The 144,179-nt window shown below is 40.7% G+C and overlaps 1 protein-coding gene across 1 annotated transcript; it reads left to right on the forward strand.

The window, feature by feature from the left end:
* Window positions 1–6,383: 6,383 nt before the first annotated feature.
* On the forward strand, window positions 6,384–97,478 carry IARS1 (isoleucyl-tRNA synthetase 1; the record flags this gene model as incomplete). Its single annotated transcript, XM_079540508.1, has 34 exons — window positions 6,384–6,415; window positions 10,756–10,875; window positions 11,399–11,555; window positions 12,020–12,139; window positions 13,247–13,329; window positions 19,615–19,732; window positions 22,311–22,458; window positions 24,285–24,372; window positions 28,219–28,279; window positions 29,696–29,791; window positions 34,444–34,566; window positions 35,931–36,022; window positions 39,505–39,603; window positions 50,107–50,233; window positions 54,143–54,216; window positions 54,710–54,904; window positions 58,946–59,032; window positions 59,606–59,689; window positions 63,594–63,741; window positions 66,004–66,124; window positions 68,638–68,729; window positions 69,141–69,218; window positions 69,655–69,776; window positions 72,589–72,691; window positions 72,900–72,983; window positions 79,624–79,798; window positions 80,563–80,675; window positions 80,940–81,035; window positions 82,833–83,009; window positions 84,729–84,840; window positions 85,824–85,949; window positions 91,455–91,598; window positions 92,551–92,703; window positions 97,396–97,478. Exons 2-34 carry the CDS (start codon window positions 10,757–10,759, stop codon window positions 97,476–97,478), a joined length of 3,798 nt encoding a protein of 1,265 aa, XP_079396634.1. The 5' UTR covers window positions 6,384–6,415; window position 10,756.
* Between the last annotated feature and the right edge of the window lie 46,701 nt (window positions 97,479–144,179).

Here is a 144,179-nt window from a genome sequence, read left to right on the forward strand (position 1 = left end):
TTGTGGAGAGAAAAAGGGGTGAGCAGGATAATTAGGAAATGCTGGTCCAGGCATGTCTCAGTGATAATAACAGAGAGGAAAAAGTTGACTTTGTGCCGTTAACTTGGCAGCAGATAGCACTGCTGCACTGACTCATTTGGTGAGGAAAGATGAGTATTACATTTTTCACCACTGATTTGACTCCTGCAAGAACCTCTGAATGGCAAAATTGGTGTCATTACCATGGCATGCTGGGGCCTCCTGCTGAAACGAAGCTCCTTGACTCAATTTCCAGTTGGACTGGGCTCACAAGTGCAGTGTGCAGGGCTGGTGGGGGCCAGTGCTTTGCTGACTGAAGCACACCGCGGTTCCTAACCTGAGCAAGACGCTCGGGCATGCCAGGAGGAGGCTTTTTGTTCTTCTTTTTCTTTCCCTTGGCAGAAGTTGCTGGCTTATGTTTAAAAGAGTTGTTGTGGAGCTTGGAATTTTAATTATTTTTGAATCAACTTTTGGACGATTGTTGCTATTAAACAAAGGAATCATCTTCTGGAAAGGACTGTAGTAAATCAGATAGCAAATAATAAAAATGTGGGTTCATATTTAACAAATTAATTCCATGTGATGGACTAAGTCTAACATCAACTTCCATAAATGCCATTACGTTTTGCCCTAAGACTCAGCTGGCCTTTTGGGATGGATGGTATGAAGGTTTACAAGGAGCTATCTGAATGATGGGCAATCCTTGGAACCTACCAGCTCCTCTGTAAGAGAAATGTGTCAGGGAAGATCCTCCCAAACTTACGTTTGCATGTCACTTTCTGCAGGCCACGAAAGCCTCCTCTCCTTTATAACAATGTATGAACTTTTGTACAAAAGAGCAAAGTGACTGCCAACTGTACTGCAACAAAAACCCCAATGATTGACTGACTTGCTGTACAAGATGGCAGAACACAGTATGGTTCTGTTTGTAACAGAATTTCTTTGTGAGTTGTGTGGCTATAAAAATACATATTGTGGTGAAGTTAGTTATTTGAAAATGTAGGTGAAATATTTCTAAATAGCACAGCAGTTCTTATAATGTACTCACTGCTGGATGGACGCAGTAGTTCTCAGCACAAATACTGATAATACTTCTGCTCTACCTTTCCTTCTACAAATGTCAGTGTTTGGTGTTTCTCTGTAGTAAGATGTGATAGATCACTGTGCCAATCAAATCAGTCTTGTCAAAGCAAAAAGTATTGCAGAGTAAGCAATGAGGATTCAAAATATATAATAAATTCAGCCCAATAATAGCACTGATCCACTCGAGAGCTATCCCTGTAGTTTTGTGACCTGCTTTGGCACCTGTGTGAACTGGATTTGAGTCAGTGGCATGAGAAATAGAAGCAGATGATGCATGTGTAAAACGTGTTGTTGGGAAGCTTGTGAAGATGGATGAGTTTGTTGGCCACTGGGTTGATGATTGATCTCCTGAAATAGGAGCTTTTGGTTTTTTTCCCCAGCTTTGATGTTGACCAACTTTGTAATTATTTCCCTATGCTATTCTGTTAATTTACACTTCTGTTTTACTTTGCTTGTGTTCAAGCAGATTCATGTTATAATGGAAATACACCAGCAGCACTACAGAATGGAGGCCAAGTTTCAAATAAGGGTTCAGGAGTGAGTTTTTGTCCTACCTGTTCAAATAGCAAGTGAAGGGAAAAAGAAACAACAGAACAAAACATGCACTCAAGCCATTAAATTAGCATGTTAGTGCAGAGCTGGATTCATTAATGACATACAAGCATCCTGAAGTCCAAGTCTTTGCAGTTTGTGTGGATGCAAACCCTGGCTCCCCTCACCTGTATGAGGTTATCCCTCACCTCCTGCCCAGAAGGGCTTAACATGGAGTAAAGCTCCCAGCACAGGCATGACTGACACAAACCTGTTGTTGCCAGTAAGAGTGATGTTTTAGCATGTTAGACATTGTATTGTCTGAAATTCATCTGTGTGGGCCTATAAAAATAGCCATCAATTTGGCTTTTTCCAAATAATGTCCAAACATGTCATTAATGTAATGCATTGCAGCTTCCTTTCCTAGGAAAATAATACCTTTGGACATTGTTTTTCATAGAATCACAGAATGGCCTGGGTTGAAAAGGACCACGATGACCATCCAGCTCCAACCCCCTGCTGTGTGCAGGTCACCAACCAGCAGCCCAGGCTGCCCAGAGCCACATCCAGCCTGGCCTTGAATGCCTGCAGGGATGGGGCATCCACAGCCTCCTTGGCAACCTGTTCCAGTGCCTCACCGCCCTCTGGGTGAAAAACTTCCTTCTGATATCTGACCTAAACCTCCCTGTCTCAGTTTAACACCATTCCCCCTTGTCCTATCACTACCAACCCTTGTAAACAGCTGTTCCCCCTCCTGTTTATATGCTCCCTTCAAGTGCTGGAAGGCCACAATGAGGCTGAAGCCTTTTCTTCTCCAAGCCAAACAAGCCCAGTTCCCTCAACCTTTCCTCATAGGAGAGGTGCTCCCATTTTCACCGGACCGTAACTTAAGAATTTCAGATCTCATAGATTTTGCTTGAAAATATGATTTCCCTTGTAGGGATGAGGGTTAACTTCTGTCTGTGTGTGATCACAAAGGGAGCTGTGTGCGGATCAGCCGGCGTTTGGGCTCCTGTTGGTTCTGACATCCAGCTCTGGTTTCATGGCTGTGCTCTAGAGGAGAGGCAGCAAATTCTCCCAGCTCAGCAGCCTGCACGCATCACCCCTTTATGCGGTGGAAAAAAAACAAGGCATGCTGCAGTCCTCCGGGAGCTGAAGGGAAAACGGGTTTGGAAACAAAGATGGTATTGCAGCTCTAAGTGTCCTAGAGCTGGGCTGTGTTTGGGATGTGAGTAAGGACAGCCCCGCGGGATGAGGCCCGGGGCTCTCCTGGCTCCAGCAGTGCTGCGGAGCACGGCTGTGGGGGAGAGGAGCACGAGCGGCCGCTTCCACGGTCTGCTCCGTCCTTCCTGCCCTGGCACCTGTAAGTGCAGCGTGTTCCCTCGCGGCCGCAGGCTGCGGGCACGGCACGGCTATCGGCCTGCTTCAGCCCCGCTGATCCCATTCGCCGCTCTCTGCTCCTGTGGCAACAAGTTGCAGGAATGTTACCTGTTGCGTAAACCGCCGCTGTTAACTGTTTCAGGTCGGTCTCCTTTGTACTGGTGCCTCCCGGCTCTGCTCTAGCCTGGTTTACGCGATCTGCTACCTTTGTGGTAGGTAAAACCCACGCACTTTAACCCTACCGCCTTACCCATCCCTGTAGAGCTCTGCTCTGGGGCCGGGCAGTGCTGTTTAGTTGCTCGGATGCCTTTTAAGACCTTTCTTTCTAGACACTTCTCCCTCTGCTGGGGTTAGTACAACAGCAAGGCTCCCCCACCGTTGTAACTGTAAGGCAGGCAGTTACAGAACGGCACGGCGGGGCAGGCGGCAGCTCGTGCACCAAGTGCCACTTTGCAGCCGTTCCTTGGGGGATTCCTAACGCGTTGCAGAATCGGTGACTCCGCTGTTTATCGCCGCACGGAGCCCTCTCTTCCCCGCCGGGCGTTGAGCGGAGTTCGGGAGGAGCGGTTCCACGGCCGAGGCGGGGCTGCGGTGTGCCCGGGTCTCCGCTGCTCCATCCACCCCCCATTCCCCCCCCACCCCAGCGTTCGCTCCCCGGGGGCAGCGCTCAGCCGGCTGTCCCCGCTCTGCCCCCCTCGTCCCCCAAGCAAAGTACACTCGGCTCCAGGCTCGCCTGCAGAAAAGTTTTTTTTTTTTTTTATTTACAAGAGAGCCGCGGGAGCTCCCGCTGTTTGTCCACACGCGCGGTACTAAAAGCGGCCGCTGCCTCCTGCCAAAAACGGGGAGAGGCGACCGAGGAATAAATAAATCGCTCGCCCGCGGCCCCGCCGGGCTCAGGCGATCCGGCTGCAGAACTCGAGGAAGTCCCTCTCCATGAAGAGCTCGCTCTCCAGCACATCGTCCTCGGAAGGGAAGTACTGCTGGCTCTCCTCCTGCGCCAGGAGAGAAGCTGCCGGCTGGGGCTCGGCCGGGCGGGGCGGCGCGTCCTCGGCGGTGCCCGTCAGCGCCCCGCGGGCGTTCTCCAGCACCCCCAGGTACGAGTCCATGTCCAGCGGGTCCATCTCGCAGTCCGACCCGCCGCTCTCGGTGCCCAACGAGTCCGAGCGCAGGTGCATCAGCTGGTACTTCTCCCGCATCAGGAACTGGTTGGTGTTGCGGGGCGCCCGCATGCCCGGCGCCCGCCGGCCCAGCAAGTTGACGGGCCGCAGGGAGAGCAGCACCCGTGGCCGGTAGGGCCGGTGGCAGCGGCGGACGGCGCGGCAGCGCTGCTGCAGCTGCAGGGAGTGCTGCAGGTGGCTGTGCGTGCGGCTGCCCAGCAACTTCCGCCACACGCCGGGCTGCCCGCCCCGCCGCCCGGGAGGCCACCGCGAGCGGCTGCCTCCCCGCCGCGCCTCGCCCTTCGGCAGCGGGCAGCCGGAGCCCGGCAGCCCCTCTCCGCGGGCGGGCGCCCAGCGGGGCCGCCGCGCTCCGCTCCACGCCGCCGGCTCCGCGCGTCGCAGCATCGCGGCCGCGCTCTCACATGCTCCCGTCCTCCACCGGGACGGTCCGACTCCGACTCCGACGCCGCCCCTCCGCGCGGCTCCGCTCAGCCCCGGGCTCGGCTGCCGCTCCCCGGAGCCGTGCTGCCACTCCGTGCCGCCGCTCCGTGCCGTCTCCCCGCCGGCGGGGCCTCGCCGGCCACCTCTACCTTTTCACGATCCGCTCCGTTTTTTTCTTGAGCGGAGCCCGTCTGCAGCTCATAGCCTGGCCGAAGGGCTGTGGGCCGCGGGGCAGCTTGACCGGCGCTGAGCCGCCTCGGACGGACGCTCGGCCCGCTCCCACGCTGTCAGCGCTCCGCTGGGGAACGAGGAGCCGCGGCCGGGCCCGGCAGGAGCGAGGACGCCTCGCACCGCACCCTCCGCCGCCGCCCCACGCCGACTGGCGGCGCGCACCCGCACACCCTTACTTATACCCTCCGGCGCAGCCCACGGCCCGGCGCCGCGGGGGTGCACGGAGGGGAGCACGGCCGCTCCCGATGCGGCCCGTCCTCCCGGCGCTCGCCCTCTATGAGCGGTGGCCGCGTGCCGCTCCGCGCCGCGCCGCGCATCTCCGTGCCGGCCGTTTCCGTCCGCCGAGCAGCCCGGGATCTGCCCGCACCCGCGGCCCGTTGGTTTGGCTCGGCGCTCGGGGAGCGTTATTTTGCTCTCCCGCTATTCGCGAACCCCTTTTGCGCTCGGTTCTTTGCGTAGTTGCCCTTTCCGCTGGCGCAGTGCTGATACGCAAACTGCGTAAGCCGCCCCTGAGCGCCGGGTTGGATGGCTGCCGTGGCTCCGCGGGGAGGCGGTGCCCGGATCTCGAGGTTCCAAGTTCAAATGGAACTTGGAACCTTATTTTTGTCTTTCGACGTAGCCGCTACGCTCCTAAATATGTCTTCCCTATTCTGCCCGTCTTTGCAGTCATTTCGTTTATGAAAAATAAGCTCAGTGCTGTGTCCCAAGTGGCTTCCCTCAGGGCGTGACAGAGAAAGGCTGCCGCTGCCATGTGGGCACCGTTTGTGACGGGGAAGTACAAAACATCCGAGGGTAACCCGAGCCTTCTCAACAGCAACGTGCCAACGTTTTTCGTTGTTGCTAAAGAGTACACACTTATGGCAGCGTTTGCTTAAAGTCCCACTCGGAAATAATTCTCCATTTAAAACCCAGTGGCCTTAACACCACTGTGTGCTGAAAAACTGCAGTCTGTAATGGCAAGGTTTGGCATTGGCTGCAGTGAGCCTGTCTGAGAAATGCCCTTTCTGGAGCCTGAAGGAGCCTCGAATCTCGTGTGCTAACAGATGTCCAGAGAACTCACGGGGGGCTGCAAACCTGGACGGTTGTATTTTGTGTCCTGAAGAAGCCTGCGCTACTTTGGGGAAAATGTTCCAATGAAACTAACAGAAGCCGCTGTTAAATGAAAGGCTCCCCGAATGTAATATCCACCTGTCTGTACGGCAAGGAAAGCTTTCTGTGTACGGAAGGGGTCTGTGGAGGTCGGATGAGTACAGTCAGTAACGTGATTTCTCCCAGTTCTTAGTTCTTGCATACGGGATCCCGTTTACAAGACGCTCTAATTTCGGATCAGAGCGCACCGCGCCATCCCGCCGCCAGGGGGCGCTCGCTCCTGAGGACGGGCACGGCCCCTCCCGGCCCCGCCTACCTCCCGCTGTTCCTAGGCGACGGGCACCGCCAATGGCGAGCGATCTTACTGCGCTGTGCGCGTGTGCCGCGCGCTGATTGGCTGACCGCTCCGCGTGCGCCTGCCGCCGCTTCCTGTCATGCCTGCGCTCGGGGTTGCATCAGCGCGGGCTGTGCGGTGCGGCGCTGAGGTGAGAGGAGAGGCGCGTTGTTTGTTCCCCGCGACCCCGCGGGGCGCGTCGGGGCTGCGGAGAGGCCTCGCGGGCGTCTCGTGTAGGCGGGGCGGCCCCGCCGGCTTCTGCGGCGGCTGCTTGGCCGGCTCCGCTCCGTGAGGCCGCTGGCGGGGCCGCCTCCTCGGGCTCTGGAGCTGCGTGCGCCGTGCGGGTTCCTCCCGAGTGCTCGTGCGGCGTCTTGGCTTTCTCTGTCGCTCAGACAGAGGCGGTTATTAAGGAAGGGCTTCCCTTCCTGCAGGATGTGATGTTCATCGAGGCTTAGCTTAGCCGAGCGAAGCACGCAAACCGCCTTGCAGCCGTTTGTGCCCTCAGCGTTCCCCTTCGGCGTGCTTTTCGGGGAGGGCAGAGGTGTGGGAAGGAGGCCTGAAGGCTGTTTTGGTGTCGGTGGCGACACGCGGGGAGCTGCTGTCAGTACTGCAGTGCCTGCCCCGCTGTTGTGGAGTGGCAGCGTTTGTTGCTTCAGTTGCCACCTTTGGGTTTTGATCAGTGGTTTGAAGTCATTTCGAAATAATACGGGTTTGTCCTTGTTTCCTTCCAACAGCGAGGACTTGTGCATTTAATTTCAGTTGTGTGAAGACAGCAGGGAAACTTGCTGAAGAGATAACATTGGGTGGGTCTGTGTTTGTGCCTAGGATGTCTTACAGCTATGTCTCTGTCCAGATGTAGCCTTAATATAGGAATTGGAGCACTCATTCAGGGCTCTTTTAATTGGCTTTTCAGCATAAAAGGGAGCAATCACAGAATGGCCAGGGTTGGAAGGGACCTCAAGGATCATGAAGCTCCACCTCCCTGCCACACACAGGGCCACCAGCCTCCACATTCAATACCAGACCAGGCTGCCCAGGGCCACATCCAACCTGGCCTTGAACACCTCTAGGGATGGGGCATCCACAGCCTCTCTGAGCAGCTGTTCCAGCAAACATTCCTTGCAGAGGAGGGGATGAGCTGTAATCCACCTCAGGCAGTGTTTCACCTCAGCGATAGGTTCATAGGAGTTAATTTCAGTACACTTTTCCAAACCTATCCTCAAGTATTGGGCTAACCTTAGTTCATTTATCAGTTAAGGTGTTAGAGTTTGTAGCTTCCCAGTTTCCTACTTTAGTTTGCTGTTCTGCTCGCTTTAGGACATATTTTTCAGTAAGAAAGGTCTGGAACTCATTGCTTCTGTTGCCATCAGCTATCTTAGTCAAATAAGCAGGTCACTGTTGATCTGTTACCATCAAGTACAAAGCTGCTGTGATAGCAGTCCTGTTTTTCATTCTTTTCTGATGTAATTTCTCTCAGGAGTTGCAGGAGAAATTAGGGAGATGAATGAAGGAAGGTGGCCAACAGGGTGGCAACCTTCTCCTTTTGGTGGCTTAAAATACAACTTCGTTCTTGCTTCCGACCAGGTGTTGGTTAACAGCAGGTGCTGGTTAGAGCAGGGCAGTATTATTCACTTTAAAAAGAGGTTTCAAAGATTGCTGCCCATGATAATTTTTTCTTACCTGTTCTGAAGTCTTGAGTTGGCATTGTAGCTTTATTCTCTATTATAGGCATCAGTGTGAGATTCTCAGAAGAATGTTCTGTGGCTTAACATTCTGTGCCTGGCTGTCCTTTTCATTTTAAACGTCGTTCTTTCCATCCTTTCCAGAAGTGGATGCTCTTTGTTATCAGATGATAATTTAAACAGTTGTTACCCCAGAAATTGCCTTATCTCAAAGCTCATTGCATAAAAAGGCAGCGTCAGAGTCTAGTTCTGTGTGAGTATAAAGTGATGTGTTAAGTTGGGAAGGGTGTGTGTGGATGAAGGAAGGAAGCAAGGTCCTGCATAGGTCTCATAGGAATTCTTGTGGGATGCTATGGTTGGAACAGGGATGAGTAGGTGATCATAAAACCCACGAAGCTGGGAGACCTCTGCTATAGAATGTGATATATTCATTAGATTTTGTTGCTTATCAGAGTGTCATTAGGGGGGCTTTTAGTTCATCTGGGTTATTTTCAGTTTTTCTGTCGACAAAGTGAGTAATAGTCTTCAAATCCACTTCCTGCTAATTGTTAGTCCATGCGTGCTGTATGTTGTCGAGTGCATTTCTGAAATCTTTGTAGGGTTTTTGCTGTTTTTTTTTTTTTTTTTTTGTTGTTGTTGTTGAATGAAGCATTTTTTAAAATGTTAATATAAAAGAAGCCTTTCCAACAGACTTTCATGGTTTTCATGCTTGTGTGTTCTTTTATTCTAGAAAAGAAGCTCAGCATAAGCTTGAGACCGCTGTAGCACAATCTGCAGACTTTGATGCCTTTGCTGTTGAATGTTACTGTCTTTTAGAACAAGTAAGTGTCCTTTTAGGAAAAATAAAGCATTCCTTGGTGCACTGTCTTTAACTATCTTTTTTTTTTTTTTTTTTTTTTTTTTGTCAAAAGGAAATGAACAGAGAAACAAGAACGCAAAACTCAAAACAAAACAACCTGTGTTTTTATTAATCTGTATGGAAATTGGAAGTCTTGCCTGAAAGTTATTGAGCACCTCTCCTATAAGGACAGGCAGTTTCAGTACCTGAAGGGGACCTGCAGGAAAGATGGGGGGGGGGGGGGGGGGGGGGGTCTTCATTGGAGGATGGGCACAGGGATGTCTTTAATTGAGAAGGGCACGTGGATTTAGATGAGACCTTAGGAAGAAGTTAATTAGAGAGAGGATGGTGAGGTGCTCTGGTGCCAGTGCCCAGAGAGCTGGCACCAGATGCCCACAGTCAGATGGGAGGCTGTGAGTAGCATTACCTGATGGGGGGCAACCCAAGTGGGCTTGAGGTCCTTCCAACCCCAATCCACTCTATGGTTAGATACATTTGTGTAACCATCTTATTGTCATTAGTTGTGATGTTTTCTCTCGGTCTGTGTGCAAAGCCATGAGATTCCTTTGCTTTTTCTTGGTTTTGGAATACTTACATCGTTTATAGTCATGAACGTTTTTCTTCTTGGAGTATGCTGAATTATTCCCGCACCAGTGTGTGAACTTGTCCTGCTTTTGCTGAGTGCAGACGTCTTGGTTTAACTTTGTGCTCAGTTAAGGGTGAGATGAGACATGCATGGCTTTTAAATCAGGTTTGTCTTTTAGAATTCTGTTCTCTAACTGGAAAAAATTGACTGGCAGTGACTGACTTCAGTACAGTAACTACCATCAATAATTGTTTTTTTCCTCCAGTTGTGAATAATAGACTTTCCTTGTACTACTGGAAAGAGCATGAATTTGTGGCCTGTGGTTACTGGACACTGGTTTGTGCATGCAGTGCTTCAGTTGGAAGAAACGGCCCAAAAGTGATGCTGTGATTTACGCGTGGAGTCTGTGATACGTGAGCAGCTTCCACAGCCCGGTCACAGTTACAGACCAAACCCTGGCTGTGTATTTAGCCTGGTAGAGTCACTGAGCCTGTTGTGAAAATCCTTTGTAGCAGGCATCACTAAATTAGGTGTTGCTGAAGTGACTCTATCTAGGAAATGAACTGTAAGACTAAATTCTTTTATCATCTCCATTGCCTCTCATGCTCCGAATCTCCTAGCAGGTACAGAAGACCAGGATTGTCTGTGTCTAATGGTATTGAAAGTTTTCTATATTGCAAAGAAAGCATCTGTGTAATTTTGCTTGTGGTGTTTTTTGTTGACTTAGCTAGAACTGAAGAATGGCTCTGGGCTCTGTGGGCCCTTTCAAAGCCAGCCAAGTAAAAGACTGTCAGGACAGCCAGCAGGAAGTATCCACTTCTGCCTTATTTCTATTATAATTGTAAAATGAAGATGGGGGGGTAAAAAAGGTTGGTTCGTCATATGTGCTTTTGAAGATGGAGCCCAGCTGAAGTCCTCCAGATTTGTCCTAATCTGTTTGTTCAGTTTCTTCTGCCCACATTCATGTTCAGTTACAATGTGTTTCGATTACTCTGTCTGAACTCTGAGCTGCTTTTAGTTGTCCCTGAGAATGATGGCCTAGCCAAAGGGAGAAAAGTCATGTTTCTAAGCCTTTGAGAATGTAGATGTGGGAATAGTTGTCGTCCTTCTTACTGATTTTAGTTGTCACAGCCAAAAAGTAATGGGCTCTATGAGTAAATAGTAAATCCTTTTTCCTGTTACAAAAGTGCAGTGTTAATCTATCAAAATTTTAAGATGTCCTAAGAATGTGGGGTTTGCTTCTGTGTTGATGCTGAAACAAGCTGTCTGCATGTGCTAAGATGTGGTTCACTGATACAAATTTGTTAGAGTTGTTTGTGTGAAGTCCCTTTTTTCCTCTCCCTGCTGTTAAATGTGTTTTCTTTGCTTGGTTCTTGCTGGGAAAGAATGGTGCAACAAGTTCCAGAAAACATAAGTTTTCCAAATGAGGAAGAGAAGATACTGGAGCTCTGGAAGAAGCTTAATTGTTTCCAGGAATGCCTGAAGCAGTCAAAGAATAGACCTAGGTAAGAATCAGCTAAAAGCTGGAGTGCTGTGTGTGACAGTGCAAGGACGGCTTAGCTGGATTGACTGTTTTTGGCCTCAGCTCTGTTAACAGAGCACTCCCTTTGGAGATAGCAGGTGTGCCTGATGTTGCCCTGTCATTTGCCTTGCACGTTTCAGTTTATGGAGAATCAGGAGTGTGCAGGCAGTAGAAATAAAATGACAGCTTCCTGCTTGGTGGGTGTATAAAACAAATCCACAGGTAAGGAAGGATGGTTCCTAACCACATCTGCCAGCTGGGGAGCAGCATTCTGGCATTTTCAGTAATAATCTTGGTAGAACTGGCAATCAGGAATGGAATGGGTTTATTTCCACTGCCATCGTGAAACTTGTGCTGACTGGGAGCAGACCAGGGAATTGATGTTGTCCTGTTAAGACATATGTTACTTCTTATTAAGGAAGCATTGGTACAGAGATGTAGTTAGTCTTTTTGAAGATTTGATGATTGATTTTTGATTTCATTAATAATCTTGTTTTGTGTCATAGGTTTAACTTCTATGATGGCCCTCCATTTGCTACTGGGCTTCCACACTATGGCCATATTCTTGCAGGAACCATTAAGGACATAGTTACCAGATTTGCTCATCAGAGTGGCTTTCATGTTGACAGGAGATTTGGATGGGATTGCCATGGCTTACCTGTGGTACGTGCAATAAGTCTACCTACAGACACGTCTGTTGGTTCCTATTCCCCGGTATTACTCGCTTATCAGTCGCTTTTATGTTGCTCTTATGCTGGATTTGTTGTGAAAGGAGCAATGTGAGCTCACTGGCCAGTGTGTTGCTCTGGCCTTAGATTGTGTAGAGGTTTCTTGTGCATTCTTCTGGTCAGTCAGCCTTCTTTTTTCAGGCACTCTGTTCATTACTCTAACCGAATCTGGTATGTGTTTCAGGAAACGTGTTTCTCCCTTAAGATAGTAAAGATGCAAACCCACCTGGGTTATCCTTCAGAACATCTGCTTTCACCTGCAGTGCTCAGGAAAACTCAGAAGAATAAGAAAGGCCCTTCAGCCCCATTGTAATGCATAGAACGTAAAGAAGCTGTTTGGACAAACTCTGAAAGCTTTTGTTACAATGTTCTTGTTTTGGTTGTTCTCAATGTTCCCAGGAATATGAGATTGACAAAACCTTAGGCATCAAAGGGCCAGAGGATGTGGCAAAGATGGGGATTGCAGAATACAACAACCAGTGCAGAGGAATTGTGATGAGATACTCAAAGGAGTGGGAGGTAAGTGAAGGCTCAGTGTGCAGTCCATTCTATGTTCCTTAACAGTATGTATATCTACTGGATCTCTTTTTGTTGCCACTGTATGGGTGAGGAAGCACAGCAGTTGGAGAACTGACTTGAAGTGAGTGTTTCTGTGCTGTGTGTGTGGAATCGAAAGTGCAGCCTGTTTGAATTTTAGCAGTTGCTCATGCATGCTCAAATTTCATATTTCAAAAACTTCAGTGATTCTTGATAGCATTTTAAAATTTTTACATTTTTAAAATATTTTTAAATAATTTTTGAACTTTAAAAGATTGATTCTAGTTGATGCTTTTTTCCATAGCTGTTTTGAATGTATCCATTTAAGTGCTTTGCTTTCAGGCATTTGAACCTCAGCTGAGCCTTGGGGGAAAAAAAAAATAAATTGTGTTCAGTTTTGGGCAGCTCAGTACAGGAAGGACATGGAGGTGCTGGAGCAGGTCCAAAGAAGGGCAGCAAGGCTGGGGAAGGGCTTGGAGAATATGGCCTGTGAGGAGAGACTGGAGGAACTGGGGCTGCTTAGTCAGGGGAAAAGGACTCGGGGGGGCCCTTATTGCTCTCTTCCAATGCCTGACAGGTGCTTACAGCGAGAGTGGGGTTGGTCTCTTCTCACTGGTGACAGGACAAGGGGAAATAATCTTAAGCTGCACCAGGGTAAGTTTAGGTTGGATATCAGGAAAACTTTGCAGAAAGGGTGGTTAAGCACTGGAATGAGCTGCACAGGAAGGTGGTTGAGTCACCATCACCACCACGTGTTTAAAAACCATTTGGATGTGGTGCTCGGGGACACGATGTAGTGGAGGGTTGTTAGAGTTAGGGTAGCACGGTCAGGTTGTTGTTGGACTGGGTGATCTTTGAGGTCTTCTCCAACCTGAGTGATTCTATGATTCTATGCATGTTCTATGTATCTCTAAGCCACCCTTCATAGTTGATTATTCTATGGTCTTGGTTCTAAACAATTATGTCAGTGGCTTCAATCTTTGCTCATCTTTATTGATCAAGCTGTTTTATGGAGTGAATATTGGAAATGTACTGTCATCCTTAATGTGAAGATGCCTTCTCATCTGTGTGCCTGTGTTTTCTTAACAGTTCAACGTTACCAGATTAGGACGCTGGATTGATTTTGAAAATGACTATAAAACACTTTATCCTGAATTCATGGAGTCCGTGTGGTAAGTTAGCATGTACACCCTGCATGTAGGCTACGTGAGTTTCATAGAATCATAGAATTGCCAAGGTTGGAAAAGACCTAAAAGATCATCCAGTCCAACCGCTCAGCTATTACCAATAGCTCCCACTAAACCATGTTCCTCAACACAACATCCAGTCTTTCCTTGAACACCCCCAGGGTCGGTGACTCCACCACCTCCCTGGGCATCCGTTCCAGAGTTTGAAATGTTAAAAGTGGCTTCAATTGTGGTAAAACATGCATTGATCCATCTGCCATTAAAATAGTCTTCAGATATGCCCAGTTCAGTAAACAGTGGGGAAAATATAGAAGAGGATGTGAAATCTTCATGGCTAATTGAGGAAATTAATCAAACTAATGATTTATTCAGAACAGTGGGATATTCTAGATAAAGACAAGCATGAACAATGCTACTCTTACTCAGCCCTCTAATCTTACTGCTCAATGTTGATACAAAAACACTTCTGAAGATTTACTAACACGCTCCTTGCTCTGTTTAAGGAGTTGTCTCTACCTTCGTGTTCTTCATACCACAACTTCAAACTCAGCTTAGCTCTAATTAAACCTCTTTTTCAAGCTTGAACTTGGAGGCTGTGAATCTGCTGTTGTGTTCTTGGCAGTGTAATTTGACAGCGTTCTGGAACTCCTGGTGCAGAGCTAACTTCCAGGAATTTTGGCAGCATTTTCAGAGCGCCTGTTAGGGTTCCAAAAGACAAGATGACCTTAGAGGTTAAGGTAAACCAACCTGAGTTAGTACCTGGGGAACTGGCAGTGGCGAGTCCTTCACGTTGTTAAAATTACAGAGTGACTTGCAATGAAAGGTTTAGCAGACTGTGCTGACTAAAATTGAAAAGCAGATTATATGCATAGTGAAGAATTACTGGTGTTCCTTAATGTTAGTTTTACTGGTAACTTTTAATTGTACAGCTGTGTGGTTGGTTTTGTATGTAATTAAGTTGCATCCAGGTATGATAAAGGACTGACAAAACATCCAGATGTCTCTAGGAGCCATTAGTGCCAGTGAGTTATTAAAAGCATAAATGTTGGGAAAGAAGCAGATATGTAGCTAATTCAGTTGAAGAAACCATGCTTAATAATAAAGCAAAGACTGACAAGAAACCTGTCTGTTATTAGATTACCTAGTGGCATCAGAATTCTGTTTAACTGGTATCTTCTGGGGACCATTTAAAAACAAGCTTGACATGTATTGTGAGCAGGGTCTCTTTCAACAGCCTACCCGATTTTTGATGGTGGTGTTTATGCTTCTCTATTGTTTTCCTCCTTAGAAAGAAACTCCTTCACCCGACTCGAAAGGTTTCCTGCTCTGAGGTCAGAGCCAGTGTGTGTTTCTGAGTCTGATGGGCTGGGATGTTTTTTCCCCGTGCCCCTGCAATTAGTTAGGCAGCTTCTTAGCGCCGTCTGGTGGCTGAAATTGCAGGTTGCAGTTTAAACGCAGTTCAGTTTTTAAAACAATTGAAAGCTTTGTTTGCTCGTGCAGTGCAAAGCCGCTTGTATCCTTCAGAGTCTTTGTGTAACTGTGGTGACAGGAACATTTTCTAGCTGCTTCTGTGCTCTAAGAAGTTGTTGTAGTCTTCTCCCCAGCAGACGCATGCGGAGAAGAGAGAGAAAAGTATTTAGTTATGGTAGCAGATGAGTACTTTACTTGAGATAATGGCTGTGCTGCTTAGTGTGAAAATGCAGTGTGGGGCTTTTGGTCCATTTCTGCCCCCTGCCCCTCTTACCAAACTATCTCTGTTGCTGTGGTTCCAGTTTTCATTTTGGGACTGTTATTTAGAGAAGAAGAGTTTCCTTCTTTAACTGAAGTGTCCTTTGGCCTCACAGCCCCGTCCTGCCATGCTCTGTGCTCGTGTCAGCTTGGGGAGCCACTGTCCTACTTCTGGGCTATGGCTTTGGAGGATGCAGGTAGCTCTTGGAACTGGAACATTTGCCTTGGATTGCCAGGCTGTTCTCCCACTGCTCCTTGGATGTAGTTTTGCTTTCCTTCTGCCTTGATTTTCTTTTTTTTTCCGGTGCTGTGGAGTTCTGTTACTAATTGTCAGTGCTCAGCTGTCCTTGTTGTAAAGATCACGGTAACTGGATTGTTATGGCCTTGTTTTTTCTAAATATACTTTTGTTCTGTGTGGAGTTAATCCAACTCTAGAACAGAATGACTTCAAAACAACAGATCTCTGCGTCCTCATAGGAATTGCTGCTGTATTTTGTGTATTCCCCAACTCTTCAGCAATTCACTAGAGGGTTAGTGTTCATAAGAAACGATTCTGCTTTGTCCATTATTTTTTTTTTTTAGTAGCTATCTGCATTTTTTCCTCATGCATTTAGCACTCTAGATCTCTGGTGGTGGTTTTCTTGCTGTGCTAGTTTTCATTTCATCCCTTTTGCTACCTATATTCTAAAGGAGGAATACACTGAACTTCTGCTTACTTTGATCACTGGGATAAGTGTACCATCAGTTTTGCACATTTATATTTTCTGTTACAAGAACATCCTGTGTTTGATTTGACTGAGAGTCCTTCAGCATACTGACATGAAGATTACAGCAGGAAATGCCCTCGCTGTTAGCAGTTGACAGCTTGGAGGGTAGAACTGGAGCAGAATTGAGCTCTGCTGGGATTTTACAGATGACCCTGGGAGTAAGCAGTAAGACCTGCTGGTATCTGTGCTTCTGATTCCTAGTCCCCAGGACATATGCTTTTACTTTCTGTTGAAGGTGGCTTATAAAGATAATGTTTTAAAGACAGGTTTTCTGTGTTTGATATTGGGCTTAGGTTCCTCTTATGTTTGTCTTTTTGTCCAGTGTTGAGTACTTTTTTTTTTTTGTTGCTTTTCATTTCATCAGTAATTGAGTTCAGTGTTCTTCTTGGTTCTTTAAACAAATAAAATAAAGGCCAAAAGAGGGCACTTCAAATTTGAAAATCGATTTCTAATATTTCTAATGGGTGCTTTTAGTTTCTGCAAAGCTGAGAGACTTTGAACACTTGAAATCCCATTAAATACTGAGTCACTGCAAACAGAACCTCTTTGTCACCTGAAATCACTTGATAACCCAAAGGAGTGGTATGAAGAACTTGAGAAGGATGCGATCTTACAGCTTCTCTTTGACATAAAGTGGATGTATGTGTGTGAAGAGGGTAATTTCCTTTTTCATCTGCTAGAGGATACTGAGGGATATAGACTTTTACATGGGATGCCAAGGGTATGTGGAGCATCACACTGGCTAATGGAGTAGCTTTGGAAGCCAGGACTCCCTTTGTGGTGTTCGTCTGCTGTATGTGTGACTTGGATCAACTGGTACTGTAATAAAGTTCTCTCCAGATTTTTGGAAGTTGTACCTATGGTGAGAATTACAGTCTTGGGTACTAACCAGGCTGAACCAGTTGTCATCCCCTCTTGACACTTAAGGAGCAAGAAATGGGTGTTTTCAGTTGGTGTCATGCTCTTTAGAAGCTGGATTTCTTTCACCTTTAGAGAGGGATCTTTGTTAACAAATGGCTGAAATAAGCATCTTGTATTCACCTTTCCCCAGACCTCATTTTTCTTCTGTAAAGAGATAAAAGTGTCCCACAGCCAGGAGGATGCAATGAAATTTGCGCTGTTTGAGGAGAAACGTGCCAAAATTGAGGAATAACATTTGATTTGTAACCTTTTGAAATTAATTCAGTGGTTTTGTGTATTATTTTCGAAAGGATATCTGTTTCAATTTTGGCTGAAGAACGTAGAGCCTCTTGCTTGCAACTTGGCAGTGATTTTCAAGTGTAGGGGCTTAGATTTGGGTAGGCTGTTGGAAATCTCATGTGTCGAATCGTTAAGCAAGGCATGATACCCACCTGCCAACAGTTCAGTGACTCTTGCTCTGAAGTCACTGCAAGAGCCAGGTTAATCTTTGTTCTGGTTGGGCAGTGCTGCTGGCAGAAAGCTCTTTAGCAGTTATCTTGTGTGCACTTGTGACGCAGGAGCTGATCTCAAGGTGTTTTTTTTGTTGTGTGATGTGAGATAACGCCGTTGTTTTGTTAGCGTAGTGATGATGAGGGCTGTTGCATCAAGCAGCTGTCTTGACTTCGTAATTCTGAGCCTTTGGAATAATTGCCTGAAAGGAGGGATTGTACTGTGAGCTGCCTGCGTGTGATGGTTATGGCATCATTTGAAGAATGATCCTTTTGAGCTCTCATCTTTCTGATCTGCCTTTGGAAAATTGGGGCACGCTTGTTTTGCAGTAGGAGAGAACTGCCACCAGAGGGAGGTGCTGGCTTGGGTTTTTCTCTTGGCTGCTCCATCTAGCGTTCACATGTCCTGAAGTTTGTGGTTATATTTACAGCTGAATTGAATATGCAGTGTTTCACGAAGTAGTTTTCGTCTGTGCTGTTAGTAGGCAGTGTTCTTCAGAAAGTGAAGCTTTTTGTCGATGGGTATTTTAGTTAATTTTGGAAAGCAAGTTGAACACCTTCGGTATAAATGCTATCACTTGTCACAGTCTGCATTAATTATCCTCTGAGGTGATAATCATACATTTAATTTTTTAAAAACTTGCACGAGAACTTCTGCAATCAACCAGCTGAAATGTTTACACAGAAAATAGATGAGACTGTATTCACAAATCTGTATTTTGTTTGAGGCACTTAAGTATAAATTATTACAATCTCAGCTGTGAAACAGATGCACACACACTGGTGTGCTTTGAATTTGGGTTAGGGATCAGGCAGCCACAGCTTGCCTGGGGATGATATCTGTTACTTCTGTAAGGTTACTTTTGAGGTGTGAATGGAAGGGAAGTCAGCCACCTCTGGAGCGCACAGCTCTGGGTTTGGCTCTTCCATGGCAGATCTTGATGCTGCTGAGGGTTTCTTAGATTTTATCAATCTTATGGATTGGAAGCTGCAATTTCTTGTGTTTGTGGCCACTCATAGGAAGTGTGTGACTTTTAGTGGAGGCCCTTGGATAAATCTGGTTGGATTGCACGGTGTCATGTCCTCCATGACAGCAGGCTGATGCATGTCTCCTGATACCCTTCTTTGATACTGCAGCTAGAAATCAGTGCAGTAGCCTGCTTTCATTTTATCTTGAAGATTTGACATTCAAACTTAGAATTCTGACACTGACTTAGCAGAGGCTTGGATTCCTAAGCACAAAGTGACAGCCTGCAGGGAAAGAGTGCTGCGTGTCAGCTGGGTTGGTTGCTTAGCAGTGGGCTATTGATCTGGAAAGGAACACAAAAAAAGTGATCAGGAGGCTTTGGAAAGGTAGTTCAAGCAGAGAGCTTTTCAAGTCGTCAGTCTTTGGTCACTTCCAACTGTTCACAAATGGAATTTGACTCTGAAGAAAAGCAGATCTTGAACTTACAGTGATATTTAAGGCTTACCCTCTCCTGCCTTACTCTTAAGATAGCTGACCTGCAGGCTGTACCTGTGAATGTGCAAGTCAGTGGTAAACGTGCACAGCCCTTCTGTAAATCTGGTGGTATTTAGAGAAAATCATAGGCTGTTGTCCATCACACAGACACCTGATCAGCTGCTATGTGAAGTACATTGCTCTTTCAGTCACTGTTCATCTTGAGCATGCACTTGTACTTTGTATTACAATATGATGGATCTTTTTTTTGATTATTTTAATAAGACATCCAAATATGCTACAGACCATGTTGAAGATTGCATAAAAAGAGTTAAAGCTTTAAATGAGACTGATCTCGGGCTGGAATCAAGTCCAAAGAGAAATGATCTAATGAAGGAGAATATTGATGTAGCTTATGGCACCGTAAGGCTGGTTTCATTACTTTGCTTGCTAAGCTGTGTCTTCTTCTGAAAAAAGCTCTTCACAGTCAGGATTTACTCAGTGGTACACTTATTTATTTATTAGCACTGTCTGTTAAGATATGTGAGCAGCCATGTCATTGTGTGTCTGTTTTAATTATGTCTGATTTCAGCCTTGTTAGTCATTGAAATTCCAGGTCGTCTTTGTATTCAGGAGAGTGAAGAAAGATTATTCAGCAGTACTGATTTGTGTTCTGTCTGAATGTTGCTCTGTGCTGTGCAATCAGTGCACAGAAACCCAAACTGCTAGAATCAGCTAAAACTAAAATTGAGCCAGTAACACAGTCACAGTCAATTTCTCTCTTTTCTTTTGACGTAGAAACTCTGTCCTTAGTTGGTGATTGATTGCTTAGAAATGTGTCTTTCAGGACATCGCTCCATCTTTGCTGTTGTTCTATTAAACATGACATACAAAGTGTTATTCTGTGTTCCTTGTTTGCTTCCAGGTGGGTTTTCAAGCAGCTTTATGACAAGGGACTGGTATATAGAGGTGTTAAAGTCATGCCTTTTTCTACTGCTTGCAATACCCCATTGTCAAATTTTGAGTCCCATCAGAATTACAAGGTAAGTCAGTATATGTGTATGTAGTGTGTTGCAATCAAATCTCTGCTGTCCTCAACATAGATTTGGAAGTCGTTGAAGTTCTTTTAACTTGGTCCATAAGTATGTTATTGCACTCCAAGTTGATAGCAAGAAAATGAAGTAAATAGGCTGTTTTATTATGATTAGCTTTGCTTGTTTGGATTATTTGATCTCTGCCTTCTTCCCTGTTCTTAGTTAATGCTTGTGTGAGGCGTAATACTTTGCTGTAGTTTGCTAAATTACTTTCATTTCCTCTTCTGGCTCTCAGAATGAGTATTGCACTTATGCTGGGTTTCCACTGTAAATACTAAGAGGAGTGCTACAGCTGTCCTGGCTGTGTAGATTTGAAAAGAGGAGGGTCATTGGCAAAGTTGAAATCTCTTGTCAGTGTATTATTAGTAAGAATTATCAAAGACCAGTTTGGTTATAGCATGTAGGAATCATGCATTTAAAATGATAAACTCCAGTATAAAACAAAGTGTGCTAAGCACTATATGACAGTCCCTTAAAACAAACTACTAGATGCAGCTGTTATTTGGAACAAATTCATGATTGCATACATGAAGGCACCAGTTATGTCCTAATCTTTCAAATTTAGAGGTTTTGTGTCCTTTCCAATCCCCACCCAGGCCTCCATATCCTTATAGCATAAATCGTGGGTCGTTACAGCAGAATGCTAGCACAAATTGTACATCTGGTCTTTTTTTACTTCTTGTCTAATAAAGGCCCATTTGCTGGCCAAAAACAGTGTTTTTGGAACAACTGCTTAAATGCACTTGTACAGTGCAGCCCACAAATACTAATGCTTTTTGTATTTCAGAGTTTCAGTTGACCACGCTGAAGAACAAAGGGTTGTGTGATCTGGAATAGTGGCACCTACAAAGATACCTTGATATTTCTGTTTGTGAAAGCTGAAATAGTTAACAAATACAAGCGAAGCAATTGACATTTCATATAGGCTCAGATTGATGAGCTCTCTAGAACAAAAACTGTGTTTGTGTGCCCCTTTTACATGGAACAAAGCTGTCTTCTCCTCAAATCTTAACAAAATACTTAGATGCCATTTCTTGCTCTGTAACCAATACAGTCTATGCTTATGTGTGCTGCTGTGCTCCTTCGTGCAAACAGCGTCTTTGTCTGTTTCAAGGTGATATTTTGGAGATTGAGGGTCTGTGAGCTGGTAAAATTTATTCTTAGCAAGATCTGTTGTTCCTGGGAATAAGCAGCTGCTATTTTCCTCGATGTGAAAAGCAGACTTTGGATTCTCTTTATTGATCCTGTGAGAAATAGGACACAGGAAACATGTTTAGAAATGAAGTATCTAATGTAGGCTGGAGTAAATGATGTCAGTATCTGGCATTACATAAGAACTGAAGAATTTTTATCTTCAGCTTAAAGCAGGTTTAATTCTGTGAGCATCGCTTGAAAGCCTTGATGAAGTTATTATTATTTTCCTGGCTTTTGTTTTTTATCTACCCGGTCAACTTTGTGCTTCAGAAAACCAAATGAATAACTACAGTGTTGTTTCTCAATTGTTAAGAGACAGAGCTGCAGTGATAGCTCAATCTTTGCTTGGTGCTGAGCGCAGTTCAAGAGTTATGTAATATTTATGTTTTACTGTTGACTGCACCAGATGTTCACAGAAAATTCCCTCTGGAACAGCCCTTAGCTGAGACATAAATAGCTGCCTGTCCTGTGATGCAATTAACTGTTCCATGATGCTGGATGGAACCCAGAGTGGCTTGCGCTGGAAGTGAAGAGGGGCAGGACCTATTTGTATCATTAGGGTCTCTGCATGAGGCATCTAATTTTGTTTTTTTAAATTTGACAATTAAAATTAATAGTGAACATTTCGTGTGTGCAAGGTTAGACTTGTTCAATCTGTTTTTCCAAATACAGGAGATATGAAGTGACCAAATGGGATTGTAATTAGCTGAAGGAAAAACTTGTTTTCAGGGGCTTCTTTTGAATCTTTTGGAGGCTGAGTTTCATACAGCTGATGACAAAGATTTTTACTCTTTTGTATATTGATGCACTTCTTCATTAGGTACCCCACACTTTCATTTTCTCCTTCCTAACAGTAGTTTCTTAATAAGATACTGCCTCTTCTCAAGTGATGGCTGTTCTTCCTGTTCTCTGATTATAGAGGAAAATATGGGAAAAACCTCTTTGTAGCTGCAGCTGCTGATAGTCTTGACAGTTGAGATTAATTACAGATGTAGAAAAAGGGATTAGGAGAGGTACCTGAGGGAGCTGGCATTCAGCTCTCTGGTGTTTTGGCAGCTAATTCTCCAAATCTCACTGCTAACCGAATGTTGAACTCAGTGGCCTTGTCAGGCTGATAGTATACACTGGTATAATGATGGGGTGCTGTGACTGGTTTTCATTTCAGACTTTTTTTATGCTGCCTCTTCACATTCTGCCACTACAGAGGTCAACTAGGCGAGTTGCAAGGCAGTGAATGGCACCAGTAGTAACTGATTGATTTGTATTTTTTTCACTAGCTCACGTAGTAAATGTGTTGTTCTTTTTTTCTTCTCACTTTATCTTGCCTGATAAGGATGTTCAAGACCCTTCAGTGATTGTGAGTTTCCCCCTCGTTGAAGATGCAAGTGTCTCTCTTGTTGCTTGGACCACTACACCTTGGACTTTACCTAGCAATCTGGCCCTTTGTGTGAACCCAGAACTACAATATGTGAAATTGAGAGGCAAGTGTTAAATTAAGGTGATATATGTAACAAGCACTTCTTTCTTCAGTGCCTTTGAATGTGTACTTGCGTGTTGTCTGATAGCCTGTTACTTATGCCAGATCTACAGTGCTTAGCTTGGACTGGATCAGTGTACTAGAAGATGAGGAGATACATTTCCTATGTGGCTGATGGTTTCTAACTGTTTTGCTCTTTTTACCAGTGATGTGCATTCTGAGGGCTGTTCCCAAATGCGCATTGATAGCTTAAATGATAAGAAGAATGTTTTATTTCTCTTAGAGTCATGCAGTGTTTGAAGGACAGGGAAGTGTGACTGGGAGCCCCTAGCTTCTTTCCCCTGTTCTTGGAGCTCTGACTCAGACCATTGTATGACAACTAGGTTGCAATAACTGAACGTCTTTATGTTTTTTAGCACAAATGTAAGGTGAGGTGCATGCTGTGAGTTTCCATGTTATTTTATTTTTTCCAGTATAAGGGTGCATTTTACCTGCTGTTACAGCTTACTTGTAGATGAGTTACTTATCACTGGCTAAATGACTTGGGCTACTGAACAGCCTCTCAGAGAGCATCCAGTATGTCAGGCATTACATGCAGCAGACCATATAGGCTGCCTAAATGTAAGCTTTGGCTTTTCATGTTACTATTTTAAATAACTTTCCAGTTGCAGATCCAGGTTTGTCAGTTGGCAACAGAGTATTTGTTTTAGTCTTGAAATGCAATTCTCTTTATTTTTCAATCTATTAAAAACTTTTTTTTTTAAAAAAAAAAGGCAGGGTTTTGGACACAAACATGCTTGCATTGCTGTTCTCAGGTTCTTCCAAACTTCTGACCTCTCCCGACTTCTCAGTGTATGTAAATAAAAATGGAGATTCAAGTTAACAGTCTCATTTATTCCGGGTTTAGGAAATGCCAAAGGCGTAATTTCCCATTCCAACACAAACATGTGAATCTAATTATTGCCTAAGGTGGCAAATATGAGAAGTTGAAGAGTTCTTTACAATAAACTCCAGGCGTTTGGGGTTTTCTCTGCATTGTGGGAGAGCTAAATTTTTTCTGGCGTTCCAAAATCTTGACATAAATTTGGTCAGCTCGAAGGAGTTATTGACAGCTTTCAGGAATAACACCTACATCTGCATGGAAAGCTGCTGGTTTCAGAGCTCCTTGCGTCTTGTCTTCAGTGAATATATTTATAGGAAGACATAAGGACACGACAGCTTTATGGCAACTAGAGGTCTGTGATAATGAACAAATGCTAAATGTGCCCATAGAAATATTAAAATCCCTTGAGGAAAAGTCTGAGTGATATTCATGGTCAAAATTCAGAGGTTGGGCTTCTTGAGGGATAGGAAATGGCTTTTTTTAATAATTTATTTCCTTTATAAAAAATCCAAGCATAAAATTGATTGAAATAATAGATTTCAGAAAGACAACAGAAAGGAGTACAGTCGTTACAAGAAATGTCATTTTTATTAGTCATATTTAGTTGGTAATTACCCAACTTGCCTCTAATTGTTTTGGTCTACTTCAGTTACATATGCTGAAACTTTTCAGTTCTTTCTTTGGCACAGTGGCAGTAGGCAAGCTAGGGTATTACTGCCTCTTAACAAGAAGAGAATAAAAGAGGCTGAAAATCATTGTACTGGGTTTTCTCCTGTGGTGTCTCTTTAAGCTTAGCTTTGGAAAGTAGCAGTTGATCAGCAGGAGTGTTCTGAACATTTTTGTAGCTCATTTGATACCATATTGCATAAACAGAAGTTTTTATAATGGTGCAAATGAGGGCATTAAACTGGGATATATATAACCTGTTGCTTTGCTTTATGTTCTAGATAAGGCTACAGGAAAGATTTACATCTTGATGGAATCCAGGCTGATAGCACTATACAAATCTGACAATGAATACGAGATACTGGACAGGCAAGTACAGAAATTATGGCTCACTTGTTATCTTGAAGTATTTTTATAGCTCAGAAGTGAAGTGTTTTAAGAAGTTGAATTTGGCAGTTAGCTGCAGGTGAATTTCCCACTATGGTGATACTATGTATGTATATGTTAAAGAAGATCTGTAAAGAGATTGGAAGTTGCTAGGATGAACTGATCTTGAGTATGAATACGAGTTTGATTGGTTTACTGTTTCATAGTAAAAACCCCAAAGGTTCTTTGGTCTGTCCTTCAATTTGCTTATTTTTATTTTTTTCTTATGAAAAACATTATTAATTTATACAATTTCCAGTTTTCAAGATTTATAGATGTGGAAAATATCTTAAAAGTCATGGAAATATTTGAAGGGAAATGGACAAAAGTAAAGCCATTCCCTTAAGCAAACAAATACTGTCTATAGAATCATCTCCCCAAGTTATGCAGTTGGTGGCAGTTACTCCTTCTGAAAAGTGCTCATTCATCTTATTTGAATTGAAGGATAGGGATGTTTGCATTGGTGTTCATTTTATTCAGTATTTGGCAGTAATTAAAAAAAAAAATATCTAGAATGATGAGCCTTATTCCCTGGCAATAGTTATTTTTATCATCTTTTACCTCAAGCAGATAAGTTTTACCACACCATTTTGTCCAATTAGAATAATAGATGCAACGTGCTTGCATACACATGTGAAAAGAGGCCGCCTCTATTTAACTAAGCAATTGCCTGCTGTATATTATATATACAACATATACAGGAATATACAGCTGGGACACTTGCTAAAGATGTTTTCCACTCTTATGTTAGGACAGTTGAGTAATTCCCACTTTGTATTTTTGCACTGATTTTATTGTTTTCCTCCGTCCCCCTCAGCATCCCTGGCTTAATTGTCTTAATCAGCCACGTGCTCTGTGGCCATTTGAGGTGGTACTCACTCTTTGAAGATTATTTTCAGTGCTCCCATTCTTCCATGCAGATGGAACTTCTGATCCCCAGATTTGTCCGTTTCCTATTTTTTGTTTCTCCCTTCAGTTGTCAATAAAAACATTGAATATTGTCAACGTGATGGAAATCTTCTTTCAGCCTGATACTGAATCAAAACTATTTTTTTTTTTTTCCTTGAAATGATTCTGCATCCATGTAAGCATGCAGTCACTTGGTCAGAATGTTTTTGTGTTCTACATGGAGCTGAATGACATGGGGAGGTGTCAAAAGCCTTGCTGTCATTATGCCCCGAGTCTATCTCCTTGACTGCTATTTAGGCTGCTTGGTTTGCCTAACAAAAGAAGTAATTTGCTTTGATGTGACTTGTACTTGACAAATTCATGTTGATTTTTCTTTGCCACTTCACTTTTTTTTTTAAAGTATTCAGTGTCTAAATGTAATGAAGTTGTTAGCTGGTCCGAGGGGAGTTTTCATCCTCAGAACTCCAAAAATATCTGTGTTATTTTGTTCTACCAAAAATGCTGTTGTTTTCTTCAGTATTTGAATGCATTTCTTTTAGACTCTGAAAATAAGCAGTGTAGATGCATTGAGGTTTTTAGTCTCCTGTGTTGTCATCCTAAATTGTTCTCTTATTGGAATTCTGCAAATATGAGTTCGGTTTGTTGCCATCATTCATTTCCTGTATCAAGAAATGAACTAAACACTTAAGCCTTTTTATAGCCTTTTTTCTTCTCATCAAAATTGTGAAGTGAAAGTTCTGTACTTCCTTTTTAAGACAGTCAGGACAGACAGGATTGTTGTAGATGCTTACATGCCTGGCTAAGTGAAATTTCTGTCTGTTTTTCTCATCTCTTACCTCTCTGTACCTGTGTACAGGGGAGCTGGCAACTTGTATTCTCCTTGCAGAGTGGTGGCTTTTTTTCTTTCTATACTGGTGCTGTAGTTTTCTCAAGCTGACTGTTCCTCTGTCATACTACAGTTTTTATTTTATGTAATAAATCAGTTCTCAAATGTGAAATGTGAGACAATTAAGAGGTAGCTGGTAATTAAAAAGATATTTTGAATGTTTTTATCTTGGAGCGTATAAATTCATGGAAATGAACTTTTTTCTACTTCTCACTTCTTTTCTTCTGGCCCATGTCTCAATTTTCAGACTGTTAGGTCTTCAGGGGAGAAACTGATATTTGCTCCATACCAGGTGGTAAACTGAGGTCAAGGAATGGTCTTACACTGAGAACATTCTGCATCTGAAGTCATCTCGTCTTCCTGAAAACTTCCAGCTTTTCTTTCAAACCTGGCCTGACTGCTTTTGTTTCCTTTTTTGAGTCAGATGCAGACAGTGGTTCTTTGTGTGAGAGAAAACTGGAATATTTCTTCTTTGTTTCACTAGTCAGGGCTCCTGTCTTCATCAGAATCATCTCTGCTACTCGGCACGCGTGAATCTGTCTTGATGCATTACTCCATTTGTGGCCATTTAGTAGTGGTGAACATGAAATGGTTGATGAATGTTCTCCTCCCTTTCTGTTAGATTTCAGTCTGCTTGCATGTTAAACTCTTAAGTGCTTTATACTATTTTCCAGCACGTCAATTTTATTTCCTTTTCAATTCTAAATTTCTAATCACTTGGAAGTGAAGGGTTGCTATGGTTAAGGTAGTCTCCATTAGAAGTATAACTTAGGTCACAAGGTGGCACTGTATAAACTTCCAGCTTCCAGTTCAGGACTTAGATTACAAAGTATTTGAGAAATCAAAAGGGAAAATCAGGAATGTGATCCACAACCCTTTCACCCCTTTCTCTTAACTGTAGGTGGTTCTAGTACTTGATTCGTGTCTGAATACTCCCACATCTGTATGTAGGAGCACTAGGATGTTGTTTTCTCATCTGATCCTGATTAAGCACCTCAAACATTCCTAAGGCTGTTTGTAATGTAAAATACTTAAACCATCCATGAAGCTGTGCCTTAAAATAGAAGAATGCCCCTTCCTTGGTGGATATTGTGTATAGCAAGCTGAGGAGACACGCTCTTTAACTTGGCATTAAATATTGATTGAGCTTCTTTTTGTACAGTGGAACAGTTTTCAAGCAGTTTTTCACTTTCAAGTAGTCAAATGTTGTGTGGTTTGACCAGTGGTTTTGAAAGATGTGGATGTAAATCAGGAGGAGTATAGGAAAAGACCACAGCTGTGGCACATCCAGAAAGGTATCTCATCTTCTAGAAGAGGCTGCATTTGAGCTAGGCTTCTTTCTGAGATGCAAGATTCAAGCCTTTTTAGGAGAGTGTGAGCAATCCAGTCATTGTGCTTGCCACCTGTAGTTGGAAGCCTGAAGAGGGCCAAATCTACAGGCTGTTTCTCTTCTTGGTTGGTTTGGTTCCTCAGTGTGTCCTGTCTGTATTGGATCTTCTGAGGTGCCCTTGGGAAGTGTAGGTGCCTAATTATAGAGTAAGGGTAAGGTGTCTAGGATTTAAACACTGTAATTCTCAGGAGGACCATCTTTTGTGCGTACAGCTCCTAGATGTTCTGGGACAGTGCTTGTTTAGTTCTGTTGAACACACGGAGCTCATAGTACTTTGTTATTGTGTTATATGCAAAAGCTCCTTACCTAGAACTTCATGAGAAATAAACTCTTAATAATGCTTACTTCCTATGTAAGTTTCCAGTGATTTCTTCATTGGAAGGCCGTTGGGTAGAAGTCTATCTCTTCTCTGTTAGCAGAGATACATTAAGACATGTTTCCATCTAAGTTGTCAAAGAGGTGTAGAAATGGGAAGTATATGCAGCCAGATTCTGTTACATATGAGGGAAATAGGGGGAACTCCTCCCTTACTAGTGGACCAAGCAGTTTTCAAGTTGTTCATTTGTGTTCATGTACATTTTTTTTTTTTTTTTTCCTTCTTCAGGTTTCCTGGCATTGTTCTAAAAGGCAAGAAGTATAAACCACTCTTTGAATATTTTATTCAGGTAAGATGAAGTTGGGTTTGTCACAGCACACCATGACAAAAGTCAAAATGTTTCACAGCATTACTTGTTTATATTACAAAAACCTTGTGTCCTAATAAGAAAACTCAGGTTTAATCCCAGTTGTTCAAAATGCTTTGTGAAAGGTTGAAAAACAGAAGGCTGTTCTTAAACTTTTTTTCCTTAAGTTATAAATATACCCAGAGTAAGAATTGAGTGGTGAATAGTAGCATGAGTTCAGATTACAGCAAGACTTTCACTAATCACTACTGAATAAGCAGCATTCTCTCAGGCTTGCATCTGGTGAGCCTGTGTCTTTTGCCTTTAAATTCCACAGACCTTATATTCGTGAGATGGATTGGTTGTGCAGCATTTGAGTGCTGTGTAAGTCTCCTGTGGATAATAGCACCATAGATTGTGTTGCACGGTAGTACATATAGTAATAAGAGACAGGGTAGAGGGCTATGTATTAAAAATACAAAAGCAGTGCTTGGTTAAATTCTTCAAAGAGTTGAAAAGGATTACAGAAGTGCTGGACAAGCTGTTGTTAACTCAGGCAAGAGACTCAGTCATTTGTGCCTGCATTCTGTGCTGAAGCATGTGCTGAAGTAGCAAACTGTGGAAACCTGCATAGGCAGCAGGACCTGTTGTTTCTAGAGGAAGGTCAGAAGCTAAGCTGCATCTGATAAACTGGACTGCAGGTATAAAGGATCAGAATGGATTAATGATTCTGAGTCCTGCTGTACTTCCTAAGGAACAGATGGGCATATACCAGTTTTACTTAGAATGGATGTCTTATCCTAAAATATCCCTCTTCAGGACATGCCAGATATCTTGTAATGTATCTGATTGAGCTGTAACAGTTTGCAGTGCTTTTTTTTTTTTTTTTTTTTTTTTTTTTTAATAGAAAATAGTGTGTAGATAACAAAAAAATCAAGATGTAGATAACAAAAACTAAAGATGTGGTCACACTGCAAATTTTCTTGAATGTTTAAGCTTCTCATTTCGTTGTTCTCTGGAGAAAATAAAGAGAATTTCTTATTATGAAAGAAAAGCTTTTTAAAAAATGCAAGGAGACTTCTGTGAAGTGAATGCCTGTAGCTGTCTTGAGTGTATCCTCATTTACACGAGTGTACTCATTTGTATTCTGTTAAACACAGACCTTTGTGAAGAGCTGTGACTTGAAGATGAATCGACTCTGTAGCCTTATGGAGGGAACTTAGATTTAATCAAAGTTGATGCTGCTTAAATGAAGTGTCCAAGTGATTTAGCCATGGGAAATGAGTACATAATGTTAAGAATGTAACATTGCAATGCGTGTCATTTATTTCTGAAGCCGTTGTGACTGCCAGTAGCTTTCCTGCATTCTTCCGAGTTCTGGTTTGCTGTATGTGTGAAAAGCCTATTTTTGTGTTACAGTGCAGAGATAAAGGTGCCTTTACTGTGTTGGTAGACAATTATGTGAAGGAGGAAGAAGGCACAGGTGTCGTTCATCAAGCCCCCTATTTTGGTGCTGTGAGTACAATTTATGTGTCTGTTATGTTCATTTTTTTTCTCGTGCACATGGCTTGGCTTTCCAGCTACTGTGAACTGGCAATGGTTATGAAATCAAGTAACCCTCCCATTTGCTACTTAGAAACATTGTGTTCTAGGGAGCTCTTACATGCACTTGTGCCCCTTGTTTGTTGAAGTGGAGATTTCAGATGTCCCTGGTTTTGGTTACTGTTGTGGTATGTTGTGCTCTCACCACTGTATCTTCCAAGTGTCATTGATCTTAGCTGTTCCAAGTCTAGATTTCCAGCTTCAGGAATAAATGATCTGCTAACACTGAAAAATAGAAAAATGTGCTTGAAGTGATAATTTTGGATGGTAGCTGTAGTTCTGCTCAGTACACTGCCTCTCTTCAATCTGTCAATTTTGGTACTTGTTGTATATTTGGAATACCTGAAAAAATGCTTTGGGTGCTTTTTCTTTCTTTATCCCTTATTGAACTCCATTCTTTTTTCTGTCTGCTGAACAACTTTATTTTTCTTTCTCTCAGTCTATTCTTGCAAAGGTTAGGAGGGATTTTTTCATGAATTTCATCGATTTTTAGACATGGGAATTAGCAGCACTAGTTTAGATTCATTGTCTCTTTTGTGTAGTGTCTTGTCTTCAACCGTTTTCCAAAGATGCCCTCAGAAAACCTGTAATAACTGCCAATGTCCAGCAATTAGCAGTCCCTGTACTGCAAGCTCTATTATAGTTTCCAGAAACCATTGCCATTAATAATAGGCCTCTTTGTATTTGTGTGAAATATCCCATCTTTCTCTGTCCTTTTTTGCTGCATTTTTTGAAGGATGCATCTGTTGTGGTGTTCTATTTCCCTTGACAAGATGGATGTTGATATGAGAAGATGTTCTACCTTAATATAGCTGTAACTTAAAATCAGATTGGGCTGTATATTCCTGGTTAATAGAGAAATTCATGTGACTGGTAAAGTGAAGTGCCTTAAGGAATCTAAAGCATATTGCACTACCTGAGCCTCAGATTCCCCTATAGCTACATCCTGCAGGATCTTAACTGAGGGATGAGAGAACAGTCTTGGTTTTAAGAGGAGAGAACTCTTGCTGTGGAACATGGAGTAATAGAAATGGGAATGCTGCTAATAGCAGAGGAGCTCTGGAAGAAGTGTTCCGTTGGCTGCTGTGTTGATTTGTGTATTTTCACAGCACTTTCTAGTTACTGGAAACAGCTTGTTGGAAAGCTTAGCTGCCCAGTTAGTTCAAGGATTATTTGCCATCTTCTGTTTGGTTCGGTTACAAGCCCACAAAGACGTATGAACACAGAAGTGGGGAAGAAGAATGTTCCATCTCTCCTGGGAAGTCAGCAATTACCTTTTTAAAATGAGGGGTTTGGAAAACGTGGCAGTATAGTATGTGCATTACAAAGGAAGAAAAGATGCACAGAATAACTGTATAAGTGAAAAGTACACTAAGATCATGAAATTAGCAATTGATACATATGGGGCATCTAGACTTCATAATGTGTGGTATGGACCTGGGTTAACTGATATGCTACCCTTAGAAGGAAGTTATGTGGAGTATGTTGTATGAGATGCTGCTGCTTTCTTTCTTGTGGGGTGCATACAGTTCTGTTTTTCATGGTGCAGTGATTGTTTTCATTCAGAAAGACTCACACAGGCTCTAGTTTAGGTTCAGGAATTCATCACAGTAGGCACTATACAAAATACTGAGTATTACATGGTGTTGACTTAAATGTTTCCATCTTTAAATAGACAGTCTTAGATGAAAAAGAGGGAAACTCCTGATTATAGGTAGAACAGTCTAATTGGCTTCTCTGCAACTTGCTTTGATATTGTGTGTTAAAGGAGAATAGGGAAGAGAAAAGGGGGTAAGTGGAGCAGGAGATAAAGCTCAGAGGAGAAAAAGAGCACAGTCCTTTGCAAGAACTGTCGTCTCGTGTCTGTCCCTTCCCCCCCAGAATAAGCAAATTATTTTAATAAACAGAAAGCGGGGTTGTTTTTAATTTTAATTCTTCTTTCTGGTCGACATTGTGATGATAGCTTGGATGCTCCTTCTCCAGTAGTAAAAATTCACCTTTGTTTAGTTCCAGGATAGTTGTTTTGTTGTCTTGTCTGATGTGTTTGCCAGACACAAGCTGCAATACTGCATAAAATTACATTTTATTTTATTTTTTTTAGTTTGAGAGAACTCAAAATTAAAGCTTGTGGGGAAAGACAGACCTGCATAAAAACTTTTAAAACTCATTCTACTTGTCGATTAACATGACACTAAAATCCAGCTGCTCAGGCATTTCGTCATAGGTAGATGTGCCTGCATCGAGTTCTAGTAATGTTTCAATTGGCATGCAAACCCTGTACTTCCAGTACTTGCTCAGGATGAATCACAAGTGTTTCTTAGGTTCATTCCTGTTATACTTTACTTTTGCGATGTGTTGAAAAGATATTAACTTTTAAGTGGTGCTACAGGTAAACCTTTTGGCAGTTGTTTTTCTTTTTTTGTTGCCTTTTTTTCATGTTTCTGGCAGGAAAGCCTTGAGTTATTCTCAACAGTGAGTTTTCAATAGCTTCTGTTTCACTCATTTTAAGTACGGCGTTGACTTCTCTTTGTAACCTTCTAGAGGATATAATCATCACAGGCATTTAAAAAAGCATGTGACCAGCAGTGTGACTTCAGTCCTGGAAATAATTGAAATTTACTTCAGTTTTCCAGTGAAGCTTAGCACTTGTGGTTTTCTGCATGTGCCTGAATGTGTTCTTGGATTGTGATTACTGAAACAAGTCCCCATTAAATCAAATAGAATGTCGGTGTGTAGAGCTTTTACATTTGATTCCAAGCTTTTCAAAAGAAAGGAAACTCTTGATATATCACCGGCTGCTTTGGTGATGCAAACCATACCGAACCACCTCTTGCCCTGGGTCCTGCAAAGTGGAAGGTTCGTTATTAGGTTTTAGCTAGGTTGTCAGTGTGCCAGGCTTTGATGTACTCTTTGCTGGCTGCTTCTTCAAAGCCTTGTACAGTTCATTGCCAAATCAGGGTTGATATGTCATCTGGCCTACAAATTAAAGCTGCAGTCTGCTTGCTGTATCTCAGCAATAATAGCTGGTGAAAGGTCAACTGAGAACAGGCTTGTCTTAAGTCATCTGTTGACTGTAATAACTGGTTGACCAAATGGAGGCTGAAGAATTGTGATGGTTGTCCACAGTGACTGAAAAGTGGACGGAAACTGTCATCTGTAGAGAATTGAGTGATATCACTGAGATGGGGTTTCGATTCTGCATGTGATGCATTGAAGTAGTCAACTTCTCTACTGCTGTGGATGAGTTTCAGCATGTTCTATGAAATACAATGTGGACCCACTTGGCAACATTTACCAGACCTGGCTGGAGGGGGCTGGTGGGCAGTGCTGAAGATGCAGGAAGAAGACTGCAGAGAGGATCTGGAAACCTCGCTTTGTCTCACCCAAAGCTGGCTTGCCAATATTGGTTGCATCTATGAAAGGAGAATTCAGATAGGTGTGAAATGCTTGCTTATTTAACACTTATTTTAGCACTTTATTCAGATAAGATCTCCTTGATCAAAGTGACTCAATCAGCTTGCTTTAGAGTGCAGCTCCTATCAAGTAGCTGTTGTGTGCTTGTTTCACCAAAGGTAGATGAGCTCTAAGCAAATAGGAATCTGAAAGTTCAATTGCAGCCAGTTTAGATAGGCAAGATCACTGTAGGTTACATTGCACACCTCAACAAAACCCTTCAATTTCTGTCCCTAAATTTAGTGCCCCATTTGGTCAGGGCAGAAGTACGGGAACCCGGCAGACTCAAACAACCTGCCTTGGTGCAGGCTTAAGCAGGGCCTTGCTCTTTAAGGAAAGAAAATTAAGTGATTCTCCAAATGTTTTGAGAGAGTTTAATCCACAACCTCCCCGCTCTCCCTTCCCCTCCAATCCCTAATAATATAATCGCACCTTTAGGGAAAAAAAGTGGGTAATCTGGAATAGTAATTGGTGAAGATGTGTTTACTTTCACTTCAAGCTTGAAATCGGAGTCTGAACTTTGCTAGTCCCCTTATAATTTTGCTGTGATCTTTCATTTTGAAGGTACCATTGGTTCTTAGTTACATTTCTGAGAAGCTTTCAGTGACTTTCTTGTCCTGAAGGCTTTTTTCAATTTTGTGCTCCTTATTGCTACAGGAAATTAAAGACTTCAATGAGCTGGCCAGGAAAACAGTCTGTGATGTTGTCCATGTGTGGTGGTTGATCAATAGTGCTGCCTACGGGCCCAAAAGATTGAGAAATACAGATTTCAGTACTTAAGGTCATTAACACGTTCAGAAGTAGGGAATTCTTATGTGTAATTTCAGAATAAGATTAAAACAACCTGCCATCTCCATACATAAACACGTGTGTATTTGTATATGTGTGTCTACAGATGAATTATGAAGAATTCTGAAGAAATTCCTGTAATGCATAAAAGTACAAGTGTATGTACAACACTTTTTAAGCATTTATTTTGTAAAGTGAAGGCTGAGTATTTCATTATTCTTGCCCAGTCGTCGTGTTTCTTATTCAGTATTTATTGTTTTCTGGAATGGATGTTGTAACTGATATTTCAGTCTTCTGTAACTTGGCACTTGTATCTTTTGTAGGATGATTACAGAGTCTGTATGGATTTTAATGTTATTCAGAAAGATTCTGTCCCAGTTTGTCCTGTTGATGTGTCAGGCTGCTTCACAGCTGAAGTGACCGATTTTGCTGGACAGTATGTGAAGGTCAGTGAGTCTGGAGATAGGAAATTACTGCTTTATTCTAGGTAGAGTTTATGTGCTTTAGAAGCGTTCTTATCTTTGCCTTATGTCTTCAATGTGCCTCTGGAAAAATCGAAATGTCTATTAACGTGCAACAGTGGCAGGTTTATTAAAATGTCTGAAAAAAAAACCAACCTTGAAACGTCAATGGTATTGTAAATCTTGTAATGAAATTGAGGATGTGTGTTTATGCTAGTAGCAGCAAAGTCACACTTTTTGCTAGTTTCCTACAGAAATGTTACGTATGCAGTCTCTAGGTAAGTGTGCCTGCCTTGCCTTGGGATGCCAACTGAATTCACAGATGTCATAATTAAGTTTATACCAGCCAGATAGTTTAATGCAGTTTCTTAATGGAGAGAAATCCAGTCATTTTTCCCACTTGTGGGACATGTTGCAACACAAATTGACTTGCTAATAGATGAAAGAGAATCCATCTGAAAGGATACCCAGAGGAACTCTGGATTGTTACAGGCAAATCTGTAAAAACGAATGCCTCGTACACTCAGCAAATAAATTGTTTTTCAGTCATGGTTTCCCACTGTTGCAATTTGATGGCCTGTTCCATTTGAACAGGCTTGAAGTCTTGTTTGAACTTAAACAGCTATCATTGCTTCCTGCATATTGAGGCAAATAATGGAGTAGTGGAGGCTGCATGTTTAGCTTCTTGCTGATAGGAATCTGAGCTTGAAGAATGTTCTTATAATGGTGAATTCTTTTTTTAGATTCTGAATATTGCAAAATAAAAAATCTTTGTGTACTATGATTTCTTTTTCCTTTCTTAATCTCATTTTGACAGTGTCTGTCCAATAGGCTGTCTTTAGCTCTTATTGTGCAGCTTTCGGTCCCAACTTAAACTGTAAATCCTGTCAGGTGTTACAAAAGATGATGTAGCTTCTGTAACTGTAGTCACATTTTAGAGGAATGTGTTACAGTGAGTTCTGAACATCAGATAAAAGGCACTGTGTGGATTTCTACTGAAGACTACAGAAGACTTAATCAAAGATTTAATGATATGAGTTCTGGTGTGTAGCAGCGCTACAGAAAAAATTAAGTTCTGCACAGTTCAGTGTATGTGGGAGGGAAAAAAGCTAAGGGGAAAATGGACTGATCTATAGAAGGATTTGGAGAGCAAATAACGTTTCAAATGTAATGTTTCACAGTACCTCTGCAGTAAATGTATGAATTATATGCAATTTGGGGGATTTTTGTGTAGTTATTGAATTACTTGCAGGTTATTTTTGGTTAGATATTGCAGATGAATCTTGTCGTGGCTTACTGAAATGGTGAAATTTGTTATCCAAGGAAAACTTTCTTTTCTTTTGTTTCAGGATGCAGATAAGAACATCATTAAATTACTGAAGGAGAAAGGCAGGCTGGTTCACAGCAGTAGTTACAAACACAGCTATCCGTTCTGCTGGAGGTAAGGAGAGAAGTGCATATGGTTTTAAGACTGAGGGTTGTAACTGAGGAACTTCTTGAGGTTTGCCTCCTTTTTCCCCCCTCTCTTAACTTCCTTGGCTTAACATCACTGAAAGTGAAAGGGATCAAGCGTACTGAATTAGAGCAGCTGCAATTTTGGTTTAGTCCTTCAAGAGTTACCAGCTTTTAAACTGCAGCCGGAAACTACAGTGCTTTTATTTTCTTTGTCACAACTCAAATATACAGCCATGGTGTTCTGAAAGAAACTGGTTACATAGAAATGCTGATGCTGTAGAACATACTTAATCCTGCCACATGTTGACATTTTTGTTGATTGATGATAAGTTGCAGGCAGCTCCTAGCAGCAAATTATCTGGTAGGAAGAGCAGAGTAATGGAATCTACTTTAAAATCTCATTTAGCTTCCATCAGAAATCAAACCATAATTGGAATATGCTAAAAGTAGGAGAGTAGTTCTTGACTTAAACACAGTCATAAATTATTTTGATTAATGTAAGAAAACTTTGGAATCAGGTTTTCCTACTTACTGTACTGTTTTTCTTGCTTTTCTCTGGAACCAGTGAGTTGCTGGATCCCAAGTATGTCATTTCTCTTTTTGCATATCATCAGAGGATCCTTCTTTTAATTGTCTTGTTGTAATGTTATGCAGTCATTTGCTGTTAACTGATGTTGAAAATTTAAAGGCGAGGGCAGCAGTGTCACCTAGGTGAGTACACAGTAGACAATTTCTAGCCAGAACTCTTCTTTATTGGAATTGTTGAAAGAGAAAATGATTAGTCAAAACTGCTCTGTGTACATGTAGATCTTGCTAACCTGAATGCTTGTGTAGTCTAGGTAGTGGTTTAACAGCTCTGGAAGGAGTTGATTCAACAACTCTGGAAAGCAGCAAAGGTAACAAGCTTGACAGCCAGATGTCCATGGTAGCTACTGTGTGCCATCCCATTAGGAATTAACACTGGGAAGCTTTGTCTCTGATTTATGCAAGGCTTTGCTTTTTTAAGCAAAACCAAGAAGCATTCTTTAAGGGCGTGTGGTCAGTAATCTATCATATACTTCTGAAATTAAAGAAAAGGGAAGATCACAATAAGTTGTTTAAAATCACTGCACAGTCCAGAGTGGTACAAGGAATGATTGGAGCATGTATGGTGCACGGAGAATGTTATCGCTGAGCTTTTCATGTACAAAGGTTACATTTCAGAGAGAGCTGATGTTGTATCACTGCTAAGGAACAGGCTGTTTGCTCAGGTGCTTCTCTACCTCTGATAAAGTTCTAAAGGACACACATCTAAGGAAACATGCTGCCACTGCTGTTCCCCAAAGGATGTGCTGGTCCTGAGTAATCAGAATCAATCTCTGTATGTGATAGGATGATGCTGAATAGGTGACTGCCAGGCTCTAGCATGCACTGTGAAGTTTTCTTTTACACTTACAGAAGAGCAAATATTCTTACGTTGTTAAAATTGGCTATTTGTGTTAAAATTTTTTCTGCTTTCAGTGGTTGTGCCCTTAGAGTGGTGCTTTCTGCTCTTCCTTCAACATCCTGATATTTTATCTGAACTCACTATCTTTATTTAAGTGCTTAGTCCTTGAAAATCAGTTTTACCTTTAATGTATATGCTCGGTGAAGACTCCTGGAATGCTGGGTAGAGAAACTGCTTTAAGAAATGCAGATGTTAGTTACAGAGGAATGGCCAGTCCTCTGCTGTTCAGAGATAGCAGGTTTTATTTCGGAGTAATTGTCTTGGAATTCTGAGTTGCACTATTGTGTTGAGAAGTGGAAAGTAACGTGCAAAAGGGGATTTTATTCTCTTGTTTGAAATAGATGAGGTCTATGGAATCTGTGCCATTTCTGCCTTTTACTTTCAGACTGTAGTGCTAGTAAGTTGAGTCTGTCAATCTTAATCCTTTGTGAGGTAATGAAAAAGCACAGATTTGAAGTTAGAGCTAAAGGACAGTGTTATGGAAGCAGTGAAAGTGGTTGTGCTATATTGGACCAAACAGGCCCTGTAGAGCCTGTGACAGCGTCCAGAAGTCAATGTGTAGGAAGGGATATGAGAACAAGGAGGTGTTCTCCATAGCAGTCCATTGGCTTACAACCATTTTCAGATAATGAAAATAATGAGCCCACATCACTGCCACAACCACTCCTGAGTGATGTGATTATATTGATGAATTTTCATCATAATTTGAGTATGTTGTGCATTTGAAATGAATCCATGTTATAGCTTAAAAAAAAACCAACACAAACCTCTCCTATAATGAACTTTATACACGAATTGATTATTGGATCATTAAGAAGGCCGTGTGTTACTGAAGTCTTGCAAGACCATAAGCTGTTGTGTTAAGGAACTAACCAAGAAGAGAATTGCCCAAGTCTGCAATGCAGCCAGATGCTTAAAGATTCTGATTTTACTAGGTAATTTAGAAAATTTATCAGTCTATAAAGTCTGTCCTACAGCATTCTCATTTCTAAGCAATCCCAAGTTCTGAATCTGCTCCCATCCTGTAGTGGAAATGCTAAGTAACAGTTCAAAACAGTGATGGAGTTCCAGGTGGGAAGGCAGGGCCAACCCAGGGGAGCTTAGGTGTACCTGAGTGACAGGAAGGGATGGAGGCAGGATCCACCTCTTCCCAGACCTCATTTAAGGGTTAGCAGTGGAGGCATAGGAATCTTCTGGAGATCCCTGCCTAAATGAGGCCTTCTGAAGGTAAGCAGCTTCTTTCCTTTATTTCTGTGCCTAAGGCTGTTGCATTTGAGCAAGTCCTTGCTTGCCGCAGCCTAGGACTTGCTACCCTGCTGTCACTGCTGCGCTTTCCATCATGTTACAGTGTTACATGCCCCATGTGGTTTTTGTATGGTTGTCTGAAATGTTGAAGTAAGGAATATGTGAGGATGCCTTTGTTACTTAATGCTTTTATATATTTATTTGGATCTCTCTTTCCTTCTCCTCATGGTGTAGGATGTTGGGTACTGTTACTCCATCTAAATGACTCTTTTAAATAGAAATAGTAATAATGTAGCATAATTTTTTTTTGGCTTGTCAGGTTGGAGATGTGCATGTAAAAAAAAAAAAAACAGAACGATGTCACCTGGAAGACTTAAATAACTCATTTGAATACTGGATGAAGTTCTTATTTCTGTACTATATAGCAACATAAATCTAAAATTCAAGTGTAGTTTGTTCTTGTGATTTCTTGTGCGATAAAAACTCATTTGGTTGCTTCATGAAGGATTTTTCTTAGGAATCAATTTTAAAATGGTAGCTCATGGTAAGAGTAACAATTAATAACAGTGTGTTATTAAAAACAAAACACCCTTTTGTTGTTGTGATAATATTTCAGGAAGTGTACAATGAGCTCTATGGAGAGAGAGCTGTCATGCACAGAACTGCATTTTTAAAATGTTCTTTATAAATAATGTGGCTTTTTCTTTTTGCCCCTTTCCATCATCTTTCTGCTACAGGTCAGATACTCCGTTGATATACAAAGCTGTGCCAAGCTGGTTTGTAAGAGTAGAGCACATGGTGGAGAAGCTGCTGGAGAATAACGCCCAGTGCTACTGGTAACGTCTGCTGCTCTTTGTCACTGTTCCTGTTGCTAATTCCCATCATATTTCCATTCTGTCTTTGTGCCAATGCTATCAAAGCATGGCTGGTAACTGGTTTTAAATAACACTTTATCTTAGGTTTCACAAATGGACCTCAAACTGGTAAAGCAATCCAGGCACAAACAGATAACCTGCTTCATTGCTCATCAATCCTGTGCATTAATATGTTTGTATGTTCTTTCTTTCTTGCTTTTCAGAAATTATTCTTTGCTTGTGTAGAATTCAATAAGAAATATATAATTAATATATAAATACTGTGTTGTTTTAGAGTAATTATGGTTGAGTACAGTTGAACAGTAAAGTTAAAACCTAAGTTGATGGTGAAATGGGGTACAACATAGTTAAAAGTATCTCCAGGTTGTGTGACACAATGCTAAGAAGTGAGACATGAGAAAAGCTGCATCTCAGCCTAAGGAAGCATGAGGCTACTTAGGTAAGCCTCCCGAACAGGATCCATGAGAGAAGAAGTTAGGAAACACTGGTAAACACTGTGCATTTATTGAATCAAATTAATTTTTATATTTTAGATAAAGTACTGGTATAATAAACTCAGTGTTTCGGTTGACTAAATAAAAATTGGCCAATGACAGCAGAAGTTAAAACTTCGTGGGAATGTGAAAAAAGGTGTCAGCAGGAAAACAGACAAGCTGTGGATAATAATTGAAATGTGTTACTACATTAGCACGGTAACTTAAATATATGACAAAAAGAGCAGTAAGAGGGGAAGCTGGAGATAGTAGCCATTTTGAGAGTTTGTGATGGATCACTGGTGTGTCAGTAATAAAAGGATCCAGTCCTTTCTACCTCCATAACCTTATTTTTTTTCATAACTAACTGCTGCCTGAGAAGTTGAGATCAGATGGGAAAGATCTGGAGGTTATAGAATTGTTTCAGTTGTTCAGTCTTCTCGAAGACTGTACGAAAAATAAAATGCCATCACTGTGTGACTTTGCTTAGCAAATGAAATTGTGTTAAAGGTGGAACTTCAGTTAAAACATCTTATTAGCTTTAGTTGAAACAGAACAATTAAAACTTATGCTGTGTTTCTTCTTGGATAATAGCAATTAAATGCTCCATGAGCATTTCTGCATAACTATTTATGTGGTACAGTGTAAATGTTGAAATATGTGAGAAGCTGGTGATCCACAGTACACACTGTCCAAAGGTGCTGCAGTGTTGACTTGCTAATAAGCACATGCCTGGTCTTGATATATAAGATTTTACAGATGAGTGGGGTTTTTTTTTGTTTTCCATAATGGAACATACTGTGATCCTTCTCTGGGGGAAAAATAAGCTGGAGAGGAGGATGAAAGTGTTTGTTCTTAGCTTTAATTAGCTATCTCAAGATGCTTCTACTATTTTGATGGCTGTCAGTAGACCTGCGTGCTTAATTTTCACATGAACATAAGAAAAATGTAATGATCCTGGTAAGAAAGGGAAGTGTTTGGTTAAGGTAGAAAAAGCAAAACTTCAAGCAGAAACTGCTGAGTGACCTCAACTCATCCAGGAGATGTTTCTGAGAATTGGCATAGCGTTTGAACCCACAGAAACACCGAGGTTGGAAAAGACCTACAAATCATCCAGTGCAACCATCCACCTGTCACCAACAGTTCACACTAAACCATATCCCTCAACCCTGCTTCATCTATGTGTGCTTTATGTGATGTCTTATGCAGATGTTGGGCAATAGAGATACAAGTGGAGCCAGATGTGATAGGGGTGCTGTTGGGTGAGAGCACTGCTGATTGTATGAACTAGCAGTATTTGGTGTGCTTGGAATTACAGCACTCTTTGTCCTTTAGTCACTTGTTCGGTCTCATTAATTCGATAACTGAGCATGAGACTCAAAACAGTGTGGACTTGGAGATTTTGAGAATCTTTTTGTGTGGGGAATATGGCCACAAGTACTCATGTGGTATCACTGTTTTATTAAAAAAAAAAAGCCATATCAGAATATATTTTCAGTGTGTGATTTCCTTAGTAGAGGTCGGAGTACGTGATGGCATCTCTTACATAGAGATGGCTTTCAAAATCCAGCTTTCTAAATGAAAAATGCATTATTTTAAAGGATTTATTTATATGTTCTTGAAATACATCAATTGTGGTTGGGATGTAACTTCTGAAGTTGACACTGAGAATGCTAGCATTCTTCAGTATTCATCTACTAAAATACTGGAGAGCCTATCCTTTCCCAAGCCTACTTTTATATTTTGAAGAGAGCTGATCTACTGAAGTGTCACAGGAATAATACCTAGCTTTAAAAAAAAAAGTATATATATATATATATAATTATTTTTTGACTCTCTGGGGCTTCAGTATGTCCTGAAAAATGAGAAAATTGGGATAAATGCTTTTCAGACTATATTAACCTTTGCAGAATGAGTTTGACTGCACTGCTTTTTTTTGTTCCTGTAAATGACTGATAGGTATATTGTCCCTCAAGAATAGCTGCACTTTTTATAGTTACCCATTATGATGAAGTAGATTAAACATAGTTGGACAAACTTTCTGACTTGATTGATTTTTTTAATTAGTTTTTTAATGAATTAGCCTACTGATAAAGCCATAGTCACTCAAAATTTATTAAAGGCAACAGCTGTATCTCCATTCTTCAAACTTAACTATAGCTTACAAGAAAGATTAGAGTGTGCCAACACTTTTTTTTTTTTTTTTTTTTTTTTTTATTATACAGTGGAGACCAAATAAAAACTTTCCTTCTCCCAGCCTTACCCTTGTCAGAGTGGATGCTGCTTGGGCAGGGGATGCTGAAAGCATGGCACTGTAGCAGCAATTAGGAGACTGAGTTTCAGTCCACGGTCTAAAATCCCTTCTTGAATTTTCCCCACAGAATTTGCAGAAGAGATTATTAAAGCAGGAAATAATAAAATTGGAATTTTATATTCAAACAACTTACTACTAGTGATACTTGAGCTGCAGTCTGCAGGGTGAATCCATCCTGTCCAGGGCTGTCAGGCCTTAGTTTTGTGTTACGTTGATGCAAAGTGTTAGGTGCAGCACCAAAGCTGGGTCCCTGCTGTATGAGGTTTGGATTTAGCCTTACTTGTTTTTTATAACTTTAATGATTCGTTGACAGAGCATTTGCTGCATCACTGCTGTCAAGAAATGAAACCATGCCATCTTAGGTTCTGTTGCATAATGTAGGACTAATTCCTGCTGCCACTGTTCAAATTTGGTACAAGTTACAGATGCATAAGTTAGTGTAAAGAATGAATTAATGTAGCTTATGTTTCTAAACTAATGCAGCTCACACTTCTGGTACTGTAGATACTATTTTCTTACAGATGATAGGAAAGGCTTTTAAATACTTTGGGCTTGTATTTAAATTTCAGCTGTGAACTTTTAGAAAACAAAAAACATAACATGAAAACCCACCTCCGAGTGAGGAGTTGATTCCTGAAGTAACTGAAGTATGTTACTTCCAACTGTTGGCTGGTGTTAGAGACCATTGTGCCGTTCTGACATTGTTTACCCAAGATTTACAGCACTTTATATAGTGGAAAAATGAGCATCACTAGAAGGAAAGCAGATGTGACAGACTTCAAAGTAGCCAAGCCTTTTGTTCTTTCTTTTTCTTGGCACTGAAAATTTCAAACACTAATAAAGGGTGTGATGTATTGGTTCTTAGAGAGATTCTTTCTTGATTTTAAAGAACTAACAATTTAAGTGATTAATGAAAATACTATGAAGAGTGCATGCAACGGGCCTTCTTGCCGGAAGTTAATATCTGTTTTTAAAAGTGTGGATTTTCCATGCTTCCTGCTGTTTCTGTACAAGCACTTCAAGAACAAGTGTCTCACATACATCCATCAAACACATTCATTTTCTGAGAGGCTTTGATTCAGCCTTTCCAGTCTTTGGTCAGCCTGCTTATTTGCTGAACAACAGACCGTCTCCCACCTTCCAAAAGATGTCGTCTAATCGCAATTTATGCCTGTCTTGTGTGATAAGTCCTCACTGGCAGAATGTAGGGCTCACTCGGCAGTGGGAAGTTGATGTTTCTTCAGCCATGCTTGTGTTTCTTTGTGCAGATGAGAAGTCTGGTAGGGTAGCAGGAGCAATGGATGTTAAATTATAACACAATTGTAGGATGATGTTGGAAGATAGGTTGTTTTTTATGGCTAGTAGGATATTTTCATTTCTATCTTAGTATAAATGAGTGCTGAACAGTTTTAAATGCATGTTTTCTGTGTACTGTTTTTCTTGGTTTTCTTTTTCTTTTTCTTTACTATGATCATGTAATTTTCACTCTTCCCTTTGAATCACGGACTATGCTTAGTCAGGAACTGTGAACGCTGATGTGTGGTCCCCATAGTGGTGTGAGGTGTACAGCAATTTACAAGCAGTAGATGGCAGCGTTTCCCGATGCAAAATGTGTGGTGGCCTCTTTGCCTGCAGAAGGATGTAAGAGAAAAATGACTGCAGGGTTTGCCTTGCAGTGGTCTGATTTATGCAGCATAAGTCAGAAGGTTTCATTGCTGGCTGTTATCAGCAAATATATGGCTGAGGATTGGAAGTAAACTTTAAAGCTTGTTTCAATTGATCTTGATAGCTTGTGTCCTAATTTTGCTGTTTCCTCTCAAAGCAGAGATTTTGTCATAAAACCAGCAAGTATCTTTTTGGTCCCAGTGAGCGGACATCACCAGCCTGTTGTTTGTGAAATAAGGTATTTCTTGAGCCAGGAACTCCAACGGTTGGTTCACCAGGCAGTTGTGCTTAGACGACTGGTAAATCCATCCGCATGTGCAGTGTGTTAAACATCTGCCTCCATTAAAAGGTTGCAAATATACACAAAGTTGTAAATGTAAAAGTACTCAGTAACTGTGAAGTCAGAATATTCCATGGGAAACTGCAGCAAGAGCTATGGCAAAAGCTTCATTCCTCTCCAGCTTCAGAATACAGTGACTTTTTTTTTTTTGCCTTCGTAGGTAAGATTAAGAATTTTTATAGCAATTAGCATGTTGTCTGAGTCAAACAAATAAGATAACGGGCTTTTTTAATGTAAATGTATCACGGAACTGGAGGTTATGGCTTCACTTAATCTTGACTTGTCAGGCAGCTGTGTGCTGCTGACAGTATGGTTATGATGCAGTCTGCAGCAGCATTGCAGTCTCACGCTAAAGTGTTTGTTGCTATGGGAACCATGATAAAAGACTGCAGAAAAACGTTGCTGTATCAGAATGATTGAAAACACTATTAATTTAGCAAATGTAAGCTGCATATAGGCAGGAATTTATTTTATACTGATGGAAGCCGCCCTAACTTGTCTGGGATGTGTGGCTGTGCACCATTATAATAAGATTTCATGAACTGGGGAGGAGAAACTGTCTGCTGCAGTGGAAACTGTGCTTTGCAGGCAGCTGACCTTTCCTCTTTGCTCCCTTCTCCTCCCTGTTTCCCCAACCCCTAACTGGGGAGTTTTAATTAGATCCATGATATAGTATTGCTACTAATTAGGGTGTTAAAAGGGCACAAATAGTTGCCTTATTTTATCTCCTTGAAGTAGAAACAATTAAGAATAAATTTGAGGTCATGCTGAAGGATGCTTGTTATAAGAGCAGATTAGCATTATGGAATTGAAGACTTTGAGCTTTCTAAGGATTAGTTAACAAAGAAAGCAAAAACAGGTTTTGTGTTATGGACTTAAAGATACTTGTACATATTTTTATGAGATGACATGAGGGTAACTACTTAACCAGCTTTGATTTTGCTGTTGCATCTCAGTTGCCTACTATCTTTCCAAATATGCAACTAGTTCCCGATTTCAGGAATCCCTTCAAGTTGCCAGCTTGCCAAATGAAAGGATAATTTGTTGGCCACCTTCTCAGAACTGAAGACATCAAATGCTGAGTGCTAATCTGTTATAGGATTTCCTAATTCTTGCTGTTTTTCTGTTTATCAATCTGACTCTCTTGGGGCTGTTTTGCAAATAAATTCATATGCTCTAAGCCTCCCTGAAATAATAACTGTGAGTCTTACCCAGTATGTGAAGTTGCTGTGGTTTTTGAATACCATGAGTATAACTGGCTGGTGAGAGGAATGGTGAGGAGTAAGAAATAATTAGTACATCTGTACATAATATCTCAAAAAGCTTTTGATGGTAAATTAGCGATAAAGCACATATGGCTTCTGCTGTGGTAGTGTTTGATGACTGTTTATTTCAGCAGTGATATTTGTAGTTATGAATTAGGATGATGTTGCTTTGTGACAGCATTCCTGCATCCTGTGACCAATGCGGAGTGAGCCCTCTCAGTGTCATGTGGAACACATCTGAAGTGGATAAGAAGTTGTACTTGGTATTTGCAGTTGTTTTATGAACATGAGAAGGTCTTCAAGATCTGTGTCCAGGAAAGGAACGGATGTCTTAAATCATTTAATGTGTTCTCTTCTGGATTATGCAGTAATTCAGATTTCCTACATCCTGCACATTTCTCATTGGAAAGAAGATTTGGAAAGGAAATAGAGTAATCTTAATTCATGCTGTTCCTTTGGTGTCAACTGGTGATGAGAAGGCTCTGGGTCAGCAGCTGTGGGGACTTGCTGTTAGCCACGTGTGCTCTGGGACTGAAGAGATGCTCCCTAATTTCGCACATTGAAATCCGTGTTCACTTGCCTATGTGCTCTGGATACTCTGTAGGACATAGACTTTGGAAGCCAAGTAAAATGATTTCTGTTGTGGTAGGTAGGTAGTGAATGCTGTTTGGGGTCTGAATTTTTATTGGTCTTACTATCTTTTTGTGTTTATCACAGAGGGTCTTGATTTGACACTAAGAAAAAGAGAAGCTATTGAGAAAGGATGAAGGAGGGCACTGCATGGAAGTCTTAGCAGTGCATGAATTTAGCAAAATCTCAGCTCTGCTCCAAATCAGAAGTGTACATCCATGTCTAGAGCAGATGAATAATTACTGTCATCTCTAATTTGTTAAGCTGGAATTTTTATGTTGAAAGAGTTAAGAGATTTACACTGAAGCAAGTTGAAACTGTTTACTTTCAATAACTTAATTTATTATTTGATAAATTAATATTTATTCCTTTGTGTTGTGAAGTTCAGTTCTATGAACTTCTCAACTGCTGCAATGTCTTATTTAGCACACTATCCTGGGTGCCAAAGAAGTAGAAATAGCCATTATCCCATGCTATTCTAAAGTCATGAAATGAGAGCTTCACAGGCTGCTGAGACAGCAGCCTCCTCAACCTTGCTAAATGTTGGAGAAGGAAGTACAAAATCCTGTCTGTGTCATTGTGCAGAGGAATTTGAAGGTCAAAACCAACACAAATTGTAGGCCAGTTGGGGAAAAAAAAAAAAGAAAAAATTTGGACAGCACGATATCGGGGCTGCAGCAGGAATCCTTAGAAGTGAAGTCACTGCTTTGATTTCTGCTAAAACTTCTAGAACTATTTGCTGCTGGAACTTGACCTTTTCTGAGGTCTGAATCTGTTCAGTGCCATTAGCAGAGAGTTGCTCTGCATGGACTGTAGCAGTTGTCACCTTCCTTGTCGTCCTAAACTGCAGATTTAGGTGGAATCCTCAGCATAAACCTGGAAGTTTTGCATTTCAGCTGAAGGACGTTAGTGACAGATACCTGGTTAAACACAGGAAATGTGTGTTGGGATAAGGCAAAGGGCTTTCTTGTGACTTTTTGTGCTGTAAAGTAGGACTGTGGTGTGGGTGGCTTTCTGTATTTTTTGTTTTCTCCTTAAAGCTCCTAAATATCCATATTGTGAGGATGCCTTCTGCATTTGTGCAGCTATTTTCTTTCAAGATAATGTGTTAGCTTTTGGGCTTAGGTAAGTGGTTTAACTTAGCCCAAAATTTCCTGAAATTTGAATCAGCATCAGTAATGATTTATGGTTTTAGCGTGGCCTCAAAGTCACCGTTCTGTTCTCAAAGTACTTGGGAATTCAGATGGAAAAATTAGCTGGGGATTATAAGGAAGATTGTGTGCTGACAGATTTATTGCAGTGCAGAGTTTTCTCAGGATGAGGCCAAGTTTGTTCAGTTACAGCGATGGGAAGGAAGGGAGCAGAATTCTCTGCAGGACAGCCTCTGAGTGCCCTCGCTGTCCTTAGCTGAGTAAAATGTTACTGCAGAACGTAGATGGAAGAGAGGATAAAAGCTTCCTTAAGTAACAATACATAGCCCCGGCAAGATGTGATCTGTTAAAAGTTACCAACAAACTAACACAATACTGTTGTTTTTTGGTTTTGTTTTTTTTTAAAGCCACCCCCAAGCCTTTATAGGCACACTAGAGCTGCAGTAAATGTAGTGATCAGGTGTTAGTAACAGCGTTGCTAGGAATGTTGTTTTATCTTTCTAGCCCAGTAGTACATGTAAATATGGGGTGCCTCTGGTTAGGGTTATGCTTTTGTCCTGACTGATTTATTTACTTTAAGATGTTCTGTCTGTAAGTCAGGAAGGTCACACTGAAATAGCTGTAGCTGAATGCAGTAAGACTAAGTGAAAGGAACAGGCCCTAGGCTTGAAGAACGCACGACTGCAAAGGGTTTGCTCTGGGTGGCTATCTAGTGAAGTTGCTCCCGTTTGGCTGTATCTGCCATACCATGTCTGTGTGGAGGTCAGAATAAGGTGTTTAAGTAATGTGTTCTTTGAGTGATGAGCTCAAGATGTATTCGAGATGCGGGCTGTTTTCATTGTGCTTAGTGGTTACGTTGGTGTTATTTCTGTACTGCACCTCTAAAGTGGTAACAAATCATGGTTACAAATGTGGTTCATAGTAGATGAAGTGGTTTGTGTTTTATGTTCTGCTAAAAATTGTCAGCAGGGTCAGACAATTTTACCAGAAGAGGTAAATTGTGGTTTCGTAGCTCAGAGAGAGTGAGGGATAACACCACATGCGTTTTTGTGGTTAATGTCCACTTTGGGATCAGATTAATTTTTCTTGCATGTTTTGAGGAGGCAGAGCTGAAACTCCAAGTGTTTTAATGTCGCTGGGGGATTGTTTCTGCCTCTAGCTATGTTAAATGGGACTAATAATTTCAGCTAATCAGTGTCTAACAACTTCTGAAAAATGGAAACTAGTTTAGGAGTGATGTATGGGGAAGTTTTCCACATTAGTGGAATGTTAGGCAAATGCTAATGGTCTTACAGTTTCCACTGGTGTTGGGAGAGAGGGTCTCTTGAGGTCACTACAGAGAAGTTAATACAAATGAGCCCTACTCTAAGGAAGTCTGAAAACCTGCATGTGTTTCTAAATTTCAAACTGTGTATGGGCACTGTGAAATGTTAGTTGCTGAGTTTAAAAGCATTTTTATACTATATATATTTTTCTTAGAAATGTTTAGAGGGTAGCTCTGCAGTCAAAATTAAACCCAGAAATAACTACTGAAGCTGTGGAACTTCAGAATGATGATATTTAATGAATTCTGCATGACAAGTTCTTATCTACTGTAGATATTGTTGGCATCAAAAAGTCTTCAGACCTCCACATGGTGTCACCATGGGTGAAGCTTGATAGAGCAGCTTGCATTGATGTCAGTAGGTTCTTCCAAGTGATGCTTACACTTGTTTCATGAATCTCCTAGTGCTGGAAAAAAAGGTTGAAGAGGCCTCAGAAACACTGTTTTCCCTTATCTGTTATATAATCTTTGTATCTATAGTTAATTATTTGTTTACAGACAACAGTCAGTTCCTCACCAAACCATGATGGCATTTAGCACATTAGGGAAGCTAGGTAGGCATCAGATTCTTGTGTTAACCTTTGAGCTTTCACAGGATGAAAGTTAGCTTTTGACATGTCCTAATATGTCACAGAACCTTACCAGGCAGAGCATTTAACAAGCATTATTAGGCTTTTGCTTTCTATTTATTTATTTGTAGTAGGGAAATTAGATGGAGATGGTAAATAGGACAAAAAAGCTTTTTCTGTAGGGTATGTCAACCTGGCATCTTTTTTATCTTTTTTTTTTTCTCAAAAACCTAGAGGTCTTACGTGGTTACCTGGCTGCCCATGTGTAATGCAGCTTGTCTTTTCATGTCGTTACTCAAGACTTCCCAAATCTCCAGACAGAAAGCAATAACTAGTAGTTTTCCTGAAGGTAAAATTAAGCAGAATTATTATCCACCTTTAGCCATGATTTTCCAGTGTTGGATTATCCCGAGGACTTTTGGACGTTGTATGTATTTATTGGGTCCATTGTTGTGCACATCTTCACTGACCCATTGTGGAATAAAATGAACACGGTGTCTTTCACACCTGTAGCTTTTCAAGTTCAAAGAAGGGCAGAAGTAATGGTGTTACTTCTCGTGCAGTGAATTCATAAGGCTTGCAATAGCCACTGTGCTATCTTGAGTGTGCTCCCATTTCTGCAGTGTTCTGAAATGAATTGCTTTGTGGATGCAATTAAATACTCATGTTCTTATTAGTTTACCACTACATTCAATCTACAAGGAAACTAATATTTCTCTTCTTTTTGGATCAGGGTTCCGGATTTCGTGAGGGAGAAGCGTTTTGGGAACTGGCTAAAAGATGCACGAGATTGGGCTATATCTAGAAACCGGTACTGGGGAACACCCATCCCACTGTGGGTCAGTGATGATTTTGAAGAGGTAGGAAAACAAAAGCTCCCATTCTAAAGAAAATGCTCTCAGTACTATGTATTGCTTGTTAATTTTGATAGACTGTGGCTGCTGTTGTCTTATTGTGTCCTAATGGAACTTGTGTATCTATAATGGGAGGTAGATATATGCTTATGTACTTGTGTGTGCATTTGTACATTTCCACTGCTTTTGATTGAAAATGGCAAGCAATCTTCCTTACTACTTTTTTTTTTTTTTTTTTTTTTTTCAAGTGTTAAAATTTATCTTTCCTGGAAGAATTTTCAGGGATGAGAAAGCTGATGGAATAGGAATGCATTGAGAAAATGGCAAGGAAGAGATTTTTACTCAGTCTTCTCAGCGCGTTTTGGAAATTCTGACACTCTGTTACTTGAAGCCAAATGAATTGCTGGAGGTGTAAAAGCAAGTCCAGCGCTGCAGAAATATGAAAATACGTATTGGTGCTGCTACAAGTGTGAGTGTAGTCAGGAAGTAAAAAAGGCGAATCTAGAGGAATGATGGAAGCAAATAATGGTAGTGCTAGGAATGAATATCCACTGCTCAAGTGAATACTTGAAGACAGTTCTGGTAATAGCTTTTTCTTAGTGTTAAGATACCAAGTTTATAAAACTGTTTCGAAGTGTAAAAAGTATTTTTTTTCCTCATTTTTCTACATGGACTAGTTCCATTAGACCCATACAGTGAATGTTCCTGATGCCTTAGCATTTGGATGGTATTTATGCCATGAGTGTGCTTGTAAGTTACCAGTGAAATACATGCTTCTATCTTCCCTTATATTGGTTAGAGTTTAATTTGAGGGCTGACAGTTTAGACCCAGAAGATTTGAATCAATGCTAAAATTGAATTGCTGTGTTCAGAATAAAGGTTTTCTTTAGATGGAAGGGAAGGCTTTCAGTCTTGTCCAAACGTGCTTCTGGATTTCTTTCTGCAGCTGAAAAAGACTCTGTAAAGGATGCGTAACTCCTGCACTCCCACTGCATGCCCCTGAAAATATCACATTTGATGTCCTGTTCCCTGTGTACACAGATAGTTTTTGCCTTTGTAGATTTGTTTGTTTTAATGATATAGGTTGTAAGACTGACCTTTTCTTGGAAATGAACTGCAAATATTCCTTAGGGCTTCAGGTTCTTAAATAATGATAGAAACACCAATATATGTGCTGTTTTTAGCTGTAGATATTATATATGTTTCTGCATACTCTAGAGACTAAATGTCATGTATGGTTCAGTAATTGAGTATGATTTTTGGACTAGGCTAAATTTCAAGCTTTTTATATTCGCTCTTTTCTTAGGCGTGTGGGGGTATAGCTTTAAAACTATTAAGTTTTCCATCAGGACTGATGGTATTTATATCTGTGTGACATCTACTCTCATATAGGTAGTTTCCTCACTTCAGTTTTAATGCAGCCTAGTGCCATATGAGATTGCTGAAGCTCCTCTTCATATATTGCTCTCAAAAGAACACTTTGTCGCATGCAATTATGCTGTGCATATTAAATCTTGGAGAAGTAGTAACAGTTTTTTATTTAATGTACAGTAAAGTGAATTAATTGGTACTAGAGTGAATTTTATCACAAATCAATATCTGCTTTCCTACAGTTTTATTTTAGCTTTTATTTTATTTTTATTTTAGCATAATTATCATGTATTCCATGCATAATGGAATTTAATTTCTAATGCTTTTGACTGTTACCACATTTTTGCAAGCAGTTGAATCTTTTTAAGCTCTCGAATCTTAATGCTTTTCTCAGTGTAGGAGCGCATCTTTCTTAGAATGGATAATTTTTTTCAGTGAAGCAACAAGTTAATAAAGTGGACAATGTCTACTTGTATGGGATTTGAATATAAATCATAATGTGAGATACTTTGTGATATAACGGAAATTCTCATGGATTATTTCATTGCTTGTCGCTCACTTCACTTGTGAGACGTCTTCTACTTTAGGCACAGCAGTCCTGCATTATGGATTTGGAACAAAAGCGCTCTACCTGTCCTCTGCTGAAGTGGGAGGGAGCTCTTTCAGATCAGTTTCCAGTCTGCTTGGAGGCTGCTTCAGGAACGTGGCTCTCAGCTGACCTCAGCAGTCATTTCTTTTCAATGATTGGTATTTAGAAGGCTATCTTGAAAGATCCCAGAATGCCTTGGTGGGGCACTGATACACCGCATGGACTTATTTCTTTCTACGAACAATTATCATTCTTGGATTATTAGTACTTAATGGGGCTGAAATAGGGAATTAATGAAAGCTAACACTTATTAAGGACTGCTTCAAGATGGTTTTAATCTTCTGATTTACATGGATAGGCCTAATTTACATAGATAGAGTGGATAAATGAATGTCTTGTAAGAAGTACTTAACCTTGACCTCTGATTTCATGTTAGGTTTCAGTGATGCCAAAACATGGTTGAACAGCCCCAAATCTTATTCTGCTTACTTCTTGCCTTGCTGACCTCTTGGTGCTGATTTAGCATTAACTACCATTCATTTTGGTAATCTGGATGAGAAGTGAAGTGGAGGAGGATGAATGGCAGGTCAGGAAAGGGGCCTGCCTGCTAAAGCTGATCCTGCCATTGAAGACAAATGTCTGAAGTCATAGCTGTAACTTGAGAGCGTACACCAATCTGCAGAAACAAATGGGTGCAGCCTAATGTAGGAATTACCATCTCTGTGCTGTACTGTTGCCTTGAAGCATCTCATGAGCTGTGCTTGAGATGGTGGCTCTGCCCTTCTGACCCAGATAGAGGCAGCCTTACTCAGTATGATGGAGTCTGCATTCCTCTGGAGTTTGAGGTTTTACGTGCTTCTCCTATGAGTGTTTTCTGCTTGGTATTTTCTGATTAGTAATGCAGATCTGCAGTTGAATCAGACTGAGAAAATCATGGCATAGAACCAAATCAAACTGATTTTTATCATCTCTGCAATTCATGACAGTTTTGTAGAATTAAGTAAATGAAAACCTTTTAGCTACTCATGATTTCACTGTGTATACATATACATATATTTAAGACTAGCTGTAGAAATTTACTTGCTGATTACTTCTATCCAAGAACAATCTTGCAAGTTATTTTATGTGAAAAATTTCCAGCCTACTTACAGCTTCTTTATGTTAGTACATTTAACTCCTTGTCAGATCTGTGTGTCAAAAATCAGGTTTTTCCATGGCACTTCTAAATTGCACTAGTAGCGTATGGGATTGGATCCATAAAATCTATACCAGGATGGCAGCATGTGAGTCGTGACTGCTTTTCAATGAGGGGGGGGGGTCGTAAGTGCTTGGAAGAGCAAATGATTTAAGCTTGCAGCAAGATGGGAAAAAATTATTTTCTTCTCTTTCTAGTTTCTTCATCGTTTTATGGTATTGATGTAAATCCGTTGCTGAAGCTTTTTGCTGGTTTCTTTACATGATCTCCTTTGTTAGCAATGACTCTTCCTTTTAGTGTGAGCAATTTAGTGTACGTATGCACTCAGCTGTGAGCTATGTAGCAGCTTACCTGAGTTTCAGAAGGTGAACTTGGAATCTGAGGCTCCTACTTGTGTGGAAGTTCACGTTGTGGGTTTGTCAGAGGGTTTGGTTTTATGGGCTGTTCAAAAAACCAGCAGCACAACAAATAGCCCCCATCCTTCTTTGCTACCTAAGAATGCATTTGATCTTCTAATCTATTGATCTCTAATTATTGTAATAGGATTGTATTAAATCAGGACAGTGATCTCTGAACTCTAACATGCTGTGCCCTCTTGAAAAAGGGGACTTTACTCAAAAATGATGTTGGCTTTTCAGCTATATCATCTACTTTGGAAGATGCTGACTGACCTACAAACATCCTGTCTTAATGCTCCCGAAGGAGGAAAAAAAGGTGCTACAACGTGCAAGTTACAGACTGATTATTTTGTCTCTTACAGGTAGTTTGTATTGGTTCAATGGTAGAACTGGAAGAGCTGTCAGGAGTGAAAGTCACTGATCTCCATCGGGAAAGGTCAGTCATGGACTGTTCACTGGTTGTTAAAAGTAGTTGAATGGTTATATGAAATTCTCCCAGGGAGGAGGTTTAGATTAGGTGTTTAGAGGAATTTTTTTTACTCGGAGAGGTGAGGCACTGTAACAGGCTGCTCAGAGATGCTGTGGGTGCCCCATCCCCAGAGGCATTCCTGGTCAGGCTGGATGAGGCCTTGGGCAACCTGATGCAGTGCTTGCCATCCCTGCCTGTGGCAGGGGGTTGTAACTAAATGATCTTTAAGGTCTCCTCCATCCTAAGCCATTCTGTGATTCTTTCTTCTGTCCTAGACTCTGTTAATACAAAATCTCTTAAAGATCTTTAAGTTACAGAAGATGTCAAAGGAAATGCTTGCCTGTGGAAGAAGCACTAAAACTACAATCTCCTGTCGCATCTAATGTACGACCATCATGTTAATGTTTTGTGCCAGTTCTTGTTATTGTTTAGACCTCCCCTGTCTTTTTCTTTCCCACAGCATTGATCACCTAACCATCCCTTCACGCTGCGGCAAAGGCGTTTTGCGCCGGGTCCCTGAAGTTTTTGATTGCTGGTTTGAGAGTGGAAGCATGCCTTATGCACAAGTGCATTATCCATTTGAAAACAAAAAAGAACTTGAAGATGCTTTTCCTGCTGACTTCATTGCTGAAGGCATTGACCAAACCCGAGGATGGTAAGTCTGTGCCATAATTTTTTCAGTGTTGCCCTATATCTGGCAAGTTATTGTACCTGGATGATCCTTTAGTGTTGCATAGCTAAGTTCTGATGTTTTTTCTTAGTAGAATACAAGATGTTCTGAGGCTTGATGCTGAAAATTTTGCTGAAAGATGACATGCTAGCAAGCAATCTTGGTTGGCTCTTGTAAAAAATGTTGTGTAGGGAAGATCTTTGGCATGATCAAGAAGATACTCAGCAACTGAGGTTTTTATAGAATTTGATTTGTCTACTGGGAACTGAACCTTGACAGAAATAGAAGTCAGAGTTTTGTGGATTTCAAGCCCACGTGCAGGCTATTAGTTTTTGCTCCCTAGATTAAATTAGAGATTGGAGTTTAAGAAGGGGAAAAAGCCAAATTTAATTGAAACCTTGTGGTGTTAAGCTCTTACTATAGTTCACAGAAATAAAATTTTCTAACTATAGATCTGTTTTTAAGGTCTGGGTGATGCTGCTTACTGATTCATCTCTGGATAAATGCTTTTGGTTGTTGGAAAATATTTCTCTAATCCCAGATTTTCTCTGGGTTATGTTCTCATGCGTACATGCATGCTTCCATATGTACAGTTTGGGCATTCTTAAGTGATTATTCTATTTTTGAAGCTAATGAGATTGGCTCCGTTAAGTGTCAGATTGTTGAGATTTTTTTAAGGTTTATACATTTTTCTATGTACAAGTGGAATTTCTGTTTCCATCCAGTAACTTGAGTTACTAATGTTAAATTCCTCTGGAGCATTCCCTCATTAAAATTGGAGCATTACCTCATTAAAACAAACAAACAAAAAAAAGCAAAACAACCCAAACAAAGCAGTAAAATGTCAGCTTTTACATATTTGAAGTTGAGAGCAAGAGTCTCAAACTTTGTAGGCTTGAGTAAGGAAGCATATAAACATTCTTACAAGAAACAAGGGAGCTACTGAATTAGAAAAGCTCAACAGAATCAAAAATAGTTTGGGATTTTTATGTGGATAAAAGATCTACTCAGTTAGAAATTCTGGTGAAAAATACAGAAGCAATGCTGAATGTTGGATTTCAGGGCGAATTCTTCACTGTGCTTCAGCTTGAGTACTGTAAGCAGTGTGCAAATAAGAGCTTTCACAGTGCATCCTGCAGTAGATTGCTTTATGATTTTTGCAGCATACAAGTTGCTGTGTATCTCCAGATACCTGTCTCACCTGTTGTTCAGAGTACTTAAACGCTTACCTAGGTGCATGATGCTTGTACTTTCCCTTGAGTGTTTTTGTCTGTTAGCTGGTGCTTTGGTGACAGCTAGCCTTCAGTGACTGGCAGAAGAGCGCCTTCCTTTTGTGAAAGAAAGGAGCAATTAGGATGCGAGGTGATGGGCTTTTTGGTTTGTTCTGTATCTTTGTAGAAGGTAAAGCTCTCTCAGGCTCTTTTTGAGAACGATTCTTAAACTAGTGTGCCTTCGGTTTTCTTTTTCTCATGTATTTGTCAGTCTTGGAAAAAATTAAGGTGGCTTAGAGAGAAGGCATGTGTGTCTTTCTCTAGTATGACAGTATCAGAACAGGGTACAGTGAACAGCAATATAGTAGTCTGAAGCATTAAGAATACAGTATGTAGTTTTTATTTGAAACATCCTGTGTGAAGTGATAAAATGTAGAATAGAGATTGGGTTTGTGTTAGAACAGCATCTGCAACTGACTTGAGGTAAGAGCTGTCTCATGGGGAAGTGCTCAGGAGCTGGAGGTCTGGTGGTTTCACACGAACATAACAGGGATGGGAAGAAAGTCATTGGAGATGGGAAGTGAATGTAATCGAGGTAATGAGCCAGGGGAATATTTACTGTGACTTTCTGATGAGTGTGTGAAGGAGATAAATTATATTTGTGAAGGCCAGGGGGGAAAAATTGTTGAGTAGCTGGGTTGAAAGACTCCCAGCCTGGACAGAGGAAGGAAGACTTTCTAAGAGGAAAGGTTCTGTCTCTGACTTCTTTGTGTGTGTGTGTGTGTGTGTGTGTGTGTGTGTGTGTAGGAAGATGATGATTTGTAGTTACAGTGAGAATGGTGACCTACAGGGTATTCACAGTTGAAGGTGGTGGTTGTGAGATGTGGGATTGTGAAATGGACCTCTGTCTTTGCACTGTTCATTTTTTATATTATTTTGGCTGATGACTGTATGTGTATCTGCACGAACCTAAGAACGAGACTGAGATGTGGTGAATGAAGCAGCAGAGCAGTCTAAGAAGCTGTCAGAATTGAGTGTTTCTGTGGCCAAGAGATTTCAAACATAAGGTGTGCAGAGAAGTAATCCTTAACAGTGTTTAGAATGAGTTATCTGAAGAATGATGTGAGAGCATGAGAAGAGACATAAGAGTGGCATGTAAGCATGTGGTTCTCAAGGTCTTTCTTGCAGTTGTTAACCAGGGTACCTCATTGCTGAGGGTAGCATCAGATTTGACCATGTAAATAACATAAAATTGACCAAAACTTGGATACATGTTCTCTTGCCCATGGTGCATCTGTGCAGATTTCCGAAGGCAAGCAGTGTTGAAGTCTCTTCTATATGAAGTCTCTTCTGTATATATATATCTATAATAATATTAATTGAAAGTACACCTGCTGTAATGATGAGAAATTGTGCCTATTTTGCAGAAATTGATGGGAGTTGGCCAGTGAAGTACTTCTAGATAATGAAGCATTGCTAAGGTGGTAATGAACTGTCAGCTTCATAGGCTGGGTGGTATTATTGATCGTCAGCCTAAATGTTTAGGTATTTGTGTTCAGAGGCTTTCTTCAGAAGGCTGAAAATGAAGGGAGATGGTGCTTTTGTGTGCAGATGGAGCAGTGTTAGTTGAATGTCATGCAATTACAGTGCAGTTTAACAGAGAGAATTTGTATCCCGCAGTGAGAATGATGGTAATTTTGAGAGTTAAAAGCCTGTCTGAGGGACAAGCATCTGAGCTGTCATGTAAGCCATGTGTGCAGTAATGCATCCAGCAACCTCTGCAGAGCTGCTGACCCACAGATACCAGCTTTTCCAGTTACGTGCAACGTTTTTGATAAAAACTATTTTAGAACGTGCAGACCAACTTTTTCCATTTCAGTGTTTCTCCAGAAAATCTTGTTGAAAATGCTTAGTTCCAAAGTATAACTTTCTGTGTCTTATTCTGAAGTAATTGCTTTTATGTAATCATATGCTGGTTTAAGGTTGCTAAGCAGTCATCAGTGATTCTGTTTTATTTGTGACAGCTGTGGCCCACCCTCCTGTTACTTTCATAAAAGTTGCCACCACCTACAGCATTTTTTAGCCATCTTCTTTTGTCAGCGTTTTGTCTCTGAGTTTGGTATGATTGCATCGTTGACATCATGCACCTCCACTTAATTTCTTAGGTATAATCAAACGCTGACACACTCAACACTAGATGTGTATGCTTGTGCCAGCACTGAATTCTCAGCTGTCCCTGGGCAGTTGATAAGAATAGCTGTAAACACATCTGTGGGGTGTGATGAGGGGAGATCATGTTGGTCTATTGCCCTGTGCTGTCTGGAACTTGTGGAACTGACTGAATTAACCAGCAAGGGCTATTGGATAAGGAAGCTGTGCTCTTTACAAAGTTATTTAATGGTCCTAGCTCTATCTGTTCTCTTGTTTGCTAGGCTGAAAAATAATAGCGTGTTGTGTTTGTTCCCATTTGACCTTGGGTCCAGTGTGAGCACATGAGAAGCTTGTTGAAGAACAGAATTCTCTTTTCTGTATTAAAGTTCTTCACAACTTTGCTGTTGCTTGATTTTATAATTTTTCAGTCCTCTTGGACTAGTAGATCACACCTGAGCAAGCAGAAAAATAAGGTCTATTGAAGAGATCTATTTACAGTAATCTCTTATTTTGATTCTTTGCTACATTAATGCTCCACATACGTAATTTTCAAGTTTGTTAAGGTACACAGCAGTTGATGAGAATTTCAGTTGTAATGAATGGTACTTCAGCAAATATTAGCTGAGTGTATTTAGAAAGTCATGTTTGCGTTGTCTCATTTCAGGTTCTACACTTTGCTGGTGCTGTCCACTGCTCTTTTTGGAAGACCTCCTTTCAAGAATGTAATTGTAAATGGCCTGGTTCTTGCCAGGTTGGTATATAAGTTCTTTCCCAAACTGATTTGTGTTCAAGGAATTTAATTTTTTTAAATTGTAAATTAAACCTGACATGAACTCAAGAGCGTGAGGTTTATACATCCCAGTGTTGCACTTGCTGCTTTCCAGTAGGATTTGTCTTTCCTAGAGAGTGAAAATGAGTAGCAAATCAGGATAAGAAGGGATGGGAAACAAACTGTATGATTGCAGAGCAAATGAGATTAGAAATGCAGTTGTAAAAGAAAAGGGAATCAAATGTAGTATTTAAAATTACACCTTGTTTTGAGTCAGTCTCTCCTACCCGCTGGCAAAACAAGTGTGTTTCCCCCAGTTTCTCCAGGGAAGGTGGCTTTACTAGTTGAATGTGTAACTTGGGGTCCTCTGGATATTTCTTCTGATGCTCACATGGGTTCAACAGTCACAGTGAAGTGGTGTGCTAGTATTACTATGTCTTTGTTAACAAGGATGTAATAGGACTGGAAAAAAACAAGCTGAATTTGAAGGAATTCTTTACTTGCCCATTTATTATGTGAATTCTGAATTTATTTCTGCAATCTGATGTTTTCCAGTGATGGCCAAAAAATGAGCAAAAGGAAGAAGAATTATCCTGACCCAATGGCTATTGTAAATAGTTACGGAGCTGATGCACTAAGGTAGGATTTTTTTTTTAAATTAGTGTAAAATCTGTTTTAGTTTACTGTTTATAATATACATGCACCAGTAGGGCTGCTGATAGGTATTTGACTACTAGAAGTAAGAAGGTGTTGGTTTTGAAAAGCACCGGATATGTATGGCAGCCAGCAAGCTGAGCAGGTGACCTTAAGAACTTGGCAGTAGTTAGTGCCTGCTCTTTTATATCTGCCTTCCAAGCTGGTGCAGGCTGAAGGTGTTGTGCTGAATGCAGACTTTTCATCTGAAAACGTCTCCAGCTGTTTGTACAGGACGATACTACTCAGGCTGGCATGTCTGCTACTGCAGCTAATATTTGAATTTACCTACTGAGAGCTGAATTGTATCTGTATGAATCAGTCCTATCAGTTTTCTGCTAACTACTTATGGAACACTTGCTGCCTGCTACCCAGATTTGTTTGCTGCTTATATTATCTTTTTCTAAGGAGAAGAGAGTTTTCCTTTTCTGTTGGTTGAAGTATGCAGTATGTACTTGTAGCAGTGAAACCAGAAGAGCAGAAGTGGAGCAGCTTTCTGTGTGTACATAAATTGTCCTATCAGAGATTAAGCACACAGCTGAAGTGTTTCATTAAAATTATACAAACCTATGAATGTAATTATGCAGTTGCCTGGTACTTTGTCTAGATACTCTAACTGGGTGTGTGAAGTGGTACCTCGAGATAAAGGTGCAATAAAGACCTGTTAATAACTGAGTATACTACTTATGCATTTCTCAGGAGCCATGTAATCCTGTTTATATATAAGAAAGACAGGCTGTCACACATTTCATTATAGGCTATAATTGTGTGTAGCAAGGATTGGTCCGAATAAAAGCTTCGTGTGCTGGAGGTTTTTATTTGTGTAAGACACTTACTGCTGTATTCTAGATGATTTAAAAAGAAAAATGGATGCAAAGCTCTTTATTTTTTTCAAGCTTTAGCATTTTAAAAACCTCGTAAATGATCTTTGTGTATATGCTAACAATGGAGTGTTGGATAGATTTCTCAAATTCAATCGAATTGTTCTTTAAAAATAGTCAAGGTCTATTTAGCAGAATGTCAGCGAATCTGTAGCTGAAACAGTGAGTGAAAAGACTTTGAGTTATTCATAGCAGAGATTTTAAATCACAAGTGGTGTTTCAGCTGAAGCAATCTGCCTTTTTTTGGTTTTAAATCTGAAACACCAGAAGTTACGCTTCCATTATTCATGTTTTTTGTTTTCTGGAAAGCTAATTCATTTTTCTGCCTGTATACTCATTCTTTAATGTCACATTTATTTATACCTACACCCACATAGAGAGTAAAAAGCATTACAGACCGGGCTCATTTATGGAAGGAGTTCTGTGATTCAGTTGTCTGTGCTTATTCACTGAAGCGCTTGATGTGTTCTGTTTATAGAAAAAGCTGCAATTGAGTTTTTCCTTGGCACTGCTTTCCCTGCAGAGTTTCTTTAGCTTTTGCATAACGTGTGTACATGCACACATGCATATAAATAAAGAATATTTATACACTTCAACTGTAGTTCTCAACTATTTCTAGCAGTAACTTAATAAACAGATCAACAGAAAATATTCATGTAGGCTACTTAAGTGAATATGGTATGGGTAAATAGAATAAATAGCTTGGTGGTACAGTGAATTTAAAAGTCCAATTTTATGTTTCCTGAAGCTTGAGTGCTATGTGAAATCTGTAAGCATTGCCAAAAACTTCATATATTTCCAGAGTCGGATAGGTGTTAGTTATGTTGGAAAGAGAATTTTCTTGCCATAGTCCTTATTGTCCCTTTGCTTTCCTGTGTTCTGAGGTAGGCATTGCTGTTGTTATACTCTCTGTTCTTAAGATGCAGAACAAACAACATAGGCTGCTGCTTTAGAGAGGTGAAAAGAAGGTTACTGCGTTACCTCTCATGCATTATTCTGTCAGCTCCCTGTATTGGTGTGATCTGAAGGTTTTGCTTTGTGCTCGATGCCTGGTATCACCAGGTCTAACCAAATTGTTACAAGTCCTCCATCATCAGGTATCACCTTTCTCTTTCCCATATGGAAATTGGTGCAAGTATCTTTGCAGGAACGATATCACAAGGCAGCAGTCTCCTAGCATTCACCTGTTGTAAGGCAGTGTAGTTCTGCTGTATTGAAAACCAAAGCAAACAAAAGCCTGTAGCCTTGGACAGCTACTTTGCCTTTAGTTTCTTGTTAGAGATAACGTGACTTCTCGTAGGTTCTACAGAGTGCTGCTGAGGTGGGTGCAGCTTAATGGATACTTCAGAGTTGGGATTAGTTTTACGCTGCTTCCTCCTGTGATGGTAAACAGTGGAGGCAGTTTGTGGTTTGTTCTTAGATTCCTTAACTGCCAGCCAGCATGGAAATGGATTCTGGGTGAGTGCCAGAGTAGCTCTCAGATTAGGACCGAAGTTATGTTTGAATTCTCCAACAAACAAGTGATAAGCACATACACAAATAGTGGCGATGGGAGGTTTGGTTAAATGCACGTTTATAAATTCTGATTTCATATCAGGGCTTACTGGTTCATCTCTAGTTCATTATCATGTCTAATTGTTCTCTGCTTCTGTAAATCCATAATCTGACTTCAGCTATCATGTTTGAAAATACTTTTTTTTAAAATCTATTTCTGAAAATGCCCATTTCCATTCTGCTGATCTTCCTGCATTATTGTCTGTTCCCTCAGACAGCTCTGTTTTTGTGTACTGATTTTCATGCAGGGAGCCTCTCTGGAGAGTTTATGGTCTGATATTTTTGAATGTGCTGTGTCAGACCACATTAAGTTTTAAAACCTCCTAAAAGAAGTGTCTGTGAAGATAGATTAGTTTAGAATCACGATTTTTAATGTTGAGAAAATATGAGGAAATGAGTTAATAAATTCATTTTTATTGAGAAATGCAAAGTCTCCTAAAAGTGTTTTATTTATTTTGAACTCAGAAAGTTAAATGAAATATATTTAAATCAAGTTCTTTTTAAGTTTTATGATACCTGAGTAAGATCTGTTTTTTTCTTTTTTCTTCACTTAGCTTGATAGACACCAGTGTGTCTCAGGGAATAAAATGGGGAGTCTATGAAGGTGTTGTGTGGTTTGGTTTTGTTTTTTTGGGTTATTTATTTTTTTTTGCAAACTCAGTAAGGAAGCCAGGGATGTGTGCTGAGGAGCTGCTGGCTTAAGAGAGGCTGATGCTAGGAGGATCTTGCTGGGTAGAGCAGATTTCATGCATCCTTGGCTGAAGGCACTCTGGTTCTGAAAGAGGCTGCTTGTGGCAGGGTCGGGTTCATCTGAATCCTCTGCTTTGCTCTTTCAGAGCTACTTCTGGAGCTTAGGCATGTTTGTACTTGCAAGAGGCAAATCCTTGTTCCTTTTTTTGGACTAATTTTCTTGGTGACATTGCTTTCTGCTGTTTTACTGATTTGTCTTTTCTGCATTGCTCCTCAGCCCTGTTTGCAGTGGGCCTGAAGCTTTTTCTAATTGGCAAAATTATCTAGGTTGAGTAAGAAGCACTGCTGTTATCAAGGGAATAAAATATCAGGTGGCCTTCTAGAGATGAACACTAATCCTTTATATTCACTGCTTGTTTTGATACTGTGATAGCTTCAGACTACCTGTTGGCACTCCAATTAACTTCTAGAATATAAAATAAAATTTAAATTCCGATTCAAAATCGGTATGCAGGATTATAAAAGTAATCCTGTGGCACTAGGAAGTAAATTGCCTTATGTTCAGAATGTAACTTGCTTACAGAATTGTCCTTTTCAGGGTTTTCAGTATGAGGCTACTTATTTGAGCATCTTTCTCTTGCTGTGCAGCTCTTAGAATTCACTGTATGCTTACACGTTTTTGTTACCGTATTCAGTCTTAAGCTTTTATATGTTCTTGTTTTCAGGTTATATCTTATCAATTCTCCAGTGGTAAGAGCAGAAAACTTGAGATTTAAGGAGGAAGGAGTAAGGGACATACTGAAGGATGTCTTCCTGCCCTGGTACAATGCATATCGCTTCCTAGTTCAGAACGTTCACATCCTGCAACATAAGGTATGGATATCTCAAGCATCATAATGCCAACTGGAAGGGTTTTGTGCACTTTCCCCTCTTACTGTGGAGCAGTATCAGAGAGATTTAGGTTTGCAGAGAGCTCTTTGTAGACCACCTGGTCTTGAGCCTCTTACTGAACGCAAGGCTGGCTTCCTAGATAGTTCACATTGCCTGTACTCACACTGCAAGTTCCTCTGCTCTAAGAACATTGCTTAATAGCACACAGGTTTAAAACAAATAGAGTTTCAAATAAGTAATGAAAGGAAAGGCATTTTCAGCAGCAGCTGCTGTGACAATTTCTTGAACGAACTCATGTACTGTGACTTTAATTATGAATCTGCATAAAAGTATTTAACTTGGGAATACTTGATACAACACATAAGCCACAGCAATATGTTTGCCTTCTGTGATGTTGACAGTTAATTATTTTTAAAAATTAAATGTAATTTAAAAAAAGAAATGGAAAGAAAGGTAAATCATTTGCAATAATGCTTTGGACTTGTAGATTAAATTTGAAGTAAAAATGCTGGATAGATTACATGAGTTTCTATGCTTCTAGAATGAAAGCAAGATGAATATTTCCTATGGTAATACTTCTTCTGAACTGAAGACTTTGCATGTATTTTGTATAGGTTTTGTTAAAACCATTTTTATTTTTTTCAGCTAAGATTAGTGATAAAGTTTCCAGCTTGCTTGTGCAGACTTACATGGGAGTGGGGAAAAAAGTCCCAACCTTGTAGTACACATGAGATTACAGTGGCAGTTTAATCACTTTGGAGAGCTGCCATTTGAAGCCATAAAGGCAGCTGACTTCAATAAATAATACAGTAAATGGCTGACTTAAATAAATGACTTTATCTTTTTAACAGCCCCTTTTGGGAAGAAAGTCTGGTAGCTTCAGAGCCTAATATTTAATGAATCTTTTTTCAAGATCCCTAGACAGCATTTATCAGACAACCTTGTGCATTGCCCACAAATAGATTTCAGCTTTTGTTTAACCTCTGAATTATCTAATGTGTGCTTTGCTGTGTTTTGCTGTGATCCCGTTAAATCTTGCAACTAGAGGATGGAAGACCCCAGTGGAAAGTCCAGGTGCTTAAGCAAATAGCTTTGGTGATTGAACAGATGTACGTCGTCTTTATAGGCAGTGAAACAGTTTCTTTGCACCAAATTAGACAAAATAATGAGCTATTGGAGCTGATACTGCTTAAATTGGATTTAATGCTCAGGTTTTAACAACTTTTTTCATTGTATTCTACCTCCTGTAAGAAACTACAATCTCGTTGTCCTGGGTGAAGTCTAATAATAGTTTTCTGCTTACTGCAATTACCTCCATAATTGAAGTCAGTTTAACGATTGCTGACCTAGCTCTGGGATTGCTGCACTTCTGGGTGCACAGATATACTTTTATTCTAAGAGTCTTTTCCTTTATGCTGCATAAGTGGATGCATAATTATTGGGTTAAATAATCCAAGCAAAATTTTTACCTGGATTCTGAGGGAAGGCAAAGTTCAAAGACTTCTAAAACCCAGCAGTAACTCCAATTTAAAACCAGCAGACCTCCCAGCTTCGTTTTCAGCTGGCTATAACATATGCCTGGAGGTGAGGCAGTTCATGCACTGGGCACTGTTCTTTCTTATGGCCTTGCTTACAGTATCCTGCAGAATCTGTGAAGTGTTACAGAATTTCTTCATTGCTGTTCTGGTAACAACAAAGCGCGCTGTTGGGGTGCCTAAAATTCTACCCGCGTTGTTTGGTTTTCTTAGTGAGGATTGTTACTTTGTTCTGTTTTTCACCCTGCTGAAATTGTGATCTTAAGAATTATATCTTTTCAATGTCATTCCCCCAGATACAATTCATCTTGGTCATTATATTTCTTGTAAACATTTCAGAGTTCTCCTAGATAAGAGTGATGTAAATTCAAGAGACCTACTCTGAGTCTGGGAGCTGTGATTTACTCTGCAAGCAGGGAAGGAATTGCTGCATACTGTTGTGTGCTGTGCTACATTTTGTCTGCTTAACAGATGCAAATAACAGGACTCCTTTGCAGCTGGGAGTGTTGAGTGGTGAGATCAGGAGCAGTGGAAGTCCAGGTTTTCTTTGGTTATTTCTGTTACATCTTTCTGGAATTTAATTTTCTCTCTTAGGAAATGGTGTAACACAGCAAAGGTGACAAGGTAGTTAGGACTGACAGGTGGTTTGATACAAAGATTTGAATGTAAACCCTTATGACTTGAAAATGTGTTTTTATGTTGATGATAGGATGAGGGAAGAGAATTCCTTTACAATGAGAACACAGTTAAGGAGAGCAATAACATCATGGATAAATGGATTCTTTCTTTCACCCAGTCGCTCGTTCAGTTCTTCAAAGCTGAAATGGCAGGTATGCATGTGTTTGGTGGGGTGAGTTGAATTTTTGATCAGAGAATGAGCCATTTCACCCTCAGACCTCCACGTTCTACTTGAGACGTATGGATAAAACTGGGTACTGTGTAATATATCAAATGCTGTTTGTGTGGGTGTAAACACAGATTTTGCTATGCTGAGATTTTGAAAGGTAAGGAGGCACTTCTGTCACATCTAATCCTGTCAACTTGGTGCTGTAGCTTCTAGCTATAACTTCTAATGTGCTTGGGGCAATTGATAGTACTATTACAGTAGCTAAAAGATGGCAGTGAAGAGAAAGTGAAATAACAATTGGGGAAGCTGCAAAAAAGAACAACCAATGCCAAAGTTCCCAGTGATTAAATCAGCTAAAAATATTTTTGAGCAGTACATGGGTGTGAGGGAACAAACTTCCTTGCATTGTTGCATGGAGAGGATTTATTTGTAATCATACTGGGAAATCTGTAAAGCAGGGTAGAATTTGCTGGGATACAACTTAGCTTTAAAAAGATACTTGCTTTTTTTTCTTCTGCATATGTTGTCCTTTTGATCATCTCATAACTCTTAATGTTCATATTGTATGTAGACTGTTTAAATTGCAAAAAGAAGAGACAAGAGCCCCTGAAGTAGTCAGATTCAGCAATCTTGCCATCTTGCTGATGAAGTCATGATCTGATCAAGTTTGGGGATCTTTAAAGACACTGGATTCCTTAGCATTGGAAGGGAGGTGGCTTTTGTCATTCCAGCCACTGTTTATGAGCAAATGAATGCCACCCCCCCCCCCCCCCCCAGTTCCAATGATCTGAAGTTGCCCTCAGAAGAATTTTTAGAAGCCTTCCACAGGTGTACTTAGGTCTGGGGAAAGAAGGCATTAACGGGGTGATAGATAAAGCTGGGGTTAAGGATACAGGACAATCCTCTTCTGCATCAATCCTCTCTTGTGTTCCCTGTCTTAGACTGGCGTGTTCGCTCTCACCAAGATGTTAAATATGATTATCTTGCTGCAGTAAATCAAGCTTGTTATTTTGGTAATAAAACTTAGGTGAGGTCATCTAAAAATATCTCATTAAAGGAAAAGAATCCTTAAGCTACAATGGACAGAGTTTTGTCTGTCTGTTAGAAATGTGAGTTCTTCCTATGAGCCACCTTCTTACGAAATGATGGTGTTGTGTGTTGAGTTTCATGTGTTACCCCCAAAAATTGAGCCTATCCAAGTTTTCATGCTCCTTGTAGGAAGGAAAAAAAATTCGTGGGAGAGTGGAAAGTATGTGTATACCTGAGATCTTGGGTATGGAATTGGGAAGGAAATAGTATTTGTAAATAGTATTTGTAGGAAGATGATTGCAGCTAGAAGCTAGAGATCTGCTCTGAGTTTTTTTAGGGAAAATTGAAGCTGATGAAAAAGGGTTGTTTTCAGGCTAACTTGAATCTCATGTGAAACGTGTACTGTTCCTTACTGCTTTTCTAACTAGTTTCCTAACTCCATAAATCAGTTAGAAAAGAGCTGGGTGTTTGGCCAGCTGTGGGTGCCCCATCCCTGGAGGTGCCCAAGGATGGGCTGGAGGGGGCCATGGGCAGCCTGATCTGGTGGAGGAAGCCAGACCGTGGCAGGGGTTGGAACTGGGTGGGCTGTAAGGGCCCTTGCAAACTAAGGCATTCTGTGACTTCTCAGAAATACAGACTCCCCTATAAATAATTTCTTCCCTATCACGGCATGACTCTCCTGAGGGCTTTTTTTTTTTTTTTTTTTTTTTTTTTAGGTTTAAATACCAGCACTCTACCTTAAAGAGATCTCTATTTTAGAAAATGCAGTGACAAGTGTAACAAGGCTCTGAAAGATCCATTTTATTCAGTAGTTGATTGATTAATGGAACTGATTCAAAATTGAGATGAAAAAATTCCTTGCTTTTTAAAGAAGTTGCATACAAGTTTAACATAAACTGTGTAATATTTAAGCTTTTGTTCTTTTCTACTGTATTTCTTGGGAAAACAATTTAAAAAAAAAAAAAGCAAATAATTATCCCCGAATTAATTGAAATAGGTGTCTCATTTTAAATCAGGCCAACAAAAAAAGATGCTGGCAGTAATTGATAATGAAACTTCATCGTAAGATTCTACAATAATTTCCGTTGAACTTGTGGTGACTCGGCTGTATTTATAGCATGCACAAATCTAGGATTTGTCAAATCCTTCACGATTAATGGTCTCTTATCCACTATCCTCTTTGTGAGTCAGATAAAAGCATAAGGCTTCCATAATGCATGTTTGCGTAGGATTAGGGAAGTAATTTGGTGGCAGATACTTGTCTTGAAGCATGAAACAATGACGTGTAATTTCTTAATGTGGTCTTAACTTAATAGTGTGTGTAATCGCATTTTTAATCTTACTTACAAAAGTGTTTCTGATAAAGTTTGATGTTATCACAGAGCTGTTAATGATAAAGTATTTGTTTAAGTGAGAGGCTCGATGGAGGGAGCCAATATTACCTACAGTCACGTTTTTCCCCTCTAGCTTACAGGCTGTACACAGTAGTGCCTCGGTTAGTGAAGTTTGTAGACATTCTGACCAACTGGTATGTGAGAATGAATCGCAGAAGGCTGAAGGTATGCATCTTCTTCTGTGTCTTGCACTGAAAACAAAAAACAAAATCCAGGCCTGTGTTAACTTCATACAGAGCAGCTTCCTGATGTTACACAAAAATCTTTATGCTGTTCTAAAATACTGTCAGTTTGTACCTGATAGTGGAAATGAGAAATAAATGGGTTTTTTTCCTCTTTGCTTTGAGGAAAACCAACCAAGCAAACAAAATGGACAGTAATTTTGTTTCATTTACTGGATGGGGTTGAACGAAAAGAATACGGTTTGGAAAAGCCCTTCATTGCATTAATATAGGAAATCTTGGGAATTAACTGAAATGCGTGTGGTGACATGGTGATTGGTTAGGTTTTTTTTCCCAACTCTTTTTTTTTTATTTTTTTTTATTTTTTTTTTATTTTGACAAATGCTTTGAATAGGGTGAGAATGGGACTGAGGACTGCATTATGGCCCTGGAAACCTTGTTCAGCGTTTTGTTTTCCATGTGCAGACTTATGGTAAGACAATTACAGCTGACCGATTGACTTTTAAAAATGTGATTACTCTAAAAGCATGCATCTTTTGAGTTGTTCATAGAAACTCAAGGTGTAGAGTTCTCTCCTGACATGAGGAGAGAAGGTGTATTGCTGCTGGCGTGCTCATTTCCCACCTTCTCCTTTTCTTGGCTTGTCTGGCCAATGCTACTGTAAAGAATGCAAATGCCACCTAGCTTAGACACATTCAGAGTTCTTATGTGGTAATCAAGTAATATGGAGCTGAGGAAGAAGGTCAATAAGTAGTACATTTATTTCACCCTGCTTTTGGGTAACTTCATAGGTATGTATCAAGGACACTGAGCTTTCTGTTTTTGGTGAGCTGTCCTCATGTAATTCGTAAGCATTACTGATTATACAAACAATAAAGAAATGATAATGAATTCATGCAACATTACAGGCTCCATATACTCCATTTATCACTGAACTGATGTACCAGAATCTGAAGACACTTATTGATCCAGCTTCAGTTCAGGAGAAGAATACTGAAAGCATCCACTACCTCATGCTTCCCCCAGTGAGGTAAGAGGTATCTGCTGTGCGGCAAAGTGAGTTTTTACTGGATTTTCTATTTTTTATTATTCTGGATAAGCCTGTTTAAAACTGCTTTGAGTAAAAGGAAAATGCTGCTTCAGTAATGTGAATGGAAGAGTTTTAAGATGGTAGTTCAGACTTTTTTTTTTTTTTTCTACAAATGAAGAATGTTCAAGTTTTCATTAAGCTCTGGCTGTTAGCCCCTTTTCTGTAGGAGGACACAGCTTTAGCAATACAATTCCCAACTCTGACACTGAATGTGAATTTTCTCTCTGCGTTTAGGCAGCAGAATTCTCAGTTAAAGAGTTGTAGAGATAAGACAGAAAGCTTTTGGGAGGAATGCATGCTTCCCACTCAGAATTCAAACCTTGTAGTAATGTCTCTTTTATGGATGCTGTATATCCTTTGAGGAAGCCTTATGCTCTTTCTGCTTGCTTTAGAAGTGAGAGCTCTTGAGCACAGAGTCTGAGATTCATGTAATGATGGTGCTGATTTTCTTTTTTTGCAAATGAACAAGGAATATCCTTTTTATTCTTCAAGAAGTGCTGACAAAAAGCTAAAATGTCTACCTATAAGAAGCCCAGAAGGATTATGAAACTTCCTTGTGTTCTACCATTGTAAGAATGCTGGAGTTGCTTTGTCTCTTGGCCTTTCTGAGCAAATGCTCAGATGCCAAATGCTGATGCCAAATCCCATGTGGATTAGAATTATTGTTTTGTGTCGACCACATATGGAGCCAGTAGAGTGAGTTCTCCTGGCTTCAGATTTAGACAATTGTCCAGAGATTTCCACTTCCTTGTAAGAGAATGTGTGATACAGGAGAGCTTTCCGGATGGATCATGTGTTTGAATGCTAATGGGCAGGGTTTTTTGTGTTTGCCTCACATGTCTCAGAAAGGTTTAGCTCCACGAGGGTTGTATTGGACATATGCTCTGGATTGTCAGTGTGATCCAGTTAGAATTTGATTCCTAAAGAGTGGGGTGTGTGTTGTTTATTTTTTTTCTTTTGTCCAGCCAAAGGAGACACTTGTATTACAGTAATCACTAACTCATTAGTGCCTTGGTGTTACATTTGTGTATTGAGTTAGTGCCTGCACTTCAGTCTGCTATTAGTCACTGGATGTGAGAGAACCACACTTCTCCTTTTCTTTTTGCATTGCAGCTCATTCCAAAAGCCCTTAAGAAAAAGGAGATGACCTTGATCTTTGACATGAGAGTTTAAGAATTCAAACCTTGTAGTAATGTTGTTTCTTTTATGGATGCTATATAACCTTTGAGGAAGTCTTATGCTCTTTCTGCTTGCCTTAGTAGTGAGAGCTTTTGAGCAAGGAGTCTGAAATTCGTATAATGATGGTGCTGATTTTCTGTTCTCTGGCAAAGTGCTGTAAAGAATGTGAAATTGAATGTGAAGCTCGTGAGTTATCAGAAAAGCTTTTGAGTTCGTGGAGCATGGGCTAATGGAAGGATAGGGAGCTGATTTGTAGGAGCTCAGATCAGGCATATACTTAGCATGGGTGTTTAAAAGTGACTTAGTAGCTTCTTTTATTCCTGTTAGTGCTGCGTTGTGCAGATGCATGCATCTGAGTGGCTGCACAGTTTTCCCTTTTGTTATATTTGCTTTGGTTTTTGTCTGCTAGAAGTATGTCTAATTTACTGGATCCCCTGCATATCAATTTTCCCCTTGTCTGATTACAAGACATGTTTTCAAAGCTGAATTATTGTTGAGGATTTAGTTTCACCTCAAGTTGCTAAGCGCATCGTTGTGTTTTTTTCTTGGGATGTTTTTCTAATGGATGCGTGAGGAAAATATTGTGGTGATATTGCAGGTGATATTGAAACACTGCTACACTGTACCATTCAACCCTTTGTGGGGGCTCAATTTTACGTTGTGCAATCTACATATTTCCAGGATTTTTTGCAGGCTGTTATAGGTACTAGATCTTGGATGAACAGAAGCTTCAGAAAAGGTAGTGATATTTGAATTGAAGCCCTCGTGCAGAAGATGTGGCTGCCTGGAATCAGTCTTGCTTTAGCAGATTTTTTTTTTCTAGGCAGTCATTATCAAATATGTGGTTTTCATCCCAGTGCAGCTGACAACTTTGTTACATTCACAACTGTCCTTTTTCACAGCAGTACCTTTGATATGACACTTGGGCAGTTTTAAAGGATCTGTTCAAATTATGCAGCTTCTCAAGAAATCAGGAAAACCTCATTCTCAAATCTGTTGGATGTTAGTACATTTGGAACAAGACATGCATGTCTGCTTCCTGAAGGAAAAGAAAAGGAGAGGGAGGGGAGCTGCCTCAGGGTATTAAAATAATAAAGCCAGAGAAGATGACAGGACTGTCTAAAACATCAAGCTATAGTACATAGAATTCCTGGGAAAGATAAATTGAGATCCAACAAGTTGGTTCCATTATGGGTGTTTCATTGTCATTACAAGTATTCTATTTATAATACCTTTTTATATCTTCTTGTAATATTAAGAGCGTAAATCTTGCTTTTTATTGAATACTAATAAAAAAAGTAGTATGACTCAATTCATCATCTCCATTTTGTGAGAGGTGCTAATAAAGCACAGTTTAAAAACAGCTCTTTTTATTTTGTTTTAGTGTAAATTATTTCTCCATCTTCTCCGCGAAGAGAGAAGAGAAATGTGTTTATTTTTCATTTAGTCCCAAACAGGGCGTTAGAGGTCTCCTATATATAGGAAATTTAAGGGAGTTAGGTCAAATATTTTAAATCTGCTCAAACAAATGCAGATGTGATGAAGCATTATAACATTTCCTTTTTTAATTTAGGGAGGATCTGATCGACAGAAAAATTGAAAATGCTGTTTCTTGTTTGCAGTCTGTTATTGAGCTTGGACGAGTAATCAGAGACAGAAAAACCATTCCAGTAAAGGTTAGAATTCTTAATGCTTCTTACCAGTACCGTGTGAGTATGCGCTGGCTTTGTGACTTTGGGATAAGACTGGGGAAACTGAGTAATTAAGGTTGGAATAGCAGACAGAATTCAACAGTGAATTACTTCAAATGATTATGTAATGATTTCTGAATTTCATTATATTCATTAAGAAGGATTAAAGGTTTTGTTTTTTTCCTCTCTCCAGTATCCTTTGAAAGAAGTAGTTGTTATCCATCAAGACCCAGAGGCTCTGGAAAACATCAGGTCTCTAGAGAAGTACATACTTGAGGTAAGAACGTCGTGACCATAATGCTTAACTGGATTGTGTATATTAGTCAGTTATCTTAAGAAACAAAATCCTGATTTCCCACGCTGTATGTGGTAATAACTCAGTAGGTAAAATTAGTTTAAGAGATGTAATGAAAGGAGTTATCAGTGGAAATGATATGCAGAAGTGAAGGTAGACTGACTGTAGGCAGTCAGTGGTAGTGCTGAGGCGTACTTCTCTGAAACCCACTGTGTGGGACTTAATGAGTAATTAAGGGACTGTGAAGGGAAAAACATTTTCTGGATAAAAATGAAGTAAGGTTCAACTATATGTTGTTAAAGGGATGAATTACAAAGTCTGTCTCTCCAGTTAGAGGATGTTTGGTGGTTAAGTTGGGTAGTTGAGAGAGAGGAGTTCTGTGTAAGGGTGAATAATAGTCCAGACAAGATTGTCACAAGATTGCTTAGGAGATATAAATAAAAATACAATAAGGTCTTAGTCTCTACGTCTGGTTGTATGTATCTGCTCCTGGGTGCCACTGCAATATTCTTCTAATATGTGACCATTAGAGAAGTGCAGCCTCTGCCCTACATCTAAATCTTGATTTGGATAAAAACCTTGTCATTCAAAACTAAAGTTAAAAAAAAAAAAATTTTTTTTTTTGAGCTTAACTTGCTGAAATTGGCTGGACTTTCTGGTTTTAGTAAGTCATTTAAAAATCCATAGTGTTCTGAAGAAGTGAAATTAAAAAAGTTTTTTGTAAATCAACTTCATTTATTTGGATGGTTATAGTATAAATAAATATTTTAAAATTCAATACTGCATTTTAGCAGCTGTTTTGAAGGCACAAAGCCTATTAAATTTTGATTGCTTAAGAGATGGTATGTAGAGAATGCTTTTTTGGGCTTTATGTTCAATTACATTTCATTACAAATAGACTTAATGTGTGCTTTCATGTCAGTGATGTATGAAGAATCAAACAGTAAGAGGGAATGGTGAGATGTTTTTCAGCTGCAGTGATGAATTTAGATAAGCTGTGGTGCCAAGTTTGCCTTGGAATTTTTAAGGCATCAGCATCTAGAAGAAAACTACTTGCAAAACAATGGTATTAACTTCTTAATTAAATTTAAGTATTGTCTTAAATTTTTTGTGATGGTGCATTTGATATAATGAGCTGTGATACGTGTAATTTTTCACAGCTAGCAGCCTAGCGGCTTTGTAATTGCATCTCTGAACAGGAAGTACAATAAGTAAATGTCTCCACTGTAAGATTGGGGGTCTTTCCGAGCCGCTCTGGAAGGCAGGGAGGAAAGAAGGAAAACTTGTTAAGCAATACTGATCTTTCTGAGCAGTCTTAATCTCCTTTTGCTGTAGTAGACATTTGTTGGGTTGGATGTTGCTTCACCTAGATCTTCCACTGTTGTCTATGGACATATGCCATGACTTTGTGTGTATCACTGGAAGGAAAGAATTGCATTTCAAGGATCAGCTCTTTGTTAAGAAAGCAATCTAGAAATAATTCTAAGGGCACACATTTGCTGTTGATATTGGGTATGAAGTATGCATTAGAGTATAAATCAGGGATTTTTTGTGACCATAACTTCTGCATTGATCTAGATTGTTCACTTGAATCCTTCCCTTATGCAGTCTGTCTTTATTTATATGTGGCTCAGCCTGGCCTTGGAAAATGACAACACCTTTCTAGTTGTTCAGATGATCTTCCCTATTTAACACCTCCTGATTGATCTCTTTTTTCATGAAGAGATATTAGTCTAATACAGGATCCTTATTAAAGAAGATAAGTACAGTGTAACACACAAACTACCCACCTTCCATTTCACCTTTTATTATGGGAGATGTCACTTAGAGGTTTAAAGAATAGTTTCTGAATGCTTGTGAACCACATGCTTAGCCTCCTTGTGTCCTGGCCTCAAATCTTCTTGAAATAATCTCTGTTTAAATGAGTGAAGATCAGAAGAGAAAAAAAATTCAACAGCAATGTAGTTGTACATCTGCACAGCTTATGAGGCTTCTGTTTTCTTTTCATCATAGCTTCACCTCTGGAAAGGAGAGCCATGAGGTATATTTTTCACCATCTTCCTAAGTCTGTCCTTTTTCTGAGTTTTAAGTACTTGGGAAAGACAGATTACTGTTACAGTTTAACTCTTCATTCTATTTTACTTCCACTATACTTCCCAACTGCTGTTGTACTAGCGTGGCTCCATTGGGTGGAAGTGTGGTGACTGTCTGTTTCTACTAATAATTGGTCTTTGACCTTCCTATCATGTCACTTTTGATTTTTGAATCTCTGTCACGTTCCGGCTCAGTTTAGATATGATCATGACAACATCAGTTCCAGCAGCTGTGGTAATTCATGCAGTAGACATGAAGCATAAAGTTATGGTGCTGTAGCCTTAATGGATTTGTTTTCTTTCATAAGTTTATGCAACCTCTTGTGTTGTCTCAGGGAAACGTGTCACGGAGGATGTGAGTTACAAGTTCTTTTTCAGTTATAATAACCACTGGGAGTAGGGGATATAGGGATTTCTTTCCTCATCTGGAAATGGTTTGGCCCTCATTGAATGCCTGCCCTTGGTAGGTTAAGGATTCTTTGTTCCTTGTAATGAGGCTGTCTTCAGAGGGCTCTGAAATAGAACATCTGGTCATGTGCTTAAAATCTGATGGAACTTTTTTTAGTTCAAGTTGGCATTGTCAAGATAAACTACTTTGCCCTGACAAAGAAAACAAAAATCTGTGTTGACGTGAGCAAGATAAGCACAAATTGCTTGTCTTGGTGACAGCAGCTGTGCCAGCTGATGACAGGAAATTCAATAGATGACTGAAGCAGAGGAGGACCTCTTAAACTCCCAATTATGTATTACTCCAACAGCACCATTGTTCCCAAAGCCTACGTATTCATCTACACCAAGTATCTGAAACTTCTTGTAGCAGAACACTGGGTAAGGAAGTCATGGCTTGATGCACAAGACATATTTAGATCAGTGTTCTGTGCTTTTGGCTTTTAGTTACTGCGGGACTTAAATTCTTAAATCTCCTTAGTGCACAATTTTTTAATTAAGAAAAAATCTTAATTGCTTTTTAAGTGGGTTTGGTAAGACTTTCCTGTCATGTTAGCTTATAGAAGTGCAAATGTATAATAAAAATAACACAAAATATCTTGTATCTTAAAATTCAACATGCTGAATCGTAATGTGCTTTTCTTTGTTTGTTTTGCATAGCAATCAATGTAGTTTTTAACCAGGGCAATTCAGAGCTGGAGAGGTCAATAAGTATGGACAAGTGGGAACATTACTACTTATCTGCAATTTTGTTCAACCTCCTCCCGCATTTAGAACTTCAGAACCTATAACTAGTGCCAGAAGTGTGTTCCTAGTGCTCTGTGAGAAAAACAATACCATTTGACCTCATGCAGTTGCCAGCAAAAGAGATGGAAAAGTACAATCGTTCATTCCTTGAAAAATCTGTCGATGAATTTTTCAGAAATAGCTGTGTTCATTGATCTACAGTCCTACCCTCTCATCATGAAAACAGGAAATCCATTAAATAAATGGAATTTAATATTAGAACTATCCAGAGCATGGACTTTTCGTGTGAAAATAGCGAAGCTCATAAAATGAAATGAATCCAGGAAGATTTTAGCAACTGTTGAATGTGATTGTGTTTCATTGTTTTGTAGATGGAGGCTTCTACAGCCTTCTAGTTGAGGGCTGCTTTACTTCCAGTGGTTTAGGCTTCTATTTGAGTCAATTCCTGTGTGCAGTCAGAGTCTTGTCTGCATCCAAACTTTGTATGCTGTTCAACCTGCACCTCCATGTATGGCTATAATCAAGCAGGAATAATTGTTTTCCCTTTCATTAAGTTCAAGGTCTACCAGTGTTCCATAATGTACTGGTGTCACAGTAACATAGTAGACTGAATCTATGAATAGGCTGAATTAACTGACACATGAGCTGTAGCAGTGTGTGCTTCTTCCACCTTGTTTCTTACAATGCTACATGATCAGTATTGCTTCCCTTCTAAGCAGAGGGCACAGCCCAGCTGAAGCACAGCACCAGCATTTCTTTCTCTGTTCTGAGAATTGGATGCAGTCGGTAGGGGGGTTACAAGGCAGTCTGATTGTGTCTGGCTCATGGAATATTGGCACAAACTGAAGGCCCTTGCACAGTACTAAGAATGCATGAAGTATGCTGCTCTTCCTGTTGTGAATATGAGAGATCATTTGCCCCACTTTGTGTGAGTGAGATGTAACAGGTGTAATTGGCTTTGGTTTTCTAGGGAAATAATAGTAAGCAGTACTTTAGATCAAGGCACTACAATGAGACAAGTATAAACAAATCCAAGATACAGAGTTGCTTTTTTCTTTGAAGAGTTGTTCTAGTTTTACAATTAATAATGTATACAGAAGAATGATTTCCTAATCTAATTAGCATAGGAAAATTGTCCTAACAGTCTTGGCTTTATATAATTTACCTAATCAGGCCAAAAATCATCTTTAAATTTGTGCTATTTTTTTGGATTACTATTTTTTTCCCCACAAGGTAGTCATTTACCACTTGTGGATTCATTCCAATTAAAACCGAATTTCTGGAGTACATAATTTTCATTAGATTTCCTAAAAGATGTATTAAATACAATTGGATTCAGTTGGGTTCTTGGCTCCTCATGTCAGTAGGACTTCCTGGGGAATTAGACTTTGAGCTCAGAGCTTGTGCTTAAGCATTACTTCTGAGTCAGTTTGGCTTCTTGCTACTCCTTTCATGCTGATGCCACCATTTACTTCTGCTTCCTACAAGACTTGGAGTAGCTTGCTTGCCAAATGCACTTGATGGTTCCATATCATATTTTTGTGAACTCTTAGCAACCTTCTGGAGGAGATTTAAGCACAACATGCTGTAAGTATTGGGCAATCTGACAGTCAAAATCTATGAAACTATAGTGAAATGAGCTTTAGATATGTACAGAGATCTGTAATTGTAGAAGAGTGGCATGTTGGCAGTTCAAACCTTTCAAGTTCTGTCCCTGATATGCTACAAGGATAAAGAGCGAGACGATGTGAAACCAGGAATTTTGGAATCAAGTTCTGACAAGTATTTGTTTTGTAGCTTTACAAGGCAGGGGAAAAACAGAGCTATCCTGAACATTTGAAACAACATTGGGATATAGTGCTCTTGGTTTTATGGGAGGCATGCCAAGGCATCATTTAATGATGTAATTAATAACGTGTGTAATGCAGTTGTTTCTTGGATGGAATTAAGTGTAGAGGAGAGAGGTTTGTGCTGTGTTTTTGAATTTCATGTTGTACGCTGGCCAGGCTGTGCAATTATGGTATATTTTTAATGGTAATTTTAGTATGGTTATATGATGAGGAAAATACTTGTAATCAAGAACATAAGAAATGACTTACTGGCTTAGAGTAATGGCTCATCTGGCACTGTATGCTGTCTCCTGCAATAGCAGAGTCTGTTCAAGAGAGAGCACAAGTGTTGGGCTACTTCTTGCAGTAGACTCATTTCCTCATCAGCCATTAGCAGCTGTTGTATTAAAGATGCTTGACTCGTCCCAACCCCTTCCTTTTACTTTCTTCTCACCTGCCTGTTGTCAGGAGCTTAATTCCTTTCTGGACATGCTGATATACTCTTGCCTTCCTCCCGTCTCCTCTTGTGTCATCAACTTCCAGGAGTTAACTCCTCAATGTAAATTGTTTTAAACCCATCTCCTGCAACTTTCACTGCGTGCTCCTTAACTTCAGAGATTATTTGGGGATTTGGTAGATAACTTTTTTTTTTTTAATCCAGCACTTTGACAACTTTCTAAACCTCAGTCATATTCCCCCCTTACTGTTCTTCTCTCCAGATAGCTCCAGTCCTTAGATTTCTCCTCATGTGGTAGCAAGACTCTCTGCTCAATCAGTTCTGTAAAACTCTAACACAACTGTGTTACTTTTCAAAAATGGGTACAAAAACTACAAAAACATTACTCAAAATAGGGACCCACTCAAGTTTCTGTGTAGTGGCAAAATGACATTCTTGGTCTTGGATCCCTCTTTGAAGTTGGTGGAGGTTTTTTGGGTGTCCCTACACACTGATCTTTGGAGCTCCTGTGCTGCAAAGCATGCATGGTGGTTTTTCCTGAGCTAGGTGCTTTTTTATACAGGAAGGAGTTAGAATAAGCAGGTAAGAGTCAAAAAGAAACAGTAACAATTGTGCAACTTGCAGCGTAAAGTTGTTGAGTTTTCTGGCTAAAAGCATTCTGAAAGGCATGTTTTAGTCACATAGTTCCTCTTGAATTTTGCCAGGCCGTTTTCTAATACCACTGCATACAGAGATAGTAGTTTTAACTCTCTGGGGCATTTGTAACATTAAAATAAGAGAGGCTGTTGAAATCTGATTTGTGTGGTGTCAGTGGAATGTCTGCCTAAGGGCTGAAGACAGGAGTAGGATCTTCTGTGTTGATTGGGTTTACTTGCTGTGCTGGGTTAGCAAATTACTTGGCTCATAGAGGCAACCATTCAAAAAAGCTGCAGCATAGGAATTGTGCCTCTCCTAGTGCTGTGGTCCGTCTTTCTGTACCTTCCTTTCTAGCAGTTGTCAGAAATGGCTGTTGTTCAGCTTCACTTTTTTCTCATGGTGTCTTTATACAGGAGCTTAACGTACGCCAGGTGACGTTATCCACAAATAAAGATAAATATGGAGTCCGGCTGAGAGCAGAACCTGATCACATGGTGCTTGGGAAGCGCTTGAAAGGTGCATTTAAGTCTGTCATGGCTGCAATCAAAGAGCTGAAGAGTGAGCAGCTGGAGGAATTCCAAGAGACAGGTATGTATGTGGTGGTACAAATGGCCAAACAGTGGCAAAGCTGACAAAAAAAAAAAGCCAACAGCACAGGCATTTTGCGTCTGTAAGGAAAAATTAAAGCAATTGCACGTGGACATGTTGATTAAGGGTAGGAACAAATATGAAAGTCTCCTTCTGTGGACCTCGGGAAAAGCTTATCTCACAGCTATCATCTCTATTAAATTTTATGTTAAGAAATCTTGTTTTCTGTTTTTCTTTTATGATTTTCTTGACTGCAGAACAGAAGTGTTTTACATATTCTGATTTTATTCCACTCACTTATTCAAAGTCCGCTGTATGTCCAAATTGTAAGCTGTTCTGTAAGACTGAGTCCAACTGAACTGAATATTGTGTGACAGCTTTTATTCTGAATACATGGTTTCAATTCCAGCTTTACAAGTGGTTGTGAACTTTCCAGTCATCTGTTTGGCTAACTGCTTGAATGTAAATTATTCATTTAGTTGAAAATGTAGGTTGTTTTTAAGTTTTACTCTGTTTCATTTAAAGTGTGCTCCGACACCTGCTGAAATGTCTGCTTCTCAGCAGAATTTGCTGCCTGTAGAAGTGTTAGTAAGAAAAACCTGAATGTGGGATAGTTCAGAGTGTCTTAAATGTTTAATTGCTGTTTAACTTCATGGTTAACGTTGTGCATTTCATGGATTTAAGTCTGAAATTTTAAGTGTTCAGAACTTTTGAGAGTTTTTCTTACTTCAATTGTAAAAGAGGCTCTTCTGTCAATTCTGTAGGCACCATTGTTGTAGAAGGACATGAGCTTCATGGGGAGGATCTACGTCTCATGTATACTTTTGATCAGGTTGCAGGAGGATCTGCCCAGTTTGAGGCGCACTCTGATGCTCAGGTGATCTTATTGGTTATTTGTTTTTAAATTAAAGAAAGCATTCCTCTAAAAATAAAATGAAAATGAAAAGTTGGGGTTTTGTCTATTCAGCTGGGCTCTTGGTATTTGGTGAACACTCTTACTGTTTTAGAGATGTTGAATTACATCTCTCAGAGTGATATTTTGTGAGGAGCTCTGTGAAAACGTAGCTGTGCTTCTGAACAAGCTATAGTGGCTTGTTTCCAGTGCATCACCTGTTCAGCTGTCTTCTGTGCATTACCTTAGGTTTTAGTTCTGCTGGATGTTACCCCAGACCAGTCTATGGTGGACGAAGGAGTGGCCCGGGAAGTGATCAACCGCATTCAGAAGCTTCGCAAAAAGGTTGGGAGGCAGTGAAACAGGACAGTTTACTTCTGAGCTATCTTTCTACTACATGTAGCAGATACTGACCTTTTAAGCACAGACCTTATATCATTTACTCCTAATCTGTCAACTTTCTGAAATAAATGGTTAGAAATATATTTGTATTTGTAAGTAGCTAAAGTTGAACCTTGAGCTGTTACTATAAATCGTTGGTAGTGAGTAAACCTTTTTAACCAAGCCCCTGTTGCTTTTCTCCCTCCAGCAACATAGCTGAAGGGAGAGTTAACCAGCTCTCAGGCCTGTCCTTCTCCTGCCAAATGTTCTGTTCTGCAGTCAGCTGTGGTGCGTTTCCTCAGCTGGGCTGGTGGAGAGCCAAGCCATCCAAGCCTGGGACTGCAAAAGGGAACAAGCTTGTGCCTTAGCAAATTGCAGGAGGCACCAATTGACATTAATGGTTCTGTTCTAAACTGTTCTCATCATGCATACAAGTGACGCTGTCTGACCTTTGTGTTGAAGCACTTTGAACCAATGTAACTTCTACAATACCAACTGAAAAAGAGCTGAAGTCAGTATTTTTGTGCTTGGAAAGCCAGGTCACCAGCAAGGTGATCACGAGACAAGGAAGTCTTTAAACAAAACATGCACGTGCCTTTCTAGAGTAAAACATTTAAAAGCTTCAGAACCTGCAAGTTTAAACAAAGCAGACAAACAGAACCAAATAAAACAGGAAATCCATGTCCCTAAAAGAGAACAGTCCCCTCTCCCCTCATGCACAAATGTGGAGCATGCTGTTCTATGATATATATTCATATAAGGTGTTCCAACTGGGCTAACTTGGTGGTGATCAGTTGGAAGGCTGTGCTCATGTGCAGTAAGAGCGCACATGAAAAATGTCAAACTTACACCAAAATAGTTATTTATAAAATAGCTACATGCATGTAACACTCTGCAGTTATGTACATACATATCTTTATCATGTAAGAACAGGAAGCAATGTAACCACGAGGAATCTTACACTCAAATTTACTTCTCTAATGACATGAGTTCATTTAAGTTTATTTAGGTGAATATCAAAATACTTAATCTTGTTCTCTAATTAACATGGTGCTAATATGCATTTATTCTGTCGTTTTCTCATTCACACTCGTGTTACCAAAGCATACGAATGATAAAAATAACCAAGTTCAGATTACAGTAACTGTTGCTGGGATGGCATTAGGACTTTTTCCTCCTTGAAACTGTTTTCTTACTGAAGCAGAGTAGTGCTGTCAGTCAGTATCAGTAAGTGTACCATTCCAATTAACTGCTGTTCTTCTGAAGTGTCAGTATGTGAGATGTGACAGAACTGATGTGCAAGCCTAGAAATCAGGTTGCCACATTCAAAAACAACATCAAGATGTTTTGGAGACTGCTGTGTGTTAAGAAAGTATCATTGACTGGGATATTGTTCAATAGAAGAACAGTGCTTAGGCTCCCAGGATGTGAGTGCTATTAAATGTCTCATACATCAAGAACAGCTTTTCTATAAATCTGGTAGATTTTCAGATTAAACAGAAGGAATGGTGAATGAATTTGAAAATGAAGTACTTACAGGAAAGTGTGCTTTTTGTTCATTATCTTCAGAAGAAGAAACCACCGTGTTTCGTGCCTCTTTCTCTTTCATCTGACAAAATGGTTGCTTTATTCTAATATTTCAGTGGAAACTTCTAATGAGTGTCCAGTAAATATCTAATATGATTCATAATTTATAAGCATCCTTCTTTTAGTCTGTATGCATATTGCTGTGGTTAACTCTGTATTTGGTCTCTCCTGCAGCGAAACCTGGTTCCCACAGATGAGATTACAGTGTACTACAGATCAGATCCAGAAGGTGATTACTTGGATACTGTCATTAAGGAACATACAGATTTCATTTTTGCAACTATAAAGGCTGCCCTGAAGCCTTACCCGGTTCCTACCTCAAAAGAAGTTCTCATCCAGGAGACCACCCAGGTAAGAAGAAAACAGCATCGACTGCACAGGCTTATTTGCCATCTGCTTTTAAATGAGCAAATTGTTTTGATGGCAGATATTTTTGTATCAATATGTGAGATATAGGGGGTATTGTTTCATATCCATGAGTGTCCATGTTTCTTTCTTTGGTTTAAAAAGATAACAGGTGAGATTGGTTACTTTTATTTAATAGCTTGAAAACAAGGCTGCTGGGGCACCAAATTAAATATGTTAGGTAGCAATTTGTGTATGCTTGAAGCATTTGACATAGTTATTTCTATTTGGATTAGTTCATTGTTTAGACAGCAAAAATACTGTTGTTCTGTTAAAGTAAATGTTTCTGTCATTATACACTGACTGTGTTCTGCTACTGGGGGTGGGTAAGCAGCGTTGACACAGATGTGTTGTGGTGACTGATGTGCACTTCCAGGTACAAAAGCAGCTGCAAGGTGGAAGAGCCACATGTGCAGTGCTGCACATGAGTCAGATCAGCTCTGCAGGATCCCTGCAGTGGATCTCTGGAAGCTATTAAAAGGAAGGAGGATGTCTGTGTGGTAGTGAATATGCATGAAGCCCAGGATAAAAATGAAATGCAGTCTGTTTTTTTTTTTTTTCTTGGAAGTGTTTGATTGCATTCAGGGTTGATATTTCTGTGAAGTTATTCTGGATCAGTTTTTTTTATACCAGGTCTTAATTATGAACAACACTCCCAAGGACTCTTTCTGAGGGACAACCCAAATGAGCTGTTGTTGAGGAAAATATTGGGAAGGAAAAGCAGCTGCTTGAAAAAGTTGTTAGTAATTGTTGGCAAAAGTGGGTAAACACAAGACAAGGTTTGCTGATCCATCAGTGCCTTTAGTGTTAGAGGCACTCAGCAAAGAGTGGCATTTCCATGTTTGTGCTCCTGCCAAAGGCCTTCTCCAAATGGATTTAAAAACCAAAACCACTGTAAAATGGCCACATAGTATCACTGTTTATGAATGACATTTGTTTCGTTACAAATGTAAATTTAGTGGTCTTCTAGAATGTTACTCATGAAAATCTATAAAAGTGCAGGAAGTATCAAACTGTATTTAGTTCAGGGAGAGGATTGTGCATAGTCTTAACAAAGCCATGATTTAAGATACAAAATACATTTGTTCATGTAGTATTGCTATGTATTTTTAAGTCTCTTCATCCTGTATCACGTTTGGAAAGGAAGATGCATATTGCATTTCTTGTAGTGTTTCAAGTTGTAATTAATGCACTGGTTGCTAATGGGGAGATATTCACAATGACTGACTTGGTATCAGGAGAGCTTCTACCCTGGCTGTTCTCTGTAGACAGTGGCAAAAAGGAAGGCTTTTTCAGCAGATATCCTGAGAGCAGCATCCTGTCTTCCTGAACTTCTCTGAGCTATCTCTGGAATTGTCATCTTCTCTCAAGTGTATCCATTTTTGGACTATATTTTGGGAGACCATCATCACAGCTCAGCAGCACTGAGTGAAAATTAGGCTATTTATTCCACTCTATTTTTTTCTTGCGTTGGATATTCATCTTTAACTTGTATTAGAGAAAAAATTATATTTGGAATACTGTCTCTGAAGGAATACATGACAAAATCTTCTGCTTTATTTAAATAAGAGTGATGTTTAGCATGGTAAGACAAAATTCTTAATGCAGCTTAAGGAAATGTTTTTCAACAAAGCAAGTTGCAGATAATCCCATTTCTTTTTTCAGCTGAAGGGATCGGAGCTAGAAATTACACTTGTCAGAGGTGGTTTGTATGAGCGTGTTGGTCCAGCCTGTTCCTACGTCAACCTCAAAGTCTGTGTTAATGGGACAGAGCAAGGTAGGAATGTGCCTGCTTCCTTTTGTCAGGGAAGACTTATGCTAAGAGTGTAGAGAAAACAAAGCAAAGAACGTTGGAGCCAAGAACTTGTTTGAAAGGTGGTGCAAGCTGCCTTCCAATAGTGCATTGAAATAGCTCTTCAAATAGCAAACTAAAAGCACAAAAAAAAAAAAAAAAAAAAAAAAAAAAAAAAAAAAATTTCAGATATGGACCTGAAGTAAATATGTAGGTGTGCACTTGTGCTATTTATGTTCTGCAGAAGGATTTGTATGGGAATATTCATATGGAGGTGCATGAGAATTTGAGTATGTATTCACTCACACAGGCTGTGTACCTGTAGCACTCTATATAGGTGATGCCTTTCTGTGGAGAAGGTACTATTTCTGAGAAAATCAGTGCCTAAGAACAGAACTGGAAAGAAAGCTTGAATTAGAGAATACCACGATCATGGTTTGGATTGTCAAAAGTACTTTTCATAAGCGAATGGAGTGATACTATTAGAAGCATTACAAGGTTGAGTTGCGAATTGAAAGGAGAGCAAGCTAAGAGCACTCTGGAACTTTTTCCCTCTACATGAATTTATAATTTGTGCGTCGAAGCAAGCATGCTTTGTTACATGTTTGGAAAGGGGGTACATGAAGCTACTTCCTAAATAAGAACAGATGTGAGTAACAAAGCTGGTGAACATCTTGACACACAGCCTGTGTCTTTGTAAGCAGTCTTGTGCTGGATTGTAATTCAGTGACAATAATTTGACTGCTTTGTTAGTGGAAGCAAATATATCTTCTGTACGCAATCTGAAATACACTTGACACATTTTTCCTGTTTGTTTTTCTTTCCCTTGCTTTCCCTTACAAATTCTTTGGAAATATGTTGTGGTGCAGGTTTTAAAGTAGCTTGGAAACTTACAGGAACTCATTAGAAAATCATGAAATCCAGATGTTTCTTCCAAAACTATCTTAATTTTATAATTTTGGTTTTAGATGGTGTGTTGCTGCTGGAAAATCCAAAAGGAGATAATACCTTGAATCTCACTGGACTTGTCGATGCAGTCTCCTGCATTTTTGGACTTAAAAATTCAAAACTCACAGTTTTTAATGGAAAAACAGGTAAGTGGAGTATGACAAGGGAAATTGAAAGTCTTTTTAGTGGCAGCTAGGAGTTATTTACTGTATAATTTTCATATATATATGTATATATATATATATATGTATATATTGTGTATATATATATATACACAAAACTGGCAGGGAAAAGCACAAGGAAGTATTCTGTCTTATAGTACTTAGCTTAAGAGACTGTGCTTATAGTCATGTTAGAATGTTTCCAAAAGCTGCTGATAAAACAATGCTCATCTCTTCTGTTATCTTAGTTCTGTAGCAGCTCGCATCAGGACAAAATCTGATTTATTTCAGAAAGTGTTTCAGTCAGGACCAAGCTGTGCTGTATGTTGATGACAAGCTGTTATCAGCTGTTGCATGATTTCATTTATTTTTTCCAAATGCCTCAGTAAGCAGGGTGAGAATTAAACTGTATGCCAAGTGTACCTACGTACAGAGGAAAAATCATTCTTTTTTCACCTAGAAAACTTGGGGGTCTCTGCATTTCTTATTATCAGAAAAAACTATTGAATATTTTTGCAGCTTGAACTTGGCCTCTGTTAAGGCATGAAAATATGAAGCATCTGCTATGAATTATTTAGAGTTACAGGTTATATCTTCATATAGTTCATTACAAAGACATGCTAGCTGAAACAGGGAAACGTGATGCAATTAGTGCCTCAGAGACCTTAACTGGTATTCCTTCTCTGAGATGAAAATGCTGTTTTGTTCTTACATTACATGCTGAACTAAATAGCTTGTTATATTATAGTTCATTCTTGACTTTCAGTTATAGAGCATTTATAGGACATTCCAAGGCCCTCTGAACCTTCCCCAAGCTTCACTTATATTTTACAGGAGAAAATAGCTTTCCTTTGACTCATTTTTCCATATAGCAATGCTATACTTTATAGCAGTGTGAAACGTGCTTGCAGAAGTGGATGCATAGTAATAGTATGATACCATCACAGACACTAAGAGATGACCTGCAGAAGGCAAGAAGAGTTGAGGTTATGTTATGGCTTTGTGATTTTTGGTTTTTGGTATCCCACATCATAACATCACGTAGTGCACTGGGAGTTAAAGTGTTGATGCTCCAATTCTGGATACCTGTCCCTGGATGTTGTGGAAGTCATGGGGTCTGGTCCCTCCTGGCTGGGTGCTCTCTTACTGCCTTGCAGTGGTGCTGGAGGTGCTTTCCTGGCCGTACCAAGCTTTTCAGGTTTGACTCAGTCTCAGGAAGTCTCCTATTGTATTTTGATTTATTAGTCTCAATTTCAATTAGATTGTATTGTGTTATTTTGCATTCCAATATCATAGTTAGTAAAATAAGTTTTCCTCTGTAGATTGTTGCCACTGTTGTTTTGGTTTTTTTTCCTCCCTTGAGCCCAGCTCCCATCTCCTTATCCCTTTTTCCTTTTCCTTCCCGTTTTGTGGGGCTGGGATGGGGGGCAAGAGCCTACTGCCCCCCTGTCACAGCATAGATTGATTTGGTAAACTCCATGACAGTTGTTTGGGCATTAGCTGCATTTTAGCTTTTAGAACGAATCTCTCTCTTTGCTCTCGGAGAGCTTTGTTAGGGAACTTCATCAGCACTTCAGGTTTCTGTGCTGAAAAACCTGACCTTGAAAGTCCAGACAGACTGCCGGTATTCTGGGATATCTGTAAACTTTGAGCACTGCTATCTTCTGTTAAAAATAAATAAATAAATAAAGATGAAAAAGTTCTTTAAGCCAGAGACTGCAAAAGCTACCAGCGATGATCCTGCTCAGTATTGTGGGGATGCTGTTAAGGGATTAAAAGCCATCATGTTCCTTGCAATGTATTGGCCAATTATCAATGTCATGGTTTCTTGTTGTGGAATTGTGTTCATATGTAACCAAATAAGGGCGCTGATGGAGACACCTGCCTGGTACTTACATGTAGAGTGGTATTATTTGAATTTTGACACTTACATCCCAAAAGGGGTAGCTGGTTTTACAAACAACACGATGTTCAGACCAGTTTTCAGGCTTTCTTCTCAGTTTCTCACATGTTTTTCAAATACTGAGTTAATGTTCATTTTTGTGGGTATACTTCTGTGTGTGTTATCAGTCTCCTTGAATCTATTCCTGATCCATTCGTGGTAAGTGGAAGGAGTGTCCTCCAGAACCAGAGAATGCTGAGTGGCAGGGGATATGGAGAGGTTTAGGAAAAATCTTAGAAGCATGGGGACCCGCAGTGTCATGGGATTTCACTCTTGAACACCTGTTGTCAGGGCAGTGAGGGTATTTTCCCTGCCCACTTATTAATGACATGGAAATTCCCTTAGAAAGCTCTGATTATCAAATTTAGTTTTGGCAGAGGTTTTGAACAAGTATTGATTGGTAAGAGAGAGTGCTCCCTGAGGAGGCAGGGCTGAATAGAAGCATGTGAACAGAAAATGGCTCTTATGGATGCTAGAGAACAGAACTGGAACTCCTGACATGCAGTTCAATTTGGATGCAGTCCCTGTGCTTTACCTCCCCTGCCTTTGCTCAGCTGGCATTAGCTGAGCTCTGTTGGTGGCCCTGGGTCTCTTTAGGTAGGGCTGCTGCTCTCAGCTGTTCCCCGAGAGGAATTGCAAAGAAGAGGTCGTGCACTCTGAACAAATGGTTGCTGAATTGTTCCCACATGTGTTAATAAAATTGTGACCCAGTAAAATTGTATTTCTGGCTCCTTGTTTTCTTCCCTGTTATTTCTAGGCCTGTCCACTTTACTTGCAATACTTTTTATCATCATGTTTTCTAATTGTAACAAAGATATACTTAGGGTTGCATAATGACATAAAATCAGGCTGTTCTTGCAGGCTAAAATATGTCATGATCCTCTTTCTCAGTGGAACATTGAAATAATGGGATAAACGTTTCCTCCCCAGCAGCGAATTGATGGATTGCACAAACACTGAGCAAGGTTCTGGGATTTGTACTGATCTTCAGAAGGGAAAAAAAAAAGTGTCATTTTACTACTTCAATTACTTAAAGTAAAGAGAGAGGGTTCAAATCAGATTGTAAAAGTAGTTTTCTGATCTTTATTTTATTTATTTTGCTCTAGGTAGCTGACAGTGTTACATGTTTCTTGCTGGGGATGCTTTGGTTTGTGCTCAGCTTTCCAGGAAGTAGCCTGTATTGAAAAAAGAACTATTTGAAATGAATCTGTTTCTTTCTTAGGCTACAAGAAACTGCAAATCATTGAGGGCTTTTAGAAAAGGGAGGGGAGCCAAGGCAAAAAAAAAAAAGATAATAATAATAATAAAAAAAGCCCCAAATACTTCACAGAATCACAGAATCACAGAATTGTAGGGGTTGGAAGGGACCTCCAGAGATCATCGAGTCCAACCCCCCTGCCAAAGCAGGTTCCCTACACCAGGTCGCACAGGTAGGCATCCAGGCAGGTCTTGAACATCTCCAGAGAAGGAGACTCCACCACTTCTTAGATTGTGTTTTATTTTATCTTTATGATTTTCATGTGTCTTATTATTTAAATTCTATTCTTAGCATTGTTTTCTGAGCATGAGTACAAAAAGATGTGTTTCCCTTGAATTTTTAGAAGGCCAAGAAGGCTGTTAGGAGCCCTAAGAGTGCATTAGCATTTAAATCTCAGCTACAGGGAGAACTGACTTGAAAAGTGATTTCAATATTGATGAGCACTTCCAATATCTGCTTGTTATCAAGTGTAATGTTATATATGAAAAAAATGATGTGCCTGACTGCTTATTATTGTTATTAGAGGGTTATATGAGCAGTCTAATGATAGCACTGTACATGAGGTCTTTGTGAAAATGTCAGTGATCCTGTAATGTGAAATGCTAGGCTCATTAAATGTGCAAATGGCAGTTTCTGTAGCTTGTGCCCTGTTGACCTGCACAGATCACTGCAACTGTGTAAGGCTGAGCTGTGAGTTACTTGGGCTGTGGCTCTTCTTGCTGTGTCAAGCAGCCCACTCACTAGTGTGGTCTCCTACCTATTACCTAATAATTGCATGCATCTGACAAGCAGTGCTGCTTTAGAATTACGCTAGGAAAAGACTGCTGCTAGCTCCTTTTCCAGGTGAAATATATATATATATATTTATTCACCACTATTTTTTTTTGTCTTGCTTTCTGGCACGTAAAACCAAAAGCAGTGCCCCTCCTGTGCATGGGTTGATTTTTCAAAGATGAGGGATTTGGTGTTGTTTTATGTGAAATACCAGAAGTTTATTTGTAATATATTTATTGATATGTTGATTTGATACTGCAAAACTTGGGAAAATGTGTTGTTGTTTTGTTTGTTTGCTTTAAAAGCACAGTTCCTTCTTAGATACAATACTAGGGTAGAAATAGCAAATCTTCGTTACTCTCTTCTCTAGGGCAGTTTCCTAAACCTTCCACACTTCATTACACTTTCTCTGGCAGCTAGCAAAGTCTTGAAAGAGTATTCCCTATGATTGCTCCTTACCTCTTTTTCTTTTTTTTTTTTCCCCATTTTTTAAAATTGTCAACATCCTTGTTAATTAAAAAAAATAATAATAAATGTCACTTTGGTCCATCACAAATTCATTTATATGACCTGATGGAAAATGAGTCTGTGATGTGCAGATAGAACTGCCACGGAAGGAAAACCTGTTAGAAGGAGAAAACGTGTATCTGCACTGTATATATAGGCAAAAAAAAAAGAAGTTTATTAATTCTTCCTAGATTTGGACGTTGGAGGTCTTTGATAGCTACAACAAAGAGTGGTGTTATTTCTGTCTCTTCAGTTTTATGGCCATTAGGAGGGTTGTTGGTTTCTTTTTTTTCCACCTCTGTTATAGATAGGCATGTTAACGTACCTTATCTGTTTATCAGTGTTACAGGGGCCTCATTATTTTTCCATCTGCATGCTTTTGGGCACTGGTGTTGCTTCTAAAATCCTTTCAGTTACAAGTCCTGTTTTGTGTCTCATCATCCTCATTTCCTAAATATGCATGACTGGAGTCATCTACTGAATCATAACCGTTGATGTTAAACACAAACATTAGTGTAAGGGGCATTATTTATCATATGGCCAACTACTACTAATCATACATGTACTGTCATCTGCAGTTTAATGTGAGATGTCCTGATGTTGAGTGGTAATGTGTGTCCAGTGCTTCTTCAGATAGTGAAGTCATGGAAGAGGCCAAGGTCATAATTTAATGAGGTAGAAATCGTTGGCTTTAGTAAATAATTTCTTGCTTATTTTAGGTTTATTTTTATTGCAGTAAGTAGTCATGTGACATGTTTATGTGCATAAGAAGTGGGATGTAGGAACTAATTTCCATAGCAGATTTCGTACTCTGCAGTATTAATACCTATTTCTGTGTAAATTCTGTTTGTCAGACTGGAGAAGTTCTTTCTTGGACAAGTAATTGTGAAGAGGGAAAGGCTTCCATGCCAGAGTCAGTAGTTAGAAAGATGTACTGTCTGCTAATGAAGTGAAAGCAGGACCTCAGCTTCCCTTGTAATAGCCTGACTGGTCTCATTTTCTTTTTCAGAACTGATAAATAAAACTGACTTGCTTAGTCTCAGTGGAAAGACTCTGCATGTGACAACGGGGTCGGCACCTGCTCTCATCAGCTCTCCTGATGCTCTTCTCTGCCAGTATATCAACTTGCAGTTAATAAATGCAAAGCCACAAGGTATGATGGATAGTGATCTCTTCTCACATTCAGTTTTTGTGCTAGGTCTGTACGCCATCTCTTAGTGATGAAGATATGTATGTACGTGTTCATTTATACGTAGTGGTTTTGCTTTTAGCCTGTACTTTCTAATAAGCAGTGTCTATATTTAGCTTTTCTCCATGTTTTTCTGAAAGAGAGATGAGAGCTGGCTTCAGATAAGGACTGGCATTTGAACAAGAGCCCTTCTGCATTGCTTTCCTACCTCTGATAGTCAGCTCACCTGTGCAGCTTATTTTAAAAGCTGAGTCTTAAATTGAAACAGAAATGAATGGGGAGGTGAAGGAGGAGCCAGCTCTTAACCTAGACATTGTAACAGCCTGTAAAGCATCTCTTATTGCTATTTAAATGCCAGAAGAATTATATTATCAGCCTGATCTTGGAGCACAGATATGTGCATGGAATTGTTTCCCAGCTGCTAATCTAGGTTGCTTCCATTTTGAAATCTCTCGTTGAAAAAACTGCGTACTTGAAAACCTGCTCAGTGTCAGCTCTTGTATGAGTCCTTTCTGGAATGTTTGTATGTGTGGATTCCTACAGATGCTACTGGGAACCTGCTTGGGGCAAAATGTGTTTTTGATCTGAACTTTTGGTCATTGGAATGTGATTTCTCAGTTTCTGTAGTTGTTACTGGTTTGAGTGCCTTGTTTGAAATACTTATTATTCAGTTGACTGTGGTAGGGAACTTTGCAAGGTTTTCTTTTGTTTGTCATACTGTCAGTTATATTTACACTTCTGATTCTGTAATTCGTGAAGTTACTTATGAATATCTGTAGGTAGGCTCCTATGGTTAATTACACAGGACTACAAAGAGAGTAAAAATGTAAGAACAAGTCCTGAATTTCAGTTTACCAGGATAAATGAGGTAACATCATTCCCCATCAGTAATTATTGGACTTCTTATCTTGTTCAGAGTGTCAGAAAGGAACAGTGGGAACTCTTCTTATGGAAAACCCAGTTGGTCAGAATGGGTTAACGTACCACGGTCTTCTACATGAAACAGCAAAAGTTTTTGGGCTCAGAAGCAGGAGGCTAAAATTGTTCCTGGATGAAGCAGAGACTCAGGGTAAGCACAGACTTCTACTTCGCTTGCATGAAGGGTACATGGAAATTTTATAATACCCTCATCTATTTAATAAAACCCTCCAAGCACACGTTTGTTTACTTGTTCAGAGTTCTGATGCCTTCCCCTTCCAAAATGGCCAAGAGCTTACTGTAGGAAGGGTCTTACTTTTGAAACAGAAAGGTCATTCAGCAATGGAAGTGGTAGTTACATGCTGCTGTGACTCAGTGAATCTCTTTCTAGAACTGAGCAAATCTAACGAGTATTTTAAGAACCTTCTCAAATTTGTCCTATAACACTCATTTTACTATAGATGCTTTTTTTTAAAAAATATTCTTTCAGAAAAAGTAGATTTCAGGAGGGAAGAATATAATAGAATTGCTTCTATTTTGGAGTAGTTCACATAGGTCAGACTAGATTGGGCATGGCAGCTGAATTTCACTCAGAACGCCTGGGAAATAGGTTTAATCACAGTTACATACCTGAAATAACAAAGAATCTTCTGGAAGCACAGTCAGGTGATGGGGCCTAAAAATTTCTGAAAAAGGCAAGACACTTCACTTGACAGGAAGAATGGGTTGGAAACTGTGTGGTAATGCAGATGAACAAAGCCAGGTATTTTGCAGACCTGGAAAAATGCGATTTAGTATGAAATCAGGTAAAGGATTCTGTCTCCATTTGATCATGGTGACAGATGTACAAGGTGTTTGGGAGGGCTGTGTAACTCTTAAGGGTAACTGGCCGTGTCAGGTTACCTTCCTAGAAATTAAACACCTTGTTTAAAATGGTTTTCAAATCTTAGGAGATAGCTGTCAGGTGATGGGGGGGTAGGGCTGGGGGGTCACTCTTCAAATAACTTGATGAGATTTAAGATTATAATCAGTTCAAGTGAAGCGTGTTTTGTTGTTGGTTTTTGTTGTTTTATTAGTAGTAGTATCTCATGTGACCTGTAATCTGTTTATTCAAATGCCATTCTTGTAAGTGGATCTCAAATACTGATAAAACTTACTAGAGATACTTTGAGCTCATGCGAAGTAAAGTGTGCTGAATGAGGTAACAAGCAGAAGTAAGGAGTGTAGTGCTCAGAAACAGCACAAGGTGTAAAACTGGACTATATAAATGACACTTTAGTTGCATAAACAAAAAATGTATTTATTTGTACAACCTGACAGGGAGGAATGTAGCTGGTCAGGAGTTACTGATGTTGCACTTAATTCTTAATTTTCTTTTTCTATCATTGTTAGAGGGCAAATGAGTTCACAGCAGCATTTGATTTAGTCAAGATGTTAAAATAACCATTGTATAAAAGTTTCTAGCTTTTAAAGAGTGAAGTAACTTCAGGAAAAAAAAACAGGAAAATAAATAGACATTAAGTATCAGTTTTAGCAAGGATTTTTCAAATACCTTTGCCAAAAAGGGAAATCAGTGGAGTCGCTGTCAAAATTTGTAGTCTCAATTCTGCAGAACTACTTAAGCTTTAAATATTGCATAAACTGATCACTCATGCTGATTTGAAAGATCACTTTTTTTTTTTTTTTTTTTTTTTTTTAAGTCTTCAAAGGCTAAAATAACTATCTGATCATTTTGAGGCTTCGTAGATAGGGAACTTGGTCCTGGAAGTTTATTTTTGTAGCTAACACATGCTTGTGCAATGAAATTATGCTTCTATTACCTCAGATGTAATTCTCATAGTGCAGTTTTCTTCATAACCTTTTTATGGTATAAGTAATGGTCATAGTTTACCTTGAGGGTCAAGATGATGAAAGAGCTGGAGCACTTCTGTGAAGAAAGGCTGAGGGAGCTGGGGGGTGTGCAGCATGAAGATGAGGAGTGCAGTGGGAAGACCACTGTGGCCTTACAGTGTTTGCAGGGGTCTTACAAGCAGGAGTGAGAGTGACTTTTCATACAGTCTAGTAGTGATAGGACAAAGGGGGAATGGCTTTAATCTAAAAGAGGTGAGACGTTAGGGGAAAATCCTTTGCTCAGAGGGTGGTGAGGCGCTGGCAGTGCTGCCCAGAGCTGTGGGTGCCATCCCTGGAGGTGGCCCAGGCCATGGAGGGGTCCTGGGCAGCCTGGGCTGGGGGGCAGCCAGACCATGGCAGGGGTGGGGCTGGATGATCTTTAAGGTCCCCTCCAAATTAAGCCATCCTGTGATTATCTTGGTGGTTTTTTATTTGATAAATGCTGCCTATAGAACCAATTGTATTTGATGCCTCTGGAAAACATTAGTTCAGTTAATGATTGTATGTATAGTAATTTTGTAATCCCTTATTTATATTTTGTCAATATATCGCAGTATTGTAGCTCTGAAAACAAAAAACTGGAGTCTTTTGCTGGTTGGGAAAATACGATACTAAAAATAAGTTTGCTGTTAGCTGCTTGAATCATTCAAGAAAAATGAGCTATGAATAGAAAATCTGATTTTTAAAGGCCTTTTCAAAAAGAGAAAGAAATCACTTAGGAAAATGAGCTATCCATTTTGAAAACGCTACCTTTATGAACATTGTCAGGTAAGTGAAGTTGGGCATCTGCTCCTTACTGCACAAAAGCTTGCCAGCTTTTCAGAAATAAATCTGTTCCTCTCTCCAATTCTGGAATACTAGAAAAACACTCTTCAAATTAAAAATTTGAAGGGTCTTGAAGTTGGAAGGGATCTATAAAGGTTATTGGCTCCAACTGAACGTCCAGGTGGTGAGAACTGCTTATTCCTAAGATTGAAGCAGCAAAGTTACAGGTAGCTCTTAAGACACATGGTGTAGGGGCAGTACTTTCTAGTGTGCTAACTGCAGAGCCTTCCTTCAGAGGGATTAGCACAGAAAATAGGATGTCATTACATCATCCTGATGAATCAAGTTTCTAATTTCTAGCAGTAATTATGTTGAAAGTAGCAGCTTCATGTAATATCTCACTTCTCAGGATTTGTGGATTTGTTCTTCAATGCTACCATGCAAGTTGGCTATCGTGCTCTGGTTTAAACAACAACAAAACAACATTGAGAGCAAGTTCACAGTTTGCTTCTTCAGACCAAAGTAACTTTTTCTACATACTGTTGTAAAAGTTTCTCGAGGAGAGGAATGTCAATGAGGGAATAAAGCCCTAATTTTTGGACTGTGTTTTACCTCTCATCTCTGTAGATGTGCTGCTTGAAGCAAAGCACTGCACTCAGAGATCTCCTTAAAATGGTACCATCAGGATCCATATGGACTTCTTAATTATTTAATTGATAGCACTTGAAGTTTGCAGGCTGTATTTGCTCAGTCTATGATGCGCTTTTCAAGAAAAGATGGGGACCTTAATGTTAGAAGAAATGTTCATACTGTTATATGGAAAGAAAACTTTGAGGAGCAGTTTCCAGCTGGACGCTATTACTGAAAATCGAACTGCTTCTGCATTATCTCCATAGATGCACTTCATAGATTTGCCTCCCCCCACCATGCACGCTGCCTTGGTCTTTGTCAGTTGGATGTGAGCCCAAGCTAGAGCAGGATGAATATCAGACAGCAGGACTGTGACACAGTGCAGTACGCTGCAAAATTGTTTCCACTGAAAACACCCAAATATTCTGTATGTTATTAATCTGTCACTTGTGCTGGAACCAGTGCCAAAATATAAAATTATCTTTTATTTGCTTATGTTGTCTGTAGTGATTCCAGTGTGCAGAGCTGCACAGTAACCCCTAAATTTCTTTTGCTTTGGTTTCAGTATTTGTGGTAACCACTTTGAAGTTTCTTAGTAAAGAGGTCTCTGATATATTTGTTACTTGGATTGTTTTGAATACTGGGAGGTACAGCTTTGGAACAAAAGCAGGCTGCTCTGTTATTGGTGTTGTTTGCTGCAGCTGGTGGGTGTTGGGGAATATTGAGCTAGCAAGCATCTCACTTCTTGGAAAAAATGCTCTCTGCATGATGACAGTTAATTTCCAGTTCTCACCAGCTTTTTAGTTGTAAGGCATCATTTCTTCAGCTGCACAACATTTTATTAAGGCACCATTTCGTGGGCTGCACAACATTTTATTACGATTTGTGTTTCCTAAAAGATCACAGCAGAAATACACAACATCTGTAAAAGAGGTTTATGGTTGAGTCCTAATCCTATTATTATTCTGAAGTATGTGAAATGACTTAAATTGACCTGGTATGGTATAAAACTCTTGAGGCATATTTGACAAGATAGCAACATGAGTTTATTGCAATCCTCACTTTACATTAGAAGTCATTAATGTATGCATCTACTTGTACTCCTGCATTAACATGTTGTGATGGATTGCTAGAGGAGATGCATCTCTGGTCTGTCCTACACTGGCCATTACATAATGTTTGCAAGGGACTGTAGTTTCCAGTGCGCTGTGCTGTGCTGTTGACTTTTTATTATTGCATTATAAAACGGTTTTCTGGATTGATGCTGTTCTGTGTGAGATTGAAGCTGGGAGCTGTGGGCTGATGTGCTTTCAGAAACAATTCTTTGTAGCCTGGGACAGCAGGTTGAGTTCCTGCAGCGGTGTGCCTGGCACATGGCAACTCCTTTAATGCACGGTGTTACAACGGGAGGGAATTGGAGCTGAGCAGTTTCTGTCCATGTTCCATTTCGACTGAACCAGTAGGCCTGCGAGTAAATTAAAAATGCACTGATGGCTTTACCTGTAAGAAAGAGCACTAACTGGCTTCTGTATTTCTTTTTTTCTTCTTTCTTGTTCAGAGATCACAAAGGACATCTCCATGAAGAACCTGAACATGAAGACTGTATATGTCAGTGTTATACCCACCACAGCTGAATGTTGAGAATTCCATTTTTATGAATAAGACCGTGTGGACTTTTTTCCACAAAAATGAAATCAAATTAGTGTGCTTTTAGATTAACATCCAAGTTGTGTATGGTACTTCTAGCATCTCAGATTGCACACAGGATGTTTTTACCAGTGCATGTCTAATATGCTGCTCTTTGGTTTCAAATACAATGTATTTTCATTGTTATCTTACAATATTGTAAAAGCTGTTTGGAAACATGTCCAACACCTTAACCCTAGATATATCTATGCAGTGATTTGCCTGAAAGAAATGGGACTTGTACCTCAGTGATGCTGTTCTCTGCCTGCCCTTCTGCAGAGGGTATCTTTGATTTTCTGAACCATGGGTTACCTACAAGGCTCTGTGATGCATATACCCTGTGGCAATAGCTTTGAACATAAAGGGTCACCTGGATTTGTCCCCTCATGCTAGCTGGATTTTCATGAAGTGTGTGGTTGTTGATTTAAAAAACTCCCTGGATTCAACAATTTGACCAATAAATTCGCTTCACGTGCAAACTCATTTCCCTACGTTCAGAGTACTTTACTTTCACACATTTCCTAGAGAAGATAATGTGTAGCACTCCCTATTGATCAGGTAAAACCCAATCAACCTGAAATCTGAAGATGTCCATACTGAGTGCTAGTGACTGGGTTGTGGTCTTATCAGGTTATGGGGAGTTTTAGTTGTTTTTTGGTTGTTTTTTGTTTCGGTTTCAGATTTAAAGCAGGTTTTACGTAAAATTTTTGTTGGGTTTTTGATTTTTTTTTTATAAAGGTCAATTCAGTTTGCCAGATGTTCTTGTGTTAGCCTGTATGTCTATCAGTGAGTGACACAACAGACAACCCCTGTATGGTTTGCAGATGTTTTTGCTGGTTTTGGATGACAGAAGCCACATCTAAGTTTCACTGACTTTCAGCATTTCTCACCAGTGTTGAAACTTGCTTCTGTGCAGAGTACTGAACTCAGTCACTGCTGTGCCTTTATTAGCTTCCTAAGAACAAGATTACATAAACTGCAAACAGGAGTATTGACAGAGAGTAATGCTTTTCAAGAGTAACCAAGTCTTGCTTAGCATGTTTTTCCATTGCTTTGTTTTTCAGCTTTACACTAACTATGAACGTAAACCAAGCCATTTTTTTGATAAGCCTATATTAGTAGAAATATTTATAAATGGATGTTCCTTGTAGCTACTGTGCTTTACTGAACCGTATCGAAGCCTGTAAGTATTCATTTGAAGTAAATCAAGTCTCTGGCATTTCAGCTTACATGAAATTATTTTTATCAGCATAAGAAATGTCAGTGCCTGAACCTACTGCATCATTGGCCTGTTCAGCTTAGTGAATATTGGACAATGTTCTCTAGTTTTCCCTTTAAGTCAGCTTGTTTGTCTTTTTGACATTGAAACCAAATGGGGCTTCGATTTATATTGGCTTCACATAAAAATGTTCAGCTCATTTCTTCTGTGAAGGTAAGATTGCTGTTCATAAGCTAAATGACTTTGCTTTTATGTTTGTGAGAATAAACAGAAATGGCAAGGGACTGAAATCTAACTTCATCCTCAGTGAGACAATCTACTTGCCTTTTGTTTAAATTGTTATTCAAGATGTATGACCTTGTGTATGTGTCATTTTTTTCCTAAGGATGTTGGCTGCCTGAGACCTGTGCAAGGACTGGATGGGTTTATATGTGCTTTGCAGTGAACATAAAGCCCAGCCAAGTTTTATGAATTCGCTCTGAGTTGCAAACGGATAAAATCTTCAGCAATACTCTTTCTTTCTGAAATATATTTCTAGCTGCTTAATTGCAAAAAATAATCTGCCCTGAAGAGAAGCAACTTTGTGACCTCAGTCTGATAATCTCATACTTCTCATAAGGCATAGCTGAACTGTTCTTGGATTTTCTGTAAATTGACTGTTTAATGCTAAAGATGAAAATTGGCTTTTCCTTAACTTTGTGCAGGACCTTTATAAAGATCTTCTGCAGCATAGCAGTGATTGTGAGGCCCCGTGCTGTCAAAATTAACTGTCAAAGGTAACGAGTTTAAATTACTGATTCAAAGGAGAGGGGTTGAAGGAAAAATATTGCTGGTACTTCTGTATGTGTGTCCCTTAGCTGGAGACCCTATGCAAGGGCCATTCATTTGAAATAATCCTCACAGCAGTATCTTGAGACTGAGTCAGCTAAGGCTGTGCTTTTGTAGGCCTGCAGTTAGCCTGGTTAGGGCATGAGGCTGTGGGAGTCGTGGTGCATCAGCATGGGCTCGAAGGTAAGTTTCCTACCTGCCATCTGATTCTCAGAGATTGTTTGTGTGTATTAGGGTTTGTACCATACTCTGTTGAGTAGCCTGAAAAACAAGGCAGAGACAAAAGCCATTGTTTCAAGACAAGGGGGGCTGAGTACAGGTTAAACATGAAGCATAGTGATTTCTCGTCCTGTTTCTCTGTTACTTGATGTACAGTGGGAGTGCGATACGGGGCTTTCCTGTGTGCCTACAATCTTCTCACAAAAATTAAACAAAATTTGAACTGCTTTCAGGGTTTCTGCAGCGTAGGCACAGACAGCACCTGTAGTGTAACACTTGGACTTAGGCACTGCCTTAATAGAGGGATGCCATGTACCTGGTGCTCAGAGTTGAACGGATACAAATGTCTCTAACTTTGTCATGTTATCTAGCTGTGTTTTGTATTATTTAGTACAGCACAGGGGTACATTCATGCTGGAATCTGGAAGTAAATGGTACCAGAGTAGGAAAGCACTTCCACTTGCTCTCTTACTGTGGGAATTGCGTATGGTGATTCCTTTGCCCTGCTTCACCACAGCATCTTTCCTTTCCTATAGTGTGCACTCTATTCTTTCTTTTGTGTGTGTGTTTTTTTTTTTTTCTTTTGCCTTGTTGCTTTTACTTTCTCAGCTGTGGTTTTCTGTCTACACTCAGATACTCATGCGGCAAGTGACTGGAACAGATAGATGTGTTCTCATGTTCTCCAGTCTGATCGCACCACAAGGATGGAAATGCCCATAAGTGCTATTTCTGGCTTTGGTAGGGGCAGTGAAGGTTGGCAGAGGGGAAAAGTGTATTTGCTTATGACAGGTAATATAAGAATTAGACTGAAGATTATCAGAGGACTATACTGAAAATGCTTCCAAACATGCTTTACGTTAACTTTTTAATGTAGCATGTAATTAAAAGAAGGCAAAATTACAGTTGAATTCTGTTTTCAGCTGCTGCTCTGCTAGTTGGCAATGGTCTTATCTCTAGCAGATACTGACAGAATTTTAAGAACAGGTTGTGACCCATTTGGGTGAATTCATACTTTTTTCTACCATTCTTCTCCACATCCATTTTTATTACTTTTAATGTTAGATAATATCTGATAATTTCCTGAGAATTTGTCTTGTGGATTCTTGTATTGGGAAGTTTCCTAAGAATTTTTAAATGATTTTTGAATGCACTTTTGTAGCTCGATCTAGGTTGGGCCCAATATGATACCCTTCAGTATTTGTATACTTAATTAACTACTCTCTTAAATAGCTCTTGATGTAAACGAGGCCCTGGACCACACTGCCTCTTTCTACGTGGAGAAAAATGCTGCCTCAGCACTCCCTGAGCTGCTGCACCATTTATTGCGCTCTGCAGGCGTTTGTATCCTTGAATCCTGATGCAGACTGCTGTAACCTGCTGCTGCTGCTGCCTTTCACCTGATAGCAATCTCTGTTTCTCTCTCTCTGAGATGTGTGCAGCATCTGGTGATCTGCAGCAGCTGGACTCTGCTGACCCAGCTCTTTGCTGTAGGGGAGTTGGAGGCGCTGGTACAGAATAGATCTGTTACTGTAGCTGTTATCTGATCTGTATCCAGCTGTGGTTTGCAAAAGGAAAATAGAGATGTCTTTTTTCCTCACACATGGCTCTTCCCTCGCCCTGCCCACCCACTCTCAAATAGTTGCCTGCTCTGGTATGGATCTCTGGTTTGGGCTCAGAGTGATTCCATACCCATCCTATTCCTAATAGTTAAGAATTGATTCCCTAGCTCATCTCAACTAGCACCCTCTAAGAGTGTGAGAAGGCTCTGATATCAGCCAGGACTGGCAGTAGGCTGATGTCCTTCTCACACTTTGCTCAGAGATACCAGCTGAGTGGTCTGTGCAGGACAGCAACAGGGCTGCTCCTTCCGTGTCATCTGGTTCTCATCTTTCTGCAGAATAAATCAGTCCAGCTCAGCACAGTCATTTTATTCTCTTCTTCAGGTGAGTGTGTGCAGCAGGCAAAAAACTTGCATTTCTGTTTTGCTTTTAGGCAGTAAAAAAAGTAGTGAATGTTGGAATCATATGTAAGCTCCAGGGAGAAGACTGGTTTTAGGAAAAAAGGAAAAAAAAAAAAAGTACAGCAACATGTTGCAAGCTGAATAGAGGCTGATCAGCTGTGCAGCCCTTCTGCAGCTCTGAGTACGTTCCGTTTCTCAGCAAGGATGAAGTCACAGTATCCTTGTCATTGCTAGTTTAGCACAGAGAAATTACTCTGATTTCTTATGGGATGAGTCCCCTGACACTGATTAAAGAGATTGGAGAAAAATCTAATGTATGTAGCTGTGTAAAAAAAGGGGGACTTCAGAATGGTCTCAGATGTTTTCTTTCTTTGAGAGACGGAAGGAGAGCGCAGTATCATCCACATTGAGAAGCTTTACAGCTTTACAGTGTGAACACTGAGTTAATTTTACTCTTGCTGTGCTAGGAGTGGTGGTTAACTGGTGCTGGGGGAGGGTATCTTCAGTTATCCCATGTTTTTCCCAGTTAAAATGTTTATGTAACCAATGTAATTATAGCTTTTATGTAATTGGGGAAAAAAAGGTTCCTATTTCGGTATGTCTGGGGCATTTCAGTTAATTTCTAGTTGCTGTACAGAGTTCTCAGTCAAGGGTCACAAAGCTCCTCAGAAGACTTCAAAAATTCCTTGCAGATACCATCAGGATAACGTTGCCCTGTCATATACTTAGATTCTTGGAGCAGACACGAGGCAATTCGGTATGCATGATCCTAATTTTGGTCTTTGTTCCCAGGTCTGTTTAGTATTCTAACAGTGCTGCTGCAATCTCCCCAATAAGTAAAAATGCAGCCTGGCAGTTGCTATTTGCTCTATTTGATTGAGAATGACAGCTGGACATCTGTGCAATAAAGTAGTTCCAAGGAATATCACTTGCAGTATACCTGAAGGACAAATTTCCTTTACTTCTCCAGTCATTAATTTTCCAAATGTGAAGGCAATCAGAATCTCAAGGTAGAGCATGTGTGGGATGATTAATAGCACCAACACCATCACGGGAAGGGAAAACAGTAAGAAACACAGCAAATTTAGTGTAGGAGATTTGATGCTGCAAATCCTGCTTATGGACATGATAATGTCTAGACAAGGATGAAGGATCCTGAACGTTCCTGAAGATCAGTGAATGTTTATAGGATGAGAAGTTGAATACTCCGGCAATTGAACAGGCAAAAAAAAAAAAAAAAGAGGACTTTGCTGTTCAAAATTAATAGCTTCAAAGTAAAGGAGGTTGAATTGGCTTAGAGATTAAACATGGACAAGTAATTTCCTACTCTTGCTAAAAAAAAAAAAAGTAAATTAAAATTACAAAAATAAACAAAAAGCACCTGGATGTATAAACAAGGGAGGTGATCCTTCTGCTTGAGTACTGAGAGTGTTCCCACTGAGCCCTGTATCCAGTATCGGGGAAGGTGAGGAAGATGTTGACAATTCGGAGGGAATCCAGTGGGGGAAGCGGGAGTGTGGTTTGGGAACTGTGAACTATGAGGAAAGATCTAAAGAATTGGTGTGTTCAGTCTGCAGCAGGCAAGACTCTGAGGGTAAACTGCTATGACTCTACAAATAAATGATAATTGCAAAGAGAATAGTAATGAATCTGCTTCAAGAAGTTCTCAGTTAAATTGGATGGGAATTTAGGCCACACATCAGAAAAAGCCTTCCAATTATAAATATAATCTGCTCCTGGAATGGGAGGCCTAGGAGGGTTTAAGGGCAGGGATGGGTTTAAGAAGTGGGACTGCAAGGAATGGTTTGGATACAGAATGTTCCTCCTGGAGCTGGGGTTAGACTGGAAAAACTTCTCAGAGCTTTTTTGACTCATTTTTTGAAGTTTATTTCGTCACCTAAGAAAAAGACAAGTTTAAAAACATATGCTTACAAATTCTAGCCTCTCATTAGCTTATCTGTGAAAATGATTGTGGAAGGAACGAAATAAACTGCTTATTAGTTCCAAGATGTGTGTCTTCTGTTGAGATTTCTACAATAACGTGTCCATCATTCTGATCTGAACGTTTTGAACACTTCTTTTGCAGCTTAAATGCTTTTACTGTGCCTGCTGTTTGTTCTTACATTTTACCATATTTTGTCATCTGGAAGAAGTTTGGCAGCACAGACACTGGTTAGGTGAGACCTGCGTTTGAATATACATAGTGAGCTATTCTGAATGTGGTTTATCAGCTGTTTACGTGCACAAGTGAGATTTTGGTGGCACTATTTGAGTACCTTCAGGAATCTGTCATTCACCTGATGTGAAATGACTGGTGTCTAGCTGAAACCATCAGCTCTGCCAAGGGAGTGAAAGTGATTGGATTGAAGGCATAGAAAGAGGGTAAACAATCAAAACAAACATACATAAGAACCAGATTGTTGTTTTGCCATGTGCATGATGGCTGCGTGTTCCAAAGAACAGCAAAGAGGAGACACTCAAACAAATCTGAATGTTTAGCTTCTGCTGCAAATCACTGGCTATCCTACTCGTTGTCTGGGTTTGGGAAGAGCTTACTTCTGATTTAATGTGCCAAATGAGATAGCAAGGAAAGCTGTTTGCAGTTCACCTTTTTTGGGTGTTTTGAAAACCTCAGCAGTTTCTGCTTTCCCATCCTAAGATAAAATGTGTGAAAAATCAGTACATTTGAAGGGAAAAAAAAAAGCCTCTTCTGATATAAATGATTAATTTTGTGAGGATGTAATCCCTAGTGAAAGAATAGTGTCAGAACATCTGTATTTGTGCTCTTTCAAGTATGCTGAGGGTCAGTAGTACAGGATTAATATTATTTCTACACTGTATACTACTAGACTCTCTTCCTTTTATATTGTGTAGTTCTGAATCATCTTCAAGGAAAATGGCAATAACCAGTAATATTAATCTTTCCTGTGTAAAAAAGGAGAAAAAAATCTACAGAAAGGCAGCAGAGACCTGGACTTAATGATCTGTCCAAATGGCTTTTTTATGGCAGCAACATGAAGTACAAAATGTGAATACAAAATGCATCTCGTGAAGAATGATAGTGATCTTGCCAACACTGAGTTGGACAGAACTGTCAAATATTTAGCACTGTTCTCTGTTATTTGGATAAATAATATTTTCTGCTGGCTTCTTAGTGGATGCACAGGCCTACGGTAAAGGTTGGTTTGTTATGAGAGGTGCAGCAAAACGCTGATCTGAAGCCATCGCTTTCCTTTTCCCTATTTCATGCTTGGAAGTTCCTAAAGGATAAGATGTTGCTGTTTGCCAAATGATATTTTGCAGCTGACAGTTCAGTAATGTATATTTTTCTTTTTTAATATTTAGAGTCCCTTTGAAGCCTTGTTGCTCAGCCCATTGAGAGTTAATTTCCACTTCTGAGTTGTTTCTGTGATGTGCTGAAGTTTTAAAAATGAGGCTGTGGCTTTTCTTGTTAGCTTCATCGTGGATATGTGACACGAACAGTGGAGTTGGTGGTAGGGTGAGGAACGTGGCTTCTTTCAAGGCCAAGAAATAGGTGGATTATTTTGTAGGTTTGCGTTTTGAGGCTTTAGTACATGAGCTTGCCTGCAAGTCTTGTCCTGCTTTCTGCTTAGCTCAGGGGCAAAGCATCAGCTCTACTTCATTCTTCCCAAAGCTGCCACTCGTAGTGTGAACGTTTGTTATATCAAAGCAAAAATAGAGAAACTGACCAAGGAGTCACTATGCTGGCAGCGTGTTCATTCTTAATTAGTTTATGTTGTAATAGGAAGAAGAAAGGAAAGAAGCTGGAATGAAGTGAAAGACGTTGCATGCAAATGTATGTGATGAAGAAAAAGAATACTGGAGAAAGAAAGCAGAGTGTCTGTAGTCTATGTAGTCTTTATTGCAAGACTGTGTCCTTAAGCAAATGGTTTTAGGGTGACAAGAGTAGTAAGAAGCCAAAGTAATTAACCTGGGGCAATTATAAACTACTTAAGATTTTTTAATATCCCTATGTAATAACATGCCTAAAATATTCCCTATTTAAAGCTATTTCACTTGCAGTAGGAAAAATTTTTGAATGTATCATTCCCTTTACAATATATAATGACTCTTTTTCAGTTGTAGGCAGCTGTTTTGTGTTGTGGGGGTCTCAGCACTTTCGTGTATTACACAGGGTTCTGTCAGTAGAAGACAGTTCAAGTGTTTGTTTGTTGTGAAGGGGCTTTTGAGAGGGGAAAGCAATAATATGGATAATATGAAATATGGTATATATTTAATCTGAATAATATGATAACATGAAATTCATACTGAATGCAAGCTGAGAACTGTATTGTTCTAGAATGAAACCCTGGATAACTATGATGGGATGTTAACAAAAAAAGCAAATAAATTCCAGTCCTGGGCTCTAAACAAAGTGCAGAGCTGTAAGGTTAATGGAATTTTCTACATACTCATGTCTCTTATGACAGTAGTCCAGGGCTGGTTCAGAATTTTTTCTGCCTTTGTTGAATATATTCCTTAACCTAGAATGAGTTTCTCAGAGCAATACCTTATCTCTGTTAACAGAAATGCATTCATTTCATTCATAAAATGGAGATGTTTAGTGTGTCAGTAACGAAAGGCTATCTGTGATGCTGGTTATTTCAAAAAGGAATAGTTCCTCAGTGCCAGAATTTCGGGCAGTGAAATCACAGTAGTGATAACAGTGCCAACAACAGTGACGTTATCTGGGCATTATTCCATTTTAGTTTTAGCATCATAAAACTCGCAGCCAAGACTCGGACTTTCCTGCTGATCATTTATGACTCGGTCTGTGATGGTTCTCTAGAAGGAGGCAGAGCATCTCGTTAATGTAAGAGGTCACTACTACCTAAAATGATGCCCTTTTTTTTGCTTCTGGAAGAAAAAATTTAACATCTGCCTTTCAAAAGTGAAGCTTGTATGTTCCCTAAAGATCATGTGTGTTTAGAATGTCGAGAGGTGTTGCACAGAGAAACATAAGGACGTCTTGCAGGACACCCAGCCCTGGCACCATTGAGGGACCACAGCTTGGTGGTGCTTGGTGCAGTGCTGCAGATATGGAGGCAGTTCCTGAAGCAGACATTTGTGGTTTGTCAGTGATTTTCCATAGGAAGTTGAAAAAATGGCACTTGGGGGTGTTTGAGTTTAGTAGGAAGAATTACTGTCTGTTTTCAGTCAGATGCTGTGGTTTATCAGCCGGCTGTTGCATACAGCATTAAATATAACCTTCAGCTAGATCTAACATCACGATTAAAAATGTCCTGATTAAATGGCTAATGCTAAAGCTGCAGAAAAGCTGTGGTGTGTTACATTAATTCTGAACTGGCAAAAGTAGAGAACATTTTACAGATGGTTGTATCTGGGGAAATAAATCTTTGCAGCTGGTGGTCAGATATGTTCAGCTTGACCAGGAATTTATACTGTGGAAATCAGGAATTTTGCAATAAAACAATGACATACAATGATGAGTACAAACAAAAAGGCTGTAGAGGTGGAAATAAAGATTATTCAAGAAAAGTGAATTCTTACGAGGAAATAAAAATATTAGTTAGTGATATCCTTAGGGTTTTAAGGTCAGTAGTAGCAAGAATTTGAGACAAGGACTGTGGTTTCTGATATGCATGCACCTGCTTGGTGCCCATTAGGATTTCCTGTTGGATATTCTTTTTTCTCTAGCAGATCATTGATATCAAAAATCTCACAGCTCAGAAGACACATACGGCATGATATTCCTCTGTCACCTGGGGCTGAAGCACAGTGCTGGAGTTCTCAGCACGGTAGAGCAGAAGTAATGAAAGTATTTATATCTCAAGTACAATATCAAACTTGCTGACTCTGAAACTTTTTAGATATATCAAGAGAAATATGAGTTTTCAGCTCCGTAAGATAGTGTCTCTTTCACAAATAGTTACGTGCAAGCAACTCTTAGCATTGTCTTCCTTGTAGGGCTAATGAGTTGGTACAGCCTGCTACGTCAGATCTCAAAGTGTGGTGTTCTGCAACAACAGGAAATAATGCACAGAATAAAACATCCTTTTTTTGTTTTGCTAATGTATTGCTGGAAGTATGGCAGTTTGTTCTGCCCTTAGTCTGTCTACTCACTTTCATGTAATAGGCTTTCCTCTGTGTTTGAATAAGAGAATGAAGGCAGAGCATTGAAGTGAGACATAACAAATGGAGGAAATGCAGAAGTGAGCTAGAGGATGAAAGTGTTGTTACCCTGGGCTTCTGGGGCTCCCAAAACTGAAAGGGGTGGAAGGGCTGACCTTCTCTCTCCCCTTCACCTTTTGCTGCCTGCTCCCCTCTCCCAGCTCCACATATTTGCTTAACTGTAAACTGGCATTGCTGCAGTGTTGTACATCTTGTTTTGTGCATGGAAACACAGGCACAGTTTTTGTTCATTCCTGTGCAAAATGTGATTTATTGAAGGTTGTAGCTTGACAAGGTGGCATCAAAATACGTGCAGTACTTTTCCACACAAAGGAAGGTTTACCCACTTTAAATTTGAGTTACCTCCTATAAATAATGAGGGTTTAGGCATGAAACATCTGTACCAGCATTTTAAGACCAAATTCTGAATTTTTTGTACACTCTAAATACATGCCAGGCTAATCTTAGAATGCCTTTTAAAGCTTAGCAAGGTCAAATAAGTGCTTTGTGCAATCACACACGCAAGTTGTATTTAACTTATCATTAACTTTTCAGTGTGCTAAAAATTGGGTACAATTCATTTGCCTACTGTTTAACAATATGATAAAGGAATAGGAGTGGGGGGGGGAAAAGATGAGAGATTAATGAAGATTCTGCATGTATGCCTACAACTGAGAAACCACTATGACTGCCAATGTGAAGAGAATGCCACTACCCAGATTCATTTTTACTCAGATTCCAATAAGTTATACAATTACAAGAATATTGTACAAAAGTACTGATTAATATTTGCACACTCCCTTATAACTGTACAACTTTGCAGTAATTACTGTTTTAGTATAGGATTTCTGATTAATTTATGCCATCACAGTTTGTTAAAAGTAGAGTGCATATATACTCTGAACAGCTTTAAGGAACGATCTTTCTGCTGTACTTACTGTGGAAGACGGTTGTTTTTCCTTTCCGGGTTTTCTGATGTGCTGTGAAATACAACAGCCTTTCTTCTAATCTGTCTTCATAGTTAGGCTTCCTCTCCTCTTGCCCTCACATAACTGCACGTGCGCTATATAGCACTCTTTGTGCTTATTTGCAGATTGGAAAATGATCACAGTATCTGGGAAGAGAGCATTCTGTGCAATGAGCTGATTTGCTGCCTCACCTCCACCTTTTACATTTGCCTCAGGGCAGATATTTCTGGATTGTTTTTTTTGTTTTTTGTTTTTTTTTTAATTGAAGCTCATGTAAGATTGAATCAAATATATATTTGAAATGCAAACTTCAGTATACCCAAGAAATAAACCATGGGAGACAACAGAAAACTCAGAGGAACAGTGATGACTTCATTTACAAGACCTTGCTCTGCCTGCCTTGTTCCCCTGTTAAGAGGGCAGCCCATCTTTGGTACTTCCCTTCTGTTTAAATGCCTTCACAGAATCACAGGTGTTGGAAGGGAGCTGAAGAGATGAGTCCAACCCCCTGCTAAAGCAGGTGTCCAACAGTAGGTCACACAGGTGAGCGTCCAGGGGAGGCCTGAATATCTCCACAGAAGGAGACTCCAGTACCTCTGTGGGCAGTCTGTTCCAGTGCTTCATCGCCCTTACTGTAAATAAGTTCTTCCCCATGTTAGTATAGAATTTCCTATTTTCAAGTTCTAGCCCATTACTCCTTGTTCTATTGCTGTGCATCACTCAGAAGAGCCTGGCTTCATCCATTTGCATCCCCCCCCCCCCCCCCCTTTAGATATGTGTAAGCAGTTATCAGATCCCTTGGTTTTCTTTTCCCCAGGCTAAACAGACCCAGGTTGCTCAGCCTGTCTTCATACAGGAGATGCTCCAGGCCCTTCATCATCTTCATGGCCTTCTGCTGGACTCCTAGAAGATCCTGGACTTTTTTGAACTGAGGAGGCCAGAGCTGGATACAGTATTCTTAAATGTGGCCTCACTGGGGTAGAGTAGAGGAGGGGGGTCACTTCTCCCAGGGTGATGCTTTTTTTTTTTTATACACCCCTGAATCCCATTGGCCTTCCTGGTCACAGGGGCACACTGCCAACCTGTTGTCCACCAGGACCTCCAGGTCCTTCCCTGCAGAGCTCAGTGACAGCAGCTCAGCCCCTAACCTGTACTGACACATGCAGTTATACCTCCCCCGGTGCAGGACTCACCACTTGCCCTTGTTAAACCTCATCAGTTCCTCCCTGCCCTACTCTCCAGCCTATCCAGGTCTTGCTGAGTGGTAGCACAGCCTTCTGGTGCTTCAACCACTCCTCCCAGCTTTGTATCATCAGTGAACTGGCTGAGGGTGGATTCTATCCCCTCATCCAGGTTATTGATGAACATGTTGAATAAGACCAGACCCAGTACCAACCCCTGGCCTCCAGCCAGACTGTGCTGCTGGTAACAACGCTGAGCATTGCTGGTCAGCTTGTTCTGCCTCTGCCTCTCTACCAGGTGGAGCAGTCACCATGTTGGGATTAGCAGAACTGTCCTCTCGTGGACCCAATTGGAAAGAGCAGTGTGCCCTGCACGAACTGCTGTGCCCTTCTGACATTAGTGGTGGTTTTTCTGGATTTGATTCCCCCATCATCAGGGCTCTGCTGTTATGAGGAGCACTATGGCTCCCAGCAGCTGCTTCCTGACTGGGGCTCCCCTCACCTGCTGAGGCGATTCGTTGCTTTGGTGAGGAATGCACCCACACCAGAACTGCGTGCCTCTCCGAAATGCCTTGCTCCTTTCCACCAGCAGAGAAGGTAAGGAAACAGTTTGGATTGACCAGATGAGCTGTGTGTGGGGGAAGGAAGCCTTGGTACTGTTTGTTTCTGGAGAAAACAAGTCATCCAAACTCAAATGAGGCTTTCTCTAATGCTCAGGGCCTTGTTTGACCAAGCCATCACAGAAGGACACCAGACCACCCACCCCAATTATTCAAATGCTGTCCCAGCTTTTGTTTTTTCCAGCATACCCCAACTTGTGCCTGCTGCTGTGATCCCTGCTCTCCAGGCCTAGCTAGGACAGCTAGATGTGTAGCAATCTTTTTAGCTGCCCTGCTCTGGAAGCACATCAGGATGCGTTTCCTCTGCTCTCCAGTCAGATAATCTTGTTTATTTTGAGATCTACACATTGTAATGTAACATACAAAAATATTTGCCTCATTAGGTAGTGTTTGTGAGCGAGGACAGAATATGCATCAGCCCAGCAGCAATAGCAGAGTAACTGAGACTCATCATTTGAGCTGGCATTGAAGTGAAATCTAAAACATGCAAATTGCATCTTAGGAGGATAATATTGTACTTCTCCCATTGACTTGTTTGTGGTGGGTTACCACATACTTATAAGAAAAAGCATAAACCACTCTAAGAGGTAATCAAATCTTAAATCCTTTGGGTTTTTTTTTCCTTTGGCAAGGTGGATGGGATGTGTGTTATCTCTTGTATTATGGCACTGTCAAAGACTGTCCCTGACATAGTTCTTGTCCAATTATCATCAGAATATGCTAGATAACCGGTATTTCCAACATCATTATATTCAGAGAAATTGAAATCGCTCCATAAAAGCATTTGAAAACAAAATCCATCCTTATGTTGTCCTATCCAAGATGATTAGTTAAAAACTGCGTGCCAAGTTGCATTGGGAGATGCTGTAGTTTGGATGCTCCTTATCAGTAACAACTTGCTGATAGAGATCAGGTTTAAAACTGCATGTGACAATTTTCATTGTGATAGGAATAAGAAAAAAGTTTCAAGAAATCTGACTGTGTAATCAAGGTGGTGGTGGGGAGGCCAATTTCATTTATGTTTACAGGACATAGGATAGTTGAAGCTGAAAGGTACCTCCAACTGCCCTTTTAAAGCACGTTCAAATCTAGCAGGTTGCCCAGGACTGTGTCCAGTTGGGTTTTGTGGATCTCCAAGGATGAAGGCTCCACAGCCTCTCTAGGCAGTCTGTGGCACTGTTTGACCACCCTCACAGTAAGAAAAAGTGTGATTTTTTTGTTGTTGTTGTTTATACAGAATCTCTTGTATTACAGTTTGTGTCCATTCCTCTTGTGCTGCCACCTAGCTCCATCTTTTTTGTTCCTGCCCACAGTCACATCTTTAAGATCCCCCAAGTTCTCTTTCTGCAGGCAGAACAGACCTGGCTCTCAGCCTCTCCACACAGGACAGATGCTCCAGTTCCTCAATTGCCCCCACACCCCCTGTTTGCTCCCTCCAGTCAGCCCCTGCCTCTCCTGGACTGGGAGCCCCCAGGCACAGACACTGCATGCCAGCAGAGTGCCACCACCACTGGGCAGGGCATGGATTCCACCCCTGGACCTGCTGCCAGTGCTCTGCCTAATGCTGCCCAGGGGGCTGTTGGTCTGTTTTGCTGTAAAGTCACTCAAACCTTAATACCAAACTTGTTTGGATGTTTTTTCTCCCTAGTTTGGAGCAATCATTATGAATTCATACTGATGCAAATAAAATCAGAAATTATTGTCTGAAAATAATTGAAAGTAATTTTAAACCAGGAATAATTTTTTACCTCAAAGTTCTAGATCAATGTAAATCAATGTTGCTGAACTGCTACTAGAAAACAAAAGCTAAATGAAAAGCAAGAACAAGGACTGATACTACTTCTGTCTGTACTGAATTGCATGTCTACCTTTTTTCCTTTCCACTGTTTGCACGCATCACTAAACTATGTGCCCAGGATCAATAGACAAGTATGTGAAACTAATTATACAACTGTGCAAGAGATTAATCCTGTTCCTAAGGTAGGTCTGTGGTCACCTTAAGCTTCTCTCCAGATAATGGGAAGATGCAAATAGTAATAGTGAATGTGTCCTAGGAAATGTGGGATGCCATCTGGCTGTATTTATTTCTCTTTTGATTTCCTATGTGTCTGTGTGTATGCACACTCGAGTTTAGGAGGAATGCTCCATAGTTCAGCATTGTGCTGAAGTATAGCAAATACAAGCCTGTGTAATCACAACGATAAATACTTAGACCCTGCTGAGAACTCACACTTAAGAATGAGAGCCTACTGGTGAGATCACCTGCAAATGTTACTGCCACACACGCTGAGAATATGAACTAATGGCTGCTGCCATTTCCCTGTGCAGTGAATCACGCAGATACCTGAGACATGGGATCAGGCATGCAGGTAACTGTGGGATTAATTTGCACATGGGCTTGGAGGTACTGGAGTTTGTCTGACAGGAATGCTTACACTCATTTCACCTCAGAGCTTGTTTGTAGTAATTGCTAAGAGATTCAAAGCTCCTGCTTATAGAGATCTTTAGAGAGAAATAAGTATTTGTTAGCAGAACTGTTGGCCAGAAGCTGAAAAAATGGAAAATCAGACTTCACGTGATAATTTGCAGAGGGCTCCAACAGCATTCTTAACTTCCTTTTGCAGTGACACAGCCTCTCCTGAATGAATCCAAGCACTTCCTGGTGATTTTTTTCTGCCATCTATGAATTAAAGCAATCACTTTAATTAAAATTAAAGCTTAAAATGTGTGTTGGCAGATGTGCCTTGCCCTTGCACTGTTTTTCATTAAGTCCTTAAATATTAAAGGTAAGGGACAAAAGAGCATGAATGTTACTGACAGCCTTCCATCTTTGGAAGATACTCTAAAATGTTATTATTCTCAAAGCAAATGAATAATTCTTATCTAAACAGCAGCAAGCTTAACCTTATATTTGTACAGTGACCACTGGGACCATTTTGTAGATTCTGTGTTTGCCTTTCTAAATCCTTCTTTATTTGCAACAAGAATTCTGATATTGATAAATATTTTCTTTTAGGGATTTGGTGTTATATTTATTCTGGAAATTTCCACTGAAACCACAGAGGACAACTAGTATTTAAATCAATGAGTCTGTTTCCCCTTGGGAAGCTGCTGCAGAAAACAAGGGCTGACTTTTAATTTATGGGAATGTTGAGACAAGTTTCCCAGTAGTCAGCTTGTTTTCCAGCACTGACCTTTACGTATCGCTTTATGTCTTCGCTGCTTTTTGGATTTCACTCTTACTTCTGAAATGACCCATATCCCACGCCCAAGGATTTAATTATCCTTCCCATTCACAATCCTTGCTTCTAGCACTGAGGGTCAGGCAAACCATGGCCTCCCTCATCAGTATTTGTCTTGGAACACAAAGTCAATCAGGTAGTAGGAAAAAAATATATATATAAAAGAACCATGCTGGACATTATTTATCATTGAATCTAGTTAAAACAGAGCCAAAAGTTGTCTTTTTTCTTGATATGTTGCTATGATTTCCCATTCAGTTATAAGAAAACAAGTCAGGGCATGCATCTGGCACAATAACTTGTGGCCCTTTCAGAAAATATATAATCATTGCATTATGTTCACTCCATTGGCCATATTCTTTCAATTCTTTGTTGAAGTTGTGATGGGTTTCTTTGTGGGCTTGTTTGTTAGTTGGCTTATAACAGAGGTATTATGAACACCACCACCAGATTCCAAATGTACTGTTTGTGACTGAGTGCTCTTTGGGTGTAAGATCATCAGTTTTATGTCAGTTTTAACCAGTTACTGAATTTGAGAACACCTTTTGCTAGGGAAGCACCAGATTCATTTTTTGGAGAAATCAAGGTTAACTTCTAGTCAATTTAATTTCGAGGCAGGGTCACCAAATGCAACAGCATCTGCAAACAGGAGCTTTGCTCAGACCCTGTGTCCTGTCTCTCTGATTGCTACTAACAGCAGATGGAAGTCTCTACTTCTTGCACAGATGAAGCCGGACCATTTCAAGGGCATTCTGTGTAGGTATAGATATAATGTGTTTTACACTCAACTCCAGCACTTCTTGTGTTGATGCTGAATTTGAACTGTAAATAATAGCTGCAGAACGTCCCAGTCTTCTGGCAAAGCTTTTTTTTTTTTTTTTTTTTTTTTTTTAAATAAAATTGGGCAGGTTTTTGTTACCTTTTAGTCTTCCTGCAGCATGTATGACATTCCAGTTTTCCATATGAAAAGCACCTTCACAATGCAGAACCACGACAGGGTGCCTTCATGGCAACGTCAGGGAACGTGTTACTGTCACAGCCTTTGTCTGCTGTTACTTTGGCTCGTGAAAACAACAGAGATGTAGGACTGGTTGGCTTTTGACTGAGAGCCTGTGATGTGAGGGTGTGAAGTTACTGCAGGAGATCACGTCGGTGATTCACAGGGGTATGCTTTCTACTGTATCAGATTCTGGCCCTGTGCCGTAGCTTGGTGGCATCCGATACCATGAGAGTTTTTTCCTAATAGCAACAAAGAATGCATCTGAACATACTTCTACTTCTAAACATCTGACTGCACTAAAAGGGTAAGGACTTGATGGCTGTAAGCTAAATACTGGTCCTCCAGATCTCCTTCCCAGCCTTCATATTTCACCAAGATCTGTACTGTTGTGTGAAGACTCCTGATGCAGCGCTTCTGCCTGCTTTGTGAGGAATGATGACAGTTTGTACAGTTGCATTTTGCTCTCTCAATCCATGTACTACGTTCTTTGGCAGCTCAGGTGTTCTTCACTTCCATTCATAGAGTTGCCATTTGGCACCAGCAGCACTTCTGAGGTAAACTCTAAGTGCATATGGATTAATTGGGACAGAGGATGAGATGTATGTTTGATAAAAAACAGCACCTTTGTTTTATATAGATGCCTATTTTTAGAAAGTTCATCAAGCGCACTGAAATACAACGTATTGCTATTTCATTCTTATAATTACATCCAGACTATAAGCTCTCGAGTTGGCATCCATTGTTCCCTCCCTTCTGAGATGTCCTTGAAATTCCTCCTCTGTTTTAGTAGCATGGAAATCAAGGTCTAGTTTGTGAAAACAAAATGAAGCTGAAATGTGAGAAGAAGTGTCTGACAAATACAGTTCATTATTAGGTCATTCAAATTTAAGGCACGCATGGTACCAAAGCATTTGGTATTATGTGATCTCTGCTCCTTCAAATTACTTTGACAAAGCAAATCCCCTCCACTAAGCCTATATTCCCCAATTTAAATTCCTTCTCATTTTCCTGTTTAAAACAATACCCAAACCTGAAATAACATATAGTGAATTTAGGAAAAGCCGTTACAGAACTGGTCCCAAGCTCCAAAACAAACTGGGAAGTGCTGAATTATAGGAGATTAGTTGGAGCTGCTGTGATAAAGCAGTGTGTTTTATCTTACAGTCTTATTAACATCTGGATGCAAGAGTTCCAAGAAATTCTGCAGTAGAAGATAGAGATATTCAAAGAAAGACTGTGGAAGACTGTCCTGTGTTCTCTGTAAAAAGATAGCTCCTAAAACTGTCAGAAAGTATATATATATGGTGTACATTTTCATGGGAAAGGATTTTTATAGGCAGAAGAGAGCAAAATGAAAGTTGCTCATGCTCCCATTGTTTATCACAGTGATAAACAGCCGTATGCTTTGGCAATTTCACCATCATGCGAAAATCAGCTGTAGAGGCTGAATGTCTTAAGGTGGTGTTTGTGCTGCTCTGCAGTTATTAGTCCAGCTGCAGGAGCTGCCCAGCTGTGGGTGTTCTGATGAGAAGAGTCATATGCAGGAGGCTGTCCTGTGTGTACTCAAACCCAGAGCTGCAAGGTGTGGCTGGGCAGAGAATTGTGTATTTTTGTGAAAACAGTTCGTAGGACATGTTTTTAATGCAGCACGGAATTATTAGTTGGATGTTTGCATGCACTGAGTAAGAACGCAAGACTAATGCTCTTCAAACAATACTCCAATCATCTGCTTTAAATGATTAATAAGCACAAGCTGAAAATAGCTCCAGATTTACCTAATGCTTGCATGATTATTTTGGTAAATGCTCCATTCAGGCTTTCTCTGCCATCTTTCCAAGCATTGTTAAAACAGAGATGAGGGTATTTTTGATGAGTTTTTCTCAGTTTGATCTTCGTGATGACACAGAGCGATGTGTTGGGGAAAGCAGCAGAGATGCCGATGTGCAGCTGGCAGTCAGCATGGAGTTTGAGATCAAAGGAGAAAACCAATGCAGACGCTTGCAGAATAGTTACAGGTCTCTCATTTTTTTTTATATAAATTTTTTTTCCTCAAAGGTAGAAACTGAACTTTGTGAGAACTCCAGGTTTGTGTTTTGCTAACTAGATGGCCTGAAGTTACCACCAAGATATAGTTACAGCTCCTCTTAGTCTCAAGCAAGCTGGAAATAGCTTTAAGAGACAGGGAGAGCCTGGTACCTGCGTGCCATTGGCTGTCCTACTTTTCCTAAGTCCTTTCTGAGATAAGGGTAAGGCTGGAATTCAAATGGTGTTCAAGCAAAGATAGGAATCAGAATATAATTAACAGTGTATCAGCTGTCCAAGAACCCAGGCTGGACTGCACAGCTATTCACCAATAACAGGGTGGAGGATTTCCAGTCTGCAGCTGTTAGGGGATGGCTATGAGTCCTTTACACCACAGCCACACCACCTAGCAGTGCTTTTGTCTGCTCTCCCACTGTACTCTATTTCAGCTCAGCTCTCACGCTGTTTGGTAACTGCTTTAACTCCTGTGGTAGAAAGGCCATCTGGTCCAGCAGAACTTTTAGGAAATGTAATGTTAAAAAAAAAAAGAAAAAAAAGACGGCTTTGTTAAAAACCCAACTTCAGTTACTCTGAAAGTGTTGTAGAGACGTGGGTCGGTTGAAGAGCATTGAAATCTGCATAGATTTTTGGCTGGAGTGCCAGTTCCTGGCTCTGCGTACCGTTCACCACCTGCACCACCTTTCCAGAGTGCAACGCTACCTGTGCCGGCTGCTGTGTCCCAGGGCCGGATCCTTCCTTCGGCAGCGAGGTGAGGCCCGGGCGGGCCGCTTCGCGTCTTACGGAGATCGCCGGCTGAGCGCCGCGGGTACGAAGGGCGCAGGACGGGGAGGGGGCCGCAGGATGGGGAGGGGGCCACGTGCCCCAGACAGCTGCGCCGCAGCCCCTCTCTCTGAGGCGGTCAGCCCCGCCCGCGCGGTGCCCCGACGCTGCGGGGAGGCGAATCCCAGCGTCCCGCTGAGGGGCGCTGCCCGTAGCCCTCAGCACACCCGTTCTCGCGCTTCGGGCCGCGGGGGGTCCCGCTCTCGAGCCGGGGGCAGCGCCGCACGCGTCGCCGGCCTCTCCCCGCTGAGGGGAGCCCCAGCCCTGCCGGGGACGCTGCGCTCCGCCGGGGCCGGCACCTCGGCGGGGAGGGGAGAGGCGCTGCCCGTCCCCCCGCCCCCCCCGGGGCTTCCCCGCTCGCCGCGGCCCCGCTAAGTCTGACGGAGCGCCGCCGCCCAGCGCAGCGCAGCGGCCAGGCGCGGGAGGGAGGCGCCGCGCGGCCCGGCTCCCCGCGTGCCGCCGCTCGGGGACGGCGGCCGCCTCCGCGCTCCCGGCCGCTCCGCTCCTTTGGCCGCCTCAGGTAGGAGCGGGGCGCGGCGCGGGGACGGGCTGCGGGGAGAAGCGATCCCCGGGGGCTGCTTCCGCGCCGGGGTGACCTTGAGGCGCGGGGGACGGCGGGGAGCGAGATGCGGCTTAGGGATGCGCTCAGGCTGTGACAGGGGACCGGCGGCTGCCGGCGCTCGCGCTGCCCCGCTCTCCGTGTCGGTAGGTCGGGGGAGAACAGCGGGCCCGGAGCGCCGAAGGGAAGGGGCTGCCGCTCCTTGCCGGTAGGGTCGGGGAGGGAACGCCGTTCTGACAGGCGCCGTGCGGGTCGGGGGAGGCGGGTGCCTTCCCGCGGAGCAGCAGCCGCATGTCCCGCAGTGCTCCGGGACGGCGGGGCCGGACTGCGTTGCTCCCCTTTTCCCGCGAGGTTGGGCGCGTGTGGCGAGCAGCGGCAGCGCAGCCCCGCGGGTTCCCCCGACGCAACGCCGCCATCCGCCGCACCTTCGGCAGCCCCGGGCTGCAGGAAAGCTCCCTCCTGTCAAAAAGTTTTCTCCTTTCCGTGTGTTTCTTGCTGATCGTTTTTACTTTGCGTTTTCTTTTTTTTTTTCTCCTCCTTATTGTTGCGCTGTTCTATCACGTGGCAGCAGTATAACCTACTTCTATGTGCCCGTGCTTGCTTTTCTTTGGTGGTAATGTGATGTTTGAGGGGCGCAGCAGGGAGGTGAGGTGCTGGCACGGGGACAAATGACAGCCAAGGCGCGGAGCGGGGCTTCACAGCTGCTGAGATAAAGGAAAATGTAAGTTTATAAGGGGCAGCGTGGAAGCGATGTGCTGTAGTCAGCCCGCAACGAGATCTCTGGAGAAGCAGCCATAGCTGCTGGCAGGTGCTGTTAGGTAAGCAGGGCTGAGCTGTGCTGCGCCTTGTGGTGCTGCCCGCGTCCCGCGGCTGTTTGCGGCTCTCAGCTGCGAACGCCACGTGCCTTGCTTACAGGTCGGTGTTCTGCACAGTGACTTTGTGAGCTAACGAGCTCCATCTTCGTGGCGAGCGTTACTACGAGCTCTCCCTTTTACAAACGAGCGTGTACTGCTTGTGTAGTTTAGCGACAGTATTGACAATTTAACATCAAATGAAATTAATATTTGGTTTAACTTTACCGTGTTGAGTAGTGCTTTACCTCTAGTTCACATTCAGTATCATTACCAGTGTTGACTTTTGTTCGTGTTTTATGAATCCAGTACCACAAACTCAGTTCCCAAGTTACTGAGTCCAAACGATTGGATCCAAGTTTCCCTATCCAAACCATACCTTTTAACCATTCAGTTACCTATTTCCTGATTACGTTCAGTTGATTTTTATTGTTTTTGACAAGTTCTGCTAACAAGTTCTAGTTAATACATTGCGTGCAGTTCTGTGGCGCTGTCAGTTCACTGGGGTTCAGTGTGAGGAGGGCAGTGAGGAGAGCGAGTGGACCATTACAGTGCCCAGGGGTTTGTTCTGGTCCCAGTGTCTCTCGAGGTGCCTCGATGTACCCATTCCGGCTTGGCACCCTGCCTCAGAATCATCATGGAAACATCATTGAATCTGTGATTCAGAGGGCTACAGGGCTCCACCGTGTCCCATGTCACGTCCCGGACACAGCGTGGCACCTTGTGTGGTGTTGGTTACCTGTTCGTAGGTAGCTGAGCCGGATGTGGTGCGTTGGTCTGGTTCCTTACGCTTCGTTAGCTGAGAATAAAGTGCTGCAAATCAATTCGGTGGTGGGACTGGAAGGTGAGACTGTTTGCCTATTCGTAATCCTCTGGGAGCTGGCTTAGCATTTGTCTGTGTCAACAACAACAACAAAGCGTTTTCTGGTTACTTGTTCATAAATTTAAACTATTTTAAGTATAGAAAGTAAGCTAAAAAAACTTCTTGGTATGCAAAAACATGCACTGTAGCTGCAGATAGTGTAGAATGATGGATGCAGTTGTGGGAAAATATCGCGTTGACCACAAGGAAGAAGCAGAGTAATTAGACAAGAGTTAAATGATCTGGTGTCAGTCTGATGGGAGGCGAGAGCGAGGGAGAGAATCAGGAATGGGAAGAAAGTTCACATCTAAACAAAGCTGTGTGGCTGCTGAAATCTTGTAAAATAAACACATGAATGAAGCTCGGGCTCCCAGTAAAGCTTGCTAATGCAATGTGTGTGAGATAAACTCTAGAACTCTGCTTCAAAACAAAGCAAAGTACAAAACGCCCAAAGATTGCTTTAAATGTAGGGTATTTCTTTTGTGAACAGAAGCGACAAATGCAAATGGTAAAATAGCTTTGATTCTTTAAAAGAGAAACATCTAAAATCTTTGAGAAAGGAAAAGTAAACGTGCAGAAATAATATTTACGTGTTGTAGGATAATAGTAGAGATGACAGTAATTTATGTAATGGTGGCTGAGATTGGTGTTGGTCTCAGTATATCTGGGTTACAAAATTACTGCAAAATTGTCAGTCAAACTGGAAGGGCTTTTTTTCTTTTCTTTGAAGCCTGATCTGAATCATGTTTCATCTTTCACAAATGGAGTTATTTAATACTGAAATATTTCAGACTTCCATTTTATAGCAGAAAAGAGTTGGATACACCTTACTGCATCTGATACAGCATATCCTACCTGATGTGTTAACTGTGATTTTTCTGTGTCCCCCTGCATGCATCATTCAGAGCTGGTTTTTGGTGTAACGATGTATTTGGAACCTCACATTGAGAATTCTTGGATATTTTGGAGCACATAAATAAAATAGTTGGTGTGCTTCAGGGACGCCCTCCGCAACGCTGGAATGTAAACCTAGAAGGCTTTACATGTTTCTTGGAGGCAGAAGCTGCTATGTGTTTAACATATACAATGGCAAGTGTACTTGGGAGGGCTCCTTGCATCCCTCAGAGCCTGCAGGGAAATCCATCAGCTGCTGAGAGTCTGCTCCCATCTCAGCACACAGGTGGGTGCCCTCAGCCCCAGCTGCCACTCTCTGTGTGCTCTTTTTCTTTTTCTCTGCGTTTTGGTGTTTCCCTCCTGTAGTCTGAAGGACTCACAGTGCTGGCAGGTTTTGTGGTCTTCCCAGTGCTTCTCTTTCTGAGCCATCCATGCACACAACTGCTTGGCTCCCTGAAGCCGCTGTGTGCAGAAGGCTGAGTGTGCAAGGTGTTGCTGAACAGGAAAGCAACACCAGTGCTATCATGTACGAGGCAGCACAGTGGTCAGCGCAGGAATCTTTGTTTCCACAGTGAATTTCTTCATTGTATGATGAAATACCTTCAAAAAAGTATTAGCACTGGGGTTTTCAGACCCCAAATTGATTTCTTTCATTGGTGCTTCTTGTGAAGGAGGTGTTTGTCCTGCCACTTGTCACAGTCAGTTATGTACATGGTGTGGTTATATGGAAAGCATCATGTGGGCTGGCAAATGGCTCAAGGAGGGGTTGAGTTTGATTGTTCAGAGCTGCAGGGCTGGAGTGGGTTTCCCTTTCCTTCCCACCATGTGGCTGTGGGTTGGCCTCAGATGTGTGTTTGTGCTTTGGGCAGCTCTGTGCAGCCCAGAAGAGTGAAGCTGGCTGTATCCAGCATTCCATGTCTACAGTTAGCAATCATTAATTTGGTGGTGTTTGTAGAATTATTTGTAGGGAAATTTACCTGTTAGCATGCCTGCAGTAAGTTATATTGAACTTCACTGAAAGTACGCCTAGTATGAAATCATCTGGAAGGGATGAGGAGCATCTAAAGATACTGCAGTTATTATTGTCCGCTTCATGTTGCATGTAACTTATTTGAAACTGCTTTAGGACTCAGGAGTTTTCTGATGAATAAAAGGAGCTTTTCTGATGATGAAAAGGAGCTTTCTTTTGGTGGTTAGCAGTGAGAATAACGTACATGAATAGGAGATGCTTTGCCTGTGCATTGCTTTACAGTGCAGGAGGCAGTGTCACCTTGAGGATATGGCTGCTGAACATCTGTATTGGCGAGCCTGCCCATGGTGGGGGGTTGAAACTGGATGATGATCTTAAAAGTCCCTTCCAACCCAAACTGTTCTATGATGCTACAAAGATGTGATTGCATTCAGCAGATTGCATAAAAGTGGCCTGTCCAGCATTTCAGTTTTTTATTGCAAGTGTTGTCTTGATATCTAAACCTTTCAATAATACTGTTATTATTTAAGGAGCTAACAATGAAAGAGGATTGAAATAGTAGTGGACTTTATGGGGGAATGTTCTCTGTGACCTAAACTGGAAATTCCCAACTGGTTGGTGGGTTCTTGGACAGTATTTGCACAGATGTCTTAAAGCTTTATAAGCTGGAGCTTTAAATGGGGAGATTTATGATAATCGAAAACAAAAACACGTCCTTTGCTATTGAGAGATTACTTAGCAATTTTATTGATAGCAGCTGCTGAAGCTTATGATAAATTCATTTTATTTCCCAAAACGCTGGAGATTTTTGCTGTCATCTGAGCAGATTATTCCGTGTGTTTTTAGGTGCTGGCAAACAGTTGCAGTAAAAGCAGAATGTTGGCCTTGGGATAAAGTTACACCAAAGAACTGATCAGAGGCAGTGTTGGGTGCATGTACAGCTGTGCTGCTGCATCAAAGTTTTAGTCTTAAGTTCAAGTGCAGCTTTAATGCATTACTTTTATTCTACGAAATCTGCACATCATTTATAAACACTTTCCAAGCATCTATTTAACTTCAACTCAGTCTTTGTGGATTTAAAATAGAGGACTGCCATGAATTCTGATCTCTATATGGTAAAAAGTAATTACATGAAGACAAAAGGTAAAAAAAAAAAAAAATCTGAAAAAGATCTATGCCATGTTATTGGGTTTTTCATAATTAAGTAATTACTGGGTGTCCAAAAGAGTGAGAAAAAAACAAACCCACCTTTGTTTAAATGTGCAAATAACACAAAAGTTATTCTGGAAAAGGTAGAGTGCTTCTCACTGAAAGATTAAATACTCTGAAAAATGCATGTGTTATGTACTGTAGCCCTTCTGTCAAGTGCTGAAGAATTTGAGAGAAATAGGAGCAAGGAGCTTTGTTTCCTCCCAGAGATCATTATTGCTTTTTACCTGTCCCAGCAGCATTCACCACCTATTATTTTTGGCTCTGCTAATGCTTACTGCTTTTATTGTCATTTTCTTTCTTTCTTTCATTCTTTTATCTTTTTGAGTTTCTTAAGAGAGGAACAGACAGGCTGACTTCATGTGACATTCCTGCTCTGTTCCTGGCATGATGTCAGACTCCTTACAATCAGTTAATACGTTCATCTGGCTATACTGTGGAATCACACAGAACTGTAGGGGTAGGAAGGGAGCTCTGCAGCTCCTCTAGTCCAGCCTATTCTTGCAGTGTGCCATGTGAAATTATATTCCACTGACAGTGAATTTTAGGAATTGCCTTCAATCTGTGCCAGATTTTTAGAAGAAACTGTGCACCTTCATAGGCTGTGATTTCATGTCAGTCCTTACTGTCCGATGGAAATACCACATTGGGCAGGTACTGAAAGCCTTGTGGTAGTATACCTTGTGTTGTTGATCACTGCTTTTCACCTGTTGGAGGGCTGGCTATCGTATAAAAAAAGAAAAGTCGTGTCTTTGACGTTTGGTTCTTTCCTGGCACTCAGTGTTTTAGGTGCTCGCATCCACATCTTCCTGGGAATAGCAGAGAGGCGGATTGGTTTGCAGTTCCTTGTCTCCTGCTCTCTTTGATGCTGCATACTATTTTTGCCTCTTTGCAGTCCTTTGGAAACTTTCCCCTTCCTTGGTGCATTACTGAATGGAATAGCTAATGTCTGGGGATGGCTTTGGGAGCTTTGTCAGGTCCTGTCAAACTGACTGTGTCTGGCTTCCCTCAGTATCTTTTAACCTGTTCTTTTTCCTTCATGCCTGAAGTCCTATATTCTTAGTAGAATCACTTCTGAATTATTTTTTATTCTACATTATCCTTTAGACATTAAAAGAACATGAAGGAGGTACTGAATACTTCAGCTTTCTCTTACCAATCTGTTATTTTCTTTCCTTTCCCATTAAATCCCAGAACCTTTTCTTACCTTCGTCCCTCTTTGCTTCTGCTGTATTAATAGATCCATCTTTGGTTGCCTTTCTCTGGCCCTCATTAGTTATTGATCCTTTTGTGTGTTGGCTCATCTGGATCGTACCCTAGATGGTTGTGCCATTCTTTTCTACCTGTTCTTTGTTAAATCCTCTTGTTTCACCTTTTGTAGAATCTCTTCTGATAGTCAAAGCCCTTGAAGACTTTGGATGTACAGCAAATCATCTCTTACAATGCTTCTTACATTACCTCTGCACTGGGATTGTCTGACACACTATTTTATACTGGTTTTGTTAATAACTGTCAGCTTTCCTGAACTCCTGGGTTCTAAGACAGTCTCTTCAGGAGATGTTACAATGATTTGACAGAGTCAGCTGAAGTTGCTGCCCTGAATTTCACTTCTCTTTTTGTGCTTCCTTCACATCTTCCATTTAATACAATAGTGAATTCCCTCAACTTGTGACAGTGCTCACTGGAAATACATTGCTGCCTTTAAGATCTCACTCAATGCTTTCCTATTAAGCAGAATAAAATGCGGCTGCAGCTCTGGTAACATCTTCCATGTTGGTACTTTTATCTTGTTAGCCCAGCTCCACCTTGATAGCATAACATGGTTCCTGCCTGGGGGAGCAGCCTGAAGAGATGAGAGAAGGGCCAGGTGAGTGATGGTTGGGGCACGGCACAGGGGGAGCAAAGCTGCCTGTGGAATCACTTGCTTTGTTAGGGAATGCTTTCTTACTTCGTACAAATTGCTTACTACTGGGCTGTTGTTCTGGATTAATAATTAAACTGCTACAGTATGTACTTACCCTGCGTGTTTCAAGGGTTAATTCATTCCTATTTGTAAAGCAGTTGAGAATTCTGGATGGAAAGCAGTATTGTAAGTGGAAAGGAACACAAGATATTTTTGACGATACTCAAAAGAGTATTAAAGCCACTTAAATAAGGGTGTAGTGTGTTGGTTTCTGTGCATACCTAAACAACCCAGATTCTTCCCTTTGTGAAAACACCATTTTTCTTGGTGTTTATCTTGTGGGCACTGTGCTGAGAATCAAATAGAAGATCGTGCCTGCAACAGGCACGATCAGTTAAAACTTCTTGCTCATAGGAGGAATATCCCACTTGTAAATTTAGCACTAAGTCATGCATTCTTGTCAAGAGACCATTTCCAAGTTGCATTAATGTCTTGGTTGTCAAATAAGTTACAGATAACACAAACAGAAATATCTGAAGTGTTAAGGGCAGGATTTTTAAAACGGGGAGGAATGGAAGCCAAATGCAATTTAAAGTCCTATTGGCTTCTCACTGGGATTTGTGCATCCTACATCAGTTGGATGCTTTTGTGAAAATAGCACTTTAAATTGGTGGCTAATAGAGCTCTTCCCATTCTTATGGTAAAAGCAGCTTGTAAGTCACCATTAATAATTCAGCTGAAGATTATTGGAGCCTCATTCAGTAACTCCTAACAGGATGAAAAGTTTCTCTCGTTGATTTCAGTGCCTTTGGGTTACGTTGCTGGGGGCTCTGATGAAATGTGTCTGTGGATGATTTTCCCCTTTCGGTGCATCTGGTGGCCAAGAATGAAAGTCTTAAGTTACAGGACAGGCTGATGATGGACTCATCTTTGATGCCATTTACATACAGGTAGGTAGAGGGATGCGTAGGACCCCGTTCTGCCGAGCGCAGGAGGAATCGGGCACAGGGCATTGCTCTGCCAGCTCCCTTCTCAAAGGCTCAGCAGTGGATTCGCATGGGAGACGTGGGTGAAGCAGGAGCTGTTGCTGCTGTGCAGTGTGAGCTCTGCGTCAGTCGCGCTGCTCCCCCAGCCCGCCTCCATCAGCACAGCCCTGTCTGATGCTGCAGTCTTCGCCTTTCGGCGGCAGCGAGGAGCTGGCTTTCATCCTTCCTGCTCTCTCTTTGTCTTTTACTGTCTGCCCCTCCTCTGTCATTTTCTCTCTCCTTCCATTCTCAAACGGTGTCTAGATGAATCCTTTCCTCTCTTAAACCATTTGAACACCTGAATGTGCTTAAATGTGCTATTGCTTTGAATGGAAACGTGCCTTTTTCGTCTGTTTCAAATAAGAAAAGTCAATTAAAACCCATCAATTTGATCAAACCAGATTTCCAGTCATCCCAGGAACGAAGCACTGTGTCTGGATAATCTGTGTATAAATACAAACAGTAGAAGCACCATGTATGTATTTGTTGGGACGAACAATCTGTACAAGAACAGCAGTGGGTCACTGGCACTTCTAGTAAAGCAAATGTGGCATTTAGAGATTCTTAGGGAGATGCGGAATTTTTGTTATCCCATCAGTATCAGTGAAGAGAAGTTGGTTAATGAAAGCAAACATTTATGAGAATGTATTTGTTAACCCTGAAAGCCGAGCTGGTAGGTCCAGATGCCTCTGCCATGGAGAAAGATTTTTCTGAATGAATGCACTCAGACCACAGCGCTGAACTGGAAGTTGTTTGGAAGTATTTGCCTTCTCACAGCGCTACTCGTTGCTGTTTGCTGCCAGCCTGTCTGCAGCAGCAGTGCGTGCACAGCTCTGATGTCTTTTCATGTTGAATAAAGCTCTGTTTCAGACAAGATCCTACGCGAGTTTCCCTATGGCACAGTGCGCTGCACACCGAGGGACACCTGGGCAAGTTGAACGGAACCCTTGCAGGTGCACACATTACTGTTCAGTTCCTGTGTGAATGCCTCCTTGACTTCAATGGGGGAAGCTTTTTCAACCTGTTATGTGTAACTTCTGGCTTCAGAAGTCCCAGTAATTCAGTCCAATTTTTTTTTTTTTTTTTTTTACATGCTCTTCTGTAAATGAGGCTTAGAAGTGATGAGATCAGTGGAGCTTATGAGAACCACCTTGATTTTAAACCTATGACTTCTGGAATAGAATTGTATCCCTAAATGCTTTGCTTTACCAGGGGAAAGCCTACAGAAGAAAAAGCCATAGGATAACTGTAAGTGTTGAACAATAAAACCAGAACAAAAAGCTTTCTATAAATAGTAAGACAGTCCCAGTTCAGCAAAGTACTTAAGCATATGCCTAAATCCTTCCTTGTAAGTGCTTTGCTGAACATGTGCGTTTGAATTCTGCTGAAATAAAGCATTAAATATCAGGCTTAAGTGCTTTGTTGAATTAGGGGCTGTATCTGTGCAGACAGACCTGAGGAGAAAGATAGTTTTCTTCATGGGAAAATGGTATGCTGTAGTCCTTGTGGCATAATATCTTGTGTGAAATTTTTGGCATTGTGCACTGGCTGATTAACTTGGAGAACAAGTGGACATTAAAGCTGTAGAGAATCTTTATGTTCTGATAGTTCAAGTCTGTGTTCTTCTGTTATTGGCAAATTGGTCAGACTTGATGCTAACAGCAGCTCTTGTAATAGTAGGATCTGTACTAGCTATTAGAGTGAATTTCCTATTTCTTAGAAAAACTAATATGATAATGGTTTTCCCTTTGGCAACAGTGAAGCAGTCAGTACTTGGAAATTTCAAATTGCGAGCATCTTGATCCAGGTGCCCCAAGTAGCCTTCCTGTCAAGGAGTTTGCAATTACAGGTAAAGACCCTTTTGTACAAAGGCTTATTTTCTCAGAAAGTATTTAGCCTCTCTTTTCCCACAATAAGATGTATTAAACAATTCTGGGTTTTCAAGGTATTAGTCTCTTCTGAAACTCTCCTGCAGGGTGGGGAAGTACTGGTGGTTACTGGTAGCTTTTTTTGGTCATCTCCTCTCTAAAGAGGCTTCATGTAATGTTAATACAGTGGTTGTGATGGCTAGCTGGGTTGATCAGAAGGCAGTATTTAAAAAGTGTATCTTAATCAGGTTAAAGTAATACAAGAAAATACAACTCATCCTGCTTGTTTGTAATGTGGACAAGTACAGCTAATCTGATAGTGGTTGCATTTGTGGGAGCAGGTTATAAAACTTAAATTTCCCCAGGGATGGAAACCTCTCTGTGTTGCTCCTTTGTCTGGGACTTGGAGAAACAGACCTGGCTTCTGGGAAACCTGGCCCAAGTCCTGCTTTGATTGACAGCACAGTGTTCAGATCCCAGATCACTCAAATTTAATCAGCCCCAGGATTCCTGAAATGCATTTCAGTTTATTAGTTATGACAGTCAACATCACAGCTAGGATTTTTTTTCTTTTTTTGCCTTTCTAATGAAGATCTGGGGGAAGTAGGTAAGTAATGAATATGTGGACTTCAATACAGTCTATTATTTTTTGCTCTGATATTATATGAGAACAGAATCACTGTGATGATTTACAGGATATACGCGGCACGTGGGTTTAGAAGACCACTTTCAAAACAAATCTTTGAACTTCTGGGGCTCTTTAAAAATCAGTCTACAGAATCCAAGTCCTTCCTAGTGCTGATTGCCTAGCACAGTGCTGAAGCATGCTTTTATTGCTTTGGTTACTTCACTGTTGTTCTGTTGAGCAAATCTGTGAGCCATTCTGTGATTCTAGGAAAAAGGTTGGAAGGAACAATAGAGATCATCTGGTTCCAACCCCCTCTTCTGCGGGCAGGGTTGCCACCCACTTAAATTAGGCTTCCCGGAGGTCTCATCCATCCTGTCCTTGAATGCCTCCAGGGATGGGGCATCCACAGATTCTCTGAGCAGCTATACCAGTTCCACATCACCCTCTGAGTAAAGAAATTCCACTGCATGGCTAATTTAAATCTCCTCTCTTTTAGCATAAAGCCCTTTCCCTTTGTCCTGTCACTATCTGATCACGTAAAGACTCCCTCCTGTTTATAAGCTCCTCTCAAGTAACGGAAGGCTGTAATGATATCCCTCTGGAGCCTTCTTTTCACCCAGCTAAACAAGCCCCATTCCCTCTGCTTGTCTTTATAGTAGAGGTGCTTCAGCCCTCAGAACATCTTTGCAGCCCTCTTCTGGCCTCAATCCAACATTTCCACATCTTTCTTGTGTTGGTGGCCTTCTGGGGTGCAAGTGCATGCTGCTGGCTCATGTCCACCTTTTCATCCACCAGGACCCTTTCCTTAGGGCTGCTCTCAGTGAGTTCTTCTCACAGTCTGGGATTGCTGCAAACCCACGTGCAATACCTTGTGCTTGACTTTGCTGAATCTCATCAGGTTCACGTGAGTCCACTTTTCAAGCCTGTCCAGGTTCCTCTGGATGGCATCTCTTCCTTCTGTTGTATCAACTGCACTACTCAGCATGGCATGGTCAGCAGACTGAGGGTACACTTGATCCCACTGTCTGTCATTGATAAAGGTATTGAAGATCACTGGTCCCAAGACAGACCCCTGCAGGATACCACTAGTCACCAGCCTCCACCTGGACATAGATCTGCTGACCACAATCTTCTGACTGTGACCATTCAAGCAATTCTTTATCTCCCGAATAGTCCACCCTTCAAAAGCCATTTCTCTCCAATTTGGTGATAAGGATGTAGATGCAGGACCGTGTCAAAGGCCTTGCGCAAGTCCAGTCAGGTAACATCAGTTGCCCTTCCTTTGTCCACACGATGCTGTCACTCCATCACAGAAGGCTATTAGATGGGTCAGGTACCATCTGCCCTTGGTGAAGCCATGCTGGCTGTCCCAAATTACCTCCTCATCTTGCACATCCCTTAATGTAACTTCTAGGAGAATCTGATCCATGATGTTCTCAGACACAGAGTCGAGGCTCACTGGCCTGTAATTCTGTATGTTTCTTTCTCCCTTTCTTAAACATGGGAGTGATGTTTCCCTTTTTCTACCCACCAGGGATTTTGGTGATCTCAGTCTGACAACCGAGACTTTTCAAATTCAGTGGAAACCATGTTGGATCATGTTTCTGTGATATCAGTTAGGTCATAGTTTTCTAATTGCACCATGGTTTGCCTCTCATTCTGCTTATTTCCCATGCTGTGTGTGTTTGTAGAGGCACTACCACTGGGCCGTTGGACACATTACCATCTTGGATGAGCCCTTCCAAATTCCTCTGGGACAAATCTGAGGTTTTCCTCTGCTGCTTCCTGATGTGACAGTGTTCTCCAGCTCTCCTCTGTAACTCACAAGTATATCCTCTTCTCCCATCAAGTCTAGAGTCAAGCTTTGATGATCAGCCTGGACAGCTTGTGGCCCAGTATATTCTTGCCTCTCCTGGTCAGTTGTGTTCCTTTTGTTTTTTATTTTTTGATGTCTGATAAACCCCTATCATGAAAAGCACAGTGTAAGAATGGTTAATTCAAATATTATATGTTTGAGCTGATTAAAGAAATTCTAATCTGGATCTTTACATAGGAAGTTAAAAAGCAGTTTCATAATTCAAACCAGATCAAGTCTATAAAGTTGTAATAAGCTCATGTAAATCTCCCCAGTGTAAAAAAGTTGAAATATTTAAATTGAACAATTAAAAACCCTGTAAATATTTGAGTGAAAGTCTCTTGTTGCTTTACATCCTATTTGATTAGAGCGGATATAGCTTTGAAGAAGTGCCATTTTGATCTGATTCAAAAGGTCAGCTGTTAGGAGTTGTGGTTAATGTCCAAATGCTCTTTTACTCCATGTGCTGCGTTTGGCACTCGGAGTTAGACGCAACGAGCTTTAGCTGTTTTGGATTTCAGACTGTGTGAATGGCAATTTCTGCAGTGGGGATCAAACTACCCATTAGAAACTGGATAGAAATAAGAAAGTCAGTCTGCAGAATGATGTATCCCTTCTTTTATAATTAATGAATTATACTATGTCATGTAATTAAGTAGGTTGGTGGATAAGAAACTAATGAGCTGCTCTTCATGAGATGTGCAGATGGGTTAACTTGCAATAGGTTATTGCATTGGAAGTGACAGATTGGAAATAAGCTGAGAGTGTTTGATGAAATGTACCTGTAATGAAGTGAGCCAGGTAGCAAAATATAAGCTGTTGTTAAGCTTCCTTTTCAAAACACTGAAATATTTTTAATGAAACACTCAGGAACTGTGTTTTGTTAAGGTAGCGTGGCAAATAAGTTCTTATATTATTTATTCCAATTATGGTGCCAGAGATACTTAAATCTTGCTTCCAGGAAAGGAAAGAATATTGTGAAGCTGTGTCTCAAGCACCATCGCTAAATTTGATCAGCCAAATAACTTACAGGTCTTTGTTTAAGACAAAAATTTGAAGCAAATGAATGGCCTTCTATGCCTATTGCATTTTTCTACTGAGACAGGACTTTGATATGCACTAGAGGGTATTGTGAGTGAAATTATCATGGAAAGAAAGAACTGCACTGTACACATCTGCTTCATAAGAAGCAGAAAGGTGTATATTGATATAATGTAGTGGTTTGACAGTGACTTAACTAAATTTGAGTGGATGTGCTTGATCACTTACTACATAGAGGGTAGGGTTAAAACCACATATAGATGAGGCCCTCCTATTGACTCTAGTGAGACTAAGTGGACCTCCTTGCTTTCTAAACTCTATGAACCGTGGAGGTAAGCAGCCTAGGTGCAGCTGGACCCACCCCTAGTCTCAACATTGTTAACAGTTTATGCTGAGATCATATGTACACAATCATTCCAAGATATAATCTCAGCAAAGCTAAAAAAGCTTACAGTCAACCAGTCAACCAAAGATGTGATCTTAGCAAAGCTGTACTAGTCACTTACTGAGGATCTGTACAGGATCAGCAGGGTGCCTTAACACTGAGGCACAAGGGATTTCTGCACAGGTGTGACCTCAAGCAGTATCTTCGCTTGAGGGGAGATCATATCACAGCCCACTGCCATACAAGAGAGCTTGAGGGACTCTTGGGCTGCCTGCTATTTATGGGATAAGATGATAATTGTCAGATTTTGTTTTTAGGCACGTGCTCAGTTGGCCCTCCGCTGTTGGACCAGGTGGCTGCTGTCAGTTGTTGCAGCCCTCTGGTCTGAGACACATTTGTGGTTTTTTATCTGCCTTAGAGTGTGTTATCAGTACTGTTCTGTTGGTCTGCCTGTGCAAGGCCAGGCCCAAGGTGGAAGTTAGGTGTATAAAAGGAGGGTGGGGAACACAGCATTACAGCAATTGAACATAATCGTGGTCATTAAATGTTTTTATTGACTAAATAAAGGAAAAAGCGAAGGGGAAGCATGAACAGTCATTCCTTCCTGTGGTGTTCCTTCTGTGCACTTCCTTGCAGAAAGCTTTCAGCAAATGTTAACCTAAGCAGGTCTTCATCAGCTGCATATGTTCTCCTCTTTCTTCCTCCACCTCTTTGGGAAACTGAAATCAAACTGCCTTGTGGTGCAGTAATGAGTTGAGCGATCAACTTGCAGAGTCAGTGATGACCTGGGAGCTCGGTTAGAGGTTTCCCCTTTACTCCAGTACAGTCCTGTGGCTTTTTCCTAGATACTTCCTTTCTGTTTGAGATGAATGGCAAGTGAATATGAAAGTAAAAGTGTCTGTCAACTTAAAGCAAATCTATTTTTTATTCCCAATACTTCAGGAAGGTGCAGGGCAGGTTTCCTTCAGCTGCATTCCTGTGTCAGCTGCTGTGTGTCTGTGATGGTCTCATGCTGTAACAGGATGGTGTCGATGGTATCTTATCACGTTCACTTTTCTAATTCTTAGACAACAGAATTATATGCAATGTCAGGTACAGTAGTAGAAGTCAGAATATCTTTGCCCTTACAAATTCTGTGTATTTTAAATGTTTTTGTTTATTTTAATTCCGTCTTTTTTAGAGTGCTGAAAGGTTAGTAAGGACTTCCAGTTTGTCTCAGATTAGTCCAGTTGTGTAAGCTTGCTGTATTCAGCAACTTTACTGATATGAATATCTGTTTGAGATCATTGTAAGGTAAATGCTTCTGTTTAAATAAAACATACATAAAGAAATATATTTCAGAAGATGCTTCTTGTGTTTAGTATCTCAGCCTAGGAATTGAACCAGTATCTTCTGCAAAGTCCTCCTTGTCTATAAATGTTTGTAAAAGCCTACCCCACTATAAATAGGAAGGAAGGCTGAAGATGCAGTCTCAGAAGATGCCAGTTTCAGTGAGGAGGGTGCTAGAACTCTGTGGGGCACCACAGGGGTATGCTTTTTATAGATGAGTTCTTGGCTGTGATGATGCAGGCGGAATACCGAATTAATTGATTTAATTTGCTGTTCTCTGGCACAGGTTTTTCTGTGCATCATCTTCATGATATGTGATAGTTTCCTTACAAGTTGCAGTTTCTTGGGATCAGATAATACTGCTACATGACCTTAGATATCTTTTTTAACTCTCCTTAAAAGAAAAGTCTCTTACAGTTGTGCTGAAGATTAAATAGAAAGTGACCCAAATGTTGCTTTGAAAATAAACAAAACCTTTTTAAAGGGTGACCTGGTTCATTTTTTCCCCTCACTTTTTTGGTAATGATGTCCAGAAGATAATTCTGGGGCTGTTTCTGAAACCAGTCCTTGGCTACAATAGTCAGCATTAATACGGTATGTAATGTTCCCCTTTCGGTTCAGTTGAGAGTGTAAAATAGCATTTAAACTCACTGGGGTAGAAGTGGCTATAAAATGGAGCATCTAGTTGACAACAGGTTAAAATCTGTAGATACAGAATCTAATGAATTTGAGAAAACTGTCTGCAAATGAAGAAATGACATAGTAAGTTTAAGCCTTGATGTGCTCCATGGTGTCTTCTTGCTCAAACAGATTATGGAAATGAAGTAGTAGCAATCAGCCTTAGTTGTTTTTTTTGTCTTTAAAGAACTCTTTCCTCAAGGAATTAAATGAAAGATCTGTTAGATAAGCTCAAATTTAAAGGTACCACAAATAGGGCATTCTTGTCAGCCATTATATTGAATTCCATTGTTGTTACTGTGAATGAAAACTGGTGTTAGAATAAGTCCTCCAAATACTAATTCAAATCGAATAAGAGTCACCTTTGCTGCTAGACTAATTAGAATGTGTAGTTGATATTTGCAAAAACTTCTAGGGACTCGTGAGGTAATAAAAGTAGGAAGTCATAGGTGAGGATGTTCTGTAATCTGTGCAGACACAGAGCAGCAGAGATGCTAGGATAGGTACTGAGCACAGTGGTGCTGACTGGTTGCACGTGCTACAAAACAAGACACCTGTCTCTACAGACTGCAGAGTGCTGTGTGTTGTGTAGGTTTTTGCTATAAAAAAATTCGGGTCTTGTGACTGTGTGAAGTGGATGAAAGCATCAGTTACAAGTTAAATAAGTTGTATTCCCAGGGCTCTTCCCTAAGAATGCGGAGTTACGCTCAGAGGGGAAGAAGGGTTTTGTGGCTGTATTTCTCATAACCCAGCTTCACTTCTCCTGTCTAGCCATATTGAGAACTGGAAGAAAGTTAGCATTTGGAAAGTTGGGGTTGAATAGAGCACGGGAGCAGATGGTACTGTGACCAAAGGCAAGTGGGCCTGGGCAAGCAAAGGAAACACCTTGACTACAAGGTATTTTATGGTATAAATTAGGACAGATTTACCCACCTTCCCTCCCCAAAGACCGAAGTTACTCCGCTGATTTCCAGTATTGAATAATAACGAGGAACTTGAAAAACTATCGTGTTTATATTGGCTCAATGTGAGAAAACTCTGAGCAGAAGAGAAAGCTGATGAGGCAGAGCCTCATGGTGCCTAAAACTCCTCAGAGAAGCAGAGGAGAGTGGTAGTGTAGGTACCTACAGTTGTGCTGTCTTTTCCTGTGGAACTAAGATGACACACTTTGTAGGAGTCCTTTGTGGGGAAGGTGGCAGAGACTTGAATCCGTGTGTTGCACTCACAATGCTGTGCATTTCTAGCTTTACCTCAGTTACAGTTTTCCACTGCTGATGAGCGTGTTCTGTAGGCTGCAGGCTAACTTGTAGCTGTGTTTCAATCAGCTGGATTTACTCGGTCCTGGGATTTTTGCTCCCCTTTATCTGCTTTGCATTTCTTTCCTGCGGGCTCAGTGGTTTACTTCAGTAGAAGTTTTGCTAATCCGATAGCTTATGAACTTTCTCACAAGGCCATTGATGGACGAACAGAAGCTGAGTACACTGGGTAAGTTAAAAATGTACTGTCGTGAACATTTTCTGCTTTAGAGAACTTGAAATTAATATGGATAAATATGATCATTTACTGATAATTACTGCCTAAGATACATAATTGGCAGAACAATAATCTGAAAATAGATACCGTTACCAAGGGCAATAATACTGTTAAATAGAGAGATTAATAGAATGTGTCAAAACTGTTTTAATTTAGTTGTCCATTAGGAAATATCAGTGTGATATCCTTCTTTTGCCTTCCCTAGCAATGATGTGACACTTTGTAGTTCCTATATAGAAGCAGAGAAAAAACAGTTTAAGAATAGTAGGCTAGAAACATAGCAAAACATAGCATTCAGCAAAGGGTGAATGCATTTCTGCACTCTTAATTATTAAAAAAAGTATAAATCACCCATGCACCTTAGTTCTAGGTGTAATTAAATCTCTGAATGAGAGAACTCTGTGTTAAGAATGCAATCTGACTGATTTGATCAGCATTACCTAGTTGGGACATAGAGAACAACACATCTCAGGTGGCAATCTGCAGTCTTTCTGAAGACATTCCTTGCAATTTCTGCTTTTCAGTGTGCACGAAGTGCTTCTCATTTTCAGTTAAATTTCTCTTTATTTAGCTGTTTTGAAAGATAAGCCATAAACATTTATAAATTGTAATTATGGAGACATTTCATTGCTGTATAAATAAAAGCTTTTGAGCACAGCCACAAGAATTCTCTATGGAGTCAGTTTATTGTGTGCATTAACTATAAAATTAATTTTCTGCTGAGCAATTGTAACTGGCTCAAAAGTGCAACCCTCACAGACTTAGCAAAGCTTCAAAGATTGTGAGGAACCCAGTGATGAGTTTTAGCAAAAATGGAACTCTAATTTTGTTTATTACTGCTCTAGTCACAGTGCTAATCCCACATCAGTGCTCCCCAAGTGCTGCACAGCGGAATGGTAGAGAGCAGAAATGGCTCATCTTAAAGAAAGTGGTATGAATGAGAAGAGTTGTCATTTATACAAGCAAGGGAAGAAACTTTATGAATATATCCAAACAAATCAAAAGCTTTATGCATTACGGTTGTCAAGTGTTGATCCTTTGCAGCAATAGAATTGCTTCGGCTAAGTTCTTTGTGACACCAGGCCAAGTATTGTAAGAATATCAGTAATATCAGTAATGCATATATTGTAAGTATTGTAAGAATATCAGTAATCCCATCTAGGAAAAAGCTGACTCACCTGACTGGCAATGAGGGGCTGTGGCTGTAGAACACACTTTGTTGGGAAGTAGTCTTCGTTCAGGAGCCATTCTCCCATGGGAAGCTTGCCCTTGAATGAGCCCAGGGTGGGATGGACCCTGAGTCAGATGGGAGCACAGGTGGACTGCCTGCACCTGCACTGCCTGGGCCAGCCGCCCTGGCACCAGGCGCTCCATCATCAGTTCAGGCCATGCTGTAACAGCTCCGCTACACCGAGACAGGGCTGTGCTGTTTGAAGAGTTAGCCTGCAGTGATTGCTGACATTTCACACAGGAAAGATTTAGGAAAACCTAAAAAGTGATGCATGTCTGTCTCAGCTGAGTTTTCTGTACTCTGATTTGGCAGATAAGTGTGTGTGCATACATGATACCATTTAATTACAGCTCGGAATAAATGGTGAATATGTGCACACACATAAACACACGTGTGCTGTCCTCAGTATCATTTAATTACCTCCCAGAGCAAACAGTCTTTCTGCTTTCTGTATCCTGGGGCACAAAAGGAATATTTTCTTCTTTTTTTATGTTTCAGGGGCATAAGGCTAAGTGTTTCTGTGGAAGGTGTCTGCTCATATCTGTCCCCTGAGTAGAACACAGAAACGTGGTAGAAATGACTGCAAAAATTAGAGCTGCCTTACGATTTCTCAACAGTGCAGTATCTTATATTGTAGGAGATTGTTTTGTGTGTTTTTCTTGCATCTTGCTGAAGTACCAAATATATACATATGTAGTGTAATCGTTACAAATTAGACATGACCTAGATGCTTTTATCTCTAAATAGAGGAAACATACTGCATCTTTATTCTTTGGAGGTGGACTAATACATGTATGTATACCCAAATGTCCGTTTTTCTTATTTAAGTTCTTAAATATACATTTACAGCATTTTAACAGTAAAAATAAAAATCATCTAGCTCTTAAGAACTGAAATTAGCAGATTTGGCTGCACGAAATAATTAAATTTGTTTTTTACCTAATGGTGTGGGTTTTTGTTGTTTAGACTTATATATTCAATTCAGTTCTAAAAGAATTGATACAAATGAAGCTGATATCAAGTGGTATAAAGGCTGAATTTCACACCAATTTTAAAAGAGGCTTACAGCAGGCCTATCTGTTTTCTAATTCCTAAGGCATTGTTTTTTAAAATTTGTTTTAATTGCTATTTAGCTTGAGCTTAGTTGAACAATATGTCTACAATTGGTTGCACAAAATGAGACTTGAACATATTTGCTAAAATATTCTACCAGAGAGTGGTGACTGACCTCAGACCTGAATGTTTTGCTATCTTTGATATCAGCTCCCCAGGAGGCAGAGAAAAACAAGCTGATAGCTCAACGGCTTACTAACAGGCTGTCATTATTTTATTTGTATCTATCTATCTGCTCACAGTCAGGCTGCTGATTCAGCTTCAGCTGAATGCTGTTTGGACTACTCAAGTGAGTTAAGAGACCGCAGTCAGTTTACCAGTAGATAGATGTTTAAAGCAGAAAACTAAAAATAAAATGTAAACGTGATCGCTAATTGGCGTCCTGTCGGTTGGCTCGGCAAGACGCTGCTGACACAATAATAATATTTATGCAGTGCTTGGGTACCGCTGTACTAAAAATGAACCCTAACTGGGCTGCTTTTGCATCCTTGGAAGCAGCTCTCTGTCTGTGTGACAGCTGCTCTCTGCGCTGTGCTTCTCCTGTAAGTAAGTGGGAGACTTCAGGCTGCGTCCAGAACCTTTTATCCTCGCTGAAATATTGGTTATTTTCAGCATTCTGAACTAAGTACAAAGGTACCAATTGTTAAGGAAGGGAGGAGACTGCCAGAGAAGACCTCAGAAGTTATGCAAAGCGAACTTACTGCTGTTGTGCTTATTTTTACATTTCTTTTTGAACTGTTTCCTTGGCCCTTGCTTTTTCTCTAGACCTTGGTAAGAGCTGAGTGAAAGGCTTCTGTGGATAGCATCTGAAAGAGGGAAGCAATTACCCAGATTTCCCAGATTACCCAGATTTGCCTTCCTATCTCACCTCTCTCAATTTAAAAATGGAACTTATCTTGGAGAAGGTGAACGCACCTGACTGTGACAGACATCTCCCTATGCCCCCCAGTGTAGGTGCCAGCTGGTGGCACGTGTTAATCACATGTGGGCAGCGGTGCTGGAGGAGTTGGGCTGTGTTGCCCAGCTCGGAGGAGCACACTTGCATTCCATGCTGAACTCAAATCGCTGTGAATTATTTCTGAGCTAACGCTGGTAGGTTTTGGTCTCTTTCATTTTCCTAGTGGCTGAACTAAATATTTTGCAAGAAACAAAACCAGAATCGAGCTGAAACAATAATTACTGAGTTGTTGGCAAAACAATGCATAAGGCTTTGCTTTTCAGACTAAAATATTTGCCAGCTCAATTAAAACTAAATGTTTCCCAGATTTCATAATTCACCTAATTTAAAGGAAATGAAACCATTATAAAAATATTTTAACATGAAATGGTAAATCGACCAAAGAGAAATATTTCACTTTGATTTCAAAATGAGATATTTTATATTCTGGAATGTTTGTTCTGACTTTTTTTTTTCCAGTTCAGCCTCTTGGTCAAATACGACTTCAAATAATAATTAGTTTTTGTCCTGACCTCTTTCCTGCTCTGCCGCTCTCCCTCGCTATGCCCAACACTCGCTCAATTTTTCCTGCAGCTCGCTGTGGATGTGTTATTACTGATCCCACTGACTTCTGCAAAATGTTCCTCTGCTGACTGAATGTCATTTGGAGCAATGACATGAGGTTTTCAGCCGTCTGCAGTTTGACTGACTGCTCAAAAAAATCAGGCCATGTACTTCAGCCTGACTGCACGATAAGAAATGTGGACGGCCCCCTCGCTGACTGCTCAAAGGTGGAGGATCTGACTTCTCTGTACTCTTTTGTTCATATTCTAATTCTCGAGGTGGATTAAAAATCTGAAGCATGTATTATTTTTAGGCTCATCAAGAAACGCACGCATACATAATTCAGAACAGAGTGGAACCCTGCTCTATGTCAGTAGCTTTTATCTAACGTAAATGCAGTTATTTCCTTATCCAGGGCATGTCCCCCTATCTGATTGTTACAGTAGCTCTATGTGCTACATACAGTGTGTGTGGTAAAAGCAATATATGTGCTTTTGTCTGATAAGTAATGTAAAAGCTTTTTTTTTTTTTAGTTTGTTTCACTGTGAAAAATTCTGCAGTCACAGACTTAGATCAGAATTGTTGAACTTCATGGAAAAAAAAACCAAAAAACTTAATGAAGAACTGCTGAAATTAAGTTTCAAGGCAGGATTTGAGAGTGCAAAAGGATGAGAAAAGGTGCAATGTGGAGCAGCTGGTGATGGGCCAGGTACATCAGCAGCTGTGTTGCTCAGTGGCATGTCATGTCATTTGCTGTGAAGACTTGTGTGTGTCTGCTAATCATCCTAGTTTTAAATGCAAAGTCTCTCCACTTTGATCTCCTAGTGCTCCTGCCTAGTGGAGCTGCGAGGCAGGCTTTTCATGGGCCAAATACGAGCTGTCAAAAAATCCAGAGAAAATGTCTGCCTACAAATTATTTGTGTATTCATGTGGGCATACTGCTGGCTCAGCCTTGGTGTTTCTCTCTGTTCTCCATTCAAGTCCTCTGCCAAGCAGTGAGCTTGCTGTGGCACTTTGCCTCTCTCTTCTGGAGAAGAACCACCAGTGTAAATCACTGAAATGGCACTGCTGACTGCCACGGTCTGCTCCCATGGCTGGAACTCTAACAGGGATTCGTCTTTGGGTCTGCTCAAGGTCTCCCAATATGAAAGAAAGGAGGAAGAGTTGAATGACACAAAGAAAGTTCTGCTGTGAATTCCCAACGCTGCATAAAGTCCACTGACTGTTGTAAATGATCAACGTTGTCTATGGTGTTTGTTTATTTTTTAATCTGGTTACCCAATTAGCATTTCCTGTGCATCACTGGGAGGCAAAGCCCCTGCTGGTATGTTTTACCAGTGTTGAAAAGGAAAAGGACTTTTTTCTCCGTTGGATATTTTGCAAGTTCAGGCTCTCACCAGAATAAAAGCAAGGCATAATAGACTTACCTGGAAAACTGAATTACAATTTTCTCCTGCTTTTTTTTTTTTTTTCCCCATATACCACAAAGCCTAATGAGGAAGAATGAATGCCATCTCTCCCTGTCAGTAACCCACAGAAGTTTTGATAAAATGCCTGTATAATTACCTCTGTGATGGGGGGTAATGACAAACTCAGAGCACGGAGCAGCTGTGTTGCCATGAAGAGGATTCTGTAATTTTTCACAGATCTGTGGTCAAACAGTGAAAAGGGTCATTGTCATAACCAGGGTCATTCCTGACCCAGCTGGGCGCTGGGTAGCGCCTGCAGAAACCACACAGTCGTATTAGCTCTAGTAAATGCTAATACACTTCTTTTATAAGCATTTGAAATAACTCTCTGATGTGCCAAATGTTTAGAAATAAGCCATCTTCAAAACAGAGCACCTATGGGACAGGTTTAAAGACTTGAATTTTCCAGCAGAGCTATAACCAGCGTCCTTTACTTATTCTTCAAAGGTTTAAAAAGATGTAAATATATTTCCCCGTATTTCTCTGCTGACTGAAAAGAATCCAGACTTTCGCTGCCAATAACGGAGTGCGGGGAACTGGATCTGAGGCAAACAAAAATGTTTTGGTGAAATAGGATTAGTTCTTAAATCTCAAAAAATCTTGTGGAGTCATGCGAAACAGAAAAGAGAGGTTTAGCCTGCATAGAAACGGAATCACATGAGTGCAATATCATTCGGACTTTCACTCATGTGACGTTTGGTTGTTGTTGGAGACAAATCTTTAAGAAGTGCAGTAGTTTTTGTAGACAAGGAGCTCAGTTTCCCTGGCCCTCTGCAGAACATGAAACAGCTATTGCAAAGGGAGTGAAGGGGGAATATGGCAAATGCTCTTCTAATATAGCTGTATGTCACACAGGTTGTTGTAAGAGAGTGACGGGGCATGGGCAGAATTGTGAAGACCTCCTGTGGTGAAGATACAGTTAAAAAAGGGAGGTCCTGGGGCTGCTGGCTGGAGAGAGTGATACGTTTGTTTGCATGTAGGAACTGCACAGTCCTTTCCTTCACTTTCTTGCGGACCCCTTTTGAATAACTGCTCATACCCACGGTGTGCATAGAGCCTTAATGGCCATCAGCAGCTGCAGAGCACTTTGTGTTTATGACGCTCAGCACAGAAAGCACGACGTGTGCACTGTGCTTCCTGCAGCTTGGTTCCTCTCGATTATTTGGTTCTCAGAGTCACTGCTGTTTGCGTTTGGGCTGCAGCAGTGTTTTGCATTTGTAGGTTGCTTGTTAGCATCTTTAAAAACCTGGGGTAGTCCAGAATGAAGTTTACTGCTTCAGCTTTTTGAAATGTGACACAAAATAAAATGTTCTGTTTCCTGGGGGAGTGCTGCATCTCCAAATTCCTCGACACAGGGACAGAGACTGTGAGTCCTGTTGGAATTAGAATAGAAAGTAGTGGAAGTCTGGTGAATTCAAGGCAGCAAATCCCCCACTAGAAGACCCCTGTAGGAGGAAATTCTCCCAGCACTGCCCCACTGTCTCTTTGCTTTGCTTTGTGGCAGTTCTTGAAGGCACTCGTGTCACATACGGGCTCAGAGAGTGGGGGAAGGATGGGGTCAGTGCTCCAGGGGTCAGAGCAAGCATTCCCTTGGTGCTTCGTTGCACGTGAACTTTTCCAGCATAACCTGGCCACCTACAGCAGGGGTTGTGGTGTAGGGGTTGTGTGCTGTGACTCATCCACCTTTTCAGCACCATTTTAAGAAGATACTTTTACACGAATTGATCGCAGTACTTAGGTCTTCAGCATGTGGCATTTATAAGGCCTGCAGTGCAAGTTCATCTGTTTGGTTTCTTACTGCTGCAATTTGGGGACAGCTGAGCTCTGCTGGCTGTATTTTGCTCTTCTTAAGGTGCTAGCTCTAAGTGGAAGCGGCTTGAGAGTGTTCTGATCAAAACATGTCTTGGATTCATAAGACACAGGAGAAATATGGAACTAGAGGGAGAAAAAGCAACATTTGAAACTCATTTTAAATTTCCACATGGAAACTGTCATTAAGGAGAGGCCGTTTATAGATTACTGTGCTTGTCTTTTGCAATTAAAATTTGGTTTCTTAGAACTAATGGATTTGAAACCATTCTTCCAGACAACCCTTCTGAACCCAAGAAAAATGTAAACCTTCTTTAAGTACACTGTCATGTAAGCCCAATTAATGTAATGGCCCCAAGAAGAAAAATGGTAATACCAGCCCCATGTTTGCAAACACTTCTGAGGACACTTGCACAAGAGCATGTCCTCTCTCTGAGATGAGTCATAGTGATTCCTGTGCTTTGCCTGTTAGGTTGTATTTGGCTTTGCAGTCTACTGCCAATCTCACAGAAGTACGCAGTAATAAAACTCCTCTTGTGCCTATTCCTCCATGATGCAGTGTTCTTTCGAACAACCCAGGATTCAGTGTGGGTACTTTTTACCCATATAAACTAACGTGAAAGGAACATTGTTCGGATAGAAATGTGATTTTTTCGTACTGCACTGTACCACATTGTGGGCAATACTGGTGGCAGGTGGATGGTTGGACTAGATGACCCTAGAGGTCTTTTGCAACCTTTATGATTCTCTGATTCTTACAGTTTTCAAGTTATAATTTCTGCTGTCTATTGCCTTATCTTTACCTTTAATACAAAGGTAACAAAACCTGGCCCATAGTGGACAGTAAGGAATGTCTTCTGAAACATTCTCTCAGTGGGATTCTTACCTGAGGCAATTGGTGGTTAATGGTCTTCTCAAATCCAAGCTTGCTTTACAGGTAGTTTTGAATGCAGCCCAGGCAATGGACTTAACATTACCAGATAACTTCTGTTTTGGTGATGCAATTTTTTTTGGTCAAATCTGCTTTTTAAGAGAAAGATTTTTGTTTTTTCAATAGAAATAGAACACAAATGCAAAACAGAATACGAGGTAGATGTGGTTAAAAGGAAGGCATGTTTTGTCTATGGTTAATAATTCTTACAGAAAAATAAGTCAACTTCAAGGAAATCAATGTTGCATTGTTAAATTGATGTTTTATTTAAAAGAAGTGTTGACATCCACTGTAAATCACTTGGTGACTCTGCCATCAACATTTTTTCTTTGACTGACTTCTAAAGGTGGGAAAGGTTTATTTGCATTGATCCCATAGAGTGGACCTCAGGTTGTGTGCCATCAGCTTTGTGTTTAGTAACATTTACTTAGGTGTATTCCACGTGATTGATAGGAAACGTTTTCATATTCTACTTATCTGTTTAATTCTTTCTAGTAAGAACACATGAGGCTGTGATATCTTTTCAGAGTGGCAGCCAGAGCTCCAGTTGAAATGCCAATTTTATTTTTGTTTATTTTAGCTTTTCTTAGTGATGAAGTAACCTCAGATTTCAAGCACAAGTTGTTCAATACCTATTGCTTGTAATGGAAAATGCTAAGAAAAGGAGTGGTAATGAAGACATAAGATCATTTTTTTTTCTCTGAGTTGCACAGCAAATTGAAATTAAGCATGGCCAACAATATGAGCAGAGGGGAAGAAA

Source organism: Tetrao urogallus, assembly GCF_951394365.1.
Source record: "Tetrao urogallus genome assembly, chromosome: 10".
NCBI lineage: Eukaryota > Metazoa > Chordata > Aves > Galliformes > Phasianidae > Tetrao > Tetrao urogallus.